The 112,626-nt window shown below is 35.6% G+C and overlaps 17 protein-coding genes, 3 long non-coding RNA genes and 2 pseudogenes across 45 annotated transcripts; 13 read left to right on the top strand and 9 right to left on the bottom strand.

Annotated features, from left to right (window-relative positions):
* The first annotated feature begins 219 nt into the window (after positions 1-219).
* Positions 220-17,183, top strand: LOC105965227 (spatacsin carboxy-terminus protein). Of its 3 annotated transcripts, XM_088822545.1 has the most exons (27): positions 220-349; positions 733-923; positions 1,012-3,138; positions 3,369-3,444; positions 3,648-3,770; positions 4,205-4,457; positions 4,531-5,019; positions 5,108-5,293; positions 5,395-5,685; positions 6,037-6,675; positions 7,001-7,394; positions 7,487-7,629; positions 7,840-8,010; positions 8,278-8,490; positions 9,234-9,788; positions 9,918-9,977; positions 10,080-10,399; positions 10,580-11,003; positions 11,718-12,188; positions 12,969-13,085; positions 13,427-13,548; positions 13,659-14,385; positions 14,666-14,920; positions 15,176-15,358; positions 15,608-15,949; positions 16,043-16,835; positions 16,938-17,183. In XM_088822545.1, exons 2-26 carry the CDS (start codon positions 743-745, stop codon positions 16,790-16,792), a joined length of 9,612 nt encoding a protein of 3,203 aa, XP_088678671.1. In that variant the 5' UTR covers positions 220-349; positions 733-742; the 3' UTR covers positions 16,793-16,835; positions 16,938-17,183. The 3 variants fall into 3 exon arrangements, with proteins under 3 accessions (XP_088678671.1, XP_012845215.2, XP_012845216.2); XM_012989761.2 differs by having other exon boundaries at positions 16,043-17,183; XM_012989762.2 differs by having other exon boundaries at positions 222-349; positions 7,493-7,629; positions 16,043-17,183.
* A 293-nt stretch (positions 17,184-17,476) lies between these two features.
* SAMC1 (S-adenosylmethionine carrier 1) lies at positions 17,477-22,540 on the bottom strand. Of its 2 annotated transcripts, none has more exons than XM_012989763.2 (13): positions 22,441-22,540; positions 22,265-22,325; positions 20,942-21,049; positions 20,642-20,724; positions 20,134-20,210; positions 19,761-19,851; positions 19,535-19,588; positions 19,331-19,426; positions 18,971-19,060; positions 18,767-18,818; positions 18,232-18,293; positions 18,021-18,101; positions 17,477-17,828 (listed from the first exon to the last, which is right to left on the bottom strand). In XM_012989763.2, exons 2-13 carry the CDS (start codon positions 22,317-22,319, stop codon positions 17,703-17,705), a joined length of 975 nt encoding a protein of 324 aa, XP_012845217.2. In that variant the 5' UTR covers positions 22,320-22,325; positions 22,441-22,540; the 3' UTR covers positions 17,477-17,702. The 2 variants fall into 2 exon arrangements, with proteins under 2 accessions (XP_012845217.2, XP_088678673.1); XM_088822547.1 differs by having other exon boundaries at positions 22,265-22,383; positions 22,420-22,477.
* A 308-nt stretch (positions 22,541-22,848) lies between these two features.
* LOC148768920 (uncharacterized) lies at positions 22,849-23,877 on the top strand. The gene is made up of 2 exons (XR_016032951.1): positions 22,849-22,954; positions 23,454-23,877. It is a non-coding gene; the product is annotated as an uncharacterized LOC148768920 (long non-coding RNA).
* A 3,067-nt stretch (positions 23,878-26,944) lies between these two features.
* Positions 26,945-29,191, top strand: LOC105965226 (glucan endo-1,3-beta-glucosidase 8). The gene is made up of 3 exons (XM_012989758.2): positions 26,945-27,409; positions 27,928-28,625; positions 28,693-29,191. Exons 1-3 carry the CDS (start codon positions 27,072-27,074, stop codon positions 29,097-29,099), a joined length of 1,443 nt encoding a protein of 480 aa, XP_012845212.2. The 5' UTR covers positions 26,945-27,071; the 3' UTR covers positions 29,100-29,191.
* Positions 29,192-29,759: 568 nt separating this feature from the next.
* Positions 29,760-32,681, bottom strand: LOC105965225 (violaxanthin de-epoxidase-like protein). Of its 2 annotated transcripts, XM_088822542.1 has the most exons (4): positions 32,279-32,681; positions 30,796-31,365; positions 29,937-30,708; positions 29,760-29,848 (listed from the first exon to the last, which is right to left on the bottom strand). In XM_088822542.1, exons 1-3 carry the CDS (start codon positions 32,606-32,608, stop codon positions 29,974-29,976), a joined length of 1,635 nt encoding a protein of 544 aa, XP_088678668.1. In that variant the 5' UTR covers positions 32,609-32,681; the 3' UTR covers positions 29,760-29,848; positions 29,937-29,973. The 2 variants fall into 2 exon arrangements, with proteins under 2 accessions (XP_088678668.1, XP_012845211.2); XM_012989757.2 differs by having other exon boundaries at positions 29,760-30,708.
* Positions 32,682-33,264: 583 nt separating this feature from the next.
* On the bottom strand, positions 33,265-36,223 carry LOC105965347 (Tetratricopeptide repeat (TPR)-like superfamily protein). The gene is made up of 4 exons (XM_012989892.2): positions 35,482-36,223; positions 34,018-34,164; positions 33,801-33,881; positions 33,265-33,603 (listed from the first exon to the last, which is right to left on the bottom strand). Exons 1-4 carry the CDS (start codon positions 36,124-36,126, stop codon positions 33,436-33,438), a joined length of 1,041 nt encoding a protein of 346 aa, XP_012845346.2. The 5' UTR covers positions 36,127-36,223; the 3' UTR covers positions 33,265-33,435.
* Positions 36,224-37,640: 1,417 nt separating this feature from the next.
* Positions 37,641-39,939, bottom strand: CPISCA (chloroplast-localized ISCA-like protein). Its single transcript, XM_012989871.2, has 3 exons — positions 39,628-39,939; positions 38,279-38,497; positions 37,641-37,949 (listed from the first exon to the last, which is right to left on the bottom strand). Exons 1-3 carry the CDS (start codon positions 39,800-39,802, stop codon positions 37,807-37,809), a joined length of 537 nt encoding a protein of 178 aa, XP_012845325.2. The 5' UTR covers positions 39,803-39,939; the 3' UTR covers positions 37,641-37,806.
* Positions 39,940-41,356: 1,417 nt separating this feature from the next.
* LOC105965224 (Ras-related small GTP-binding family protein) lies at positions 41,357-45,445 on the top strand. Of its 4 annotated transcripts, none has more exons than XM_088822544.1 (8): positions 41,424-41,752; positions 41,974-42,091; positions 43,119-43,210; positions 43,291-43,432; positions 43,750-44,054; positions 44,771-44,824; positions 44,901-45,028; positions 45,114-45,445. In XM_088822544.1, exons 2-8 carry the CDS (start codon positions 42,001-42,003, stop codon positions 45,307-45,309), a joined length of 1,008 nt encoding a protein of 335 aa, XP_088678670.1. In that variant the 5' UTR covers positions 41,424-41,752; positions 41,974-42,000; the 3' UTR covers positions 45,310-45,445. The 4 variants fall into 4 exon arrangements, with proteins under 4 accessions (XP_012845208.2, XP_012845210.2, XP_088678670.1 ...); XM_088822543.1 differs by having other exon boundaries at positions 41,710-41,841; XM_012989754.2 differs by having other exon boundaries at positions 41,357-42,091.
* A 364-nt stretch (positions 45,446-45,809) lies between these two features.
* On the bottom strand, positions 45,810-46,980 carry LOC148768919 (uncharacterized). Its single transcript, XR_016032950.1, has 2 exons — positions 46,868-46,980; positions 45,810-46,324 (listed from the first exon to the last, which is right to left on the bottom strand). It is a non-coding gene; the product is annotated as an uncharacterized LOC148768919 (long non-coding RNA).
* A 232-nt stretch (positions 46,981-47,212) lies between these two features.
* On the bottom strand, positions 47,213-51,022 carry LOC148768918 (protein HEAT INTOLERANT 4-like; the record flags this gene model as incomplete). Its single annotated transcript, XM_088821381.1, has 12 exons — positions 47,213-47,568; positions 47,731-47,859; positions 47,953-48,000; positions 48,083-48,145; positions 48,240-48,278; positions 48,439-48,538; positions 48,590-48,639; positions 49,255-49,313; positions 49,681-49,744; positions 49,930-49,983; positions 50,104-50,142; positions 50,771-51,022. Coding segments are annotated over 12 exons (945 nt in total), but the record flags the coding sequence as incomplete, so codon positions are not given.
* Positions 51,023-53,551: 2,529 nt separating this feature from the next.
* On the top strand, positions 53,552-55,311 carry LOC105965055 (alkane hydroxylase MAH1). The gene has a single exon (XM_012989564.2). The coding sequence runs from the start codon at positions 53,594-53,596 to the stop codon at positions 55,148-55,150; it is 1,557 nt and encodes a 518-aa protein (XP_012845018.2). The 5' UTR covers positions 53,552-53,593; the 3' UTR covers positions 55,151-55,311.
* A 118-nt stretch (positions 55,312-55,429) lies between these two features.
* On the bottom strand, positions 55,430-60,902 carry ABCF5 (general control non-repressible 5). Its single transcript, XM_012989752.2, has 9 exons — positions 59,551-60,902; positions 58,985-59,326; positions 58,592-58,732; positions 58,197-58,376; positions 57,964-58,119; positions 57,064-57,165; positions 56,819-56,947; positions 56,321-56,425; positions 55,430-55,858 (listed from the first exon to the last, which is right to left on the bottom strand). The coding sequence occupies exons 1-9, from the start codon at positions 60,454-60,456 to the stop codon at positions 55,763-55,765; spliced, it is 2,157 nt and encodes a 718-aa protein (XP_012845206.2). The 5' UTR covers positions 60,457-60,902; the 3' UTR covers positions 55,430-55,762.
* A 2,408-nt stretch (positions 60,903-63,310) lies between these two features.
* LOC105965221 (uncharacterized) lies at positions 63,311-66,465 on the top strand. Of its 2 annotated transcripts, none has more exons than XM_012989751.2 (3): positions 63,311-63,731; positions 64,319-64,549; positions 66,165-66,465. In XM_012989751.2, the coding sequence occupies exons 1-3, from the start codon at positions 63,714-63,716 to the stop codon at positions 66,210-66,212; spliced, it is 297 nt and encodes a 98-aa protein (XP_012845205.2). In that variant the 5' UTR covers positions 63,311-63,713; the 3' UTR covers positions 66,213-66,465. The 2 variants fall into 2 exon arrangements, with proteins under 2 accessions (XP_012845205.2, XP_088678667.1); XM_088822541.1 differs by having other exon boundaries at positions 63,468-63,731; positions 64,322-64,549.
* Positions 66,466-66,625: 160 nt separating this feature from the next.
* Positions 66,626-71,649, bottom strand: LOC105965220 (GTP-binding protein-like protein). Its single transcript, XM_012989750.2, has 10 exons — positions 71,378-71,649; positions 70,742-70,795; positions 70,032-70,205; positions 69,241-69,312; positions 68,632-68,691; positions 67,874-67,983; positions 67,433-67,732; positions 67,169-67,360; positions 67,017-67,068; positions 66,626-66,919 (listed from the first exon to the last, which is right to left on the bottom strand). Exons 1-10 carry the CDS (start codon positions 71,417-71,419, stop codon positions 66,869-66,871), a joined length of 1,107 nt encoding a protein of 368 aa, XP_012845204.1. The 5' UTR covers positions 71,420-71,649; the 3' UTR covers positions 66,626-66,868.
* A 1,692-nt stretch (positions 71,650-73,341) lies between these two features.
* SK1 (shikimate kinase 1) lies at positions 73,342-76,403 on the top strand. 3 transcript variants are annotated; one of them, XM_088822551.1, is made up of 12 exons: positions 73,418-73,530; positions 73,654-73,695; positions 73,995-74,249; positions 74,484-74,542; positions 74,711-74,765; positions 74,930-75,002; positions 75,117-75,204; positions 75,365-75,447; positions 75,536-75,665; positions 75,777-75,855; positions 75,958-76,022; positions 76,122-76,403. In XM_088822551.1, the coding sequence occupies exons 3-12, from the start codon at positions 74,039-74,041 to the stop codon at positions 76,155-76,157; spliced, it is 879 nt and encodes a 292-aa protein (XP_088678677.1). In that variant the 5' UTR covers positions 73,418-73,530; positions 73,654-73,695; positions 73,995-74,038; the 3' UTR covers positions 76,158-76,403. The 3 variants fall into 3 exon arrangements, with proteins under 3 accessions (XP_012845202.2, XP_088678677.1, XP_012845203.2); XM_012989748.2 differs by lacking the exon at positions 73,654-73,695 and having other exon boundaries at positions 73,342-73,530; XM_012989749.2 differs by lacking the exon at positions 73,418-73,530 and having other exon boundaries at positions 73,542-73,695.
* A 1,921-nt stretch (positions 76,404-78,324) lies between these two features.
* LOC105965218 (F-box/kelch-repeat protein SKIP6) lies at positions 78,325-83,061 on the bottom strand. Of its 3 annotated transcripts, XR_016033313.1 has the most exons (3): positions 81,868-83,061; positions 81,187-81,271; positions 78,325-78,446 (listed from the first exon to the last, which is right to left on the bottom strand). XR_016033313.1 is itself a non-coding variant. In XM_088822550.1 (2 exons), exon 1 carries the CDS (start codon positions 83,002-83,004, stop codon positions 81,898-81,900), a length of 1,107 nt encoding a protein of 368 aa, XP_088678676.1. In that variant the 5' UTR covers positions 83,005-83,061; the 3' UTR covers positions 81,059-81,283; positions 81,868-81,897. The 3 variants fall into 3 exon arrangements, 2 of the variants coding, with proteins under 2 accessions (XP_088678676.1, XP_088678675.1); XM_088822550.1 differs by lacking the exon at positions 78,325-78,446 and having other exon boundaries at positions 81,059-81,283; XM_088822549.1 differs by lacking the exon at positions 78,325-78,446 and having other exon boundaries at positions 81,059-81,271.
* A 5,617-nt stretch (positions 83,062-88,678) lies between these two features.
* On the top strand, positions 88,679-89,020 carry LOC148768917 (S-protein homolog 19-like). The gene has a single exon (XM_088821380.1). It carries the CDS (start codon positions 88,679-88,681, stop codon positions 89,018-89,020), a length of 342 nt encoding a protein of 113 aa, XP_088677506.1.
* Positions 89,021-92,562: 3,542 nt separating this feature from the next.
* LOC105956378 (PKS-NRPS hybrid synthetase cheA-like) lies at positions 92,563-95,740 on the top strand. The gene is made up of 3 exons (XM_088822540.1): positions 92,563-92,730; positions 93,034-94,238; positions 94,324-95,740. The coding sequence occupies exons 1-3, from the start codon at positions 92,689-92,691 to the stop codon at positions 95,669-95,671; spliced, it is 2,595 nt and encodes an 864-aa protein (XP_088678666.1). The 5' UTR covers positions 92,563-92,688; the 3' UTR covers positions 95,672-95,740.
* Positions 95,741-99,641: 3,901 nt separating this feature from the next.
* LOC148768916 (mitochondrial pyruvate carrier 3 pseudogene) lies at positions 99,642-100,216 on the top strand (annotated as a pseudogene). Its single transcript, XR_016032949.1, has one exon. The product of XR_016032949.1 is annotated as a mitochondrial pyruvate carrier 3 pseudogene (transcript).
* A 2,154-nt stretch (positions 100,217-102,370) lies between these two features.
* LOC148768915 (uncharacterized) lies at positions 102,371-103,797 on the top strand. The gene is made up of 2 exons (XR_016033312.1): positions 102,371-102,844; positions 103,352-103,797. It is a non-coding gene; the product is annotated as an uncharacterized LOC148768915 (long non-coding RNA).
* A 711-nt stretch (positions 103,798-104,508) lies between these two features.
* Positions 104,509-104,940, top strand: LOC148768914 (S-protein homolog 20-like). The gene has a single exon (XM_088821379.1). The coding sequence runs from the start codon at positions 104,509-104,511 to the stop codon at positions 104,938-104,940; it is 432 nt and encodes a 143-aa protein (XP_088677505.1).
* A 4,328-nt stretch (positions 104,941-109,268) lies between these two features.
* Positions 109,269-112,239, top strand: LOC148768913 (F-box/kelch-repeat protein SKIP6 pseudogene; annotated as a pseudogene). 12 transcript variants are annotated; one of them, XR_016033306.1, is made up of 5 exons: positions 109,269-109,830; positions 110,241-110,315; positions 110,885-111,250; positions 111,452-111,747; positions 111,887-112,239. The product of XR_016033306.1 is annotated as an F-box/kelch-repeat protein SKIP6 pseudogene, transcript variant X7 (transcript). The 12 variants fall into 12 exon arrangements; XR_016033302.1 differs by having other exon boundaries at positions 110,863-111,250; XR_016033303.1 differs by having other exon boundaries at positions 110,860-111,250.
* The last annotated feature ends 387 nt before the right edge of the window (positions 112,240-112,626 follow it).

Raw genomic sequence — 112,626 nt, 5'->3', positions numbered from 1 at the left:
TTGTGTTTGTAATTTAATCTAAGTTCATGGGGGTTTTTCCTAATGTACCCAAAAATTTTACTCCGGGAGTAAAATATTACTTTGACATGCATTCAGCTCGAGGACCTGATTGAAAATAATCATTCCGATTTGGGCTAAATTTGCAACATATCAAAAGATACGCGCGATTTCTGGAAATTCACTTTCAAATACAATAATTTATGTAAATAATTTGTAATAAAAAATCACCCAGTTCTTTTTCCCCGATTTCCATTTTCGCCTTCACTCCGACCTCAGAAAAACGGAAGAGAGAAAGGGGAGATTGCATCTTCAACGATGAAACCGATCATCTAATACGGCGTCGTATCAGGTTCAATTTTACTGTTTTTATCTGCTTAAATCGCTGCTTAATGTTTGCATTGAGATGCCGAAAAATAGGAACAAATTGTAGTTTTTTTTTCCCTTTAGCTGTAATCATTGTATAATCTTAGGGGATTAATGAACGATGCTTGCGAATTTTGTTTTTTTTTGCTTTGAATTTTGAGTAATACAGTTGATGATTGAACTTGTGAATTTCACTTCAGTATTTGTGAAATTAGTTTTCGAATTATTTTGAATTGGTAGAGGCAATTAGTTAGCGTAACGAACTTCTCTTATTCGGAAGCAGCTGCTGTAATTCAATCAATCCCTGGTTTAAGAGTCTCTCTATAGACGATTTGTTGAAAACATTTTGGGATTTCGATTTATATGCAGGGTTTTTTGTATGGATTTCGATTGTTGCCCCAGTGAGGATAGCCTTCCGGTACTGCAGTTGCGGAAATGGGGTCCCTCTGAATTTCCGTATAATCCTTCCAATTTTAGAGAGGGTTTTATTTCTCCAACAAGGAAGTCGTTGTTGTTACTTTCTTACGATTTTGAGGCGCTATTAATTCCCTTAGTTAAAGGTGATGTTCTAACTCGTTCAGCGTTTTTTTTCATGGGATGTCGTGTTCATGTTTCGAGAATTTTAATTATTTGCTATTTTTTTTGCAGGCCTATGCCTGAATAAAAAGGATCCTGATTTTTCTTCTGATGCAAAAGATTATAGTACACATGAATTGAGTCTGCCTAGTATTTCTGGCTCGAGGGAAAATTTATCTAGCTCTTCTGAATCTGAGCAGTTGGGTAGTGGTATTGACTGTACACCAGTGGTTGGTTTTTCAGGATATACAGATGTGTTTATATCTGATGTGGATTCTGTGGCATGGGGTCTATGTGGGGATTCACGTGAACAGCATGAAGAGGCTTCGTTTCAAGAGCTACTATTTGTGTCGGGAAAACACGGGGTGGTTGTACATGCTTTTCCTCGACGTAATGAATCCAGTGAAGTAATAAAACCTGCATTAGCAATTGATGTTGGGAAAGGGACATGGGCAGAGTGGGGTCCGTCGACGACGTTATCTCCCGTTTTGGAGGCTCAGCAAGAATCCGAATCTGATGTTAAGGACTCTAGGGAAAGGTCAAATAGTTTTCATGGAGAACCTATGGGTGATGGTCAGCCAGCAGCTCCAAAGAAATGGTTGCGCACTTTCTTGACTAACGTTGAAAGTCCAACACAAGGTAATGATGTTTACACCAGGTTTCCAAGAAAACCATCCTTCCCTAAAAATGCTGTTGTTTCATTTAGGATATTTGATCAGGATTCACAGTTCTTGGACTTCCTTTCTCATGATAGTACGAAAACATGTGATCAAGAGAATTGCAGCATGCCACTTGACGGTCCTGTAGTCAATAAACCAGATACAGGTCTTGTTTCATCCAACGTGGCACTTGAGAATGATAATGTTTCCAACTCTAGAGATGGTGCGGCCAGCAGTTTGTATAAGTGCCTCAAAGTGTTCTCGAACAATTCATATCAGTTGGTTGGATTTGCTCTAGCCGTGATTAGTCCTACACATGTCGATACTGGTTATGAAAATGGTGGAAATGATAGTAAAATTCTGATATCTGTGGCCAGAATAGTTAGCTTGGGAATACAGTGGCTGTATTCAGCAAAGCCTGACGAAAATATAGGTAGTGGGACATTTGAGTGGACAGACTTTACTTTTTCCGATAAATTTCTTATCTCTCTTAGTACGTCTGGCTTGATCTTGTTTTATGGTGCCACAACTGGTGCATATATAGCCTCTATTGATTTTGTAAATATTAGTGGACCTGGTTATTGTCTAAATTCTCGAGACCAAAAATATGTCAGAGATGTCCCTAATCAAATGTATGAAAAGAGGTTTAAAAGGCTCTCCGTGTTTCCTCATTCCTCATTGTTGGGTGTGATCGATGAATGTGGTGTAATCTATGTTTTGCTTACTGATAACCATATCCCAGAACCTTCGTCTGGAAACATCTCCACTTATCAGCAATATCCAGCCCTTGGAACTTTAACTGGCTGGGAGGTTGGGGGTGCTGAAATTGGCTACCAAAGGGTGCGTTGTAATACTACGGGGAAGATTAGTAGGTTACCAGCGCATGTTAAAAGTTCTTATTCCGTTGGTAGTTTACCATGTAACGAGCATCTAAAAAATGAAGACAATAATATCAAGGACTGGAAAAGTCACAGTGGCTCGTGTATCAGTACTTCATCTTGTGCAACCCAGATAATGAATCAGAAGAAGTTTCTGGTTTCTGATTCTGATTTTTCATCCCGCCACACGAGGAAAGTGTTTCTACCCCCATCGGGGCACAGTGAAGATGATGTTATTTGCTGTTCTCCTTTTGGTGTGACTCGCCTCATTAAGAGATATAAGCAGAAAGGGTCCCAAGTTGTGCATGCCAATATACAATTAGATTTCATTGTGAATGATGAAATAAACTATAACAAGCAAGGCTGCGAAACCTTTTCTAACAAAGCTGTTGGTTGCAATTTCCATGGATTTTTATATTTAGTGACAGAAAAAGGTCTTTCGGTTGTTCTTCCTTCAATTTCAGTTCCATCAAATTTCTTTCCGGTTGAAGCAATGGAATATAGTTTACCAAATTGTATCAATAGCACAAAATGTGAAGCTGGTATTCTTATGGGATTTGGTGGAATAAAGAAGCCCTGGTCACCTTGGAAAGTGGAGGTTTTGGATAGAGTTCTTATATATGAAGACCCTGATGTTGCAGAAAAGTTATGCTTGGAAAATGGTAAGAATTTCTTTGGCAATAAATAATGTGATATTGACTTGTTACTATGTTTATTGACCTATTATATACATGAGAACAAATGATTATATACCAAGATAATGATGAGAAGTTGAATAAATTAATATTTTGTTACATGGCTGCTATTCCATTCAATAATGAATTATGGTGTTTGAGCATTTTGATCTGCAACTTGAATTGGATTTCACAGCTAACATTTGATATGTTTGCAGAGTGGGACTTGGGGATTTCTCGGATCCGGCACTTGCAGTTGGCTTTGGTCTACCTGGAATTTGACGAAATTGAGAAGTAAGATCTTTACCTCACTGACTTCCTTACTTTATTTTATCACTTACAATATGAGCATGCTGATCTGGAAGGTACTGAAGGTTTTACTTATGCAAATGAATGTATAATGTGTTATCTATAACATTTCTGTGTGAGCACCTATCGGTACAGAAGAATTTCAATGATGTAGAATCTAAACATATGCTTCTCACTTGGACAAACAGATCTCTGGAGATGCTTATGGGGGTCAATCTGGCTGCGGAAGGCATCTTGAGAGTCCTTTTTGCTGCTGTTTATTTGATGTTCTATAAAGTAAGAAATGACAACGAGGTTTCTTCTGCGTCAAGGTATGATGTTTATCATGTTCCTCAGCTACCATATTAGGGTATTTAAAAAATCTGGCTGCGTAGTACTTAATGCTTGTTGTGGAGCTCAATGGAAACTTGAGCAATTTCTGATGACTTATGTGCAAAGATCTTAATCATTAAAACCGAAAACAAGTTTCTTCGCACTTCTATCTTAGAAATAGGTTTTGTGCAGTATAATGGCTGCATCAACTTAAATAATTATGGGAATTTAAATTCTCTTAGAATTCCACTCAGGACAGAATCTGAAAGGAATTCCAACAAGGGGGACTATGGTAACCTTGAATATTTACTGGGCTTCTTAATCTTTGCCACAATGCTAATTAGAAGTATTTGCTTAAATAAGTTTTATTTATTTTTCTTTTCAATGGCTTAGTTATATTCAAATGACTAGATTTCAACAAATGATGACACAGGCTTCTAGCGTTAGCCAGCAGTTATGCAACGAGGGTCATACGTAAATATGGTCTATTGCAGCATAAGAAAGTAACTGTGAGTTCATGGGATGTTAGAGGTAATGAAGATGCTTCGTTCCTGTTAGAGTTAACAGATAAAGAACACGACGAAGAGGAAAATTCAAGAATCCTTAAGGAAATGGCACAGTTTTTGGTGGTCATCCGTGGTTTGCAGGGGCAATTAGATGCCAAATTCAGAAGGCCAGGAGTGTTGGTAAGTTCTTAACTAAATTTGCTTATTTTTCTAAAAGGCACTACAATTAATGGAATTTTCCCCCTTTTCTTAGACGGACAATGGAGGGTTGCCGAACTTGGTTGGTGCAGAGTTACCTGATGATGAATCCAAGGTTCCAATTGTTTCAGAAGATGGCTCATCGTTGCATACATCAGATCGACATCTAACTGCACTTCCTGCACCTGGAACAGGATCAAGTGATTCAGAATATCTTGCCTTAGTCCCTGTTGATTCAAGCGGAGCCAAAATCACAGATTCTCATAACTTTGATGGAGCAGTCCTGGATTCTGAAGGAAGTACTCTGGGAAAGATGACTTTTAAAATAGAAAATCCGAAAGATATGATTGCACGCTGGGAGATGGATAATATGGATATTAAAACTGTTGTGAAAGATGCATTACTTTCTGGCCGTCTTCCTTTGGCAGTTCTCAGATTGCATCTTCATCATTTGAATAATGTTGTACCTGGCAAGGAAACTCATGATACCTTTAATGATGTCAGAACTGCTGGAAGAGCGATTGCTTATGATTTATTTTTGAAGGTTGTTCTTTTATTTTTTATTTTTCTGGTTATTAAGTTGAAAGAATTTATCATGCTTGTTTTAATTATATATGATTTATAACGGGTAGGGTGAGATCGGGCTTGCTATAACAACATTGCAAAAACTTGGGGAGGATGTTGAAACCACCTTGAAACATTTAGTATTTGGCACTGTTAGAAGATCCCTCCGGGTGCAAGTTGCTGAAGAGATGAAACGACGTGCATACCTTGGACCACATGAGTTGAAGATGTTGGAGATGATATCACTAATAGAGGTATGTGACACAGTTTTTTAGTTTATATCGATCCAAGTTCTGGAATCATATAACTGGAAATTAATTTTGAGCTGACAGTAGAATGTTTTTTTTCCCCAAAGAGGATATATCCCTGCAATAGTTTCTTCAGTACACTGGCTACCCGACAGAAGGAACTTAAGAAAGCACCCGTTGAAGATGCAATTGGGGAGATAAGTCTTTCTCTATTGCATCCACTATTCAAAAATCGTACCATTTCTTGCGGTGAGATAGATGGAGTTGTTTTGGGTTCATGGACAACTGTTGATGAGCATTCTGTTGTTTCTGAAGTTGATGATGACAGCAGCCACGCTGCTTACTGGGTTGCTGCTGTAGCATGGTCAGATGCCTGGGATCAAAGAGTTATTGACCGTGTAAGTCAGACGTTGAAATTTTTGATTCATGCTATTAATATGCCTGTTTTCAAGAGCAAATGTTGTGCATGGCCGATGCAACCAATAATTATCTCTTTTATCCAGGCCATGAGGATCACTTGGGCTATTCATCATTCCCCTGTAATAACAGTATTTTCTAGTAAATATTATAATCATATATAGAAAGTGTACCTTGCCAACTCAAATTAATGAATGATTAGGGTGGCCTTGTCACTATTGTGAATGCACTCCTCTTTTAGGGTGTGTTTCTTGAGTGGATTAGTTTGTCGAGTTTTACGCATGACTTTACTAGTGAAACTTTCGGGGAGTTTTAACGTACTTCTTGTGCAGGTACTTCTGGGCCAACCTCTCCTTATGGGTGTTAATGTATTGTGGGAATCACAACTTGAGTACCATGTATGCCACAATGACTGGTTAGAAGTTTCCAAGCTACTAGAGGTAATTCCGTCATATGCACTATCTCGTGGAAACCTTAGCATCAGCGATGCACATGCAGCTTCATCCATTGAGTATGGTCAGGAGTTTCCTGGATATAATAATTACAGCAACTTCCTTGAAGAGTTTGCTATATCTATGGATGTCCCGAGCATCAGAATTTTCAGGTTTTCTGCAAATAGGGCATGCTCTGCGTGGTTAAGAATGCTCATGGAACAACAGCTTGCAAAAGAATTTATCTTTTTGATGGATTACTGGCAAGGTACAGCTGATATTGTACCTTTGCTGGCCCAATCAGGTTTTATGATTGACATGCATGACAAATCATTCCTGGATGGAGCCAATGACAGCTCATCTGATTCATTACTAGTTACCGGTGATGCATCTATTAATCCGGATACTGTCCAAGCGCTGCATAAAGTTGTTATACACTTCTGCGCACAGTATAATTTGCTGAACCTTCTGGACATTTATCTTGACATTCACAAACTGGCTGTTGACCATAACTCTCTTTCCTTTTTACTGGATGCTGTGGTAAGTATACGTTATCAATTGGCCCTATCTCAATTTTTATTCTCTGGTTTTAGGGGATATACGTAGGGGGCGGTAGACATCACTTAAGTTTTTGTCCTTCAAAGTCATGCAGTTGTTCAGATACATTGGATGATAGACATCACATAATTCTTTTGGCCTTCAAGGCTGTGCAATTGATCAATGTTTTGCAAATCTATGTTGTGTATTATGAGACACTGTTGATAGGGTAATGTCATGCTTTATGGTAATCCGACACTTTTGATTTTGTTTAATTTACTGCATGCCGACACTTATGAGTTTGTTTATTTACTGCATGTTTCTTCAGGCCGATAATGAGTGGGCAAAGTGCTTGCTCTTGCTGAGGGTTAAGGGAAAAGAATATGATGCATCGTTTTCTAATGCGCGTGCAGTTGCTTCCCGAAATTTAGTTCCAGGAAACAAAATGAGTGTGTTGGAGACTGATGATGTCATTAAAGCTGTTGACGACATAGCAGAAGGAGCAGGGGAAATGGCAGCTTTAGCCACGTTAATGTTTGCTCCTTTGCCTCTGCAAGAGTGCCTTAGTAGTGGTAGTGTAAACAGGCATTGTAGCTCTGCTCAATGCACCTTGGAGAACCTTAGACCAACCCTTCAACGCTTCCCTACTTTATGGAACACACTTGTTGCTGCATGTTTTGGTCAAGATCCTGTTTGCAGCAATTTGGTTCTTAAGACAAAAGGTTAGTTATCATATTCTTTTCTACTCATGCATGAAATTTATAATTGAATAGCACTTCTGTTAGATTCTCTAATTATCTCTTTCTGTATCTAGTGTCAGGCTATTCTGATTTGTTAGATTACTTGAATTGGCGGGAAGGTGTATTCTTTTCTTCTGTCCGGGATACTTCAGTTCTGCAGATGATTCCATGCTGGTTTCCTAAAACTGTTCGAAGATTGATTCAGCTTTATGTGCAGGTTATACGGAAACTGGCTTGGTTATTTGCATGCATCTGAGGAATTATCTCTTTCTCTACATATTTTGTTTTTAGTATGATATGCATCTTCAAACACATTTACTGTGCAAAATCTATCTTCCGGTAATGATAGACATTTACCAGCGGCAACAATTAATATTCTCGATGCATTTTGAATGTCTTCTTTTACCTAAATTTTCTGTCTGAACAGGGACCAATTGGATGGCAGTCCTTAGCAGACTCGGAAAATGAAGAACTCTCTATGCTGCGAGATATCTATTACATCGTAAATTCCAGTGGTCATGCTCAGATCAGCGCGACCTCCTGGGAAGCTGCCGTCCAAAAGCATATAGAGGAGGAACTCTATGCATCTTCTTTGGAGGTGATTAATCTGTCTATGAGAATCCTTAGTTACACATGGCAAGAAAACTTTTAGATTCTGAATCCTCCAATCTGTCTCTCATAATAACACGCTTAACTTTCAAGATCCCAATTTTGGGATAATCTCTTCCCTCTTTGGGGGAGGAAATAGTAATCACCAGAGTGAATTAATGAATCCCATTGCCTACTTTTTGTCTTTATCATATGACTTTTGTCTCTTTCCTCTGTTGTTGCATCATATTGCAATTCGTTTTATTGGTGGTTTCAGGGAGCTGAGCATGGGCTTGAACATCATTTGCATCGTGGACGTGCATTAGCTGCTTTGAATTATCTCCTTTCAGCAAGAGTCCACAAGTTGAAGGCTGATAATAATCACCAGGGACAATCTGAAACCTCATCAAGTGGGCAAACAAACGTCCAGTCGGATGTTCAAAGCCTCCTTGCACCAATAACAGAGACTGAAGAGTCGCTTCTCTCATCAGTAAGATTACATTCATCATGCATAAGGAAAAGGAAATTATCATGATTATTTGCAACAGAAGACCAATTGCATTTTGCCTGCACGTCAACTGCTTTTACTGTTGTAGAATGTGACTTCATATTACTTTTTATTGAACTCAATAGAAAATCGTTCTGCTAATATTATGTTAAATCATTCCTCCTTTAGGCATAGATTGCTTTAAATCGCGTGATAAGTAAAAAAAACAGCATCTGTTATTTGTTTGAAGCCAAGAACTTGGGCTCCGCTTCCAATTGAGCATAAGACTGAATCTCATTAGGACTTACGGATTGTGAAGTTGTATTTCTGTTCTGATATATGGTTTGCGTGGGGTTCAAGTCTAGACGTGAATGGTTAAACTGTGACCGACACTGTTATGAAGTATTGGTAAATGTTCCAAGGGGCATGGACATCTGTTAACTCATGATAAACCACCTCAACTACATGTGTAATTTTATACACCTCCCACCAAGGATTGCTAATCAAACATTTTGAGGATTACATCTTAGCCAAATAATCATTCCAGATTTTATCTTCAAAGCAAATATGTAGTTTTGGGGGACTAATTGTATATACCAACAACCGAAGCAAAAAAGCCCGTAATGTAAGGTGCTGGTTGAAGATTCAAACTATAACTGGATGTTAGAATTTAATTAGATTTTCTGTTGTTACTATCAGGTTGTAATGCAAATCCGGCCCTCATATTTTTCTTTTCTGATATTCAGGTTATACCCCTTGCTATTGAGCATTTCGACAACTCTGTGTTGGTGGCATCGTGCGCGTTTCTTTTAGAGCTTTGTGGTTTATCTGCTAGTATTCTCCGAATTGATATTGCTGCCTTGCAAAGAATATCTTCTTTCTATAAGTCTGCTGAGAACAATCAGTATAGGCAACCATCTCCCAGGGGCTCTGTATTTTTTCCAACACCTGTTGAAGTTAATGTAACTGAATCTCTCGCACGATCACTAGCAGATGATTATCTTCATAAATCTTCTAGTAACACAATGCAGAAAAGTGACAGAAACAATAGTATTTACAACCAACCATCACGAGCTCTGCTGCTTGTTCTGCATCACTTGGAAAAGGCAAGTCTTCCAACACCATTCAGTGGTGCGACATGTGGCTCTTGGTTGTCGTGTGGAAATGGGGATGGGGCTGAGTTAAGGTCTCAACAGAAAGCTGCAAGCCAGCACTGGCAATTGGTCACGATTTTTTGTCAGATGCATAACATTCATTTAAGCACTAAATATCTTGCTGTATTAGCAAGGGATAATGACTGGGTACACTCTTCTGATACCTCTTTTCTTAGATAGTGCATGTTGTCATTCTATCTCTTTCTTCTGCTTCTATTTCTTTTAAATAATATATGTAACAGTAACTTTGTTTTTCTGTTCCCTATGCAAAACTAGGTTGGGTTTCTGTCAGAAGCTCAAGTTGGAAAATATCCCTTCGAAACAGTAATCCAAGTGGTAAGTGTCCCTGTTAGAAATGCTTTTTAGTAAAAATCTTCATGTTCTGGACTACCTTTTATTATTTAAACTGACTGCTGATGCCGTTTCATATTTTATCAGGCGTCAAAGGAGTTCAGTGATCCCCGTCTAAAGATTCACATTGTGACAGTTTTAAAAAGCATGCAATCTAGGAAAAATATTAATTCGTCGAAATTGGATAATGCAGAAAGGACTGGAATTCCTTTGTCAGATGGCCTCTACGTACCTGTTGAATTATTTGGAATTATAGCGGAATGTGAAAAACAGGAAAGACCTGGGGAGGCTCTTCTCCTGAAAGCAAAGAACTTGTGCTGGTCAATTTTGGCCATGATTGCGTCTTGCTTTCCCGATGTCTCCTCATTGTCCTGCTTAACTGTTTGGCTGGAAATAACTGCAGCAAGGTTTTGAATATCACCCTCTATCTATGTTTCTTTTATATTTGAAGTGTTTCCACGAAAAGTCTTGCAGATGTTTTGATTTCCATAGTTGTAACACTTTCCATGAAGCCTTGGTCCAATGCTGGAATCTTTGTTTCTCTTTAGTTTAGAGAAGAATAAAATGGCAAATTTCTTGTCTTACAGGGAAACATCTGCTATCAAAGTTAATGACATTGCATCCCAAATTGCAAAAAATGTTGGAGCTGCAGTGGAGGCTACTAACTCCCTTCCCGCTAGTGCTAGAACTGTAACATTTCATTATAATAGGAGTAACTCAAAGCGTAGGCGCCTGGTGGAACCCATTCCACTGGATTATTTGTCTTCAACAGATTCTAAAATTTCTACAGGTTCTGGTCCCTCCAACATTCAAAGTGTTATATGTGAAGAGGAAAATGAGAAACTAAGTGATGAAGATACCATTTTTTCAACTGATTCTGATAGCATGGTTAATGCCTTGTCAAGAATGGTAGCTGTACTCTGTGAGCAGCACTTGTTCCTTCCTCTGCTACAAGCTTTTGAGATATTTCTTCCATCATGCTCGCTGTTACCTTTTATTCGGGCACTTCAGGTTCGTTACTGAACTGTACTGGGTACCATTACAAGAAGAAAGTCAAAGATAATATTGTGTTGTTGCTGGAACAGAAATCTTGCTTTTTACCGCTTATTTGTCCTACGTTCTTGACGTTCTCTGGTCTGTCTTTCAAATAAAAAGTATAAACTTTAGTTTCTGCTTGCCTGCTTGTTATCTGGTATTGCATAAAAATAAGCTACTTGATACTAACTGAACCACCCAGTTCATTGTGAATTCCAATTGGCTGTTGCTGTCCAATTTTTGCATTTGCGAAGGAAATACTACGAATGAACTCTCTCAATTTTGGATATGTAAGGTGGCACTTCTATCAGAAACCATGATGGAGCATAAGGCCACTTGAAAGTAACTGTATATCATTTGTTTTTCACTTACTCTTTTGTTTATATTGATGCGCTTTATTCCAACTGCCTGAATGTTAAGTTTCTGCTAGAGTATTAAGGTTTATACTTTCAGCTGCTTGTTTGAGAAAGGAATAGATTGTGAAAATGTTTTTAGAGCTTCTCCTTGTGATTTATTTTTGTTATTCCCGTTCTACTACGTAATTCACATTGCTCAGCATGCTTAGTTTTTATTTCCCAGTTACAAAAGCAAAAAAAAGATACAATAGTATATGCATTTTACATGATTTTAAATTTTGGCATCACTCTCATCTGACACTTTAATCAGCTAGAATTCTTTTTTCGCTGTTAGGCCTTCTCACAAATGCGCGTATCAGAGGCTAAAGCACATCTTGGATCCTTTGCTACCAGAATTAAGGAAGAGTACTTTCATGCACAATCTAACTGGGACAAAGAAGGGAGAATTGGAAATTCATGGACAAGTTCCATGGCTGTGAAAGCTGCTGATGCAATGCTTTTGACATGTCCGTCGCCATATGAAAAAAGATGCTTGCTAAAGCTCCTTTCTGCTACCGACTTTGGTGATGGAGGGTCTACTGCAACACGGTATGGGCAATTATGTTGGAAAATAGATATGGCTGAACCTTCTCTGCGGAGTGTTGACTACCCCCTCCTAGGAAATGAAACTTTTGATGATTCTTCCCTTCTAACTGCATTAGAAAAGAATGGGTATTGGGAACAAGCTCGCAGTTGGGCCAAGCAGTTGGAGGTCAGCGGTGAATCATGTTGGAAATTTGCATCCAATCATGTAACTGAAATGCAGGTACTTTATTCCTCAACTTTTGGTTTCCATTATCATATGCAAAAGAATATCATTAATTTTGCCATACCACGTTTCTGCATATCAGGCAGCTTGTATTGCATCTTTCTCTTCATGTTACTACTTTTGGAAATTTATTTTTTGCAACTTCACTCCAAGCCTGCCATACATCTTTCTATTAAATTTCTTCAGATGTATTTTTTGTCTAATGTTGTTTTACTAGGTGCATCATTGGGGTTACTGAAATTATTCTTCATCATATCCATGGCATGGGATTATCTTTAGCTCTAGTTTTAGTACTTAGTTTGTGGGGTTCAGTTGTTGCCATCCTGTTGTCTCAGTATCTTGTAGCACTGCATTTTGTTTGTCTCGTACTAGAGGGGTACCAGGGCATGGCTCCATGATGTGATTCATTGTGGATTCTCGGTTCTGATATCTGAATCATATTACTAGTGAATGCAGTTTGACTGTTTAATTCGTCGCTTTGGCCTTTTCATATAACAACTTTCCAACAGAAAAGGTGGCTTATGAGTACTGTTAGTCTCACTGAAGTACTCAGTTTAACCTTTAGTGCTGAATCTTTGGTCACTGCCAGTTAGGACCAGGATTGTGTTGCATAGTCATCATAGTGAACAACCATGTGGTAATTTGGTTGTCGAATAACTAAGAATTTTTATTCCAACATTATGGAGAATATGTTTATTTTTTTGTATCTTCTTTAGTTCTCATCTATTTTTCGTCCAGACGTGTTTTCGCTTTTCATGTGTTTCTGTCCATGTTTAGGCTGAAGCCATGGTTGCAGAATGGAAGGAATTTCTTTGGGATGTCCCAGAAGAGAGGGTTGCTTTGTGGAGCCACTGCCAGACACTTTTCATCAGATATTTCTACCCAGCAATGCAGGTAAAATTGTAACCGAGGTCAGGGAATGGTAGTTATCACACACGTGTTCCACCATGCTAATCATTTCTGTAATACTATATTTTCCCTAGTTGTGACACTTTCAAGTTTCTTAAATTTTACTACCCTTTTCCTTGTCATGACACTGTCAAGTTTCGTAGTTTTTCTTTTTCTTTTTCTTCTTCTTTTCTTTTTATCTTTAACGAGGTGGGGTGAAAAGGGGGACAGCTCATGGATGTATGTTGGTGGGACGAGTTATTTGGTTTTCAATACCTTTTGGCTCTATATCTTAATTTCAGTTAATCGCTCATTAGATGAAATTTTGTGTCCTTTTCTGTATCTAGGCAGGGCTATTCTTCCTTAAACATGCGGAGGCAGCTGAAAAAGATATTCCAGCTAGAGAACTTCACGAAATTTTGCTACTTGCTCTACAGTGGCTTAGTGGAATGATAACTCAGTCAAATCCGTGAGAATTTTTCCTTTTCCCTTTAATTTCTTTTTCAGTTAACAGTCTTTTTTGTCCATAATTAGCGTTCCAGTGCATGATCGCGTACTCAGAATGAATAATATTTACAGTTGTTACCCACTGCACCTTCTGCGAGAAATTGAAACTAGAGTGTGGCTCCTGGCTGTGGAATCAGAAGCCCAGGTGAAGAGTGAAGGTGAAGATTCTTTAAGCTACCTTACCCGAGAACCTGGAGCTGGCAAGGGATCTAACTTAATAGATCGTACTGCAAGCATTATTGCGAAGATGGACAATCATATAAATACACTGAGGCTCAAATCTGTGGAGAAGAGTGACAGGGAAAACAGTCAGGCACTTCTTAGAATCATGCAAACTAATGAGTCTAGCTCTTCGAGCTATGCTGGGGGGAGTACAAAGACGAAAAGAAGAGCAAAAGTCTTTGGATCATCAAGAAAGCCTTTATCTGATGCAGTGGATAGGAAGTATGACGAATCTATTCCGCTGAACGTCAGAGATGACTCGCATTTTGTAGATGAAAACCTTAAAATAGATGCATCATTATCGAGGTGGGAAGAAAGAGTTGGACATGCTGAACTAGAAAGAGCTATTCTTTCGTTGTTGGATTTTGGGCAAACAACTGCTGCCAGACAACTGCAAAATAAGCTATCTCCTGACAACACACCATCTGAATTCTTACTCATAGATGCTGCCTTGAAGTTTGCAGCACTCTCAACTCCAAGCAATAAAGTTTTCATATCAATGTTGGACGATGACTTGCGCTCGGTATTACAGTCATACAATCTACTGACTGACCATAGGGTGATCGACCCCCTGAAGGTACCGGTTCCATTTGTTTCTTTTGTTCTTTGTATTGAAGAATCCTTACGGAGGGGGTTCGACGAACATTCCAGCTAGCAACTTCTTTAGTACCATTTTTTGCCTGTAACAATCTTTTTTCTAATCCAACATGAAGGAAGATTATAATTGTGATGCATCTAGTCAAGAACAGAACAATTCTTTGCCCTTTGCTTGTGATATTTGAATTCTGGAACCATATTCCGGAAGATGGTCCATCTGCTTGTGATTCTGCTTATTAATATCTTTCTTGCAAATGTAGGTCCTGGAGAGTTTAGCTACCATTCTTATCGAAGGTAGTGGACGTGGACTATGCAGGAGGATAATCTCTGTTGTGAAGGCTGCAAATGTGCTTGGTCTTACATTTTCAGAGGCATTCGGAAAACAGCCAATTGAACTGCTGCAATTGCTTTCTCTTAAAGCGCAAGATTCTTTTGAGGAAGCCAATCTTTTAGTACGAACTCACTCAATGCCAGCTGCTAATATTGCTCAGATTCTTGCTGAATCTTTCCTAAAGGTGAATTTGATTTTTATTTGATGTTATTACAATAAAATGAGAATTGCTGCTATTGCTGTCATCTTGGAGCTTTGGATCTAACCAAGACGAATTTTTTTCCCGTATTAATTCAAGTATTTTTCTTCTCGAATTGTGCTTCAAACACTTTTTTTCCTGCGATTCATGCTCAGCCTAGAGTTTGACCAAGCACCTTCGGTTTGTTTCTTAAGGAAATTCTTGATATTTTTCGCCTATGGCATATCAATATATTTGCAGGGTCTATTAGCAGCACATCGTGGGGGATACATGGATTCCCAGAAGGATGAAGGACCTGCTCCACTGCTATGGAGATTTTCCGACTTCTTAAAATGGGCTGAGCTTTGTCCTTCTGAATCAGAAATTGGCCACGCGTTGATGAGATTAGTAATCACGGGGCAAGAAATACCCCATGCATGTGAGGTAATGTTTATTCTCCTCTAATGTTAAATGGCGCAATGGTTCGGATGTTGCTTGAATTTATTGTCTATTATGTCACTCATGCTAATTACTCATCGGTTAATTTTAAGGAGTTGGGGTTGTATTTAGCAAACAATCACATGGTCCCTAGTTCCTTTCTCTCTCCTCTAACCAGAATCGAACCTCCTATGTTACTGAAGTCCCTCGTTTTATTTTAGCTGGTAACATAATCTTCCCTAAAAATGGATGCAGGTTGAGCTCCTTATTCTATCCCACCACTTCTACAAGTTGTCAGCGTGCCTTGATGGAGTTGACGTGCTTGTAGCTCTGGCTGCAACAAGGGTAGAAGCTTATGTATGGGAGGGTGATTTCTCATGTCTTGCTCGCTTGATAACGGGAGTTGGAAACTTCCACGCCCTCAATTTCATACTCGGAATTCTTATAGAAAACGGCCAATTGGATCTCCTCCTCCAAAAATATTCAGCCGCTGCAGATGCAAACAGTGGTACTGCTGAGGCTGTCAGAGGATTCAGAATGGCTGTTCTCACATCACTCAAGCAGTTTAATCCGAATGATCTTGACGCATTCGCCCTGGTTCGTTAATTTACAATCCTCCAATCACCCAAACTTCTGCTGCCCCTAAAGAATATTAGAAGTATATCATTTTTTTTTTAATCTCTTGTTCAGGTTTATAACCACTTCGACATGAAGCACGAAACTGCTTCCCATTTGGAGTTACGTGCAAGGCAATCATCTCAACAGTGGTTTCTCCGGAACGACAAGGATCAAAACGAAGACCTACTCGACTCCATGCGCTTTTACATCGAAGCTGCTGCAGTTCACTCCTCCATTGACGCTGGCAATAAAACTCGAAAAGCTTGTGCTCAGGCATCACTCGTATCCCTACAGATCCGAATGCCAGACACAAAATGGCTCAATCTTTCCGAAACCAAGGCACGAAGAATACTAGTGCGCCAGTCCCGTTTTCAGGAGGCACTAATTGTAGCCGAAGCCTATGGTCTTAACCAGTCAAGTGAATGGGCTCTTGTGCTTTGGGAACAAATGCTCAACCCAGAGGTCACTGAACAGTTTGTAGCTGAATTTGTCGCTGTACTACCTTTACAGCCATCAATGCTCGTTGAACTCGCGAGATTTTATCGGTCTGAAATGCAGGCTCGTGGGGACCAATCACAGCTCTCGGTTTGGTTGACTGGGGGAGGTCTGCCAGCCGATTGGGCTAAGTATATCGGGAGATCATTTAGATGTTTGCTGAAAAGGACAAGAGATATCAAGCTAAAATATCATTTGGCCACAACATCGACTGCGTTTGATGACGTAATAGATTTGTGTAGCAGGGAATTGGATAAGGTGCCTGAAAATGCGGGTCCACTTATACTGAGGAAAGGGCATGGAGGGGCGTACCTTCCTTTGATGTAGCTGTCTGAACGAAACGAGCATATCTATCGATATTTGTTGTCTGGTAAAAGAAAAAAATGAAAATAGAAAAACATCGTTGTGTGAATATATTATAGCTCCTCGTGGCATTTTAAATTATGGGTTTTTTGTTCTCTGTTGAGTTTAGGTGTTTTGGTAGCGTAGAGCCGTGATAAAGCACACTTAGGCAGTTGCTGGTGAGTCGATTCTTTTTTGGAAAATTGCGGTTTTGGGCGTCGGTTTATTCTTTAGCTTCAAACTCTTCCGAAGCAAGGCCAGTATAGTGTGTATGAGTGGATTAATTTTTTGTGGAGATATACATTGTGAAACATGTACAAGTTGTATATATCATTCACTTGTAATAAAATGTGGGAGCCGATTTTGGAGTTTCTAATGCTGTATGTATTTAGTATTGTGCATTTCGGGTGATTCGGTTTCGACATTTTCTTTAAAACTTATTTTCCCTAGGATTCTGTTTAATCTTCTCTATAGTGAATTCCAAGTGCCTATTCTACTTGCATATAGATGAAATTACCCCTAATTTGTTTTTGAATTTATGTGTATGTATAACGTGTGTGTGTGTGTGGGTGGGTGTGTTCTTTTATTCGATGCAATACAAGTAAATTGACCCTAATTTTATCACTTACATGTAAGCCGAATAGGCACTCGGTGAAGTGTAACATCGAATAAACCGAAATAAAATATAGAATTAGGCAAGTCCAGATGCATAAAACAACTCTCCCATATATGGTGTGTATCTGTTTTAAGATTAAGGGGGTAAACGAACGTTACAATTTTATTTTATCTTTTTTTCCTTTTTTTTTTTCGAAGACCTAAAAGAATCAACTTCTAAGAATAACATCTCAGCTATATGATCCTCTATAGGGTTAGCATTTGGACCGAAAAAATGACTCTACTCCGACTTTGAATTTTCCCGATTGTTTGGACGTCTCTCCGAAAGGAATCGCTTAGTGCTTTCAAGAACGCCGAAGAATATTGAACCACCTATGCCTATCCACAGCACTCTCGGCCCTATTCCCTGTAATAAATTTCGAAAAATCAATTAAACATGTCTTTCACTTGCTACATTTGTTTCTCGTCTTTTTAGTGGAGGGAGATAATATAATTATATTGTACATGTAACGCGTGTCCATAGGGTTGAATTAGCATTCTAAGTAGAGTATTGCTCTAAGGTTGCTCGACTAAAGGTAATAGGAGAATGAGAGCTAACCTTGAGTAAAGCATTGGAGCCTTCTTCTCTGACTATAGTCTGGACACAGTCGAAGATTCCTTTATATTGGTTTGCTGATCCCTGAAATGAAACATGGTATTTAAATAAAAATCATCTTACATGTGCAATGTATTCTCTTTAATAAACGTCGAGCGCACATTCCCACACACACACATGCATGAAGAAAAAGTGTCTGCTTTGATTTCCATACCTGAACCATCAGCCTAGTCTTAATCACATCCAGAGGAGTAGTTACGGCTCCAGTCAGAGCACCTAAAAGACGAAGAAAATCAAGATTCTAGTCAGATGTGTAATTATTCAGACACCCCTTTAACGCAAGTTATTTCTAGTAACTTTAGTGAAAAGGTTTATCTGGCGTTAAAGGAAAATAAAAGACGAAGAAAATGAATGGAAGGAGAAAGAAAAAAACAGATGAGGATGACCGTATTGCAAAAGCCAAAGTTAGTAATCCGAGAAACTTGGTTTCAGACCATGATATACGTTTATGTAATCTAATAATAACTCACTGAAAGTAAAATGGTTACTAGAGAATTTTATGATTTTCTTCTGTTTTGCAAGTAGGGTCCAAATGTAGTTATAGCTTATCTCAGTGCATCTGTAACATATACTCTATTGCACCATTACTTTAGTTAGCTCATCTACAGGTTAAAAAGCTATTACCGAAGACTTCATGTTGGAAAAGATAAGCCTGAAAAATCATAAAAAGCTCTAGGAAGTAGAATTACCAGCAAAAGCACCGACTATAGCAGTTTCAGGAGCATTCAAATCTCTCTTTGCCTGATTAAACACGCAAATCAAAACATAAAAAAGAAGCATCATCAGAGTTGTGGAGTCTACCGATGAAGCCTTTACTTTATACCGGTGAAATTTTTAAGGTCAAAAGAAACAACAAAAGTATCAAATAAACTTTAGAAGAGTGGAACCCTTACCGCCATTTTATAACCTATCCGAAGCTGCTCATAGATGCAAAACTGGAGAGCATCAAACGGTAAGTCTCTCAGCAAAAATGATCCATATCCCTATGATAAAATCAAATTAGCATGTTAGTTATATATCATGCCAAGGTGATATGCGAAACAGTCACTGAAAATAACAAGGATATCAGCAATTTCTTAACGTAAATGACGATGTAACATAAGTTCCTTTCCGGAAAAATACAAAATCCAACAGTGACTTCAGTCCAGGTAGACAGGTGGAAGAAAAAGGAACATATACTCTTCAGACCATTGTCTGAGAAACAGCAGGACAATTTTCTTCCCAATAAAGAAAAAAATGGAAAGATATCTTACCGCATAAAGACCTTTGAAGCCTTCTTTGGAAACTATAAGGCGAAGAGCATCAGGGGCAGACGTAAATTGCCCAGTCTGCATCCGTTGCTTAACAACCTGAAACATCAAGTCAAGGCATGACAAGAGCAATGACGATAAAAATATAAGGTGGGAATATATGAAGTAAAACAAGAGAGAAGAAGATCAAGGGATTCAGACATCTACCTCTGTTGGGACACGAATGCAAGAAGCTGCAAGGCCTCCAAGGGCACCTGCAGTCTACATAAAGATCAGAGACTCAAATGAAGAAACATAAAAATTATTCATTGGAATTTTGTAAGAAAATTCCAGGGTGGGAATATGAAGTTCCAGTACCCCATGAATTTAAGATGTTTACAAGTAATATGCAGGTAACTTATTAACAAAATTAAGCACATTGTACAAATTTTACCAGATGAGCCACTGCGCTGAGATTCTCGGGAAGGGCCCGTAAGAGTTTTTGCTTGGCAGGTTCATAAACACCAACAAAAACAGCAGATGCACTGTCATAAAAAGTACAAATCAATCTACATCTCATACAAATGAGAAGAGAATATATGTTCTGCAGTTATCCTTTAGGGCTTGAAATGGATAAAACGTTAATTATTCGTACTACCATATAATAGGGTTTGTTGAGAAAAGAAAATCAACAGATGGCACTTAATGAAGAAAAAACGACAAAGTATCCATATAAATAACTTGAATGTGAAAAAGTAGACAGCACGGTAATCATATTTCACAATTGGATCTTATGTCATGTTCAACAAATGAATTCAAACTCTTACGGTAAGACCCCAACAAGATTTCCAGCAAGTCCAGAATATAACCCTTTGAGAAGTATTTTACCTCCACCCCGTGCAGCCTGGAAAAGAATTGAAGTACTTATCAAGGACATTAGCACTACAAGTACATTTTAGATATAATTACAAACATCCTTTCGTCCCCTTCTTCTAATTGTGAACCACTTCGAGCAGAAGGGAAACCCAGCCTTTTGTATGTATTTCTCAACAAAAGAACCCTTGAAAAATGATTCAAATTGATATAAGAAATTGACATTTTCACTCTCCATATAAGCATTTACATTATTTTTCATACTGAGTATTACTGCATGTGCTTAGTTTCCTTCCTTCCATTTCTTCCTCTCAAATTTAGAATAAGTCTGGAATCAATATAATCCAAGCAAGCAGTAGGTACTAATTTAAAATAATCAAGTAAAAGCTATGATAGCATTTAGACTATGGGATGATTAAAACCTCTTTTTTTAATCATTACATAGGCAAATAATAAACTTACCTGCAATCTTGTCTTTATCGTATCAATAGGGTATAAAGCTGTTTCAACCACAACACCAGCTGTACCGCCCGCTATGACACCCTCTGCAGAATATACAAAAGCGAATCATTGTGAAGAAGTTTGGCTAAGATGGATACATAAGCATGATTACTCAATGAAGTCTATCGCTCCATGAATTTAAGGCGAAGATTACAAGCATAAACTATAGTTAAGATTTAAAAGTTGCTTCGAAAAGAAGATGCTATTCATTGCTATGGAAATAAGCAATACAATAAATACAGAACAAGATCTCAAGCATACCGAATAATGTACGCAAAAAATCAAATGGCGTCTCGTCTCGCACATTGACTGAGGCAAAGAACTTTTTTGTTTCCAACTGAAGGCCTTGCATTTTCCTAGTAGACACATCTGCAAAACCACATTACCTGCTCAAATCAAAACCCGGAATAAAAAGAATTAAATTAACAAAAACACAGAAACTCGTGTTTTCCGTTCGGCATAGTTGATGAGGACATTAGTGCTAATACATTTAAAGTTTATCGCAGGAAGAAATTTAAGAAACAACAGCTGAACACATTTGCTTCTTTATGGTTATAAGTGTAGTCTGGTGTATTTTCTTAAGTGTTTCAACGTGTCTTAAGTCTTAAGTGTCTAGAAGTGTCTAGGAGTCAGTCAAAGTTTCAGTAGATTGGTCAATCTCCTATGAGTCATTTATGAGAAGTTTGAGAGTCATAAGTTTGAAAGTCATTTGTCTAGAATTTCTTAGGTATTGAAGGGTCATTTCTGCTACTATAAAAATATGTAAGTGCCATTAGGCCAAGCAATGAAGTTTAAGAATAAAATTTCAGTTTCTAAAAGAAATCTGAGCCCTTTTTCTGTGAAAGAAACTTAGGCGTGAAGCCTCGGGTGTGAAGCCCCTGGAGTGATTCCAGATTCTTCTTCTATTCTAAATTCTTAGCCAATTAGTCTGTACCCATCTTTCTTAGCCTTCTACTCTCACCCTATATGCACAGCCCTAGCGGAATTAATATCCGCATTAGAATTGAATTAAGCCCTACATTAGAGGATATAAGCACATTGATTCACTCAAATTCTGAATTTTCTAAGGAACACTCTACTGATTGGTTTTACTTGCTTCATACTAAATCATCTACTCTAAGTCCTTTAACTGTATTTGAGCATTGCATTCTTCTGATATTCCTTATCGAAATTATTTTTTCTACGAGAACTCACGCAAATTAGTATAGTGCTGCATCAATAGTTCAACTTGTTCAGTAACAAGTCAACCTGAATTCATTGCAAATACAAGTAAAACAAATTCAATTTTAGAAGTTATCTCTTCTTCATAGAATTCAGGCACAAAATACAGTAACAATTTCCTTTTCTATTACACAAAGAGCTCCAAATTGGTTATTTCAATTTTTCTAGTTAACGCATTAATTGTATCGATTATATGAATCATCAGCAAATTCAACATTAGAAATATGAATTTCCGGCTACCTCCGTTCAAATTCGCACTACATTTCCCCCCAAATTCCGACCGAAACACAAACAGCAAATTACCCAGTGAAACAAAACAAAGCTGCGATTAAGATAAAAAAAAGATAGAGCATTGGGAGTTACCCGAAGAGAATCCAGAAGAGCTCTTGCCATCGACAACTAATGTAAGCGGTCCCATTAGCACCTATATTTTGATGTTCATTTCAGCAAACATCTCCAAAAGCAATTCTATATATATCTATGTATATCTAGAGAGAGAGAGAGAGAGAGAGAGAGAGAGAGAGAGAGAGAGAGAGTACCGGTGAGGAGTGGGAAGGAAGGATGGAGAGTGTGAAAATGATAATAGTATGGTTCAAATATAGATTTTAGGGGTAAGTACCCCTCCCCCTATTCATTTAATACCTATTAGTTGAATGGGGAAATATGCAATACCCCCCTCAAATGGAAAATAATATGAGTAAAACCCAATTGACTTTTAAGACTTTTGCACAAACCCACATCCCAAACTTAATTAGTGAAACCCCCTCAATTAAACATAATAAGACGTAAGTACCCTTATTAACAGTTTTTTTATAATAAATCAAATATTTAATCACGATATCTTTCCATAACCGTTTCCCTTTATTATAGGCGGATATAGGTGGACGTGATTCTCGTGTGTATTCAGATATGTGTGTGTATGTAGAACCGAATTTTTATTGCGTAAGAACACATTTCTTTCCCTCCGGTTCTCTCCATCAGGTTCGTGCAATGTCCACTGACTCTGATTCTTTTGTACCATTCAAGAAAGTCCAGATTCAGAGAGATAATACGGTAACCATCACTACTTCTCGTTTAGGTTCCATTCTCTGGTTGAAATGAGCATTATTTTCATTTTTGCTTTTAGGGCCTGTGTTATATTCCCAATTAGGTCTAATTATTGGGGGAAATCTGAGATTCTAGTAAAATTTCCATTTTTTTTACAGTTGATTAATTGCTTGATAAAGATGGGACAATTAGTTTATGTTTCTTTTTGGGTCGTCTTAATTGGTGTAAATGATCGTTACTGATTGAAAAATTTATTCCGTTTTATACAGAGTCACGTTGTGACTACTCTGTAAATCTTTTGTTCGATTTGTGTTAATTGATACGCTAGTGTAATTTTTTTGTAATTTATTTTTTGCATTACTTGATATGTTAGTGTAAGTTTCAATGTGTTTGTTGTGGTTGAATTGAATTCACATAATATTATGTGATTTGCATTTACAGAGTAGTGCAGATTTATTCATCAGCAGTAGTCACATAGTAGTCACATTCTCATTTTTTTGTGTAGTGCTGCACAGCATGTCGTCAACCTTGATGATTGTGTTGAAGTATGGGGGCTCGTTTGGGGTGAAGATAGGTCAGGGTGATTTTTGTGTATGAAGATCTCGTTGGTTGTCACTGATAAGTGGTGCAGTTTGAATGCGAGGGATATATCGATGACTTACAATGTTGATGGATATGGCGAGGGTATATTCTCACTGACTGACTTACTGAATATGACTCACGTAATAGTCATATTCTCACTGTTCTGTTAATAATTATGACTATTGTTGATTCACTCGATTAGTGATTTATGAATTTCTTGTTTGTTCCCCACTCTCTCTTTCGATTTTTTTTCCAGATTTGAACAACAACAGTAACATGACTATAGTCATATTTATGTATTTTTCGAATATGAATATGACTATTGTTGAATATAATCTATCTTCTGATTTCAAGTTGACTTCTAGTAAGTAGATTCAAATTGATTTTTTGTGTGGATATTGATTGGATTGTTTTCGTAAACAATAGGGAATATTCGTTGTTTTATATGATTCGGTAAACATGACTATGCCATATAATCGGAATTTTTAATTTCAAAAAAAAAAAAAAACAATGTAAAGAAAGAATATGACTACGGTTAATATAGTCACATATAGTCATATTCAACTATAGTCATATTCGGGTTGTAAAAATATTAAAAATAAAAATAAATAAAAAATGGCTAAATAAAGTCCGAAAATAATATAAAAAAAAATAAAAAAAAAATCCGAAAATATATTTTTCTTTTGATTTGGTAGCAATTTTTTAGGAATTTGGAAGCACATTTTTTGGAATTAAATTGTTATTATAGAAAGAGAGAAAAAATAAATAATTGAGATAAATTATACTAATTAATCCTAATTAACGGGATTTAGGTGCCTCATTAATAAGAAATTTGTAAATAGTAGATAATTATAATAAAAAACGTGGATTTAGTTTCCTTATTAATAGGAATTTTGTTAGTAATAAATAATTATTAAAAAAAGTAGTATAAGGGTAAAATTGGAAATAAATATTCTAAGGGGTTTTCACAAAGGAAGAATTATGGCATGGGCATATCACTATTTTTTATCTATAGGAGGGGTGTATTGCTAATGACCCCTAGTTGAATATCACTTTTTTTTTTTATTATTTTTTATTTTCTAAGAGTAAATTACATCAATATCCCTGAAATATGCTAAAATAATTTTAAGGTCCTTGTTGTATCGGTAATTACAATGACCTCCCTGAAACATTGTTAGAAATCCTAATCGAAAATAAATATAGTGCATATGTGTCCCCATGACATGAAATCTTGGCTCCGGTAGTTACTTCAGGGGTGTAGCTGTAATGTTACTTCAGGGGTGTAGTTGTAATTACAAATAGGCAATATCTCATGTACCTTAAAGTTATTTTAGCATACCTCATGGGTACAGGTGTAATTTACCCTTTTTCTAATTACGAAGAAGTACAAAAATATCTTTTACTCACAAAATATGCAACTTATACAAACAAAAAACTCATTTTAATTAGTTGAAAACCAAATTTAACCCCCCTCTTTACCCAAACCAATTGTGCAAAACCCTAGCCACCAGCACCGCCGCGCTGTACCCGCTTCGTTGCCACCAACATCGGATGCCAATATTGACGAGTTCAAATAATTTTTTTTTGCATTTAGATTCTGGTCGAAATATTGTATGAGTACTTAAGATTTGGTCGTTTTGAGCATTAAATGGTTTTTATTTGCTGATGGATGCTTCTAATTTTGTCGTTTTTAACATTGATTAACGTTTTCGTGAATTGTTCTTTGTTGATCATTTTTCTGACATGTACATGTCGAAAATTTGAGATTTGTTTTTTCTTTTCAATTTTCGACTATAATATGTTGATTTTGTGCAATTTTCAACACCCACATGTCGGAAAAAAACACAAAAAATTGAAATGTAAGTATCGAAACATGGTGATGAGTTTCGAGAAAAAAAATTCAAAAATGATGATATTAATCATTACCTATTTATTATTATTTTTTCTGAAATGATTTGTGCAGGCACATATTAAACAGTCAGACACATTTTTTACCATTCTTCAAAAAACAAAAAGTGAAAAAACTCAAAAACTCTCTCAACCTTTCGATTTTCTTTCGCAAAGCCCGTGCAAATCGTCAACAGATCGGAGGTAATTTTTACGTTTTTACGATTATGTAGATTACGAATCCGAAAAAAAAAACGAAAAAAATCGGACTTTGGCCTGCTCGTGTGAATTTACACGAGCGCATCCACTGCGCTCGTGTAAATCCACACGAGCAGGCCTTGTTAATTTTTTTTTTTAATTGCTCGTGTGATTTCACACGAACAGAGACGTTCTGCTCGTGTGATTTCACACGAGCATACCTTCTCTGTTCGTGTGAAATCACACGAGTGGGTTAAAAAAAAAAAAAAAATTTGGAATAAAAAAAAAAAAAATTGTTAATGTGCTCGCGTGAATTTACGCGAGCACTTGCCAAGTGCTCGCGTAAATTCACACGAGCACATAAATAAAAAAAAAAATTCATCTCCTCGTGTGAATTTACACGAGCACTTTACACGAGCACTTACCAAGTGCTCGCGTAAATTCACACGAGCAGATAAGGTTGTGGGAAAAAATGAAAAACTTACATTCGGGTCTAAGTTGTTTGGATCCATCGCAAAAATTGTTGAATATCTGAATTTTTTCACTTTGAATGTTGAGTTTTATATTTTATAGAATTGGGTAGGAATAGTACAAAAGGTAAATAGTTATGGTAAAAAGGTAAAAAATCATGGTAAAAAAGTGCCTGAATGTTTAATTTGGCCTGCGTATATTATTACCCTTATTTTTTTCTATTTTGATGATATTAAGTAAGAAAAAAATTGATATTTGATTTAGCCAACCCCTCATAATAACACAACACAACAACAACAATAATAATAATAACTGAAATGTTAAATATCATTTCAATTTTACTAATGTGGTTTTGACTTCGAACATAATTTTGACATATTTCTATTTTGATTTTGGCAAAATTCGAAACACGAAAACTGCTTTGGGTTAGCTTTCTGATCCAACTTAAATCCGCTAGATTGGACGTCGTGTGACAAAGTTATGCATGAAAGAGTCACATTTTGAATTTTAGATACCTCAATACATCAAAGTTGTGAACAGTATCCATTGATTGATGTATACCTTTCTCATCCGACATCCAATTTTGGTGATTCAAGTTGGATTAGAAAATTAACTCCGAATAATAAAAATTCTCTTTTTCGGGTTTTGCAAAATTTGGAATTAAAAATGATCAAAATCACATTTGAAGTCGTAACGGTATTATTAAAGCTCGAACGACATTTATCACGTCCCTAATAATAATAATAATAATAATAATAATAATATAACCTATTTTCTCTTAATTTTGTTCAATTCCCATGATTAATGGACTCCCACAAATTTCTCTAATTCTCACCTCTCTACCCTCAAACCCAAATCACATCTTCCATCATTCATTCCCATTTCTTGAATTACCAAAACATTTTCTTGAAAATATATTTAATTAACCCAAAAAAAAAAAATCCGGCCGGAGGGTTCCGTTACTAGCAAAAATCCCTTGCGATATATGAAGATGGCATGGGCTGCTGCCGCCTTGGTGGTGGCGGCGGCGGTGCAGTTGATGGCGGCGGCGGATGGGATGGGTGTGAATTGGGGAACACAAGCTTCTCAAAATCTCCACCCATCGATCATTGTCCAAATGCTCAAAGACAACAACATTAATAAGATCAAATTGTTCGATTCCGATTCGTGGGTTGTCAAATACTTTGCGGGAACCGGAATCGACGTGATGCTTGGTATACCCAATAATCAGTTGGCTTCTTTAGCTAAAGACTATGACAATGCCAAGGATTGGGTCAAACAAAATCTTACCAAACATTTGTATGATGGTGGTGTCAATATTAGGTAAATATTATTACCTTTTTTCGTTTCGTAAATATTTTGCGCGTGTCTAAATTTGCGTTTGGATCGAAGAATTCGCAATTTTTTAAACGAAGAAAATCGTAATGATTCACAAATTAAAGCATCATTTTTACTATAGCATGCATGTAAAAATATGAATTAGACGTTTTTATAATGGTTCAAAATCATTATAAAGGGCAAATTGCACTTTACCCCCTATAAATTTTCAGTGTTTGCACTTTCCCCATCAAAAATTTAAAACGTGAATTTTTACCTTCAAAATATTAACTTTGTTGCATGTTGCTCGGTAGCCAAATTCCGATCGATTGCAACTACCCCCTTTAAAATGTTATTGTTGTTGCACGTTGTCCCTCTAAATATTATTTTCTAGCATTTTGGGCCAAAGTGTGCAACCATAACAATGTTTCAAAAGGGGTCGTCCCGTTTTGTGAACTTTTAGGTGGGAAAGTGCGAGTTTGAATTAATTCACTATTCACACAACATGATATTTTTACCGGCAGGTACGTAGCTGTTGGAAACGAGCCGTTCTTGAAATCCTACAACGGTTCGAACCTCGCGACCACTTTCCCGGCGTTGAGAAACATCCAAAGGGCAATAAACGAGCACGGCCTCGGCGACAAAGTCAAAGCAACCATCCCACAAAACGCCGACGTATACGACTCCGGCACCGACGGCCCGTCCGCCGGAAACTTCCGCTCCGACATACGGGATCTGATGACCCAGATAGTCTCCTTCTTCCAAGAAAACGGGTCTCCCTTCTTGGTCAACATCTACCCTTTCCTCAGCCTTTACGGGAACCCGGATTTCCCCGTCGAGTTCGCCTTCTTCGACGGTGGTGCCACCCCGGTGGTCGACGGCGGAATTAGCTACACGAACATGTTGGACGCGAATTTGGACACGCTCGTTTGGTCGCTGAAGAAGGCCGGGGCGACGGGGGTTAAAGTCATTATCGGAGAAATCGGGTGGCCGACGGACGGTGACGGGAGCGCCACCGTTGATCTGGCGAAGAGATTCTACGATGGCTTGTTCAAGAAGATGGCGACGAAGAAAGGGACGCCGCTTTATCAGGAAGATATCGAGTATTACCTTTTTAGCCTTACTGATGAGAACCAGAAAAGCGTCGCGCCGGGGGATTTCGAGCGGCATTGGGGGGTGTTTCAGTATGATGGCAAACCCAAGTTTCCGATGGATTTCAAAGGTATAATTTCTTTTTTAATTTTTTAAATGTGAAATATTCAAGTTCGATATAATTTCCGTTGAAACAGGAACCGGGAATGACAAGATGCCGATAGCCGCAAAGAACGTGACGTACATGGAAACAAAATGGTGCGTTTACAACACCGACGTCAAGAACTTGGACAAGCTCCCGGGCAACATGGACTACGCATGCTCGAGGGCCGACTGCACGTCCCTCAACCACGCGGGCCCATGCAGCAAATTGGATCAGGCTTCCAGGATTTCGTACGCCTTCAACATTTTTTTCCAGATGAACGCTCAAGATGTGGAAACGTGCAACTTCGACGGAATGGCCCGGATCATGGAAGCGAACGCGTCCACGGACAATTGCCTCTTCCCACTGGCACTGGAGGACAGTGCCGGATGGAAGCTCACGGCGCGAGTGGGGCCCACCACCGTTCTTTTCGGGTTGTTGGCCTTATTGTCGGTGTTTTAGGTTTACATTAATAGTTTATAGATGCTACACTGGGTGAAATGCACCGTACTGTATTACACTACGCTCCCTTTAAAGAAAAGATGAATTGCTAAGCTTGTCTATATAATTGTAGAGGTGTGCCCCAACATGCGAGTACACATCGTCTTTTAGATTTACACACAAACGCACACATACATGTGTATGTGTGTAAAAATCGGTATTTAGCAGTGCGCGTGTATGGTGGGATCTTATCCGGTGAAGTTCATTGGATGTGGTATCACATAAACAGTACAGTAATGTATGCTAGACATGATATTTAGTACATTGAACGCGCGAAATGACGTGAATGATTGTCAAAATCCTATCTTATATAAAAAAAAATGTGGCGCGTCGAAGATGGATATTGCACCAACTGTAATAGGGGCGAGCGAAAAAAGAGAAAAAAAAAAAAAAGAAAAAGGAAAAACCGGACGAAAAAAGACTTGTTCCAAAATCGAAATTTTTTTAATCGACGGTTTTCGAAAATTCCAAACATTTAGTCATCTATAATATTAAATACATAATAATATTGATATTACAGGTGTAATTTTCGGTAAAAAAATCGGAAATATTATCAAAATTTAAAAATCGGAATCTAATATGTAGTCCAATTCCGTTCCAAAACAAATTCGGAAAAGAAAATCAGAAATCGGAACTTTCGGAATTCGGAATGAAAAATGTTGTTCCGACATCTGATTGCTTCGCGGAATCTGGAAATTTCCTCTCGTATTCTAAAATTATCAATACACACAACAATACGTATAAAAAATCGACATCATCAATATACACGAACGCGTATCAAGATATACAAAATCGTACCTGTCTTCCACAATCCCACGTCATCATATTTTTTTTTTCAGACATTCTCTTCAACTTTAATCTTATAATGCAAACTCGAACCCTCAGGCAGACCCAAAGGTGGATTCAGACAAGAACAATTGTCAACATCAAACAATTCCCACTCCTTAATCCCGCATTTATCCAACGCAGCTATCAATCTATCCCTCTGGCTCTCGTCCGGATAAAGCCCGTCCCGGCTCACAAGAACGGCTCCCGTGTAAGACTGGCCCGCCACCCTGGCAGCCCCGTGGTAATGAAATAAACCCCAACTCAAATCATCGCAAACATCAACAACCGTCCAAAACTCGTTCGAAACAACCCCGTTATCCAACACACTAAAATGGAATGTTCCGGAAGCTTTTCCTCGTTTCACACGGTATTTCCTTCTCCTCCACACCAAATCTCCCTCGATTGTTTTTACTTGAAAAACGGGCTCATACCAAAACGAGCCCTTTGCTTTGCCTCTGTAGAAGAGCTGGTACTGGCACGGAAACTGATCGTAAGCCGGGTTTTGACCTGCTACTACTCGCCAGCTCCAATCGGAATTATTAATCCCCAGCCATCCGATGAAGAGATCTTCGGCGGTTTCTTGATCCAACGGCTCTCCTCGAAAGCTGGCCAACGGGGTGACACGTGGCAGATTGGGAATCTTTGCGTCGAGATCAAGGCAGTTGTGCTTCTGGAGGACGCATAGGGAGAATTCTTCGAGCTGCGGGCTCTCATAAGAGGCGATGCATTGATAGTTGCATACCTATGTAGAAAAAAAGATTAATTTTTTTTTTTTTCATATTACAAATATAAAGTTTAGAATTTTTTTTCTTTTGACAAAAAAATATACCTGATCGATGGGGCTACACTTGTTCAGACATTGAAGAGCTTTCCTACAATTCGGATCCAATAGACAGTTCAATATTTGGGGCCCACAATTTTGCGCCATGCATTGCAATGTGGAGAAGCCCTTTGCTCTGAGGTTTTGAAGAACCGGAACAGGTTTTATGTAAGCGTTTACTATTACCAACAAACAGAACTTTATGTCGTCAGAATTTTGTCGGTCCCACGCCTCTAATACGGATCCGACTACTTGCTCCGATTCCTTTAGCTTCTCGAATTGAGGCAGTGGCAGTTTCGTGAATAAGCTCTCGATGGAGGTTTTTGTTCGGACAAGGGAACCACCTAGTTTGTTTGTTAAGGTTGGAGACGAGTCGAAGCATATGATGTTTGGTGTGGTTCGGGAATTGGTCTGAATCCATTGTGCCGATTCTTGATTTGTGACAGCAATGATCATCAGAATGTCTGATCGGCTTAGTGATGTCTTGAGCTGACGTGTCGCCTCGTCATTGGTTCGACAGGAATTGTCGGTGTATACCAGCATTTCGTACTCTTCATCCACATATTTCAATTTTTTCGCCTAATTATTATACAGAACAATGAAATGGTCATCGATTGCAAGACAATGAAAACCAATTTGACGAAAAGGCTATACGGGATAAATAAAGATACGATTATACCGTTCGTAGTTATATACTTCTAACATAGAAGAAACAGCAGTTTATTCTATATAGCAACAATATAGCATAAATTTATGTGCAGGTAAAAATAGAACAACACCTTTTACTTAAAATGAACAAATGGATACTAAGGGTAAATTACAGCCATCCCCTTAGGTAAAGTCAAATTACGAAAAAACTCTCATGTTTGAGTAATAACAACCATCCATCAACTATGAATCTTCTTATACGTCCACCCTTATGGTGTCAAATTCAACAGAATCTAGAAAATTCCCTGAGTTTGTACTCGTTTTGCGTAAAAATGCAATTTCTGATGCACAACAATCTAATATTTAGAAGCAAAGAGACGCATCTTATAATCATCTTATTTCAAAATGTGGAGTCGAATAGGATAAAACATGTACAAACTGAAGAATATTCCACATAATCTAGAAGATTCCACTAAATTTGACACAACAAGGATGGACATGTAAGAAGATTCATAGTTGAAGGGTGATTGTAATTACCTAAACATATGGGGTATTTTTGTAATTTACCATAACTTCAGGGGTGACCGTAATTTACCTTAATTGTTATTTAACATTACTCCTTATTATACTTAGAACACTTGAAGTAGATAAGTGTTGATTCATTCTTTCTTAAGTAGCCAAAATATATTATAAAAAGAGGATTCATTAATGTTACAAGTGATCGAATTTGGACCGGGTCGAATTCCGGATCGGATCCAAGATATCTCATTCTATTGCAAATCAATTTGAAAAGGAAAAAAAAAATGTAAATTTTTTTTTTTTGGAGTTAATTTTATCTACTCACAGTGTGGAGCATGACGTCATACCAAGGAGTGGATTTGAGAGGGCTGACGCTACCTTCCCCAACCAGAGCTACTATTCTCACCGGAATTGCGTTCTGCGCCGCCGCCGGCGCGCCGTTTTCAGCCTCCTTAATCTCGACGGCCATGGCTCTGCTGCTGAAAGAACGGCGGCGAAGTAGCGGAGAGCCCATCGACCGGGACAATTTCCGGTAGTTGGAGAACAGTAATTGGATGCGGGTATCGCCGATCCGGCGGCAGCTCGAGTGAAGACCGCCGGTCTTGCGGTGGTTGGAGAAACATGGTGGCGCCGTGCAATTGCTGAGACTAGTCATTGCCGTATTGTTCCTCAGAGGTTTTTTTTTTTTCTTTCTTTTTCTTAAAATGGAAAAATTAGTGGAAAATTCGTAAATTCCAGACACATTAAATTTCATTACGGCCACACATGAAATTACGAAAAAACCCCTGATATTTGGAATATTACAATCATCTCTTAACTATGAATTTTCTTTCACATTCACTCTTGTTGGTTCTCAAATTTAGTGAAATCTTTTAAATTATATGGAATATTCTTCAGTTTGTATCCGTTTTACTCATTCAAGCTCCACATTTTGAGAAACAAGATAATCATAAGTTGTGTTTCTTGGCTTATAAATATCAGATTGTGCTGGATCAGAAACTATATTTTTGCACAAAACAAGTGCAAACTAGATAACATTCCACATAATCTAGAAGAATATGTTAAATTTAACACCATAAAAGTGTACGTGTAAGAAGATACCCAAACAGCAGAGATTTTTTCGTAATTTGACCTTACGTCAGGGGTGGCCGTAATTTACCCTTTCAGTTAATTCAAAATGATTTTTTTTATAAGAATTCAAAATGAGTTGGAGATAGGAAAATGAAAGTTATAGAATTGCATTTGCATTGAAGATTTTTTTTTTAAAATGTTTCCCTCTTTTGCTAAAAAATCACTACTGTTAAAAGAAAGTTACTGTGATGTAATAATTCCATCACTGTTAAAATGGCATTTTATACAAAGCTTCCACACAATCTTTTACCCTTTTACACAACTTTTTGTTAAAAAAAAAAAAAAAAAAAAAAAAGAAAAGGTCAGAAATTGAAGTTAGAAAATAGAAACTGACATATTTCTTGAAGAATTTTAGGTCTTAAGCCCCTTTTGAAGCTGTTGCTTTGACTCAGTTTTTGCTGCCAACACAACATCATTTAGGAACCCTCTCTCCGGAAATTCTTCCGGCACAAGACTCCGATATATCTCAAAGTTCTCTTCGGCTTCCTTCGTTTTCTCCAGTAGGCTGTATACAATTCCCTGCAATTCAACACGATAGTGATATACTAGTCCGATTGTGCCTAAGCAAATAAGCTAACTCTCTCACTTTAGATTGCAGAACAAAGCAAATGCTAAATAAATGGTTCATTAAATTTCAAATTAGATGCCCCGAAATTCAAAAAATTTAATAATACGACTAATTTGCAATGTACAGAAAACAGTACTGTTCAACTAACCTGGCATAAATAAGGGCGAAAATCCCTCGGGTTTTCATCAATCAGAGCTTGAAAATTCTCTAAGGCCTCCTTCAAGTTTCCCTGCAAGACCGAAAAAATAAAATTAAAAATTGGTTCTTTACGTTTTATCAAACTTCTATAGATTGGAGAGATTTTTTTTCTTTTTTTTTTTTTCTCAAATCTTGATTTGAAATAACGAGGGTGCAATAACTGTTACCTCGACTATGTGCATTTGGGCAACTAAAATTCTTATATTCCGCTCTTCATTAACTTTTTTTTCGCGTTGAGCAATCTGTAAAGCCTTTTCTAGCATCTCGAAAACAGCTGGCCCTTCGTGGTTTTTATGCATCACCATAGCCAAACCCTGTCAAAGAAAAGTTCGATACAATGGTGAATCGAGTAGTACTACGGGTAATAAAAGAAAATATAGTCTTGGATAATAGCAGAAATTGTAGCACATAAGTAAAGGCACAATTCTTGAAAAAACGAAAAATAAAGCAAGTTCATGAAAATAGTTTGAAGTGTTCGTTTTTCCTATTCAATAACTCCATGCAATCTCGTTACTGAATTCACCATATTGGAAGCTAAAGGGCACTAATACCTAAAATTAGAACATACGATTGGGATCCAAAACAACAAAAACATGAAAAAATAATATAAAAAATAAAGGAAGTCAAATCATACAATTATAATCATCTCAACCTCCATAAATTAATAGAGTCGGGACTAGCGAAATTCTATTTTATTTAGCGAAATATTAAATTATCGAACTAATAATTTAGTAGGTAAGAAACTATTATTTACGCGAGGTTATTAATTTATCAAGGTTCTACTGTGTGCCGAGGCTCACGAGCTAGGGATATCTTCACGGAAAACTATAAATATTTCCTTTCCTCAAAGTACTATGCAACTTATATTCTATCGCACTTACGATTCTTAACGCAAACGACTCAATGAAACCATCTCAATCAACATTGCATCAATTCCACAATTTAATCAAAGTCCTCAAACATCGTTCCGCATAACGGAAGAAACTCGAAAAGCAATATTGCACTAAATCATGCTATAGACCAATACATACACGAGTTAGACGAGTAGTTTAAGCACTCACACATAACACAAAACACCGATATAAAAAATATCCAAAACCCAATTTACCAAAACGCAATCAAGAACAACTAAAACTCAAAAACCAATAATATTGCACAAACCAAGCCATAGACCAATACATAAACGAGTTAAACGAGTAGTTTACGCACTCACAAACCACACAAAACACCGAACAAAAACACATCCGAAACCCAATTTACCAAAACGCAATCAAGAACAACTAAAACTCAAAAACCAATAATATTGCACGAACCATGCTATAGTCCAATACATAGACGAGTTAAACGAGTAGTTTACGAACTCACAAACCACACAAAATACCGAACGAAAACACATTCAAAACCCAATTTACCAAAACGCAATCAAGAACAACTAAAACTCGAAAACCGACAATATTGCACGAACCAAGCCATAGACCAATACATACACGAGTTAAACAACTAGTTTACGCACTCACAACGCACACAAAACACCGAACAAAAACACATCCGAAACCCAATTTACCAAAAACCCAAATCAAGAACACCTAAATTCACAACATCAAACGAAGCGAAAACGAAAAAATCCATACATGCAAAGCTCTAAGCAAGAGAGGTTTCTGCTTGAGTACATTCTTGAACAAGCTCTTCGCCTTGCTCAAATTCCCTTTCATCTCGTAACAAAGCGCCTGCAGAAGCCTCCACTCCATTTCATTAGGCTGCAATTCGATCAACCTCTCGACATAATCGACAGCCTCACCGGTCTTCCCCTTCCTCATCTTCACATTCACAACCATTTTCAAAGCTTCGATATTTCTCGGGTTCTCTTCGAGTAATTTCACACACATCACCTCCTCCTCTTCGATATCAGAAATTTTCTCCTCTAAATTCTCACTTTGTTGAACGGGGTTTGCTAAAACCGGCTTCAATTTCGAACAGCCGATAAAAATGAGAGACCCTAATAGTAAAGTTGCGATCTTTTCTACATAAAACTTGGAAATGTTCTTCTGGGGAGGCGAGAAAAAGTTTGAAATCGTCGGTTTCCATGGGAGTTCGGATGAAATGTGAAGTTTCCGGTGGGGTTGCCGGAGTTTGGGGTGGTGGGAAAGAAATGGTGACGTGCTCGGGAAGTGGGTTTTGAAGGGGTTTAGGGTTTTGGGATTTGGGGATTTTATCGGGTGGTGATTCGTGTAGCGATGAGAGGTGAGACTGAAAATTGAGAGAGAAGAGGCAGCCATTGGTTTTTTAGAGTGGAAAGCTTGTGGCGGATTCGGAGAAGAAGCTACTTAGGTGGTGTTTGGCTGTTTGCATTAGTTTTAGAAACCGGTTTTAATAGTAATACGGTTAAACATTTATAAATTAATATTGGGACTATCAAAATTTCATTAATTTAACAAAATATTAACTTATTGATAAATTAATAATTATTAATTTATACATTAATTAACAACTTATTAATTTATGAAAATACTTTTATTATTATTTTCAATAAATATATATTTTTTTTAATTTTTTACGTGTATATTATTTATTGTACCATCCGTTCAATGCACTATAGAGCCCGTTTCACGAATGAAAGTTATTAAAACAGTAATGGTATCGAATGATTTATGTTGAGTTATGAGAAAACTATACTGAAAGTTCTTACCGTAACCCTGTTAAGAAAAGTGAGGGATGAGATTGATGGTAATGTGAACTTCTACAAGAAACAAACGAGAATTAAATTATATTCTATTAAGGCTTCATAGATCTATGCACTCTACCATGTAATTTAAGAATAATTTTATTGCATTATTAATTTATATATTATATGGGGTTTCTTAAAATTTTCGAATGTGTATCATCTTATAAATTTAGCGAATTATTAATTTAGCACGTTGTCCCCGAGTCGGCACCGGAAAAATTTATTATTTAAGTGAGGTTATTAATTTATCGAGGTTCTATGTAAGAACATACATACAGTAGAATTCTACCTCCATAAATTAATACTTCGTAAATTAATAATCTCAATTAAATAATAGTTTTTCTTGATCCCGATTCGATAAAAACTTATATTATCGATCTAGATAATTTAATAATACGTTAACTTAATAGAATTTCTCTAATCTCGACTGTATTAATTTATAGAGGTTAAACTATATTAACCAATTATTAGTTAGAAAAACAAAATTGGTGTGACATATTGATTAAAAAATGCAGCGTCCACCCCTGATGTAAGATTAAATTACAAAAAGACCCCATAATGTTTGGATAATTAGAACCACCTCCCTCAACTATAAATCTTCTTACACGTCCATCATTGCGTTGTCAAATTTAGTGAAAACTTCTAGATTATATGAAATATTCTCCAATTTGCACTCGTTTTACCATATTCGAGCTTCACATTTTGAAACAAGATGATCGCAAGATGTGTTTGTTGGCTTGTTAATATCAGACTGTGGTGGATCATAAACTGTATTTTTACACAAAACGATTACAAACTAGTGAACATTCCACGAAATCTAGAAGATTCTATTGAATTTGACAACATGAGAATGAGCGTGTAAAAAGATCCCTAGTTGAGGGCGCGCTTTATAATTACCCAAACAAAAAAGTTTTTTTCGTAATTTGATCTTACCTCATGGGTGGCCGTAATTTACCCTATACTTTTTTTTTTTTTTTTCTTAGGGGACATGCATTACTACCCCTCCATATTACTTAGAAAGTTAGAATTAATTAACTATTCAATGAATTAATATTACTAGAAAATATCAATTTATATAAATTCTTGAATTTCCCATCAAACTATTTTCTACACATTTTACCACAAGAATAGCATAAAAAAATCCAGTTACATATTTTCAAACACCAATATTATACAGTGTATATATATTTATGGATTCTAATATTCGAATACAGTGTCGTATACAACATTTCATTCACATTTCCGCAGCAAATGATTTACCGCAACCGCAAGTTTGAGTAGCGTTCGGGTTCTTGAAATTAAAGCCTCCGCCAATCAGTGCATCGCTATAGTCCAGTTGCATCCCGTAAAGAAACAAAAGGCTTTTCGGATCACAAACTGCATCATTACAAAAAACAAAAAAAAAAATTACTCCCTCGTTTCAAATTATCGGTCGTTTTTCGAAGTTGTACTTTTTAACTAGCACCCCCACCCCCCGCCCCCAACACACACATTAATTGTTTCGGATAACACACTGCAATCAATCTCTCATATTACTCGTATACCTATCATGAAAAGACAAAAATGCCCTCAAGAAACCAGCCATAAAATAGGTTATAGGATCAAAAGGAGAGAACGTTAGATATAATGATGTCTAAAATGGGAACTCGTATACTATTTATTACATCATAAAGAGAAGAGACGAGAAAGGGGAAAAAAACGCGTACCTATAACGAAGCCATTATACTCCATGACAGAATCATCGGGTCTCGAATTCTCTTTTGTCTCGAACTCCATCGTATAGGACAAACCGGAGCATCCACCTTGTTTGACACCAATTCTCAGACAAAGATCCTCACTTTTTTCGGACCGCATCTTACTCAAGTGTTTCAGCGCATCGTCTGTTAAGTCAATAGCCGGTGCGATTCCTCCAGCCGTAGATGGTGCTAGAAACATTCCATAAAAAAGGTTAATTAATCAAAAACTCACAGTAGGTTTGAGAAATTTCAAGAACCATACAAATAGCCAAAATTTCGACACGATTTCTAATGGAGGGTAAATTACGGCCACACTCTGAGGAAAGGTCAAATTACGAAAAGCCCCCTCCTGTTAGGGTAATTACAATTACCCCTCGACTACGAATCTTCTTACACGTCAACCCTTGTGGTGTCAAAATTTAACATAATCTTCTAGATTCCGTGGAATGTTCTCTAGTTTTGTACAAGGCAAAAGACACATCTTATGATAATCTTGTTCCAAAATATGGAACTTGAATAGGGTAAAAATGGTACAAATTGGAGAATATTCCACGTAATCTAGAAGATTCCACTAAATTTGACACCGCAAGGGTGGACAGTATAAGAAAATTCATAACTGAGGGATGATTGTAATTACCCAAACATGAAGGATTTTTTCGTAACTTGACCTTACTTCAAGGGATGGCCGTAATTTACCTTTCTAATGTATGACCCCCTTCGAGAAGATGGAGAGCGATACCGTACAAAGGATTTTCAAGGTTGAAAAAAGCATCTTAAAAAATACTAACCGGATCGAACAAAAAAAATTCTACGAAAGAAAATAAAAAGATCGGCAATAGTTGAGAATCAAACATGCATAAAAAACACAACCTTTTGCCCTTTCTTCTGTTCGGTTGTTCGAGCCAAGAAAGTGTAAAGTTAACATCAAATCAGACGCCGAGCAATTCGACAGAAACCCCCGTTCGATAATTTTCAAAATTAGAAGCATATAAACTCTATTATCGAGATATTTCTACAAAATTAACAAAGCTTCACAATTCTAAGGTTCATTAACAGTAAACCTCAAACACATCTCAATTAGGTTAATATCACACACACACACACACACACACACACACACACACACACACACACACTTCAGTTTCACCATACTACCAACAGTTGAAGGATCAATTTCATCAAAAATAAAACATTAATTTCTAAAACTGCACCACATCTCCATATTCTATCCAAAAAAGTTCATCAGTACCAAAAAAAAAGCTGATTGATTCATAGGATAATTTAATCACGTGTATTAAAAAAAAAAAAAAGAATCGTACCTTCAACTGAGGCTGACCTGATGGGCAAAAGGGTCTTTTTGAATTTAGGGAAAGAAGGCGAAAATCGAAAAGAAACTGAGGAAGGAGACGAAGAAGATGGGATTTGAAGTGAAATTGAAGGTTTTCGTGATGCAGACATGGATGAGGTTTGGCGCAAAGCTTGAGAGAAAGCCATTGGTTTTTTTCCGAGCTACGAATCGAAGCACAACAAGAAAGAGAGAATCAAAATTGAGAAATGGACGATGAAGTTATTAAAGGGGAGTGCAAGCGTGTGGGAAGCACGTGTATAGGTGTTTTGGGCCTGTGGCTTGCATTGGTCATGGCCCATGGGTTGTCCAAGTATTCATTTATTTATTTATTATTATTAGTTAAAAAGAAAAAGAAAAACATTTATATCTTATTCTTTTTTTCATATAAAGGAACCCGCAGTCACATATGTGCATTACGTAAACTCCGTTCTCGTGAATATGTGTGGGTCATGAAATTTTTTGTTTCAAAATCGGATTTTTTTTTACCCGTAGGTTGAGGAGCAAAAGGAAGAATCTACTTGAAGAGAAGCTTGCGTCAGATTAGCTAGTTGGTGAGACAATATTTTACCAAGACGATGATCAGTAGTCGGGCTGAGAGGATGATCAGCCACACTGGGACTGAGACACGGTGGGTAATTTTCCGCAATGGCGAAAGTCTGACAAAGCAATGTCGCGGGAGAAAATTTTTATAAATCTAAATCAACAGAATTCGGATTTTCTACATTCTACTCACTTTGTATACTACAAAAAACTCTCAAAAAAATAATAATCAGAATTTTGAAAAATGATGAAATATGTAAAAAGAAAATCAAACTATACTCGGAACATCTCGATTAAAACTCATTCAGACTCGACACAGTTGCTTGTCGGACCAAGCTCAAACAACTTTAAAAGTTCGATAATAATTCAAACAAATTTGAACAAATATATGTTCAACTTGGTTTGGTTCGATTCGTTTACGCATGTACTTTCAACCACTCATGATCTTTATGGTAGATGAATCATGCATTTTAAAAATATGATTTTTATTCACTAAATATAATTAGGTAAATTACGGTGACCTCCCTCAAGTAAGATCAAATTACAAAAAAATCTCTCATGTTTGGGTAATTACAACCACCCCCTTAACTATGAATTTTCTTACACGTCCACCCTTATGATGTCATAATTTAGTGGAGTCTTCAAGATTATGTGAAATATTCTCCAGTCGCACCCGTTTTACCCCATTCGGGCTCTACATTTTAACACAAGATGATCATAAGATGTGTCTCTTGACTTGTAAATTTCAGATTATGGTGCATCATAAACTGTTTTTTTCTTCTCACAAAACGAGTACAAAACTAGAGACCATTCCACGAAATCTAGAAAATTTTGTTGGATTTGACACTATAAGGGGCTGGCTGGTTGTAAGAAGATTCATAGTTGAATTTGGTCATACGTGTAAGAAGATTAATAATTGAATTTGATCATACTTGTAAGAAGATTCATAATTGAAGGGACTGGTTGTAAGAAGATTCATAGTTGAATTTGATCATACGTGCAAGGAGATTCATAATTGAGGAGACTGGTTGTAAGAAGATTCATAATTGAGGAGTTGATTGTAATTACCCAAACATAATGGGTTTTTTCGTAATTTAATTTTACCTGAGGGGATGGTCGTAATTTACACAATATAATTACATAGATAAATTGCTAATCCAAAAATAAGCAAAGTCGCGTTTTCAAATACATCTGCAAAATCGTCTCTGAAACCCAACCGTTCAAACTGTCGCTCAAACCCGCAACGCGTGATTCACACCCTCCGCACCCATCTGAAAAAAACTCTGGGTAGCTATTCCCCATTTCAGATCACTGCTTTTGATTTATGCGATTCACATAGATGCACAAAATCCCACAATTCGTCGGATTGGTGAAGGAAAATACAAGCTTTATTATCAGTTAAACGCTTTTTCGTTTCAGATCTCAGTTGCGTTTTTTTTTGTGCACTGAAGAAGATCGAATCGATTTTGAACTAAACTCGTTTGATCTTCAACGCTGTTCAGCTGAAGAAGAACTGGTTATTTCGGGAAATTTCTGCAGATGTGTTCTGATTCAAGGTGATTTTATTGTTAGCCCCTTTTTGAATCTTATGGGGAAATATGCAATGCCGGATTCGGCCGTTTGAATACATTGTTTGTGTGACACGGTTCGGTTTTTCCGTCTGAATCTGAGTGATCAATTTTGAGAAATTGCTTCTAATTTTTTTTGGGGGATTTGAGGTAGTAATCAGGTGAATATATTTCTGTATATTTTTTTCCCTTTTTCTATTGGAGGATAGATTTTGACGTAGTTGGAGGAGAAGAAAATGTTTTGGAGGGAAAGGGAAAGGGAGAACAAAGATCCTAATGGTGGTCCTCCTGTTGGCCAAGTCAGAGTTCTTGTTGTGGGAGATTCAGGTAACCCTAATTATTCGTTTTTTTGTCGTCAAAGAATTCCGTGAGCTCTTCTATTGTATTGCCTTGCTAAAAAATGCTTTTGAATTGGTTGATCTAATAATATTGTTTCTTTGAGGTTTATGATAGTGTTTCTCACCAGTTATGGGTTTAAATGCAATTGTTTCAAGAACTGCAATGGGATTTACAATGACTACAATTTAGGAATATGAAAATTTATTTGCTTATTTCGATTCACAATGGGAACTTCATGTAGTGAAGTGAAGCTTGATAAAGACCTTTATAAGGTGATTTGAGGATATTAATCAGATTATATGGATAAGCATAATAAAAATAAAATAAAAACGGATGCTAATCAGGTTAGATGTTATAGAAGTGGGAAAAAGTGGGTGGTTTAATCCGTGGCTTTGAGTTATTTCAGCAAGTAAAGAAAATATTACGGGTTATTCTAGTTTCAAGATTATATAGATAGGTTAGATGTTTTAGGCTCGGCCATTTTCCTAGATAGATTGGGGGTTAATTGTGATTGTTGAAGAGTTAACTCGTACAATTCAAGCTATGCGATCAAATTGGGAGTATCGGGAAACTTATAGACTGTATACAACCATTTATTGCATATGAACTCACTAATTGACTCAGATAGGATTTACTCTTCCTATACGGTCATGCTACTACCTGCATTGTCACACACACTGTAACTGCAGTTTGGATATTTGCTTAGAAATTGCAAACTTCTGTGATCTTGTATTTAATAATGTTTTAACCATCGATACAACGGGACACATCTGAGGAACCAACTGTGAAACTTCGTATATATTGAAATTTATTTGCTTAGAAATTGCAAACTTCTGTGATCTTGTATTTAATAATGTTTTAACCATCGATACAACGGGACACACTGTCTCAAGTGGTTGTGAAATACTGCTCTCACGTGGCAGCAACTTTTTCAATTTTGTGTTGCACGGTTCAATTCCTAATAATATACATAATAGTATTAACAAGATCCATATTAACTGCAATCTTGGTTCAGGCGTGGGGAAAACTTCTCTTGTTCATCTGATAATGAAAGGTTCTTCCATCGCTCGCCCTCCTCAAACTGTTGGCTGTACTGTTTCTGTCAAGGTGAGACTTTGTTCACCCTCGAATGCTTAGCTATTAGCTAATTCTTTATATGAAGTTCATGCATTTTCTACTATTTGCAGCATACAACTTATGGAAGTGCTGCCAGCTCATCAAATAGCATCAAAAGTGACACAGAGAGAGATTTTTTTATCGAACTTTGGGACATATCAGGACATGAACGCTACAAAGATTGCCGGTCCCTATTCTATTCTCAAATCAATGGTAGGCAATCATAATCGAGCACACGAGTTTAACAAAAATGGCCCTCTTCTTTTTTTGATAAAAAACGGAGAAGAAAGCCTTCTTCAATAAGCATGCGTCTATTCACAATGCATGCATTCTTTGGTTTAGCAATGTTGCCTATGCTTTGTAGCCAAGTGAAGCTGAGCAAACCCATGCATTAGTTACTTGGTATCGGTGCCTTTTAATGTACCTACTACAAGTTGAATTTTGTATCAATTTGATATATTGTTAGTGTACGGTTCTTGATTTCATGCCTTTTTACTTCTTTTTTTCTGATGTGAAGTTTGGTTCTTTAGGTGTGATTTTTGTTCACGATTTTTCGCAAAGAAGGACAAAGAGTAGCTTGCAGAAATGGGCTGCTGAGATAGCAGCAAATGGGACGTTTTCAGCTCCTTTAGCATCTGTGGGCCCCGGTGGGCTTCCAGTTCCTTTTCTTGTGATCGGTAATAAAGCCGATATTACTTCAAAAGACGGAACTCGTGGAAGCAGTGGCAATCTCGTAGATGTAGCGCGTCAATGGGTTGAAAAACAAGGGTTGCTTCCATCGAGTGAGGAACTTCCTTTAACCGAAAGTTTCCCTAGCGGTGGAGGCCTTCTAGCTGTAAGCCTATTTATTTTATTTTGTTTGTGATACATAGGGGTGGAAATTGAACAGAACAAATCGGAACTAACACTTTTCGGAATTTTTTTTGTTTTTTTTTTCTCTAGTAATTCTGATATTATAAGTATAATTTTCGGAAAAAAATCGGAATTTCAGAATTATTTTCCAAAATTAAAATTGGATCGGAAATCGGAATCTCATAATATTCCAACTCCGAACCAAAAAAATTCGAAAAAATTGGATTTAGAATTTTTGGATTCGGAATGAAAAATATTGTTCCATTATCGGAAAGTTTCGTATCGGAATCGGTGGAAATCGAAATAAAAAGGCATCTGCTGTGGGGTTTAGGTGTTTGAATGTTTTAGGATTTGTTGTAACATAACCTAGGCTTCAATTACTGATATGATGTTATTTTAAAGTAGGTGTTTTGATACTTTACTATATTTCTGCTGCATTTCACAAGCTTGATGTTGTTCCTACTATGTGTGTGTTTTTTGAACTTGTTTTTACAAACAATCAATGGCGTCAAACTTCTAAACTACTGGATTTGAAACTTGTGGAATTGACTTTGTATCTGTTAGTTACATGCCGAAATGTATCAAGATTTGATATGGTTTTAGGGTTGTAGCGATTGTGTATTAGTTTTATCAATTAAGTTGTTGTATTTATTCATCCTTATTACATGATCATTAAATGAATCTTCGCTGATAATTCAGGCTGCAAAGGAAGCCAGATACGACAAGGAGGGTGTGATGAAATTTTTCCGAACGGTTCGTAATTAGAAAGAAAAAAAGAACTTATAAATTTTCTCTTTGGTTGCAATTTTCTAAATGCGTATGTTTGTAGTTGATAAGGAGGAGATACTTCTCAGATGAACTGCCCGGTGCAAACCCATGGTCAACCCAAGTCAATCGAACATTGCAACAATCAAGTGAGATCACAAGTGACGAAGACCAGCTCTATAAAAGGTCAAGGTATACAATTTCAACTTATGGAAGAACCATTCTTTTTTCTCCTTAAATATCATTAATTTTTTTTTTTTTTTTTTTTTTATCTTAGTGTGATTGACGATCCGTACAAGTACAATACGCTTCCTCCACTGCCAGCTCAGCGAAATTTAACACCGCCACCGACACTTTACCCGCAGCAGCCTATGTCTACACCAGATAATTACAGCATACCGAGATTTGCATATACGAGCTCTCATCAAGAAACAGCTACTGCAAGATCTAAGCGTTCGGATATTAATGTGTAGTAATCTCGTGTTTCAATGGATTGATAGTGTTGTGATCTCACTTTTTTTCTTGGTTAAAATGTTTGAAAACTGCTTGTAGTTATATATATATAAATATATATTCTTTATGCCATGTTTTATTTTGGCATTTACGGTATTTGTTGTCTGATGTTATTGGTTTCAGTTAATTCCTTGTGCCAAGGACACTAGTCTTGTAAAAAAGAGAAACTGTGGATTTCATCTCTATCTTTGTATAATTACATAAAGAGCCCTTAACTTCTGAATATTATACTTTTAAGTCCCTAAATTGTTCCTCCATTCACCAATTAGTCCACACAAACACTACTAACGTTTCTAATTAATCATAATTCATAGATCAATTCAAAATCAAACATATATATATATATATATATATATATATATATATATATATATATATATATATATATATATATATATATATATATATATATATATATATATATATATATATATATATATATATTTAAAAAAATAAAAAATAAAAACCAAGAAAATTATTGAGATAGCTGAAGAATAGTGCACCAAAATATACAATATTGCATTCTCAGCCCTACATAAACTTACGAAATCTCTCTCTCACGATCGAACAAGAAGAAATACCGTCTAATGTATAATAGAACAAATTATATATTTCCAAGATCCATTAAAGCGGCTGCATTATTTCTTGATTTCGCCGTATAGAGGACAAGTTCGATCGTGTCATTAAAGAACTTCCTCACCATTTCGTGATCAGAATTCGACATTGAAGGAAAAGGGTATATTCCATCGTCTAGTGGGGACCACTCGTTGCTGACTGTCGAACTTTTTTCCGTGCAGTCCTCTTCTTTTGTTTGTGGCGGTGGTGGTGGTGGTGGTGGTGGTGAGGATGTTCCTTCTAGAAGCTTCTTCGGCGCAGATGCTCGTCGGTTGTTGTTGCTGTGCCCTTTCTTCTTCCAAGTAGGCGGCTTTCCTGATGAATATTTCATATTTGATGACGATGATTATTAAGAATTACCTGCATGATCATCATCATAATATTAATATATCATTATTAATATATCATTAACATGTTTATATATATATATATATATATATATATATATATATATATATATATATATATATATATCTATCAACTTTGGTGGACAAGAAAAAATATGTATATTCATATATATCAAGATTCAAGAAAGTAGTGTAAATTACCAGCAAAGAGAAATGATGTACAAGAAGGAAAAACTGATCAAGAACAACAGAATTACACTACGTACAAATATATGTGTGTGCGTGTGTGTGCGTGTGTGTGTGTGTGTGTGTGTGTGTGTGTGTGTGTGTGTGTGTGTGTGTGTGTGTGTGAAATACTGAAATTATCAACAATTGTGAATATATAAACAGAAGACATAAATAAAACCCTTTTCAATCTCTGCATGATGATTAATCCTCCATATATCTCTTCTCTGATCTCTCTACAGGTATACGTACACATATATGTATATATACATACATTCATATATTGTGTGTGTGTGTGTGTGTGTGTAAAGTTTAGGGTTAGAGAATATACCTTAGAAGATTGGTTGGGTGCTGAAGAAGAAGAAGAATCTAATTGAGCAGCAGCAAGATTTTTCAGCGGACAAATCTTAACTTTATATAGTTTTTTTTTTTTATTTTTTTTTCTTCTTTTTTGGGGTAATGTGCATATATTATATTATTATTATTTATTTATATTTGGAATTTCGATGAATAAGTAGACCTAATTTTTAATTTGGGAATTCCCCGGAAAAAAAGGAAATATAATATACAAGTTAACTTATGATTTTCCTTTCCCAAATCGACCATAAAATTTGGAAGGGAATACATTCTAAACGGAATGTATCATTAAAAATCAAAATAATAAAAATAAAAATAGTAAAAGCAAGAACAAAATATGAAATAATTCAATGAACTCACACAGCTCGTGAATTCAGTCAATTGTACTACAAAACTGGCGATTCATACGAATAATACAAAACCTCATTACCCTCTTTTTAACCTTATAACCTCTTCAAGTTTTTACATGTTCTAAGAAAAGAAAGAAACCCAATAATCTGTTCTCGAACTCTCGGCATTGTACTGCTCCTCAATTTCTCGAGCTAAGAATTCCAACACCAAAGCATAGTAGACGATAACGAGTGATGACCAATAGTTGCTCTTCTTTACTACAAAAAATTAGTCCACTCACATAATCTTGTCAGCCTTCCCATAGTATCTGTTTATGAAGGATGACTGCAAATACACACAATTAAGTATTTAGTATTTTCTTCTTTACATTATTCGAGTGTTGTCATCTCGTATTTCGTTCTAAATAGTTAGTTACTGGCCATTGTATTGACTAATGAGCGATATATATATATATATATATTAGCACTAAGAATGAGAATACTTTACCTTGACGCCTGATACATCGGGTGCATTGGGAGAAGCGACAGGATAAAATTTGTAGAACTTCATGCTCTCATAAGCAGCCTTGGTTTGCTCACTCATTTCAGCCAGTGCCTTCTTACGGGCTTCCCTTGCCTATACAGAAAGAAGGCTCACAGTTTAAGATAAGACGATAAATAGAGAAAATCAACTAGCTAGAATATATTCCACCATAGTTGAAAAAAGTACCTCGCGGTTGGCCTTTTTAGCTTCTCGAACTTTCTCCTTCACAAAATCCTACATAAATTCTTTTGTTAATATCCAGAAAACAATGAAATAGGGAGTAGAAAAGTGAAAACATTGAATCGTGCAGATTTACCTTGAAGGGTTCTTTTTGGTCGGCAGATAACTCCTCTTCTTCGATAAGTTTATCGGTGAACTCCTGAATAAAAATTTATCATTTTAAAATAAGCTCCCAGTAATGATTTGTGGGTATGCTAAAAACACTATTACGAAGAACATAAATTTCAGCATACCTCTAGTTCATCTAGTTCCCAGTCAAACTCACAGAAAACCTGGAGGGCAAATTTGAAATTAAGTTAGTCGTGTAACGATGGTTAAGTATCTTTCTGAAGTGATCTGACAATTCTTGTGAATGTTGAGGAAAAAGTTCAATATGTAAACTGGCTAAGCTTTCATGCTATATACAAATTAGTATCACAAGTATGATCTTACTGGCTGGGGATCTATTGGAAAAAGGATCGGCACCACCGTGCTCTGTTCAGTTTCATCTTCTTGGAAAGGATGGTAGAAATCTGCCAAAAGATGACAAGTACAATCACATTAATACTGTGCAGCCAAACCACAAGGAACTGAGCAGCCAAACCATTTTGTTGGATCCAAAATCTTATCAGAAGGAGGAAAAGGGGATACCACCTGTTAACAAAAACGATATCAATGAAACAAGAAAAATTATTCTATACTAGAAAAATCCACAATCAAGAAAGAAGGATTAACAAGAAAACAGAGAACACTATAATAAACACAATCTAAAATAACCTCCACTTATGACATCAAAGAAGACAATTAATACACCACGAATTAGACAATAACAACACCCAACAGCATAATTGAAATAGTTCACATATTTAAATCTTTTACAATAACACAAACCGACACAAATCAAACATGAAATCTATGAAAAGCTTGATATGTAAGTTCATACTGCTTTCTGACATTTTACAATTTTATTTCGTTAAAACAAACACAGGATGGCCCCTCTATTTGAAGCACAAACAATATTAAAAGCAACTTCAAGATGTGAAAAAAAACAGTTGGTTCCACTATTTGCACAGAAACTACACCAAAACACACAATTATACACTTGCAGCAGAGGTAACAGAAAATGTAAAACACTTCACACATATCACTGAAGCCTTGCATATACATATAACCAAATATGATCAACCACACAACTTTATAACAATGAAAGAATAAATGACCACATCATAAAAAATGTCTTTATATTTGGAAAAAGTTTTAAGGACTTACAGCTACCACGACAGGGATCATTGTAACTTTTGCGTGACCCTGGAAAGAGACCAATTGAGCTGCAGAAATAATGGTAGGTTAGTTTAAGTAAAACAATAAAGTTAACATAAAAATCTGAAAGAGACAGTAGCAAGAAAGATGTTAATACATAAGCATTTTTTTATGAAAAAACATTAAGAAATTTAAGAAGTTAATCTTGAACCGAAGCAAGAATTATGTTCAGCACAAAAGGAAACAATGGTTAAGCATGACAAACAATCAAATCGATGGATTAGAGGCTAGAGCCAAAAGTTGAACTCCAGCTACAGAAACTCATAGGATAAAGTACAGATATATATTCATTCTCATACATAAAATACGCAACATTAATTGCCTATAACATTTTCAAACACAAAAAGGCGGATCCATGCAATAATGGTTACTTACGCTCTGTGCAGCCAAAGAGGTAGACCTTCTTATTATATAACTCTCCACCTTCTTCAAATGCCTCCTGCCAAAGTCCTCAAGCAATGTTAGCACAAAAGGTTCCCTACCTCTTCAGTTTTTTTCTTTTTATTTATACAAACACTCTAGTGTTGGTAAACTATGATTCACCATAGAATATAATAAAGAACAGCCCATCAACAAATTTCATAGGTTAAAATAGAAAGAGAGATCAAGATATAGCCAACTCACTTCCAAATTAGAGAAGTCCCATTTGTATTGATATACCATGTCCAACTGATCCCACTGCCAATGAAAAACCACCAACAAAAAGGAACAAAAAACATCAAACATATGATCATTAAAACAACGAGATAAAAAAAAAACGAGGCTGCCAAAATTTCAACAACAAAAGCATGTTTTCACCTCCGTTCCAACTGGAAAAACCTGCTGCCAGAGATCCTCCTGCACAAAAAAAAAATAGTGCATATAAGAATTAAGGCATATTAAGAGTGTCGAAGAATCTTCAAATTCGATAACACCGAAACAGCACACATATGCAATAAAATCACCACATGTAGAGTTAACCTTCATCATTCAAAAATAAATTAACACCAGTAAGCAAGATAAACAGTAATTCGAAAGCCAACAATAACACTTGACCTAGAATATATTCTGTTAGAGAATATTATATTATAGAACTCTTGTAATATTAGGATTCTAGTATGATTCGGTTACCTAGATTAGTTAGGATTTAGTTACCTAGTCAAACTCTATTACCTTACAATATTTCTCTATACAATATTTCTCTATATATATTCCATGTAATCAACCCATAACACACAATAAAATCACCAGATGTAGAGTTAACCTTCTTCGTTCAAAAATAAATTAACACCAGTAAGCAAGATAAATAGTAATTCGAAAGCCAACAATAATACTTGACCTAGAATATATTCAGATAGATTATAAAAATCCATTGCACTAGTCTGGATAAAATTTCAATTTAGGACCAATTAAAAAACCTTCAAAAAATCATTAAAATTAAACATCAATGCCTGAAAATCATACGCTAGAATAAGAGAAGTTATACCAAATTACGCTTCTCCTCAAAGTACTCCGTCTCCGTTTCAGGCTTCGAAACCTTAGCTCGCTTAGGTTTTCTCCCGTCGGCTGCTTTGTTGCTTGCCTTCGGCTCGGCTTTCCCCTTCTTCTTCTTCTTCACCTCCACGTGATTCTCTTCAGCCGGCTCGTTTATCGGCTCCTCAGGCGCCGGCTCGTCTATCGGCTCCTCAGGCGCCGGCTCGTCTATCGTTTTTTCTTCTTTTTTGGGGTAATGTGCATATATTATATTATATTATTATTATTTATTTATATTTGGAATTTCGATGAATAAGTAGACCTAATTTTTAATTTGGGAATTCCCCGGAAAAAAAGGAAATATAATATACAAGTTAACTTATGATTTTCCTTTCCCAAATCGACCATAAAATTTGGAAATAAGAAGACATGACCTTAATAAAGGATATATTTAGAAAATTACCAAAAACATTAGGGAATTAATATTACCTATAAGTCCAAAATATATATTTTTTTTGATATATATCATTAGGAGTGTTCATTCGATAAAATCATACTGAACCACATACCGGAATTTCGCTAAATCATAATTTCGGTACTTCAAATTTATTCGGTTTTTTCGGTCTAGTACTGGTAAAACCGAATATGCATTTTTTTTTAATTCTAAAAAAGGTAAAAAAAAAATACTAAAACTAGTTAATTCTTGAATTTGATATCAAATTTTAATAACCGGCCCTAAAAACAAAACGTGATTATCAATAGAAGCTAATTTATAATAATGAAATAAATTGTCAATCTAAAAGTATTTTATAATTTGTTATAACCTTAATGGATTTAGAATAAATAAATAAATATTTATTAAATATTACGGTATTTGGTACGGTACAACATATTGGGCATCAATATTATATATCGTACATCATATTCGGTTTGGTATTTGGCACGTACCGAATTTTCGGTTCGGTTCGGTTTGATTTGGTCGATTTATCGGCTGAGTGAACACCCTTAAATATAATCGGTTTGTTAACATGACTAATCAAACTTGGACACATGAAATTTTCATCCGATCATAAACTTCGGCTCAAATATGAGCCCGATTCGAAGAAAAAAATATGATAAAATATGTACAAAAAAGTCAAGATAATATACTCGTGTTCGAATTTTGTTTCGCTCGAAGCTAGATTTCTTATTTAACTAAATTCAAAAACACATAACTTTAAAACCTCGATAAAATTTTGAATAATCATTCGTTTGGCTCTACTCGACTAGTTTACATATACACCCCCTGGACCCTGGATAAAATTTAGGGTTAAATACAAAAACACCCCTGTACTACACATAAATACAAAAACTCCCCTGCTATTATATTTTTTCCAAAATCTGACGAAAATACCCCTGCTAAACCTATAAATATAAAAGTTTGTTTGAGCCATTTTCCACTATATTTTTTAATATTTTCGGTCAATTTTACTTGGGAAATTTTTATTTTTTTATTTTTTCGTTCAAAACAGTTAATTACTTAGATTTTTTTAAATTTTCTAAATAAAAACCTTTTATTTTTGTCATTTTGAATTTCTTCATTTTTTCCTTAAATGTCTTCCGATAGTTCAAATTCTCAACAATAATAGGATTGTAAAGATGTTTGTAATCTTCGGATGTTTGAACTACCGGAAGACATTTAAGAAAAAAAAATGAAGAAACTCAAAATGATAAAAATAAAAGGTTTTATTTAGAAAATAAAAAAAAAATGTAAGCAATTAGATATTTTGGAAAAAAAAGTATAAATACTAAAATTTTCAACCTAAAATTGACTGAAAATGGTAAAATATATAGTGGAAAATGGCTCAAACTATATATATATATATATATATATATATATATATATATATATATATATATATATATATATATATATATATATATATATATTATGCTTGAGTAGGGGTATTTTCGTCATTTTTTGGAAAAAAATGCAATGTGAGGGAGTTTTTGTATTTATGTGTAGTATAGGGGGTAAATGATATAAAGTCCACAGTACAGGGGTATTTTTGTATTTAACCCTAAAATTTGTACCTCCATTTTTGCCTATTATGTGATATATCGGCTTGAGTTACATGTTTATTTCAAATTATAATTAAAAATAACTTTCATTAAGAAATCAGAATTGGCATTTCAAATATGTAGTACGAGAACCTCAACTACTTAACGTTTCGAATATGTTTGCATGAAAATATACAAAAAAAATTATATATCATAAAAACCTATATATGTTTATATAACATATTCATAAATATATCCTCATACTTTTAATATTTACACATTTCCCCCAAAACTCTCATATCCCCATTTTTAGGATACGCCGTTTACTGTTTCCGTGTATCACCGTTTCTGTGTCCGTGCTATATAGATTTAAACCAATTATACTGCCATACTTCATTCCTTCGTTGATTAATTGAATTGTATGATATTTAGTTTAGGAGGTGACAATATAATTCCATACAATTATATATATATATATATATATATATATATATATATATATATATATATATATATATATATATATATATCCGCCATTACTGACTATTTTCCAGCTGGGAAGTAGACAAAGTTTACAAGTAAGAAAGCATGGAAATTTAATTACATAAATCCATACAAAATTTAATTTCTACATAATCCAATCCTTTCACCTTCCACCAGAAATCCTTAACTGCGTAACTCCAAAAATAAATATATATATATATATATATATATATATATATATATATATATATATATATATATATGTATACACACACACACACACAGTATACACTGACACACAACACACACATTAATGGGGTTTGAAGTTATTCTTGCAGCGGTGTGGTTTTTCGCCCTGTGGTTATGGCGGAACAAGAAGCGTATAGCATGGAACTGGCCGCTGATCGGAATGCTGCCGGCGCTCCTCCACCACGTCGGCCGTATCCACGACGGCTGCACGGAGATTCTCCGACGTACCCGCCGCGGCACCTTCCACTTCAAGGGGCCCTGGTTTTCCGGCATGGAGATTCTCGGCACAGTCAACCCAGCCAACGTGCACTACATCATGAGCGCCAACTTCCATAACTTCCCGAAAGGCCCGAAATTCCGGGAGATCTTCGACGTTCTCGGCGATGGAATATTCAACTCCGACGCCGACTCGTGGCGGCACCAGCGCCGTGCCGCCAGGGGTTTTCTCAGCCACCGCCGCTTCCACCGCTTTCTGGTGAAAATCAGCCGCGACAAGGTGGCGTACGGGCTTGTCCCGGTTCTTGAAATGGCGTCGAAAGAAAACTGGGTTTTGGATTTGCAGGATATTTTCCAACGGCTGACATTCGATACGACTTGTGCTTTAGTTACCGGTTTCGATCCAGGCTGTCTCTCCGTCGATTTGCCGGAGGTTCCTTTTTCGAAAGCGATGGATGACGTGGAGGAAGCTATTTTCTTGAGACACGTGCTCCCTGAAAAAATATGGAAGATGCTGAGGTGGCTTAGAGTTGGTTCCGAGAGAAAAATGAGTGACGGTTCGAAGATTCTCGATGATGTCATCGGCAAATACATCACGAAGAAACGCGATGAACTGAGAGACGGAAAGAAGAAGAAATTCATAGAAGATGAAAATGAAGATGGTGATGGTGATGATTTGCTAACAAGTTACATCAACGGTGGAGATTCGATCTCCCAAACCCTAGATCCGATCCAAACCGCTGATGAGGATAAGTTCTTGAGAGACACAATCTTGAATCTCATGATTGCCGGGCGCGACACTACTAGCTCGGCTCTAACATGGTTCACGTGGCTCGTTTCGACTCATCGAGAAGTCGAGAGGAAGATTCTAGAAGAGCTGAAATCGGTTATTAGTGATCAAGATCCGTCAGAGGGCGAATTTCCGAGGGTTTTCAAGGTCGAAGAGATCACAAACAAAGCGGTTTACTTGCATGGTGCACTCTGCGAGGCGTTGAGACTGTATCCGCCGGTGCCCTTCCAGCACAAGGAACCGAATCAACCGGATATACTACCGAGCGGGCACTACGTGCACCCGGAGATGAAGGTGATGTTCTTTTTGTACGCGATGGGGAGAATGGAGTCGGTTTGGGGGAAAGATTGCTTGGAGTTCAAGCCGGAGAGGTGGATTACCGAGCGCGGCTCGATTAAGCACGAGCCGTCGTACAAGTTCCTAGCGTTCAATGCGGGGCCGAGGACTTGTTTGGGGAAGGAAGTGGCGTTCGTTCAAATGAAAATGGTGGCGGCAACCATCATTTACAATTATCGGGTTCGAGTCGTTGACGGGCATCGGGTGGAGCCGAATTGTTCGGTGATTCTATATATGAGGGATGGATTGAAGGTTAGGGTTTCTAAGAGGATGGCTTAGTGTTTGAAAGATGGAAATTTGATTTATTGGGTTTTTTTTTTCTTTTTTCATTTTTAATGTTTTTCATTAGTTATTTCTTGTTTTATTTTATATATGTATGGGGACTAAGTTGTAATTGTTTATGTTTGAATTTTGATAAAGAATACCTAATTTAGCCTTGATTGTGTTCTTTTGTACCACCTTAAGCCGGAGCCAGCATCGGGCCAAAGGGGGTCATGACCCCTCCTCATTTCTCAAATATTATTTTATATAAAAATATATAAATTCAATGCATTTTGGCCCGCAAACTTTAAATTCTAGCTCTGCTAGTGACCTTACGGGGAGCTATGAACAAGCTATTATTCTTCAGACCAAACATAAAGTAATGATTAAAAGTCCTAGAATAAATATATGTGACATTGATGACGTCATATTTGTTCAATGTTACATCACCTTCAAGACAGCTTATAAAACCAGAGCTGCTGATTTTCTAACAAAGGGCACCTCTATAACTGTTGTTTATACTTTATATATACAAAGACAGATTAATTAAACAAACTATCCACAACATTCAAACATTTCCTTATTCTTTTTTTTTTATTACATAAATCATAGGTAGCTTCAAAGAAATCTTCAGTTCCATCTCTTCGAATTCTTCGATGATTTCGATTTCTGTTTAGCCGCTTGAAACGCCTGCACCTTCTGTTTCTTCCTAACTTCCCTCTCCGCCTAATTCAAATACATACATATTTGTTCAAAAATAGTTAACCAAGGACCTATAAATAAATAATAATAAACTCCACTGAAGGTAAAAAAGAAAAAATTAAAATGTAATGCGGTTTCAAATTTAGTGGAATCTTCTAGACTATGTGGAAAATTCTCCATTAAGTACCCGATTTACCACATTCTAGCTCCACATTTTAAAACAAGATGATCATAAGATGTGTCTCTTGGCTTGAAAATATCAAACTGTGGTGCATCTGAAACTGCATTCTTGCACAAAACGAGTACAAACTAGAGAACATTCCACGGAATTTAGAAGATTATCTTTAATTTGACACCATAAGGACGCACGTGTAAGAAGATTCACAGTTGCGGGGATGATTGTAATTACCCAAATATAAAGAGTTTTTTCGTAATTAAACCTTACCTCAGGGGTGGTCTTAATTTACCACAAAAAAAAGGTTTTACCTTTGACATCTTGGATTTAGCTTTTGTTTTTGGGTTCTTCTCGTCAAGTTCGGCCTCCCTTTCGAGCTCCCTTTCCCTTGCTTCTAGATTCTTCTCCAAATAATACTGTAAAAAATAAAATAATATTTAAATATTCTTCACTTGATTAAAAATCCGAGCCCATTTCAAACATAAACCTCGTCCGCTTGATAAATCTTGACAAAGCTTGATAATATTATCTAGACCTATCCGGCCAAACGAGGCCTCAATAGAATCAAAACCGGGTTTTATGATTTTTCTGTCGCTCATGATAATGTAATAAATAATCATCTTATGTTTGGAATTTGCGATTTTATGCAACAATAGGGGTTGAGTAAAATTCGAGTCCGTTATTTAATATAAACCTCAATCACTTGATAAAACTTTGACAAACGTTGACTATATTATCTATCGGATCCTATCGTAATTGCCAAACGAGGGAGTATATAAATAATAAAAAAACTCGTTTACGATACTTACATTGTAATCCCCAGCATAATCCTGTAGAACACCGTCTTTTACTTCCAAGACTCGATTCACAATTTGCTTTATGAAGTATCTGTCGTGGGAAACTGTGATAACCGTGCCTTCGTACTCGTTTATCGCCTCCTAATAAAATTACAATTAAATTTTTTTTGCAAATCATTACAAACTTATTGCCATATTGTAAAGGAGCTACTGAAGAAGGAAATATGAGGAATAAATCAAAAAAAAAAAAAAAAAACCTCGAGCATCTCTTTTGTAGGTATGTCCAAATGATTGGTTGGCTCGTCCAATACGAGCAGAGTCGAAGGCTTCACCATGAACTTGCAAAACGCAAGTCGAGCCTGCAAAATACAATAAAAAAATGGTGGAGCAATTTTATATCCTTCATAAGCGCGCGCGCGCACACCCATATACATATATATCAACTTCAAACTGTCAATTTATAAGTTGGGCAAATTACGGCCAACCCCCTGGGGTAAGATCAAATTACGAGAAAACCCCTCTTGTTTGGGTAATTACAACCACCCCTTCAACTATGTATTGTCTTACGGAAAAACCCATCATTCAGTAGGTAAATTTGACACTGCAAGGGTAGACGTGTACGACAATACGTAATTGAGGGGTGGTTGTAATTGCCCAGACAAGAGGGGTTTTTTCGTAATTTGACCTCAACGCGGGGGGTGACTGTAATTTGCCCTTCATAAGTTTGATGTGTTTGCAAGAAAAAAACTTTACTTTGTAGGTTATTTTTCTGAAATACCCCGAAATGCCCGTTATAGATTCGATTTAGATAAAAATTAACAACGGCACAAATGTCCAATGCAGCTTTAATAAGCCAAAAAAAAAGTCGTTGCATAGAAGCTTTTGAAATTATAGCTTATTTAAAGAGAAGCAAAAACTAAAGCTACATTGCAAAGCTTTCGACCAGAAAATCACTTGTGGAAGCCAAATGCTCCATGGCAAAATCGAAATTCTACCAAACAGTTGAGCAAAGAAAATTAATAAAAAAAACGATTTTTCAAAATTATATTGGAGATTTATATGTTGAAACAGTGTAATAACAACAGAACATCCGATAATAAACTAGCAAAACTTTGTAATACGAGAAAGAAATGTGCGAAAGATTCATCGGTATATACCTTCTCACCGCCACTTAGAAACGAAACTTTTCGGTCGAGCAGATCAGTCTTGAAATTACAACGGCCTAATAAACCCTTGATGTCGTCAAGTCTCCAATCCTCTGCTACTTCCGCCACAGTTTCCAACACCGTTTTATCCAAATCGAGCGCTTCTGCCTGAAAACATAAACACAAATTTCCAATAAAATATATATATTAAGAAAAAAAAAGAATCAGAAATCGAGAGAGAGTACCTGATTCTGCTCGAAATAGTTCGGTAATACATTGTGGTCCCCGACGAGAACCTCACCGCCACCTGGCGCTTCCATGCCCATAATCAGTTTAAGCAATGTACTTTTCCCACAGCCGTTTGGACCAAGAATCGCGATTTTCTCTCCCCTTTCAATCGTCAAATTTGCATTCTTGAATAAAACCTGATCGAAAACAAACAAAAAAAACATTCTTTATATAAAAAATATTTTAATGCATATTCGAGTTCTCTGTTTTTTTTTTCAATCTGACCTTTAGTTGCAATGCAAATTAAAAATCGCGACTTGCAAAAGCAAATACAAAGACTGCACGAAATTGTAATCTTGATTCTTATTTATGCATCGAACAAATTTAATTTTTTATTAAATAAATTGATTACCTCATCCTCGTAACCAAACTGAAGACCTTTAACTGTCACAACAGATCGACCACTTCTTCCACGCTCTGGAAACCTAATCTTCATTTGCTTCCGGAAGAAAGGTTTCTCCACTTGTTCCTCATCCTGTAGTTTTTCCAGCTTCTGTTGCCCCCATAAATTTAAAATAATGATTACAAAAAAAAGGTCCACAAACCGATAAAAATGGTATCTTTCTACGTTATACAACAAAAAAAAAAAAAAACATCATATATAATGTAATCAAAGCAAGAATATCAAGAAACGAGGAAACATCGAGCACTTAACTCATCTGCAAATTTAATTCAAAGAACTAAAAATCATCGAAAATATATATATATTTTTTAATAAATCACAAATAGATATGAAAGACGGAACCTTTTCAGCGGTCGAAGCACGACCGGAATTTGCTCCGGCGCTTAACCTACTTATAAGCCCTCTCGTGTGTCCAATCTCCTTCTGTTGTTTTTCCCACGCAGCGAGTTGAGATTCGACCCATGCAGCTTTAGCAAGTATAAACTCGGAGTAATTTCCTTCGTAAGTTCTCGAAACTCCCATATCAGTTTCGACGATTTTCGTGCACAGTTGATCAAGAAAAGCCCGATCGTGGGATATAATAACCATCGGCACATCTTGCTTGTTCAAATAACCCTCTAGCCACTCGATCGTATCGAGATCAAGGTGATTTGTCGGCTCATCCAAAAGCAACAAATCAAGATCCTGCAAATAGTAAATAATCCGAATCGTTCACATTACGCAATTTCGATATCATGTAGACTAACGATAACAAGAACTCGCCACACCCCACAAATTCATACATAACATCACACACAAACATAATCTTGATATCTTTGACCGAACTAATCGAAACATATTCATAACAAAACATATAGTTTTCGACCTCCAAATACACAAACGAATCGAACGAACAATTTGGTTAATACCTGCAGAAGAATCTTCCCAAGTGACATCCTCATTTGCCACCCACCGCTAAACGAAGCAACGAGCCTATCGGCATCTTCGGGTGAAAAACCGAGCTCGGGCATTAACTTGCTGATTTTCATATCAACTTCATCCAAATCAACAGCTTGAGCTCTCCTCTGCAGCAAATCAAATTCATCAAGCAATCTCCCCATAAGATCCAAATCATCGACCGATTTCTCGATCGCCTTTTGCACCCTTTCGAGCCTCTGCGCGACGTCCATTTCTTCCTTGAATGCGTTCAAGAACTCTTCTTTAACTGTCCTAGTGGAGACAACCTCGAATTCTTGGCTCAAGAAGGCAATTTTCATGTTGTTTTTGGCCTTGATTACGTTGCCCGAATCGGGTTCTTCCAAACCGGCGATGATTCTCAATTGGGTTGTTTTCCCGGCGCCGTTTACACCGACTAGCCCGACTTTTTCGCCTTTTTTCACCTCCCAGGTGATGTTCTTCAGCACGGTGGTGCCTTTGTAAGTTTTGGTTACGTTTTCCAGCCTCACGCCGGAGGAAATGGAGGAGGCGCCGGTGGAGTTCTTTTTGCTGCCGCGCTTGTAGTTGTCGGATGGGTCGGAGTTGTTGGCGGAGAAGAGGGATTCAATGTCTTCTTCTTCGTCTCCGGCGGCGGTGGTGGTGGTGGTGGAGGTGGATGATTCGGTGGCGACGGCTTGTAATTTGGTGGAGGAGATTCGAGGTGGGTGTTTGAATAGGGTGGGGTGGATGACGGCGGTTTTGAGGGAGGAGGATGTGGTGGTGGTTAAGGAGCGGTGGTGGGGGCGGAGGGCGGCGGGGAAAGAGTGGGAAAGTGGGGTTGTGCCGGCGAGGAAAGTTGAGCGTAGGTCCATGAATTGGATTTTCGAGGCTAAATCCATTTCTCTTTTTTCTTCACTTGTTCTAGAGAGAGAAAGAGAGAGAGAGAGAGAGTATCAATTATCAAACACTCTGTGGGGAAACACAGAGCGGACAGAGTCTCTGCTTTCTCTTCTTCGCCTCCCTCACTTCTGTGCGAGAAGATGATGGATAGGGGTGAGAGAGAGAAAGAGGGGTTTTGGGGGTATAATTGTCTTTTTCTCCTAAAGGAAAATGAAGCAATGGAAATAATAATAAATGGTGTATATATTACCAAATAAATAAAATTTAAAAATAGATTTCTTATTCGAGATTTCTCTTCTTTTTTTTATTAATTTTTTTTTAAGTTTTTCTTGGGGTTGTATTTAAAAAGGTAAATTACGATCTCCCCTGAGTTATGGTTAAATTACGAAAACCTCCCTCTTGTTTGGGTAATTACAAATGTATTATCTTACGAAAAATCACCTCCAGAGGTAAATTTAGGGATTTTAAATCGTTAAAACCGAACCGAAATTTCGGTAGGCCAACATTTCATACCGTTTACCGAAATGAATATACGATTTGATTAGGTAATAACCGAATTACATAAATTTTATGTAAAAATATTTTAAAGGATGGGTGGCTGTAATTACCCAAACAAAAAAGGTTTTTTCGTAATTTGGTCATACCTAAGGGGGTGACCGTAATTTGGGCTATTTAAAATGACTAATCAACTTTTAACCATGGATAACTAGTTTGATATTTTCAATTTTGTTAATCATTATAAACTTTTTTTTATTTAGATTTTCTTTTTCCTTTACAAATGACTTGTACGTACAGATGTGCACTGGATAAATTCAGTTTCACGCAATAGTCGTCTGCAAATTACACGAAAGATGTAAAATGCATTGAGTAAGCTATGTCCGACCAGCTCGATCTATAAAATGTTGAAAACCCGAAAATGGAACACTACATAGAATAAGCTTAGATATACTACATAGAACATTGTTAAGAAAATGGATTGTTACAAGAATAATTAGTTTGTATTATCAGTGCAAAATCGTTAGATTTACGCAGGAATACATATGATTCGAACCCTAAACTTCGATCATCATAGTATATATACTTGGTATAGCTCTTTAAAATGAAATTAAATAATATTTTGATTAAACAAACAATTAATTGAAAGCAATTAGTAGTATTTTGATTATAATAATAAGTGAATAAATAAAAAACTCATGACTCAATTTTAAAAATTATGTGGACAATGTGAATTGCTATAGGGATAAAGTGTTTTGTGGTGCATAATCCATTCAAACAAACTTTGAAAAAATGATTTGGTTCTCTCATTTTGCGCCACGTGTACAAGAAGATTTCAAGATAGTGCATCAACCACACGCATACATATTCGAGATGTTATATATACACATACTATACGTATATATACACGTGTATAATACCTTCACCTCAAACGGAGTTAGTGAAGGAGAAAGATGAAGAAAAATGAATGATGTGAATTGTAAAAATATGTCAAATTGTTACAAAATTCAAGTATTTTTAATACTTTAATATCAACAAAATTCCTCAAAGATTCACTTTTTTAGCAAGTTTGTTAAAAATATCAATTATAAAGTATCTTTTTAATATATAAATCACACAATAGTATTTTTATAATTATAGTAAATAGAGGGGTGTCAGTCCTGCAAGGATAACCTAACAGTTGGAGTAAGTAAACTTGCGTCAATTGACCAAAATTCGAATATGCTCGCCAACTTCGTTAGGTCGAGTTTGTCACACATGGTTAGCCTAGTGTAGTTTACGTCTCTCGTATAATTTACAAGCTATTATACGAGAGTGTAGATTTACTCGATTCACATATATGATTGACTGCAGATATATTCCTTCATTATAAAAAAAAATAAAATTAAAATATAGGACTTGTTTGCTAGTAGAGATAGTAGACTAGTTTAGTTCATATTGAATTGATTTTTCATGTCAAGACAAGTATTTTTTTTTATTTATTAAAACTCTATTTATTTCATTCATTCATCACAACTTCACAAGTAAACGTATGAATAAACATAACCTCAAATTTCAACGGAAAAAAAAAATAAGTGGACGTAGAAGAATTCACATAATTACTTTGGAACATTAATTTATTTTTAAATAGATAATAATATTGTGCATTGGACATTATTTTTTTAGTCTGCCTCGTGTATATATAATTATTTTTTTATAACTTAATTTAAAAAAAAAAAAAACACGAGTCTGAATTAAATTTGCATAATATTATAATAATGATAGAACTTTAATTTAATATAAAAAATTTTATTTTGTAAAATTGTAGCTGGAAAGGCCCAAAATAAAAATAGTGGGTCCATATATTTAAGCGGGTTAAGCCCAACATAATACGGATCCAAATGGGCTGGAAACTTGACAAAATGGATACCTTCAATATTCATATGGGCGGGTCAGAAACTTGACCCGAAACCATTAATTGATTATTTAAATTGCAGTTAATAAAGCAACTATGGGACTATCACAAACACTTTTAAAAGGGATTGTGATTAATTTAATTAAGGTTAAATTACGGCCGCCCCATGGCGTAATATCTAATTACAAAAACATCCCTCATGTTTGGATAATTACATTTCAACCCTCAATTATGAATCTTCTTATACATTAATCATTGCGGTGTCAAATTTAGTGACATCTTCTAGATTATGTGGAATATTCTCCAGTTTGTGCCCGTTTTACTCCATTCTAGCTCCGCATTTCTATGCTAAACACCGGGTGAATCACACAATATAGATCTTTACCATTCATAAGCATAAAAATACACACACCCATATTAGTGTGTGTAGTTCGACGCAAAAAAACACCAAGTATAACCTTCGCAGGTGTAGCATAGAAAAAACGGCACAAAATGCAAGTCAAGTGGAGTGAATTTAGTGGCATCTTTGCAAATATCAACCATAATTTCATCTTATATATATTGAAAATAGAAAGTGATTTTGTGCAAATACATCATCTCTCTCTCTCTCTCTCTCTCTTCATTGGGAGTAATTTGTGCCTGCAAGAAGAATTCTGGCACAGTGTACACCTTTTTAAAGTTTGAATTTTTCTTACTCCCCTTTCTCTCTCTACATTTTTTCATCACTGCTTTCCAAAAGAATAACAAGGAATTGAAAAAAAAAAAGGAAGTGCTTTTTTCCACTGAAATTCTTCAAGAAACACACACACACACACACACACACACAAAACGAAAGAGGGTTTCTAAATTTTCAAGAAACTAAATTAGATGGAACACAACAAGGAGGTAAGAGGGCTTTCTCCTTATATTATTAATTTTAATTTTTTTTAATATTTTTTTTTAATTTGTTTGAGTTTACAGAGTCTTATGTTGTTGTAAAGCTGAGATTTTTTTTTTCTGATTTTAGATATTTAATGACCACTTTTTTTTTTTTTTTTTTTTTACATTTTTTAAGGTGATTCTTTTGTTGTCCTATGCTCATATATTATTACAGTGGGTGATTAGTAATATTTGAAACATGAATTCCATTTTATGCATGCATGTTTCTTTGCTGAATGTTTACTCTGTCTTCATATATCTTCAAACTTGACTTTTCTGCCTGAAAATTCGTATAAAGATGATGTTTTACTTGTTCGTTTCGTGTTCGAAAAGTACGATGAGTTATGGTCAAATGGTTGAATCAAACGAAGCGAAAAAAAGAAGCTTTATATGTAGGAGCAAGTCGTAGTTGTCGAATTTGGCTGCGTGTTTGTTTTAAGGCCTAATCCGAGTAACGAATATTCTATTCAACATCTTTTAATCATTTTTGTTTTAAATTTCTGTAAACGGCGATGCATATATTAATTGTGGATCTTTTTTCGGTTGTTTTGTAGAAGAATGCACAATATCTATCGGTGCCGCAGTTTGGGGATTGGGATCAAAAGGGAGTAATTCCCGATTATTCGATGGATTTCTCGAAAATTCGGAAAGTTAGAAAAGAGAATAGAAAAGACACAACGAGAGCCAGTCTTGGAAACGAAGAAGAGCTAATCAATTCAACCAAACAAAAATCAAACAATGCCCACAATAACGATCTTCACTATCAGCCAAACGATTCTCCAACGGTATATTCTTTTCCCAGCCTCTCTCTCTCTCTCTCTCTCTCTCTCTCTCTCTCTCTCTCTCTCTATATATATATATATATATATATATATATATATATATATATATATATATATATATATATATATATATATATATATATATGTGTGTGTGTGTGTGTGTGTGTGTGTGTGTGTGTGTGTGTGTGTGTGTGTGTATGTATATGCAGATACGATCGAGTAGTTGGTGGTTTTACTAGCATTAAAGATTTAGGGGGGCGTTTGCAAAAGCTTATGTAGAAGCAGAAGTTGGTGATTGTGAGTTAAGTTGGAAATAATTGCTTATTTCTAAAAATTCGGGGTGTTTGAAAATGTCATTAAAAATCAACTTTGCAAAATAAAATTTAAGCTGCAGCTTATTTTGGTGAAATGTCTAAATTGTCCTAATAAATGGAATTTGGATAAGGAAAAAAAGGAATAAAATTTCAAATGCATTTATTAATTAGTTGCATAAGTGCTTTTAAATTGGAGAAGTAGCTCCAATGGTGCTTCTGAGAGTATCGCTTTTTATGGCTTAAAACTACATATTTCTAGAGAAGCAGAAGCAAAAGCTAGTGCTCCAAATATTAATAAAACGATTACGAGCCACAAAAAAAAAAAAAAAAAAAATCATAATCACTTTGCAAAAACTTTTGCAAACACCACCGAAATTTGATTATGAGCCAAGAAAGCTAAGCAAAAAAGGGAGAGCTTATAATCACTTTTCAAAAGCTTTTGCAAACACCACCTTAGTGTGGAGTATCGAACACTTTGTGCATCTGATGTAATGGCCGTTGGATCGAACACACAACACACATACGACTGTGTGCGATCGAAGGGCCGAAATATGCACCTAGCTATTAAATAGAAGGAAAACACACACACACACACATGTGGTTGGGAGTTGGGAAAATGGGATAGGGGGGGCCTAATAAGTTGGCAGTTGAGACAACCGTTTTTGGAGAAACCGATATTAATTGGAGTATGTGGTGTGTGAATATTCTCCTCGTTTTAGCTGACCAAACTGAAGACGATAACTTACTACAAGATTTTGAGTAAATACCGAGTGTTATTACATTGAGGACAAGGCTGTGAGTTTTGTCAGAATGCGATTCATGATTGGTTCAATGATGTTAGTAAATACGCTGCTTGCTGGCGGAGATGTGGTCCAGAGTCGTCGAAAAATGGCATGGGTTTCATTATAGGTGGTCCTTTTGAAAAGAACTGCACCACATGGAAAATACTGAAAACTATAAATTAACTTGCTGAAAATTTGTGTCTCGATGAAGAAAGTAACATGTGGCCGGGTACGGTACCACCACGTATATAACATGTGGTTGAGAATTTTTTGTTCCGTAATATTCTCTATTAAAATGCCTCGGAAAACCTCAAATATAATAATACTTCGTAATATTTTATATGGGGCAAAACGGGTATAGCACCGTAATGGTGGACGTGTAAAGAAGATTCATAGTTGATGGGTGCGATTGTAATTACACAGACATAAAGGATTTTTTCGTAATTTGGCATTAGCTCAGAGCGTACCCGTAATTTACCCTAAATAATAATTTTATTTTTTTAATTTTGATCTGTTGTACAGGTGAGGAGGAGCATATTTAGCTACTTCAACTGCTGTGCCAAAGCCTGAACGTCGGTTGGTGCATGCAGCTATGTAATGTTATGTGTTCGAGTATGTGATTCAAAAATAGGAATTTATCGATATCAATTTGCTTGTTTTCCGTCGGCGTGTTTGTCGATAATAAATAGAAAGAAAAAAATATGTGATTTCTCAAATGTATTGCTAGTTTCGTTTGTTTTGGGCTTGTTTTGTCGATAATAAATAGAAGCATATTGCAAATTTTATGTTTTTAGGCATCTAAATACAGCTCTAGATTGGCAAACTTTGAGGAGTGATTGATATCTTAATTAATACTATTGCATATTAATTACGATTAATCCAATTTCGACAAACAAACAAGGCCTTAGTGCATCAGAGTTAAAAACTCGAATATTTCACCAAATAATGTGCAGAATCATTAAAAAGCAAAAAAGCTGCACATCCTCAAATAGCAATAGCCAAGAACAAAATTTCCTCTAGTTAATAGATATATAATTTATGACTAAAAGACACTCAAAATCTACTAGTCCTCAAAAACTAGCTTCAATCCATCACACTAAAATTACACAATCGAGTACAATAATAACTTAGTAAAAAAAAAAGTCTTACACTCGATAAAGAACTCTAAGCATCACTGCTCGTAGAATCCCACCATATGCATTAATTCGACGTATCTATTTTGGAAACTAGACCTTTTTAATGATTTGCACAACATCTTCGTCTTCCAGTTCGTGCTCCTATTACGTTAAAATAAATAAAAATTCAATTATCCAAAAATAAAAATAATATTGTCGAAGAAGAGACGAACATGAAAAAGTTTCAATCAGAATTTACCTTGCCCACTCTCTGGGGTTTGTGTTTTGCGCTAGAGCCCCAAACCAATGCACTGCGATTTTTTGAAATTTATGAATAGTTAAAATTTTGAAAAATAAAATAAAATTTAGTCAATTAATCAACAGCGAAAGAAGAGTTTCGATAAAACTTACTATTTATATTGTTTAAGCATGTCCTTGTGGATTCTATTACAGAAGTCCTCAACTGTTCTTCTCTTCGACGACAATATGACAGGATCGTCATAATCTGGATTCATCCCCTTTGGCTTTGTGTAAATACGAGTTAAACTTAGATATTCCCATACTTTCTCAAGAAGCCCATCGAGATTCCATTCCAAATGTGCGCTAAAGCAAATTACAGTCATTTAATCACAAGAAACAAGCAAGTAATTAGTTTGGGTGGGGGGCAGGTAGTACCTGACTGGGGAATAATGCGGAAGTTTATCGAGAATCTCCAGTTCTTCAAATGTAATCTGATCAATCTTATTGACAGCATAGATGCAAGGCATATATACTCTACTGCCCTCAATAACATCGATGAGGTCATCAGCTGTTGCATCGTATCGCAGATTGATGTCAGCATTGTGTATTCGATATTCGCCGCAAATTGCCTTCACCGTTTCGAGGTCAAGATTCGTGTTTGTAACCGTAGAGGTGAGATTGATTCCACCTTTGTCTTTCCTCCGGAAAGACAGATTTGGTGGTTCCTTGTTCAATCTGTTGTGTTATTGAACGAGAAATTTTATAAGAAGCTATACATATACATACATAGAATCTATCATCATAGACACATAAATAAAAAATAGTAGATGAAATAGCAAACACAACAAATTTATCACACTGAAATGCAGAATTTACCTTATACCAAATCCCTCGAGCTCTTTCTCTATTAAACGCTTGTGAGTGATTGGTTTTATGGCATCTAGAACAATCAGAATGCAGTTACATGTGCGAGCTGTACTGATGACCTAATTTTATAAGAACACATTCAAGTATTAATTGAAAGATAATCATCAAAACCATGTCAATGAGTACACGATATACTTGAAAATAAAAGGTGACAGCAGTTCAACAAACGACTTTTAACAACTCACTCAATATTGTTTATATTTTAACACACTACTTTTTATAGAATCTCCAACAAAAACAAAATTCGGAACTTGTTTTTTGGATGAATTTGAATAAGTTTTGTGTAATTGAACTCAAACAAACTCAATTAGAAGTTGATTACAACAGCCAACCCTAAATGAGTCGTCTATAAAAATGGCCTAACACAATAGTAGATATAGAAGAGGCCGAATGAGAGAAGCATATGGGAACAACGAGATACCCAAAAACGAACTCAAACAAACTTCATTAGAAATTTTATACGACAACCAACTCTAAGTAAATTAGTTCTTAAGCATACAATGGTCAAACACAAAGGATGAAGTAAATTACTAAGAGTATTGAAGTAACGATAATGACTGCAGTATGTGATGAGAGTACAACTGCCATCGCCAGCATATCAAATGCTCAACTTCATATGACAAAACTGATGTAAACCCCACATGTACATGCACACATATATATACCAAGAAACCAATAACATGTCGTGACAGCTAATTGTATATTACCTGCCGACCTCTACCCTTGCCATCTTTGGCACCCTCAATAATACCAGGAAGATCCAATAACTGTCAAAAACAGGAAATAAGATTAAAAAAAATATTAGAGTTTAAAAACATGATACTCTTACATTCAAAGCAATTCAATAACATCCCAAAGCATGACATGTTTTCAGAAAAAAAATAATGATCCAGCTGTGTCCGACGTCATATATTTCATAATCAACACATAAGATATTGTGAACCACATTGGACTAATAAAGATAGAAGCAACAAGAAAAAATATAAATTGTAACAAATACAGAAGGTTTATACATAGAAGCGTATTGAGTTGGTCTGTAAAGAATATAATGTAATGAGACTAAAAAGAAGAAAGAGAAACAAACTGAGTGAAGAATAAACCTGGATGCAATATAGAGGAATTCGGGATTCTTGCTTATGAAAAACATCTAAGTTAGATCTTCACTAGTTCAGACAAAGAAATGCAATTCGATTCTAATGGGATAGGAAGTGTCTCTCATGTGTCGTCTTAACAATGTCTAAAATGCATTCAAAACTGACTGTCTTAGTTTAGCACATCTAACCAAACCTTCATCAATTCAAAGAAAATGGTAATACCTGAATTTTAGCTCCTCGATATGTGATCACACCAGGAATGCAAGTTAAAGTAGTAAACTCATAAGAAGCAACCTGCAATTCAAGAAAATAAATGGGTATTGAGTAACTCAAACCACATATGCAACTTTAGTAATCAAATGAAGAGCCTAGATAATCAACGCAATGGCAAGTTGTATTGGCCAAACCGGCAAAGAGCAAAATTATAATATTCACCGAGCTAGATTATCCTAGTTCTATAATCCCACACAGAATATATCTTTTAACCAAAATAATATTCATTGAAAGTATTATGTGCTGAACAACAATCATATTACTTGCAAATACAGAAGAACAACTTTCAACAAAACCCTAAGTCTGAGACAAATAAGTATTACGCAACTCAGGCTCCTATAGATATATAATTTGTATGACTATGTATTTTTTTATGTCTTTATATTTTATATTGACTTTAGTACTCGAGATTTGATTCCGCATGAAATGCTTACGGTGTCAGATTTAGAAATTATCTATCCCAGATATATATTTTTTTTGCATTATCTCATTGTTTCTTCTTCATATACCATACTTATGCTTTAGTGGTAACAGTAAATATATATCGTACAGTAGAATGAATATTAAACAACGAAAAAGTTAATCGTTAACAGAGATATTCTATGCCTCAGAAGCTGTAAGAAAATTAATGTAAATGATAACACATATTATTTATATGCCAAACATAATGACACATGATGCTTTATTTATATTCACCAATAAAAGCAAGAAGATTCACTCTAGCCTCAAGAATTACAAACCTCTGAAAAAGTTCCAGTTAATTTGTTTAAGAGAGTGGATTTTCCAACTGAAGGAAAACCCACAAGGCCGACTCTTGCATCACCACTTTTGGTGACATCAAAGCCTTCTCCAGCACCACCACCTCCCTTTGATGCTGGTGTAAGAATTTCTCTCCGAAGTTTTGCAAGTTTCGCCTAAAAAAGATAAAACAAAATCATATAAAAGCAATTAGCATGTTTATGCAGCCTAAGCGAAGTTATAATTTTTCACAGCAACAGAAAGTTCACTAGATTCTACAAAACTGTCGATAATTTATTCAAGATCCGAGGAAGCATTGCAACTAGTAATCCGAAGGTAAACAGTAAAGCACATATGTATAGTTACCCATCTTGACCTAACTGTGCAGAATATGAAAATGTATACGGGTCATATATACAATTAAATAATTGTGCTTTCCAAAGGTTGATATTTCATTGATTTAATATATGAAATTCAGAAACAATTTCACGGAGATAAAAGAAGAAAATTTACAAAATAGATGATGTACCGATGGTCATATACAAAGTTGTTCGGGGTATTTAATGTTACGGGGTTGAACAAAATCAGCTAACATGTTGTTCACAACATAAAGAGAGTTTACTTGTTTTGTAGCAATACGACAAACAATGACCAAGAAGAAACATGAAAAACTAGCATTACAACAGAAATCTGACAAGCATGATGAGTGTACCTTCAGCAAGCCCAGATGATGGGCGGTTGCTTTGTTCTTCTGCGTTCTTGCCATCTGCAACACGAAAAGAAAAATAAATTGGCAGTCTTAAAACACTTTCATTAGTAGTAAAGCGTCCAATGCAAAATAAAGAAACTAATAATTCGAACTTTCAGAAGGTGAATAGCAAATATACACATAGAAGGTCATTAGTCACACGATACAGAACCTTCTAAAAATCTATCTCCTATACACTTGGACCATAAAATATAAATTTACAAAAAAAAAGAACATAAGGAAACACAAAATAATAAAGATGAAAGCCCTTTCATCAGTCAGTTCAGAAACACAGTAAAAAGAGGGATCTTGCATCAATTTCTACAAAGTACAGATATTTTCCAGATTATTTGTCTACCTATTTCTGAAAGAATCAAAAAACAAAAAATCCAATTCCCTAAACCCTCAATATTACGAATTAATTTCACACTTTCAGCTCCAACAGAAGTACTAAAGCCGATAAATTAATTGCTCCAAAACCAAAAATTAACACAAACTTAAACTAATACACCAAAATTAACAGGCATAAACGCAAACACAGTCGACGCAAAGCAGAAATTTCGTTGAAGATTAGATTCTATTGAAATTTCTGCAAATTACCTCATCTTCGATGTCCTTGATTTTCTGCATAACAGTCGCCATTGTTGCTGAGAGTAGGGGAGTTCCAAAACGACGGCGTAAAGGCGGCGGGAGCACAAATTCTTCGTACGCCGGAGACGAAGGGGAAAGAGAAACTGAGCTAATCGGGCCCTATCAAAGAGAGTTCTAGAATTTTGTGGCGGGCCAGATGGGCCGGGTCGGTTGTAATTCGGATCTAGCGGATGGGCCGGGTCGGTTGTTATTTGGATCTAGCTGATGGGCATTTGAATTGTGATAGATCGGGTTCTATTTTAATTTAATTTAGGTCCAAATTCAACCGGTTCTCGAGCTTTGACCCCTGTTTTTGTACTTTTCCGGTTGTTAATGGTAAACCGGACCGGATCTTGAGTGAGTGTAAGAGCGAATTTATGTAAATTGCACGTTGAAGTCATATTCTGAGAGAATTACATTTTTAGTCCCTAAACTTTATTCCAATTTCATTTTTTGTCCCTCGTGCTTTGAGATGAACAAATTTTACTCTCAATTTACCAATTTGCGACACTTTTGGAGTTTAGTCCTTTAGTTGACCGTATAGGACTAACCAAAAATACATTTTTGGAGCTAAAGTAGAATTTATAGTTAAATTCATAAGTTTATTTTAGTATAATTAGTTGATTTTAAAAATAAGATATTGATTCAGACCTAAAATATCACCCTAATAAAGATCGGTTAAGGGAAATGCTCAAAAAGTAGATGCCCAACAAAGGTGAGAGATCCGGCCCAATAGGACCGCGGAGGAAGGCTACCTTCGCTAGTCGCTCAACATAGAGAACTTGGATATGAGCATCGAGCTCAAAGCCCGATGATACGGTAGGTGCATTTATTGTCCGGACATGCACATTTAATGCTCGTGCGTGTGCATTTAATGAACCTAACATATACATCTAATGTTAAGTGTTCGATGCCAGCCGTGAGAAGGCCATGCCACCGTACTAGAAAGCTTTACTTAGGAACATGGTCAAGTAGTGTTTAACTAGTGTAATGAGGAAGACTGCCTGAATCTTTATAGGGTGTGCGGCGAGTTGACATATTTCAATTCAGGTTTGGAGATCTTTTTGAGGTCGGGTAATGGTAAGTAAAAATAGGAGCTCACCCCTCCCACTTAAGATAAGTTTTTTTTTATCAGCATATGAATTTAAACCATTATCTTAATCAAATCAACAAATCTTTTCGACAAACATCTCCCTGCATCTACTATTGACCGTTGGAGTACTAACTCCGACATCAGTCCGGTTTCCTCCTCTTCCTTCCAGCTCATGAGGTACCTCTAAGCCAATCCACTCCTTGAAAGGGCCTTGTCCTAACCTCGGTGTTTGACGGACGAATCAATATAATAAAAATAAAATACTATTCTCAAGTTAATTATAAAATTATACAAATTAAAAATAAAATAAACTTAAAACTATTTCCTGCCCCAACTTAACTCTAAATTATAAATTTAGCCCCAAATAGGTATTTTTCGTTAGCTGTAAACAGTCAACTGACGGACTAGATCAAAAGTGTTACATGAAATTTGTTCACCTCAGAACATACATAACATAGGGGACGAAAAGTGGAATTGGAATAAAGTTCAACGACTGAAAATGTAATTATCCCTTCATATTTTCTAGGGTAAATTACGAAAACCCATGAACTTAGGCTAAATAACGAAAATCCCCCGTCTATCAATAATAACCAAAATCTCCCCTAATTAACTGTCGATGGTGTTTTTTTAACAGAAAATGTGTACAGTATATTATACCTTCTGTTAAATAGGTGATAAATAAATAAAAAAATCTGAAATTGTGTGAAGTCTATTCCCTAAAAAAATCACACTGTAAATGGGTTGGTGTAAGACGGCAACAAACGTAGAGTTTTTGTGATAATTACGAATAAATGGGGGCATTTTTCGTTATTTACCCTATTATCTATCTCAAAGTATTAGCGGCACAATTTTGACTGTTTTACAAATTTCCAACAACCAAATAAAAAGAAAAATCACAATAAAAATGAAAATGTTCGATTCGAACAACCAAACACGGCTCAAAATTAGAAGCTGAGGTGGGTTTCTCACAAGGCTACCTACCTACCACCATCTCCACGTCAATCACCAACCCACTCTACAAGAATTTCTGGTGAGCAAAACGTGGTTCTTATATTATACTTCGTGTTTCATTTCAATTTTCAATATTCTTATTCTTTACCTCAATTAACATCTCTTAATTGGGGAAAATTACGTTGACCCCCTTTTCGCAAAGAATCGATCTTTTTTCGTCTACCGAATCTGCTGTATTTGTTTGGTATGTCGATTTTTTTTTTGTTCCTTATTTTTTTTTTCTGGGTTGTTGCGCTGATCTTGTTATTTCTGTTTATGGGAACATTGGATGATTAATTGGGTCTGAATTCACGGTATATATATATTTTGGTTTCTTTATGGGGTTGTGAGATTTACTTTGAATCCTTCTATTAAGAAAAAAAGGCTAGATTTTTTTATAGCCCTTATGGTGTTTGTAGAAATGCCTAGCTGAGACTTTGTCATCTGTTATCTGTGACTTATTCTTCATACTATTGATTGTGATTTTTTTATTTGGAAATGTAGGGAGTCCAAGTCTTTTTCGTAGAAAAAGGAAGTGATAAAAAAGAATGGAGACGAGAGTGTCACTGGGTGTGAAATTACCAACACGTATAAACACCGAAAAAATTGCAATAAAACCAAGCAGTTTGCAGTTTTTCCATAATCATGGCGAGCAACGGTTGTCTCAGCTACCCGTTTCGAGGAATCTCCTTGCGAAAAGGCGAAGAGTTTACGGACCTGTGATATTTAAGGTTTCGTGTTCTTCCGAACACAGTCCAGGTAGTTGGTACAAACATATGCTCTATCTTCTCTGATGTTTTACATTGAAAGCTGTGAAATCAATGGCTTTTCTTGATTGTCTTCTTATCAAGCTCTGTCAAATAATTGTTTGTATGCTATTGTCTTTTTTCTTTTCCCCATTGATCGTAAAAGAAAGAATCGAGTGATTTAATTCCCAAGTTATTTACTGCGCACTAAAATATTTCGGTTCTCTCTCTCTCTTTCTCTGTTAAGCTTCGACGGTGGAGACTCGAAGTGTTCCAGCTTCATTTGATGAATCAAAGATCATAAAAGTAAGTTCATACGACATTTTTTTCCTTCCCCCAAATAAAGTGACCTTTTTAGTCTCCATGTTGAATATCTCTATATCGTGGCAATAGAAAATGTGGCGTATATGTTAAGTCTAGTAATCGAACAGTTGAAGTTAAGCCTTTTTAATCAGTGTCGAAACGCTGTTGCAGAATATATCAGAAGAGATCGAACCATATCTAAATGGACGTTGTATATATCTTGTCGGTGAGTTTAACATATATATATATATATATATATATATATATATATATATATATATATATATATATATATATATATATATATACACATATCGATTTTCTTGAATTCGTTTACGTGTTGCTCATCTTCACTAAGATTTATTTAGTAAATTAATTTTTTTTTTCCAGGAATGATGGGATCCGGAAAAACAACAGTAGGCAAGGTTTTGTCAGAAGCCCTTGGATACTCATTTTACGATTGGTTAGTGCCCCATATTTCTTTCGTTTTAGCATCCTCCTACATTAAATAAAATACCGATACATTATGGTATTCTCGATTCTTACAATATGGATCATGCGACTTATGAAATGTCAGCGACAAACTGATAGAGGAGACTGTTGGAGGAAGTACCGTGGCTGAAATCTTCAAGTTATACGGAGAGAGCTTCTTCAGAGAGAATGAGGTCCTACTTCTTTTTTATTTTATTTATTGAAAAAAAATGTCACTCAACAATTAAATGAATATTTTCGAACTAAATGCTAATTTTTTTAATTATATTTTTAATTCCACTTCCCGAAGTGTAACCTATAGATGTTCATTTTTGACTTTTTTTGTATCTATAGACGGAGGTATTGCACAAGTTGTCTTCGATGCAACGGTTAGTTGTTTCGACGGGTGGGGGTGCTGTTGTTCGGCCAATTAATTGGTAATAAATAAATATAATAATATGTATTTTTTTTTAATTTAAAGTGTATAATAATATCCATTAATATTTTTTCGACATGATTATATAGGAGACACATGCACAAGGGTATAAGTGTTTGGCTAGATGTACCTTTGGAAGCCTTAGCACAGAGGATTATAGCCGACGGTACTAATTCCCGGCCGCTAATACGTTACGAATCTGGTGATCCTTATTCTAAGGTAAATTTTATTTAATTCTAACACCATTTAAATAGTTGACGATTTTTTTTTAAATGTGGCCATTTTATTGTCACTTGTTCGATTGATTATATGTTATTCCTTTTGGTCTAGACGATGAAGCGATTATCGAATCTATTTGAAGAGAGGGGTGAAGCGTATGCTAATGCCAACGTCAGAGTTTCTTTCGGAAGTATGATTTTTTTTAATTTTTATTTCTTGCCCCTTTAATTGTGCTTTATCATAAACGTATAAATTGATGTTTATATATATTATACATATCTTTTTATAATAGATATCGCAGCCAAACGTGGATTGAAAGATGTATGTAATCTGACTCCAACCGTAATTGGTATCGAGGTTTGTCTTCATCTTCCTTGTCTCTATTCGATTTAATTAACGCCGTTTTTTCTGTGGATAAATTTGGCTAATTTGAATAATAATATTAAACATTTTTAGGTGCTTCTGCAAATCGAGAATTTCTTGAAGAAATAAATAAAGGGCGACAATTCTTTCGATTTTTTTCGGGATGAGAGACTATTGGCATATGAATGAATGTGGAAGAAGTTTGAGCGTCATCAATAAGTTATATGATATGCTGTAAATACTTCTACTCATAAATCATAATAGAAGTTGCTGAGAATTCAACTTCGCGTATTCATTTTTTTTTCGTTTGTAATTTATGTAACGGAACCTCACATTTTTTTTCTCCATATTTATATATTTTGTTTGTTCTTCTTACCTCTCGTCTATGGATCTGAGTACAAGGTCTTAGAATTGAGTACTGACAGTCGCAGCATAAGAATTTTGAACTCGAAAGTGAGTTGGTCCCTTGTGAGCGCCAGACTAGGGTCCGCTAGCCGAACGGGTAAAAAGTACAGTATAATTATAATAAATTCAGTGGTTATTTGAAAGCCGCGCACTTGTCTGCGACACAATGAAAAAAAAAGAAAAAAAAAGGCAATACCTATTTGTAAACAAGGAAATATTAGTAGGAAACTTTTTGTAATTTTCGTTTAGGCCGAAACCGGAACACCTTATTTTATATCTTTAAATTTGCATGAATTCGTAAACGAGTTAGAACTTACAACTAATCCTTTCCTCCAATGGCTCATTAATCTCACTTTTTCTGGTTTTTCGAAATAAAATCTTCTTCGAGATTATGAAACCTACAATCCACTTGATATGCTTCAAATGACTAAACATCCAATTTCAGGACAAGATTACAATATGATCTCGGGCTGAGCCAATAGTTTGAACAAGCACGTAACCATTAATTAACAAAAACATTTGGAGAGACGAAAAAATGAAAAATGATATATCTTTTTCTTTCTCATCTCTCGTTTTTTATGACTATGACATTGCATGCAGTGTGTCCCCTTTGTTTGTGGCATAAAAAGTTCCTTGAGTTTTCGGAAATCATTTTTCATTATTAATCAATGATGTCTCCATCTCAAATCAAAATGCCGTTGCAAATCAAAGAAGATACTTCAGATTCTACATTTGAATGTACTACTTCCTCCTTTACTACTAGTGACATCGCTGTCATTGTTTTCTACTTTTCTTGAGTTTTCGGTGTCGTTTTGCAATAATGGTTGTTTTTTATTAATGATTTGGTGGTTTTCGAGTAGCAAGCTTCACGAGAATGAATACAAATCCAATTTACGATTTTCTTTTGCTTTGTTTCAATTTGGATATTTGACTCCCAAGATTTTGCCTCACATTGTTTCAATTTTTATGTATTGTGATTAAGATTTTTGAGGAAAACTTTTGATTGATTCCACTTCTGGGAGCTATTTAGATAGTGCTGATGGATAAAGAATTGGTAACTCTCACACAAGTTTCTGGTGATACAACAAAAATATTGGATTATCATATATTTTGTGGTTATTTATATGAGAATCCAAATTATTATGGAGGTGGGCCCACGTTTTCTTTATTTTTCCCTCTTGAATGAGTAAATTGGCACACAATTTACTTTGACACATGACACTTTCTTAAAAGATTGTAGAAGTTGTAAATATTTTCTAATTTTAAAAAGTTTGGACTCAAATGTCCTAGAAAATGGCACTTTCTTAAAAGATTGTAAATCTTTTCTAATTTTATAAAGTTTGGACTCAAATATCCTAGAAAAAAAAAATCTTAAAAGATTGTAAATCTTTTCTAATTTTTTAAAAAGTTTGGACTCAAATATCCTAGAAAAAAAAATTGGCACGTAGATCTCGAGCTCCATCGAACTATTTACGTAATTAAATTATTAACTATTTATAATTTTATGTCTATATTCTTTTATTAGCTCTTAGTTTGGCTATTTATAGTCCTTTAATGTTTCGGTTTGATTCAATTCAGGATACTTACTAACCATTCAAGAACTAATATTTTGTTACAACTTACAAGCATCATTAATTAGTAATTCGAACCATCACCTAGTAAAAGACACCTATTTTTATCATTAACCCAAAATAAAATGTCACCAGATTGTTTTCCAAGTATCAACATTTAACCAAAATCAACTCCCGCAACTTCGGACAAACCCTCTAGCCCTTTTGTCCAAAAGTTGTAAATGTTGTTCAATCGTAAGATTTTCAAGATCGATGCTTGATAGTTTGCCCCCGGGAAATTGAATCTCTTATAGCCCCAGATTCGATCGATGCTTGATAGTTTGCCCCCGGGAAATTGAATCTCTTATAGCCCCAGATTCGAAGATGCCGAACTTCGCATCCTTCTGCATAGTCAACGAACTTCTTGAGCAAATCTGGACTCACGCTACTGCGTAGAGAAATTCTGCAATTAAAAAGTTGTGCATCAGTTATCAGTTGTCCTCCGCCTGAAAAACGGCAAAAATGTTTTTTTCGAACGTTCCTTTTGAGCCTTTAAATGGTAAAGATATTTGTCAACCAACTCGTGCGATTTAAAGAAGATACAAACAGTTGGAGATCTGGCCTAGGTCCTAAAAGTTTTCGACAAAATCGACGTCCTTGTACTCCCGATGCAAATTAATTTCAATTTAATTATCAAAAAAAAATTAATTTCAATTTAATTATAGGGTAAAATACACTTTACCCCTCGTACTCATCTTTATGTGTAACGCTTATTCCATTCATTTAATGGTAACCTATTTGATTCCCTTGTACTCCTGTTTCATGTGTAACGCTTATTCCATTCATTTAATGGTTAACTTATTTGATTTTTAGCGGTGTTAGTAGTAAAACAAAATTTAATATATGTTTATTAATATTTAATAAATTATACTTTATTTTTATTCAAAAATAATACATGTATTATGAACAAATTAAATAAATAATATTTAAGATAGTAAAAACAAAAATTCAAATCTTGGATTGAAAATTATTTACTCGTTGAATATTTAAATTAAAAAAAGTAATATTTAGATAGTATACTTTTTTCATATAGTGGATGAAATTATTTTAATTCGTCAAATATGTGCATTAAAATTTAAATATTTATTTGTAACATCAAATTTTGTACCGTTAGTCCAAAATGAAAATGCAAATTTTTATTTTATTTGCCGGATTCAAAATTTTATTTTATTTTTTTCTTTCTGATTTTCCCGCCATAGATTTCCGGCGTTGATTTTTTTTTTTTTACGTCCGCCGCTAAACGTTGACCGTAATTGTGCTATCATTAGCGGTAATTATACTGTCACTGACAGTAAATTAGCGTAATTATATTGCCAATGATAGTACATTAACGTAATTGTGCTATCATTAGCGGTAATTATACAGTCACTGACAGTAAATTAGCGTAATTATATTGCCAATGATAGTACATTAACGTAATTGTACTGTCGTTGACAATACATTTATGTAATTGTACCGCCGTTGAAAGTACAATTATAGTCAATGATAATATTATTATTTATTTTTTGTTATTTTTTTTAATTTTGTTTGATTTGTTGACAAGTCAACGTAATTATATTACTGTTGTTGACAATAAAATAACTGTAAACACAATAATATTACTGTCAACCACATCAATATTATTTTGTTTTTTGGTTTTTTTTGTTTTGTTTGAGTTATTCACGGAGTAACGTAATAATATTACTATCTATTATAGTAATATTACTGTAAACACAATACTATTACAGTAATATTACCGTCACTCACTGTAATATTAATTATTTTGGCCTTTTATTATGTTTACCTTTGTTGAACGGTCAACATATTAATATTACTCTATTACATAATAATAATAATGAGTTTTGTTCTGTTAATATTACTGTGCTAGAAATTAATATAATGTTAAACTGTAGTATAGTTAATTTTACCGTGTTTAACATTAATATAGTTAACAATACTCTCTCCCCCAAAGCTTTTGTGGAACCTGAACGTGTTCCAGCTGCATTTGATGAATCACAGATTGTAAACGTAAGTACTATTCGTACGACATTCATTTAATACTTACATCTCTAACAAAAATCTACGACGTCTTGCAATAAATCAGCTTTTGATCTATGCATTGCAGAATAAATTAGAAGAGATTGAACCATCTGATCTAAATGTACATTGTATATATCTTGTTGGTGAGTTGACCATATATACATACATACATATATATATATATATACACACACATGTATGTATGTATACATACTTATGGTCAGTTTTTTTTTTTCTTTTTGGAAGGAATGATGGGATCTGGAAAAACAACAGTAGGAAAGGTTTTGGCAGAAGCCCTTAGATTTTCATTTTATGACAGGTTAGTCCCTCATATATTTCTTTTTGTACTTACAGCTACAATACATATAGAACATGTTTTTACTTTGTGAAATTAATGTCAGTGACACACTGATAGAGGAGAAAATATTAGTGTGGGGAGTCTTCAGAGAAAACGAGGTTAGAGAGAGAGAGAGATTACGTTTACGTTCATTAAATTGCACAATTAAAAAAAATTCAACAAAACCATTATGAATTTCCTTCGGATCCAGATTCGAAAGCTAATATCAAAAGAAATAAAAATAAAATCAGAGTTTCTTCAGGAAGTAAGATCTCAATAAGTCTCGGTTTTTTTCGTTTCTTGTTTTTAAATCGTCTCATAATCTATGATATTGCTGTCAAGTAAGATATTCGACTTAACCCATTTTGTTTACATCGTCTTTAAGGTACTTTTACAAATTGAGAATTTCTTGAAGAAATAAGAACAAACATTATTTAATTCCTGTATCCAAATCATAAGCAATCCCGTTTATCATCGATTTCTCGTTTCGAAATAGAGGATAAAATGTTCATCATGAAAATACTAATTTTTCATATATAATTATAAGTTAATTTCTTCAAGAATCACTATTTAATAAGAATAATAATGATCAATCTTCTCTAAACAAAGTAGACAAAATTACGAGGAGAAGTGATCCGTTGATAAAAAAATCGCAAGGGTCTCTCAACTAGTCATCAACTCACAACTTTACTTTCAAAGTTGGTTTATTATTGATTGTTGAATTCGTAATATACATAATACACACACATATGAATCACAAACAATGGTCCTTGTGGACGTCACTAACCTTAGAACTCGAGATTCTGAAAGCTTCTTGTATAACAATCTTGTAACTCAAGAACTCGAAATGTACTTGCAAACGAACAAGAAACCTGTATGCAAAACTACAACCATCAATGAACTAAACGAATCACAAGTCATAATCTGAAAAACGAAATCAAACTTGTAAATAGCGGCGAGCACATATTTGAAGTTTTGGAAGCCAGAAGTACTGAAATGTAGCAGAGTTAACGACAAAACATCTCTACAATTAGCTGTTCTTTTATTTATCAGATTACGTGCTACTTATCGTTGATTCAAACATTTTTTTGAACCATATAAGTAAATACACCAATATATTGAACGTTACAACGCAAGTAGTCATACATTACTCACTATAAATGAAGTAGCAATCTTAAAATCCTTCAGACTAAGAAATGACAATTTGATTCATCATCTGTTCGCCAAAAAAGCCCCACGACATGTTTTACTCAGAAGGACTGTTAATTCTCTATAAGTTATACCGTCACTCGTTCTTTATTTTACAACTCCAAACCAGAGGGTGACGGCAAACAGATCATATAGTCTAGATTCTACGACGAAACTGAATTTTTTTATTTATTTAAACCACCTATATAAGTCACAATTTGAAAGCAAAAGCAGCTCAAAAATAGCAAAAAAAGAACCACAAAACTCAAAAAGGCCATACCTTTATCCTTCAACAACTGCAAACAACACATCAAAACTCAACCGCCAAGCACTGCGAAATCGAAACCCCTTTAGGAACAACAAGAATAACACCAACCCGCAAAATCGAGCCGCTCAACCCACCATCGGAATCCCTCTTCACCTCAATCTCCGCGCACATAACATCCACCTCCTTCCGATTCCCATTCCCTTTACCTTCCCACACGACACACAACCTCCCGCTCAAATTCACCATTGTCGAACTGCACAAGAACTTCGGCAACCCTTTTTCCACCCCTCTCAAATCCCTCCATTTATCCTCCTCCACATCGTACCCTCGAATCTTCCCCAAGTAATCGTAGCAGTACAGCACATCCTCCACCACCGCTGCCCTACCCCGCCACCCCATATCCAACCTCTTGGGCACATTCCCCCACTCCCCACTATCCAAGTTATAAACCACTCCACCTCTATCCGCCATAGCATAGAATCTACCCTTAATTATTGCACTTGCGTGCATCCACTTATGCCTCAGCTCGATTGAGTCCGCACTCGGAATTGGGGCCCAAACCCCTGTTTTCGGGTCGAATACTTCTGCCCAGTTGATTGACCGGGTCCAATTATCCACATTGCACCCACCGAGTACGTATATCTTACCGTTCCATTCCGCGGCGGCGGGGAATTCACGAGCGACCTTCATTTTAGGCCCGATTCCCCATTTCTGAAACCTGCAATCGTAGATCCAGACGTTGCTGGACGGGATATCGTTGATTGAGCCGCCGATTACGTAAATTTTGGGGCCTAGGGTTAGGATTGATGATCCGACTGGGTGGTGGTGGGGGATGGAGGGGAGAGAGACGACGGTGCTTTTGGAATTTTGGGGGTTTAATTCAGCGTACCAGTAGAAAGAGGAATCGTGGCGGAGATTGAGGTAGAGAGAGAAATGGGAGATGCGGAGGAGCGATCGGGTGCGGAAGAGCTCAGGTGAATTTACGGTGGAGCGCCATGATTTCGAGACGAGAGAGAGGAAGGGGTGGCGGAAGCGAGGTACTCTAGCTAGGATTTGGAGTGAGATGTCGTCTGGGAGATTCGGGATGAGTGGCGCCGCACACGACGGCGCTGAGGCGGCGGAGATGGTGGCGCGTGTTTGGTCCGCCATTTGAGTGTGTGGGATGAAAGTGAGGGGTTGAGAAACGAATACTGTGAAATTAATTTTCCAATTTTTTAACCAATTTTTTTTTACAAAAATATTACAATCAGCCCTGAGGTATGGTTAAATTACAAACAACCTCTCCAGTTTGGTTAATTACAATGACTCCCCTCAACTATGAATCTTCTTACACGTCCACCCTTACATTGTCAAATTTAGTGGAAATTTTGTGGAATCTTCTAAATTGTGTAGAATATTCTTCAGTTTGTACCCGTTTTATCCTATTCGAGCTCCACATTTCGAAACAAGATTGTCGTACAGTGTGTCTCTTGACTTTTAATATCAGATTGCGGTGCATCAAAAACTGTATTTTTGCACAAAACGAGAACAAACTAGAGAACATTCCACAAAATGTAGAAGATTATGTTGAATTTGACACCATGAGGGTGGACATGTAAGAAGATTCATAGTGGATGGGTGATTGTAATTACTCAAACATGAGGAGTTTTTTCATAATTTAACCATGTCTTGGGGGTTTGACCGTAACTTACCGAAAAATAAAAAAATAAAGAAATATGTAAATATAGTTAGATATGTATAGTTGAAAGATAATAGATTGATGTCAAAGGAATCTACACGGATTTGTTTGAATTTTAAATTTTTCTTTTCATATATAATTAGAAAATTAGTAGAGAGAAAAACAATTACAAAATATACGTTATTATTTATATAATAATATAATAATATATGTTAATGTTGCATTAAAACCACACATATTTGCAGTTAAATGTCACAAAAATATAACGCACTAATTAAAATATATAATTTACCTTCATAAATAGCTAATTAATACACACATATGCCACAACCATAACTTGCAAGATGTGTAAACTCAAAAAAATAACAATAATATTACAATTATTAATATTTCTCACAACATTTAATCTCTTGATAAGTAAATCGTTTTCGTTATGCGCTTTCGAGTACGCAATCGAGGTCGTGAGCAATCTCCCGGCCCACACCAAATCGCTGAAACTCCAGTGCTGGGGAGACGACGGCACGGATCTAGGGTTGCAAACGCTCGACCCGAACCAAGGAGTGTATTTCACCACTTGCACCGAAGTGTTCGAGGCCCCGACGACGTTTTACTGCTTTTTCCACTGGCGGCAGAAGAAGTACCAGGCTACGTTTCCGATCTTTAGTAACGATTTGTCGTCGCACTGCGATTATCATGTCTTCTCTCCTTATATATGTCGGTGGACGGTTAAAGATAGCGGGTTTTATTTCGGGACCAAAGAGCCCTACTATGAATATCACCCATGGACAAAATGATAGTTAATCGATACTAAATCCGAGTAAATTAATATAATAAACGCTTATATATATAGTCGATATATGTATCCTCGTCGGGTTTGTTCGATCGGTGCCACTCCGGCTGTACATGCATGTAGCATGAATAAGATGGATCATCATTTTATTTTTCTAGTGCATTTATAATTTCTTGCTTTATAATTTCGGTAGTTTTGCATTTTATAATTATTATTATTATTATTTCAGGAAAAAAAAAAAAAAAAAGTCAACATCGGCGGATGATGGAAAAAAAATCAGAAAAAATATTTTTTTTACGTACAACTGATCGAGTCGTGATAGTATTATCTAATAAAACTAAGGTCTCATTCGGTTACATTCATCGGATTAATTTGAATTAGATTGTATCGTATTAATTCTCAATGATCATTAGTTGGCTAGCCGATAAGCTGTCTCGTTCCTTGTATTAATAATAAAATCGCTAAAATTTCGTATTTTAATGTGAAATTCTGATTTCCAATGTGAGGATTTTTTTATAATAGTAAAACTATAGGTGACTGAAAAATAGAATTTTCGATTCTGCCATTCCAATCCAACAATTTCTTGAACAAGTATTTTAATTTCAATTTTCGAATTTTTTTGTAGTAACTATTAATGATGACTTAATTATATGTATGTGATATTATTAAAAAAACAATATATAATAAGACAATTCAGTCCACAGTATTATCTACTCCATCTGTTCCACAATAACTGTCTCTTTTTAAAAATATGTTTGTTCCATATTATCTGTCACTTTAGATTTCCAATACTGCATTAAATGCATTTTTTCCTGTTTTAACCTTATTAATTCAACTATAAGTATTAACTCTCTCTTAATTATTACATCATTAAATAATCAAGGTTATTTTAGTCTTTCTACTCCCTCTGTCCCATATTATATGTCTTTTTAGAGGGTTTTTTTTGTCCCAAATTATTTGTCATTTTAGATTTTCAATGCATCATTAATTGCACTATTTTCAATTTTACCCTTTATCACTCATAATTAGTTAGTTGTAAAATAACTAATGTCAAGGATATATTAGTATTTTCCTATGTTTTTCACTATAATCTATACACATTTATTGATTTTCTTAATATGTGTGCAACAACCCAAAACGTCATTTAAATTGGGACGGAGGGAGTAATATATTTTACCTAAAATCAAGACACATTTATTGTGCTTCTTAATCCTTGTGCAAAACAAAAAACGACACTTAATAGGGAACGGAGGGAGTAGTATGTAAAGTTCTATATAATTACATAATCTAATTTTACCAAAAAAAAAAAATTCCTAATAATTAATTTTTAGTTTACTCTCATATGTTATCGCGTCCCGATCTAAAAATTACGATTTTGCCCCATATTTTCGTTGCCGTCCTTTCTAGTTTCATGAGATTTATAACGTGCGCACAGTCTATTCTATGCTACAGCGAGTGAAATATATCGGGTAGATCTTTATACCATTCTTATACACACATACACACATCCACCCACATTGGTGTATGTAGATTAATAGTAAAAAAATCACCCGATGCAGCCTTCACCGGGTATAGTGTAGAAATAACCCATGCGGACATTTAAATGTTGCATTGAAACAACACAAAATTGCAGTTAAGTAATAAATATTGTCACAAAAATATAACGCACTAATTAATTAATTAATGTATGATGAGTTAAATTTATGCAAATTAATATATATACATATACACACACACAAGCCACCCTAGCTCCATAACTTCAAGATGTGTAAACTCAACACAAACAAGAACATCCAAAGAACAAAAATAAAAATATTCCACTCATTTATATTTCTAATTACATTTAATCTCTTGATAAGTAAATCATTTTCATTATGTTTATCTAGTCAATATAAGATGACCATAGTGAATGATCTTCCAATGGATAGCAAATATGTGAAATTCCAGTGCTACGGTTCCGACGGTACGGATTTAGGGTTGCAAACGCTTCGCACGTTCAAGAGATTCGAGTGGACGATTTGCACCAGCCTTTTCACCGAGACGAGATACTATTGCACTTTCCACTGGCGCCAGCAGAAAGCTACGGCTCTCTTCGACGTTTTTAATGCCGATTTGTCGGCTCAATGCGTCGACTATGTTTTCGGTCCTTCTGCGTGCCAATGGACTATTTCGCAATACGGGTTTTATTTCGGGGTCGAATGGCCCTACACTTTACGTGAAGACTGGAAGAGGCATCATTAATTAAATTATTCGACTTGTAAAATAATAATACATATAAATATAATAATTACACACATAATAGATGGTGGTGTTAATAATTCCATTTATTTCGATTATATACCACTAAGGAAGGTTCAAAGCGAAAGATATCTCGTCGGCTCGTCACATGCAAATATCTTTTCATTTGAACAGTCGATAGAATCCAGTATACATTGTTATTTCATTAATTTCTATTCATGAGGAGGATTGTTGAAAATTTTGAGTTAAATATTGTAGGACCTCAGGCGCTACCAGTTGTCCTAAAACTAATTGGTGTTAGGAAAGGCGCAGACCCTAGCCTTATAGTGCATTCAACACACACAAGCGTCCACGACATTCGATTGTGGGCCGCCCATGCCCGGACCTCCACCACGTGGACAATTGCTGCCAAACCCAGGCTAACTATTTCGCAATACGGGTTTTATTTCGGGGTCGAATGGCCCTACACTTTACTTGAAGACTGGAAGAGGCATCATTAATTAAATTATTCGACTTGTAAAATAATAATATATATAAATATAATAATTACACACATAATAGATGGTGTTGTTAATAATTCCATTTATTTCGATTATATACCACTAAGGAAGGTTCAAATTAAAGCGAAAAAAAGGCGCAGACCCCACGACATTCGATTGTGGGCCGCCCATACCCGGACCTCCACCACGTGGACAATTGCTGCCAAACCCAGGCTAACTATTTCGCAATACAGGTTTTATTTCGGGGTCGAATGGCCCTACACTTTACTTGAAGACTGGAAGAGGCATCATTAATTAAATTATTCGACTTGTAAAATAATAATATATATAAATATAATAATTACACACATAATAGATGGTGTTGTTAATAATTCCATTTATTTCGATTATATAACACTAAGGAAGGTTCAAATTAAAGCGAAAGAAAGGCGCAGACCCCACCACGTGGACAATTGCTACCAAACTCAGGCTAACAATCTCCCCCTCAACAATTGCTCCAGCTGGGAATCGAACCCGTGACCTTGGCTTTGATACCACTTGTAGGACCTCAGGCGCTACGAGTTATCCTAAAATCAATTGGTGTTAGGAAAGGCGCAGACCCTAGCCTTATAGTGCATTCAACACACACAAACGCCCACGACATTCGATTGTGGGCCACCCATACCCGGGCCTCCACCACGTGGACAATTGCTGCCAAACTCAGGCTAACAAATATTTAAGTGGATTTAATTTATTTCTCTAAATCATTTGTTGATGAATGAGGAATTGATAAGTTACTTAATTAACGTATTTAATTATGAAAAATAATAGGTGAAAAGTCGTCATTTTAATATGGAGGTGTTTGGTTTATATGAAATCAGAAAATTTATGGAACAAAGTTGTGATTATTGGCTACAATTATTGAGAATCTATAAATATATCCTACGATCGATCCACCATTTGAACAACTCAATTTTCACTCCATTCTACAATTGTTCGTTGGAGTTCTTCTTTCTTTAGTCCATAAGTATTCTTTGTGAATATTTTATTCCGTATTCTTCTTGAGAGAATTCAAAAACACATTTGAGGGTTCGTGGATTTCGAGATTTGTAGTGCAGCAATATTTAAATAAGGCCTTTGTATCTTGTGAGACAATTACTACAAAATCGCGCGTAAAGACCAGTGACTGGCAATAATATCTTAAGAACAAAGAACTGAGTTCTTACTTCTATCAATTTGTTAAAATCACCACCCATTGTTATGTACCGAAAATAATAAGACTTTTAACGTACGTACATTTAAATGCTGCATTAAAACCACACAAAATTGAAGTTAAGTAATAAATATTATCTCCTCTAAAAAAAAAATTTGTCACAAAATATAACGCACCAATTAATTAATTAATGTATGATGAGTTCAATTAATATGCCAATTAATTAATAGTAATCTTCCCTAACCTTTATATCTAGCTAGCTAGGTATCTCTCTCTCACACACACACCATAACCTAATTATCAAGATGTATAAACTCAATAAAAACAATAACAATAGCCAAACAATAATATTATTATCTGTCATTACAACATTTAATTTATTGATAATTAAATCCTCTTCATTCTGTTTCTTTAGCGAATATGAAATGCGCATCGTGAGTAATCTCTCGCCCGGTACGAGATCGCTGAAGCTCCACTGCTACAAAGGAGACGGCACCGATTTAGGGCAGCAGACGCTTCACCCGAACGAAGAGTACAAGTTCAAGATATGCACCAACTTTTTCACGGAGACGAGATACTATTGCGATTTCCACTGGCGCGAGTACAGACTCACGGCCGATTTCTACGTCTTTGATAGCTTTTTGTCGTCGCTTTGCGAGGACCAGGTTTTCGGCCCTTCTAAGTGCCAGTGGACCGTTGAATACCCCGGGTTTTATTTTGGGATGGAATGGCCCTACCATGTAAAAGCACCGTGGTTGCGTTATTAATTAATTATTCGAGTTGTAAAATAACAACAAACTCATAATCGATAATAGAATTCTATTATCGGATAAATTAATATTATTGGAAATTATATTGATCGGATTAATTTGAGTTAGGTTGCAGTATTAATTCCTAACGTGTCATTTAGTTAATTAATTAGTAAGATGTTTTGTTCCTTGTATTAAATCTAGTATTAAGATTGTTAAAATTTAGTCATTTCAGTTCGGTCACCTATATCGGATTAGTTTGTATTGGATGAGATTGACAATTCTCTACTGACTAATTAATTAATTAGATAGTAATACATTCGGTTCTGATATTATGGATCATTTGTCTAAAAAAGATTTTATTTAATAAATTTAACATATAGTTTGAAGGATAAAATAATATTTTACTTGTTTAGTCGCACCTTATTAAATTAATAAAAGAAGAAATAGCAATGTGTAATAGCATATTTTGATTTTGGTACACATTTGTAATCACTTTTAAATATTTAATTTGTTTGGGAAGATTTTGTGAGAAGATTTCTTAAAATATCTAAAAAGACTTTGTGAGCAAATTAAATTTCATTAAAATATTTCATCTAATGTTGATAAAGCTAATGAGAAAGAAAAAAAAGGCTTAGATATGCAAATTTACCCTCACAAAAACATGAAAAATACCTTTGAATATATTTCATTTAATTAATGGTGATAAATCTAATTAATAAAAAAAGTAGATTTAATGGTGCATTAAACCACACAAATTGAAATTGAAAAAATGTAACGCACTAAATGTATACAAGTATATATAACTAGCATCGTTGAAGTACATACATATATATAACTTCAAGATGTGTAATTTAAATAAAAGGAAGAATATCCAAACAATCTCGCTATTTCTCATAACATTCAATCTTTTTATATTTAAATCATTTTCATTTTGTTATATAATGCCCGATTTCGAAGTCCACATCGTCAACAATCTCCCCAAAAACAGCGTGCCACTAAAATTTCACTGTGCGTCGAAAGATACAGATTTTGGAGTCCACATCGCTTCACCAAATCAAGAATTTTATTGGAAATTTTGCATAAACTTTTGGGCGACAACGATGTACTTCTGTCATTTCTGGTGGGGCCGGCAGGAAACGAGCTTCGAAGTTTTTAATACGGATTATTATTCATCGAATTGCGTGGCTAAGGATAAGTTGCTTGAGACGTGTCAATGGTCTGTAAGAGAAGATGGGTTTTATTTTGGAAATAAACTTCGAGAAGAATGGCCTTGAAAAAAATAACAAGAAATTAATAAACATATTTATTTGGATCAATTATTATAGGAGTTGTTGTTGTTGTTTATAAATTATGGTCTACATATAATATTATTCTTCAATTTCCATCTTGAATGGTTAAATTTACATTAAAATTCATTTTTTATTTAACCAATTAAAATTAATCCAAATAAATTTGTTTACATTTTAACTTTTGCCCTTAATCGTTAAATGTTAAGCACGTACCATAAATATGTTTGGCTACAAATTTTATAAATTTATATTTTGTAAAAAAATACTTCTTTTGATAAATTTATAAATTAAAACTCCAAAATTGGAATTTTTTAAAACATTATAATGTACACATTCTATTTTCATGCATTTTTTTTTGCTTTGGAAAAATCGAAACCAAAATTTCGAAAATCGTAATTTGAAGGAAATTGTTCTAAAATTGAAAATTTGTGTTGAAGTTGCATATATTTGAAAATTAATTCCAACTTACACCCATATTGTTAAAATTTTATTTTGAAATATTGCAACTGAATAAACGAGTTCAGCGTAATATTTTTTTTTCTTTAATGAAGGAATCCGCAGACAACTATATAGGTGCATTGAGTAAATCTACACTTTCGTATAATAACTTGTAAATCACAAGATATATATGTAAACAACTCTAGGCTATCCATGTGTGACTAGTTCGACTTAGCTACCGTTAGCAGGGGATTCGAACTTTGGTCAATTGACATAGATACTTAACATAACTTGTTAAAATTTCTTACAAGGAAAAATGAACACATGTTGAGGTTTGATTTATGTTTTTTTTTTCTTAACAAATGGAGATTTTATGTTGTTTAATTTAATTTCCTTCTAATGAATACAACTTATAAGTTAAGCAACGCTTAATTCAGGTTGTAATGGTGCATTAATACCACACTAATTACAATTAAGGATGAGTTTTTGGCGGCACCAAATTAAAATGTAACGCGCGAATTAATATGAATACAAATACTCCATGGCCCATCACCATATATAGCTTCATCTTGCTATATCTATATATAACTTCAAGATGTGTAATTTCAACACAAAGAGGAATAGCCAAATACTCTCATTATTCCTCGTGACACTTAATCTCTTCGTATTTAAATCATTTTCATATTGTTTCATATCTCCGAATTATGAAGTTCACATCGTCAACAATCTCCCGAAAAATAGTGCGGCGTTGAAAATCCATTGCGCGTCGAAAGATACAGATTTCGGGATCCATGTCCTTCAACCGAATCAAGAATTTTATTGGACGTTTTGTATGAATTTTTGGGCGACAACGATGTACTTCTGTCATTTCTGGTGGGGTTCGAAAGATACGAGCTTCGAAGTTTTTAATATGGATTTGACGTTAGTTTGCGATAGTATGTATCTGCCACTTCAGAAATGCAAATGGTCTGTTAGAGAAAAAGGGTTTTATTTAGAAAATGATCATGTCCGTCGAGAAAGTTGGCCTTGAAAACAAGAAGAATTTAATCAACATTTCTAATTTGGATTAATCTTTATAACTTTTTTTTCCCATTTTGTTTAATATTGTTTAATATATGAAAAGTAGGAGTGGAAATTGAATAATTAGATGGGAATTACCATTTTTAGAAGCAACTCTATTTTTTTTCAAAATAATTCTAGTTTTGTTTCGGGTCTCGTAGAAAACTCGAATTGAAATTTCGGAAATTAGAATTATAAAACTTGTTACAAAATTGATTTTTTTTTAATTATATTCTTGTTGCATTCACTCATACTCATAATATGGAGAATATAAATACTGAAATTCAATTTTGCTAATATCGTTTTACTTTGAATGTGATTTTGAACTTTTTTTCGGTCTGATTTTGGTAAAATTAAAACACGAAAACTGTAGTTCTTTAAGTTAGTTTTTTATACAACTTGAATCAATTAGATTGGATGTGGGGACAAAGTTATGCATGAATAAATTACATTATAAAATTTTGATAACTTAGAACATTAAAGTTGTGATCAATGTTCATTAATTTATGCATATCTTTCTCACACGACATTCAATCTTGATGAATCAAGTTGTTCCTGAAAACTTATTTAAAGAACTACAAAGCTCATGTTTTAAATTTTACCAAATCCAGTCTAAAAAAATGATCAAAATTATATTTGGAATTGAAACGGCATTATTAAAACAAATAAAATAACATTTATCACATCCGATATATTAATAATAATGTAACTAAAATGGATTATTCAGAATTATGTTTGGAAGTTTTCATAATATGGGGTGTGAAAGGGACTTGCTTTTCGCGGTTGCAAAATTGCTATTCGCGGTTATTAATAAAATATTCCATCTCTCTAGAAAAAGAAGGTTTTGAAGAGAATTTGCTTAAAAATCATTCTTGTTGGTGTGATATACGAAAACAAATGAGCTCGTCGGATGAAGATCGTGATAGCGGACCTAGCGAGGTAAAAAATTCTTCTTCTCGATCGGAAAAAGTCGAAAAAATGGCCAAACGCCCAACTCGGGCGCCCAAAGTAGCGGTACACGCCCAAGTTGGGCGTGCAGTTGGCAGCTCCACGCCCGGTTCGGGCGCCCGGCAGCCAACTGCACGCCCAACTTGGGCGTGTACCGCTACTTTGGGCGCCCGAGTTGGGCGTCCGGTTCAACCCGTTTTTAATTTTTTTTTTTTTTTTTTTTTTTTTTAAATAATTTTTTTATTCAATACCGATTATTTTACAACAACTCAATAAACCGTATTTTCTTTTCAGGTCAATACGTCTAGAGTTGAAGTTGATCATACCGATTATTTTACAACAACTCAATTGTTTGACTCGGGGGACGAGTTAGTGGATTGGGCTCGGTCCGTTGCAAGAGCTCTTTTCGTGAAATTAATTAGAAAAAGTACCCCCAAAATAAATAAAGTGTGTCTGACTTGTGACTTGTTCGGAAAGCCTCGAGGAAGTAACGCAGAGCCGTCCTCGAAAAGGTCTGGTAGCAAAAAAATAGAATGTGGTTTTCAAATGGTCGGACGCCGGCGGTTGGACGATAGATGGGAGCTCAGAACAGTATATGGGAAGCACAATCATCATCCGATATACACGTCTGGGCATGGGCTTAGTGCATTGAATGAAGCGGAGTCGAAGATTATCAAGGATCTTTCACAAAGTCATGTGCCGCCCAAGAAGATTTTGGCTAACCTGAAGAAAAATGGCTTGGGTCTCGATGCTTATTCGAAACAAATATACAATGAAAAGGCGAAGTTGAGAAGATTAGCTAGGGGTGACCGTACAGTGATGCAATATTTGATTGAGTTGCTTGAGGAGCATAACTATTACAAGTGGTTCCGTACAGATGAAACGACACATGCAGTTATCGATTTGATGTGGGCTCACCCTCTATCTGTCGAATTGTTAAGTAAGTTTCCGTACGTTATACTACTTGACAGTACTTACAAAACCAATCAGTACAAATTGCCTTTGTTGGAGATTGTTGGTGTTACTCCGGTCGGAAAAAATTTTACTGTTGGAGTGGTTTTTATGCGCCATGAAAATGAAGAGCATTATACATGGGTGTTGCAAAGGTTGAAGAGACTTTTCCCCCCACATACTCTACCTAGTGCACTCGTGACTGATCGCGAGTTAGGGCTCTTAAAGGCGATAGAGAATGTATTTCCGACTGTGCCTCATCTATTATGTCTTTGGCACATTAACATGAATGTGGGGCGTCGTGCTTCAAAGTGTTTTGGCAATAGTAGGCGTCGAGGATTTGCTTTTGTAGTCGGTCCGTGGCAAACTTTGGTAACATCAGCGTGTGAAGAAGATTTCTACCGGAATTATACAGTTTTAGTGAACGATTACGCGAATCATCCACAGTTGATTGAGTACCTCCAAGACACTTGGCTGATATACAAAGAGAAATTTGTAAAAGCATGGACGGATCTAGTTTTTCATCTCGGCAATACATCGACAAGCAGGTATTTATTTATCAGTGGTTAAATACATATACTTAACTCAATGTGTTGTTGTTTACTGAAACATAACCTACTTTAATCAAATTAGGGTGGAGAGCGCCCATAGAGCATTGAAGAGATGGTTGGCTTCGTCCACAGGTGGCTTTGACACATTTTGGGCACAGTATCACACACAGATTGCAGATCAACTTAACGAGATTCTGGCAGAATTTGCGAAGTCAAAGCGGATTCGGGCCCATACGATTAATGTGCCCGTATTTAAAATATTGTCCAGTGGAATTGTAACACATTCTGCACTAATGATGTTGGACGATGAGAAAGATGAAGATATAGACAGTTGCGTCTGTTACATGAGGAAATGTCTTGGCCTCCCATGCAAACATGAAATTGACGCAAAGATGAATGCACGACGTGGTGTGTTTTATGCGGAGGATGTCCACATTTTTTGGAGGACATTTGTTTCGGGATTCGGGCCTGGCCAAGAAGAAAGTGTTGGTTCAGTACCCGATCACAGGTCACAGGCTATTGGTAGGCTAGACGGGTTAATTGATGAGTTACGTGCACGTTCAGAAATTGAGATCACGGACGTGGCAGATGTCGTTTTTGAACGAATGCATCCTGGGGCGACGGAAATAAATGAGCCACCAGTACTTGACCGCCCGAGAGGTAGACCGCGGACGAACTCCACACAGAGGGATGACTCATCACATGAGTTGCCATTATACCCGGGCGAAGAAAATTCGAGACGAGGACGAGGACGATCAAGAGGCAATAGAGGCCGTGGTTCATCTTCTGAGAGATCTCGTGGTCGTTCATCGACTGTGAGTGGACCCGAAATGAGAAGAATGCCCCGACCTAGTTGGATGCGAGAACTTCATTTTTGCCTCGTTCCGGAGATTGTGACCTGGACGGACGTTCTAGGGGATGGTAATTGTGGTTATCGGAGCGTGGCGTGTGCAGTCAAGAACAGTGAGGATGATTGGATGGATGTTAGATTGGAGGTGTATACCTGTATTAGAGAGCATATGGCGTTTTTCAATGATTATTTCGGAGGTGGTAATTCAGTGTATCGGGTGTTGGCGAGTGTCGGCTATTGGGATAACGCTCCAGCACCTCTGGAAAAGTGGATGACGATCACGGACGTGGGCGTGGTTGTAGCAACATATTACAACGCGTTGGTCTTGTCGGCTAGTAGTTTGGGAAATCAGACTTATTTGCCACTTTGGGCTCCCGAAGGTGTTTCACAGTTATCTTACCAGATGACTATACTATTTCTTGAAGCAGGAAGCCACTTTGTGTATCTGAAGCTGAATGACAACTGTCCGCTTCCTCCGTTTAACCTGCAGTGGGCGAGATACAGCAATCATACTGTTGCATATTTGCCAGATGCATTGCGGGAGCGACGTGAAGCGTGGGATATTCTAACTAGTGTTTGATTTAGTAATATTGTTGTTATTGTTGTGATTGTTGTTGTTGTTGTTGTTGTTGTTGTTGTTGTTGTTGCTGTTGTCCAACATGTCCAAATCAAATAAACAATACAAGTCCAAATAAAAAACACAAAACATCAACAAGAACAAATCAAAGCCAAAAACATCAACACCAAAGAAGTTCGAATAATAAAAACATAAAAAATAAACACCTACGTATCTCTCGTCCGACGCCTGCGCTGAGAATGTCGCATATGTGAGTATCCTGCTTCTTGTTCTTCAGAAGCATTAGGACGATCCAACTGTAGATACTCGGCGAATGGGGCGCACATGTCCTGGATCGTCCTGAAAAAGTCATCGGGAATCTGTCGAAATCCTGGAATAGTCGGGGGTGGCAAGTTATCGTAGAAGTAGGGATGCAACACCCGGGTGATGTCGTACACAAACGGAACTGCAGATGGCTCCGCTCTCTCAACCGGCTCGGTACTAGGATGTATACGGACGTGGGTGTGGTCGAGGTACCACGGCAAATACTCCGGTGTCGACTCCCAAGCCGGACGCGCCAAATGACCATAATAATCTTCATTAAGCATGTGCGTGTGAGGGATATTCCACATCTGATCGCCAGGCTCGTAGCTAATTTTGTAAGATGCTAATTTTCTCTCCCTCTTAGCACCTTTTAGCGGACGAATAGGGTCCGACGGTTTAATCTGTCGAAATCCGAACTGACGCAAAACTCTATCGGGCATGTAAGGCTCGACCGTATCCATCCATCGAATAGTCCCGTGATGAACCGTCTTTTCAACTTCACGTGACACATTCACTCCAAATGGCGTCCAATTCACCTGTGCGTATGTATTCATAATAGAAATGTATTAATAAACATAGTAAATATATAAATCTTAATTTATTTAAACTTGATACTTACATCTGACGCACGCATAGAATCAAGACGTCGACGATAATCAACAAGTATATCCTCGTCTTTAGGGATATGATGTATCACCTGCCACCTCTTACACCATGGCTCTCCATTCACATGTGCGTTAACCATTGGAGGTCGGAAACACGGAAAATACTCATATATCCAACACTACAAAAATAATAAAATGGCATATTAAACATAACATTTTGGTGCTATTAATAAAAGAAAAAATTGAGGGGTTACTACAAATAAAAAATTACCTCTAACAGTGTCAGACAACCACCCATCTGCGCCGCCTCAGCTCGCGTAGCCATGCCCAATTGTCGATACAAATAGGCCAATGTAGCCGAACCCCAGGAATAGTCGGAAATCATATCGATATGCTCTAAAAGTGGGAAAAAATCTGCTTTCACCTTCGATCCACTCTTATCGACAAACAATAGCTTTCCAAGCAAGTACGCAATATATGCTCGTACCCGAAACTCGGAAGCAAATGAAGAATCGTCGCCATACATCCTATCCAAATCATCTAACCGGGATCCGCCTCCATACCACTTCTCCATAACTGGGGGCTCGACACCGAACGCTCTCGCACCCGCATAAATCGCATCTGCCTTATCAATCCAAACGTTAGGGCGCTTTCCACTAACTCGCAAATGCATGATATAGTGCACATCGTGGAGAGTAATAGTCATCTCTCCAAACGGCATGTGAAAGCTGTTGGTGTCTGGCTGCCACCTCTCGATAAATGCCTCTATCAACGGGTTATTGTGCTGAGGGAGCGAACAATAACGCAAGTGATACAACCCAGTACTCTCCAATAGTGAAACACTATAATAGTCGTCGGGGCCCGACCAAGTAGACTTCGCATGAGACCGCAACTTCAGCATATGTCGGCCCTATTGAATATATATTGATATTTAAGAATAGAAAAATCAACTATAAACATTTTAAACAAAAATTATTAAAATTAATAAGTATTACCTTTCCCTCCCAGATGTCGTAGGCAATATGGGCTCCAAAACTCGGAATCAAATGAGGGTATTTTGGTCCACCGGGTGTCTCACCAATCAACTTCCACGGTCGAGTAGGAAGAGTTTTTTTCGGACCGTGCCGGGACCTCGGGTTTGGGGCAGGAGTAGAACCACCGGAAGTACCCGCCATTGTATAAGCCGGAGGCGGAGACGGAGTCAAACCGTCCTCGTCATCATCATCGGATGGCAAATCAGGCACCGGGAACTGATACTTCTGCTGAAAACGTAGTCCTGGATCGTACTCGTCCTCGTGGGGATCCATATATGTATCCATCTCCTGCTCGGGCTCTGCCTCTGACTCCTCCTCCTCAATTGTCATACGCGGTTGTACAAAAGCACCAGTTCGTTCCCCACGACGTTTAGAACTGGTAACATTACGGTTGTGCGTTCTGCCCTCCCGTTCCGCAGTATTCTGGTCCATAGGATTTGCAGGAGGACGAATCAGGGGACCTTTTCCTTTTCCCATTCCTAATTTTTTCATCCAGTTAGACATCCTACAAACATAAAACATATTTTAAATTAATTATATTAATATAATTGAATTCAAAAAAAAAAAAAAAAAAAAAAAAAAAAAAAAAAAATTAATTCGAACGCCCGGTTTGGGCGTGAACCGGGCGAGTGAACGCCTGGACCGGGCGTTCACTCGCCCGGTTCACGCCCAAACCGGGCGCCTGCTGCACTATCCAACGCCCAAGTTGGGCGGCCAAGGGGTGTTCGAACGCCCAAATCGGGCGTTTGAACACCCTTTGGCCGCCCAACTTGGGCGTGCAGTTCATTACGGCCGAAAATAAAAAAGCCCCTACAATTCGATTTGTAGGGGCTTTAAACATGAAATTGGTTGCATAAACGACATGGGCAATGCATATTATACGGAAATTAGTCGAAATTACCTCAAAAAATCGAAACCCAATGGCTATTCGAGCTTGATTTGTTCGTTTTCGAATTTTTTTTTTTTTTTTTTTGCTATTTGCGGTTTTTGGGTTTTGAAAGTTTAGAGAGAGAGGGGTTTTTTTTTATGAGCCGCGAATAGCAAAAACGCAGCCGCGAATAGCATTTCCGGGTGTGAAATCACTAAACATTGTCCTTGTTGTTATCGTTGCACCATGACACGACACGTGTGTACATCTATTCTATATGTGTCAACTCAAAAATAATAAATTATATTTAAATAAAAAATAAATTATAGTAGAGGGGAATTAGCGTACGGCTACAATAAATTGTAATTACAACAAATTAAAATAGGGTAAATTACGAAACCTCCGAACTTAGTCTAAATAGCTAAAAACACCCTCACGGCCTCACCATCAGGTCTGGTGCATAGGCAACTTAGTCCAATATCAGTATATCTAGGGCTCCAAACTATTTGTAATATTCATATGGCCCCTAAATTATGTGTATCATAAATTAGGGCCCCAAATTTGAAATATTTTTTTTGTATTTTTATAAAACTAAATAAAAATATTTATATGAAAGCCAAATCATAGAAAATATAACATCAGAATTAATAATTTTATTATTTCCACTTCAAATAATAAGAAAATATTAAAAAAAAATAATTTTAAATTAAAATTGAATATAAGGGTCCCCAAAAAAATTATTTGTCTAGAGCCCCATATGGGTTTGAGCCGGCCCTGCTCACCATCCACAATAACCAAAAACCCTTTGATAAACTGTTGATCGAGTTTTTTAATAGAGTACAGTCTATTATTACACCTGCTGCTAAATAGATGAGAAATAAAAAAAAATCTGAAATTGTAAAGTCTATTCCCTGCCAAAAAAAAAAAAAAACACTTGTGAAAAGTCACAATGCAAGGGCCGGTTGGTGTACAGAACAAATCTCAGGGGAGTTTTGATAATTACGAATATGTGGGGTATTTTTTGTTATTTAGCTTAAGTTTAGAGAATTTTCATAATTTAGCCACTAATAAAAAAATTCAGTAGACGGAATTAGCGTGCGGCTACAATAAATTGTAATTAACAAACTAAATAATACATGCAAGCCAATAAATAAATAAAATATCATCCAACAACTCGGTACCAAATTTACACTCAATTCTCTCTCTCTCTCTCTCTCTAGAATTTCTCCCTCTCTCACACACAGAAAGGCACGCAGTGAGGGTGTGATGAGGGCGAGTTGGAAGGTGGTGGAAGGGCTGTGGAACCATCCGGCGGGGCCGAAAACGATTCACTTCTGGGCACCGACATTCAAGTGGGCCCTCAGCATTTCCAACGTTTCAAACTTCTCCAACCCAACCGACGCCGTTTCGTACCCGCAGCAGACGGCGTTCGCCGTCGCCGGATTTATAGGCGCCCGTTACTGCACCGTTATCACCCCTAGAAATTGGAACCTTTTCGCTAACAATTTTGCTCTTGGGTGTACCGGCGTTTACCAGCTTGGACGGAAAGCTCGACACGATTACCTCGTGCAGCAGCACCACTAGTTCATATAAATTAATTAATTAATTAATTAATTAATATGTTGTTTTAATTTGTTGTTTCTAATTGGAGTTTTTATTATGCAGTGATCAACAAATGGTTCTTTTCTTGTTGTAATTGAGGATTTTTCCCCTTCCAATAATAAGGTTGATTTTGCCATTTTTTTTTTCTTTTTTCTTTTATTAGTACTATTAAAAGGAGGGTAATTAGTAATTAGTAATTACTGGTTTTCGATTCATAATTTTGAAAAATATTGATATCTTATTGAGTAATTTACAGCCGCCCCGAAATAATGTCAAATTACGAAAAGGGATTATTTTGTAGACCCCCTCATTCCCAAATTATGTAGAACTAACTACCAAGTGGATTACACTCTAAGGAAAACCCCCCTAATTTCGAAAATATTTTGACATACCCCCCCAGGCCCCTCTGAAGTACCTATAATACCCTTTTAAAATCAGTTTTAAACCCTAGACACTCACATTTCGGTCTCTTTTCTTCTCCCAAATTCAAAATCCCGTCTCCACAAACCTCCCACCGGTGAAATTGTTTCCTGGAGCCATAACTCTCTCTCCGGAGGTCGGAATTCGATGGTTTAACTACCGTTGGATTCATCTCGTCGGGCTCTTTCTTTTGGTGGTAATTTCATTCAGTTTGGAGCGCATATCTGTTTCTGTAATTTTTTTTCATTCGACGACGATGGTCTTGCCGGAGGTGTTCTTTGTGTTCCACCAGTCGAAATTTGACGGGCTACCCACCGTTGGATTCCTCTCGTCGAGATCTATGTTTGATGGTAATTTTGTTTATTTTTATGTTTACAGATTTATTTCTATAATTTTTGCATTTGTGGGTGCGCGAAACTGTGGGTTGATAGGTAGCGGCGCCTAGGGTTTTGGTAGGAGGCGAGGGGGGGTGAGGATTCATTGTATGTTTGATTTAAATTTGTAGCATTTCCCAGCAATAACCTCTCTCTCTCTATCTCTCGGTCTCTTAGTGTTTGTTGATTTTTGAGTGTTTTGATGTTTTTTCAAATTTTGTTGATTTGCAACTAAGTAATTTTTTTTTGTTTTGATTTTGCAATTGCAGCTTATGAAAGCCATTGATCCTCTCCTTGAAGGTGTCAAAAATTTGGTTGAAGTCACATGTGAAGCAGTGTTTGACAAACTGTATACATTACTATACATATATAGTAACATGTAGTTATATATGCATATATTTGTGTATTTTCAATTTTTTATTTTTTTTGGTTCTGAGGTGATTTATAATAAAAATATTGACATTTGTAAATTTTTATTGGGTTTTATGATTTTTTTTTGTATAAGCCAGTATTCGTAGTGTATACAATTGATCGACTAAAAATATGGGGAAAAAAACGAACATAACTACGAATTACTATAAATACTATAGTTACATGTAGTTATTTTCAGTACAGCAAACATATTATTTTGAAAATTAAAAAAATTAAAAAAATTAAAAAATTAAAAAAATTATTAATTTTTTTTTTTGTAAAAAAATAAATATATATAAATTTAACAAACAGGTTTATTATTATTTATTAAAAAAAAAAATAATAAATCAGCCAAAATGATAAATACAGTACCAGAAATGCTGAATGCAGTTTGGCCGAAAATTGCATATATATAAGGGTAGTATAGTACTTTCCCTTCTCCAGGGGGTATGTCAAAGGATAATTTGGGCTTGAGTTTATCCCTAGTTTATTTGGTGGCTAGGGGTATGTAAAATAACCCCTTACGAAAAATAGAAAATCGAATTTTTCAAAATTTACAATGAAACATATCAACGACATTCGAAAATTATATCCCAATTTCGACCGATAAAAAAATGATTTTTTTTAATACTGTTTTGGTATAATATTATTACATATCTGCTTTTGCCCCCCAAATTTTTTTGCTTCTTCATAACCCTTATGGGGCATACTACGACTATCCCTGAAGTAATGTATAATTATGAAAAATTCCTCTTGTTTTTATAATTACAATCATCCATCAATTATGTATTGTTTTACATGTTCATTCATACAATATCAAATTTAACTAGGGGTGTTCATCTGGTCAGTAAACTAATCGACTATGATCGAACAAAAATTTGTACATGCAGCGATCACCGAACAGTTAGTTCGGTGTGGTATTCAATTATATATATATATATATATATATATATATATATATACATATATATATATATATACATATATATATATACACATATATATATATACATATATATATATATATATATACATATATATATATATATATATATATATATATATATATATATATATATATGACCCCTTTCTCCGCCCCCCTATTTACTTTCGCTTTTTTTTTTGTCACTTCTGCTTTGAAACGGCGTCATTTTATCATTACCGGCCAATCACGTTGCACAATTCTTTTCTTTTCCCTTTTCTTCTCGCGGATGCACGATCGACCTCTGTGCTTCTTCTTTTCTTTTTTCTTTTTTTTCAAAATCTGCCCCCGCCGCAATCAACGACTTCTTCTCTGTAATTTTCTCTGCAGGTGTTGAACGGCGTGCATCCAGGTGTTGAACGATGGTGCACGGGCCTACAATTGCTGACTCTGACCGCCGCCCTCCGCTGCCGCCCTCAAACAGGTCTTCCGCCGCCGACGCCGCCACTTCGTTCGAGGCCACCGCCTCAGCGTGTCACTTCCCACCGCATTTTTCGTCCAATTGCAGACCGCTCCCCCTTTCGATCACATCTGACTTGGATTACTCAGGAATTGTCGGTGCCCAATCTCACTCATGGTACTCATCCTATTTTCTTTCTAATCCTCTTGTTCTTCTCCAGTTCTCCCAATTTTTATGTATTGGTATTGATTCGATCGATTTTATTTTACAAGCAAGCGTTGCTCAACCAACCACAACTCTCGGTTGGAACGATTCCATTGTTCTTTGTATTAATTTAATTTCTTCCCAGACTCGTCCCCCATTACCACTGTCCTTTGTTTATATTTGAGAGTTTTTCATGTTTTTTCTAATAATTTTTCGTACTTTGTACAGTCTGTCTTCTCTTTCTTATAAGCTTCCTTTTGCTTTAGTTTTTTTTTTGTGTGTGTGGAATAGTTAAATCTTGTTTAGTTTGATGCAAGTGCTTTGTTTGTCTTTCTGGAATGAAAATTCGGCACGAGTCATTTGAGTAACATACATGTTTTGTTCTATAAATTTACTCGGTATATTTATCATATCAAGTTCAATTGAATTTATTTCAGTAAACTTTTGCTAATTTCTGATTTTTTGTGTGCAATGCAAAAGAAGCAGCAGCTGATGGGGAGAAGAAACTTGCCGATGTGCTGTCCGGGGAGCAGGAACGAGGTAAGTGAGAAGTTATATGTGTGGATGATCAACTGCTTTGGCGTTTCTGCAGTGTGATGTTATTTTTTGAAATAGGATACAGGTGAGAAACTTTGTCTTCCTATCATAAATTATTTCTATTTTGTAAGCATGCTCCTTATCTCATGTTTTGGGTTTTTGTTTCGGTTTTGGTTTTAGTTTAGGCGATGTTATGTGATTTGTAGATTGGTTCAACTTCGGTGTTGTTTAGAAGCGAACATATGTTTTGGGCTCTGTGTTTCATGTCTACTTAAAGTTACGCAAAAACAACTTCTGTTGGGTGCCATATATGCCTTCTTTTTAATATGTAACTTGCATAAATACACGCTGGAAATTATTTTTATTTTGTAAGCATGCTCCTTATCTCATGGTTTCGGTTTCGGTTTCAGTTTAGGTTCGTTTTTTGTCGTGGTTTGGGGAAATTGAATTGCTTTTCACCTGTTGCCCGTGGTTTCTCCCTTCCCCGTTTCTTCTTTTCCTCATGCCAGTATAAACAAAACACATTTTGCAAATATATAAACAGGACACTGGCATCGCGCATTGCGCGGTGCTCCTCAACTAGTATATATATATATATATATATATATATATATATATATATATATATATATGTGTGTGTGTGTGTGTGTATAAATTTACTATTACACTTTAATTAAAAAAATAAAAAAAAATCAAAACTGTATATACTTTTTAATAAAATTTTGCTAATTTGGTAATTTATCGAACCAAACACTAAAGGGTATGAAATTTTGGCGTACTGCAATTTTTGTACAATCTTTCCGAATGAACGCTCTTAAATTTATTAGCTGGAGGGATTTTTTCGTAATATAATACATATTTTAGGCCTTAGGGGATGCTTATAATTATGCAAACAATAGGGTTTTTTCGTAATTATACAAAGTGTAACGCTAGGATATAGACTAAATTAAATTAAATACCTCAGTAACTTCATGACAATAAATGTCAGTTAAGAACATAGGGCCAAGAACAAATTAAATTAAACGCACACCTTAAACTATATATACATACACATATAACTATATATACATACACATTATAACTCACTCCAATCTACAAAAATGTATTTCAAAACAAAGAATTCCCTCAACTATTTACTATTAATTCTCACAATTAGCCACGTGACACTAAAAACATCTGCATGCATATTCACGCAGCACTACGATGTTCAAATAGTGAATCAACTCCCGACGAGCCTGACGATGCACTGCGTGCAGTCGGACGAAGAAGATTACGGAATGTCCAGTCTTCCCCGGGAAGAAATTTTCAGGAGGAAGTTTTGCATGAACTTTTGGGGGACCACAAAAATGAACTGCCATTTCTGGTGGGGTTCTAAGCAAATGTTTTTTAATGTTTTTACGAAAACATTGGCCGACGACATCTGCGTCGACCTTAATGACGAAGACGAAAGTAAATTGTGTATGTGGCATGTTAGGGAAGACGGGTTTTATGTACCGGGTGGTGCACCGCCTAAACGTTACGTTTGGTTGTAGACTTTGGAATTTAAATTAATTATGTTATGTTATATTAGGCCACTTAATAAATGTGTTTTCACTAATTGAAAATTATATCATTTGGGAATTTAGTTAGTTGTGTTTTTTTCGGTTTTCGATTTAGATGCGATGAGTTTGTGAATTCGACGTTTTTTGGGTCTTGTTTCGTTTGAGTTTTTCAGTTTTACTAGATCGTTGTTTTAATGATGTGGCTAGTAGACTCGTTGAAACTCACTAATTATATTAAGAAAGGATGTGATAAATGTTGTTTTCTTTTTCATTATATTGTTTCGATTTGAATGTGATTTAGACCATCTTCGACTCGGAATTAAATTAATTATATAATATTAGGCCAATTAATAAATTAAAGCTATTGTATTTTCTCTCAAATGGAAATTATATAATTGGGAATTTAGTTATTGAAGTTTTTTAGATTTTGATTTTACTTGCAATAAGTTTGTGAATTTGTCGGTTTTGGTCCTATTTCGTTTAATTGTTTTAGTTTTACTAGCTTGTTGATTAATGATGTGGCTAACTGACTGGTTGAAACTCACCTATTATATTTAAAAAATGTGTGATGACTGTCGGTTCAGTTTTAATTAGATCGTTATGAATTCAAGTGATTTTGACAATGTTCGACTCGAAATTTGGCAAAACTAAATAATGATGACAGACTCGTTGAAACTCACTTGTGATATTTAGGAAAAGATGCGATAAATGTTGTTTTAGTGTTAATTATATTGGTTTGATTTCAAATGCAATTTGACCATCTTCGACTCGGAATTTGTCAAAACTCATTAACAATGTGTGACTAACAGACTCGTTGAAATTTCAGTTATTATATTTAAGAAAAGATGTGATAAATGCCGGTTCAGTTTTAACTATATCGTTTTGATTTCGAGTGTGATTTTGACCATCTTAGGCTCGGAGTATTGGCAAAAGTCATTAATGATGTGACTAACAGACTCGTTGAAACTCACGTATTATATTCAAGAAAAGATGTGATAAATTGTTTCAGTTTTAATTATATCGTTTCGATTTCGAACGTGATTTTGACCGTCTTCAACTCGGAATTTGGCAAAACTCAAAACCTGGATTTTTTAGTATTTTGAGTTAGCTTTCTACTCCAACTTGAATCGCCAAGATTGGATGTCGGGGTGTTTACCGGTTCCTAGTATGTCAACAGCCAAATATGGTGTGGGGCATTGAGCTTAAAATGTGAAATATAGGGGAATTTATGCTAATAGAAATAATATAATGGATTTTTTAGCAATTCAAAATAATAGAAGGGGGTGCTTTTGCAATTAATCCGTACATTTATATGTGAACATATTGGAGAATGAAATCAAATTGAGCTTATAAATATGTGTACTTGGTTTGGGTCTTGTAGATTTAATTCGGCCCAATCATATTTAGTATTGCACCACATCGTACAACAATTTATTCATATGTGAATTATCCTAAATAATTTCATTGTAAGAAAAAAAAATTGAAAATAAATACATTACGCAACTCCCTCCGTTCATAATTAATTGTTGTTTTTGAGTTTTGCACAAGTATTAAGTATGTCAATAAATATATCTTGGTTTTTGGGAAAAAAAACACATTAAAAAGACTAAAATAACCTTAATCATTTAACGTTTTGATAAGAGAGAGTTAATAGTTAAAGTCGAATTAATAAGGTCAAAACAGAATTAAAAATAAAGTGTATATAATACAGTATTGGAAATCTAAATTGGAAATCTAAAGTGACATATAATATGAAACAAAAATATTTTTATTGAAAAAATATAATTATTATTTCAACAATCGCTTAAATATTATTGAAATATCGCAATTAAATCAAATTTATAACAATTGATTTTCATAATAATTAATGATCTATTACCAATTACCATGACATGAAAAGCTAAATTTTCACGACTCGAATATTGTGTAGCACAAACGTAAGCAAAACGTCAGAATGAAATATTATTCTCATTATTACAATTTAGTATAATACATAATCCACCAATCAAGATTTAAAATTTTCTTATAAATCAACAAATAACACCAATTAATTGAATTACAAGTTTATTTATTTATTATTTTTTTTTTTTTTGAAATATCAAAATAAAATGAAGAGACTTCTTGTTTTATTTCTCCTATCACTATATTCAATCAAAGCCATTTCTTCTCCAATAAGAAAAACCCTAAGAACCGAGAAAAAAATCGAGCGCAGAGCTTTCCCCGGACAAGAATACGAGGTTCACATTGTAATGGTAATGGTAATGGTAATGGTAATGGTAATGGTAATGATGTTGGTATTGGTGTTGGTGTTGGTGTTGGTGTTGGTTTTAATTTTGGTTTTAGTATTGGTATTTGTATTGGTATTGGTATTGGTATCAGTATTGGTATTAGTATTGGTATTGGTATTGGTATATTAATATTACTATTATTATTGACATTAGTATATTAAAGTTAGCATTATCATATGATATATGTAATAATATTATTAGTATTAGTATTAGTATGAGGATTATGAGTTATTTCTCTGCTACATCCGATGAAGACTACACCGGGTGATGTCTTTACCGTTGATCCACACACTAATGTGTGTGTTTGTGAGTTTGTGTGTTTGTGCGCATATGAATAGTAAAAATCTACCAGGTGTATTTTATTGGGTGTAGCATAAAATAAATTGAGGATTATGATTAGGATTGATATTAATAAGGCAGTACTGGACTTGAAATTACCGATGACGTGTTGATTCGTGATTCTTTCGATTCATTTTTTTGGATCTTATCGAGTTTGTTTATCCCAATCTGGTGTGCAACCTGTTCAATTAAATAACCCCTATGTAAGATTTTTATCAAGTAGGAATCTGGCGATACGACCAACGTTACAAACAATATGGTACACCTGGAAACTTTTCAGCATATATTAAGGTAACTATGTAAAATTGTATACATTATTAAATAACAACCTTTAATTTTTTATTACTTATATGTATGGTTATTCGTAATTTGTATTGTACTATGAACTTACTATCGATTCCACTCAAGATCTTTTATCGAGGTAAATTTAGTGTAAAATGATTTTATTTCATTAAAATTTTATATTTTTTTTGTTTTGGTAATTGTTACTTATTTCGTATGACCACTGTATAAAATATGCAGGTTACTCGCACTGTATTGGATCCATGTGTCAGGGCGGTTGTTATCAAACGCAATAACAGTAATTGTTTGGATCAAATTAAGAATTTGAATTAATTGGTAGTTATGGTTGTACAAGTTTGGGATCAAAAATGTATTCACTCTTTGTATGCGGAAAAAGAAAAAAAAAAAACCTTCGATTTTTTACCTTTTTCACTTATTTTGGCTTAATTGATCACTTACACCATACGAAATATTTTTTCATTAAATATTTTTCTAATACTTTGTATTGCATATCAACCATTCATCTTACTATTTTAAGAACTTTTTTATTATCAAATATTTGTTAGAACTCAATGCCCCGTGCATCGCACGGGTGAAATACTAGTTTAGTATAATACATAATCCACCAATCAAGATTTAAAATTTTCTTATAAATCAACAAATAACACCAATTAATTGAATTACAAGTTTATTTATTTATTATTTTTTTTTTTTTGAAATATCAAAATAAAATGAAGAGACACTACAAGAAAAAATATTTTTAACAACTTCAATTTAACAACATGCAGCCTATGCAAGTTGAAATATTATATATTTAACAACATACGTTTAATGAGTGTTGTTGTTAGTGCTGAAAAAATATATTTAACAACAATCACATTATGCACGTTGTTAAAGTGGTTTATTACAAGACGGAAATGTATGTTGTAAAATCTCCTTTTTGAAATTGTATACAACAACGTGTTTGGGCATCTTGTCGAATAATGTAACTGTAACAACATACAACGCATCTTGTCGAATTAGATTACTTCAAAATATATTTTACAGCTCAAAAACTTAGCTCAAAAACTTGAACGAATTTTTCAATTAGATTTACAAGTAATAAATTAGGAATTAAGTTACTAATCTACTAACATTATTTAAGAAGCTAATAACGTGGGTTATATATCTAAGCATTAAAATAAAGTTAACATACATCTATATATATTTTTTTACAGAATATATATTTATCTTTTTGCTAACAGTTAAAAAAACAATAAAAATAAGATGTTAAAAAAACAAAAAACAAAAAAACATTAAAAATATTCAATAGTTATAACAAAACAATTTAAATAAAATACAATTATATAATGACGGTAGTTTTCCTCAATATCTACTTTTTTTGTTATTTGTAATTTCCCCCTAATTTTCTTTTATTTTCCTTCTTTTTCTCTCTTATATTCATTTTCTAACTCTTGGCCTTTTCTCTCTTTCCCCCTAATTATTGACGCAAGTGCAATAATTAGGGTTACATTCTATGCTATGGCGGATCGAGGCGGGATGGTTTATAATTTGGGTAGTAGGGAGTGGGGGAATGTGCCCAAGAGGTTGGATATGGGGTGGCGGGGTAGGGCGGCGGTGGTGGAGGATGTGCTGTACTGCTACGATTACTTGGGGAAGATTCGAGGGTACGATGTGGAGGATGATAAATGGAGGGATTTGAGAGGGGTGGAAAAAGGGTTGCCAAAGTTCTTGTGCAGTTCGACAATGGTGAATTTGAGTGGGAGGTTGTGTGTGGTGTGGGAAGGGAAAGGGAATAGGGATGTTATGTGTGCCAAGATTGAGGTGAAGAAGGATTCCGATGGTGGGTTGAGCGGTTCGATTTTGCGGGTCGGTGTCATTCTTGTTGTTCCTAAAGGGGTTTCGATTTCGCAGTGCTTGGCGGTTGAGTTTTGATGTGTTGTTTGCAGTTGTTGAAGGATGGATACTAAAGGTAAGACCTTTTTTGAGTTTTGAGGTTCGTTTTTTTTTTTGTTGCTATTTTTGAGCTGCTTTTGCTTTCAATTTGTGACTTGTATAGGTGGGTTTTAAAGAAAAATCCGTTTCATCGTAGAATCTAGAATATATGATCTATTTGCAGTCACCCTCTGGTTTGGTGTAGTAACATAAAGAATGAGTGACGTTATAACTTATAGAGAATTAATAGTCCTTCTGAGTAAAACATGTTGTGGGGCCTTTTTCGGCGAACCGATGATGAATCAAATTGTCGTTTCTTAGTCTGAAGGATTTTAAGATTGCTGCTTCATTTATAGTGAGTAATGTATGACTACTTGCGTCGTAACATTCAATATATTTGTGTATTTACTTATATGGTTCAAAACAATGTTTTCGCTGCAATGACAGGCACTCTCTGTCAAGGAATCCTAACAAAACGTGGTAATTAGCTCCCTGCTCACTCGGCCATCTAATTTTGATTAGGTAAGATTATTCACTTCTTGATCAATTTGATTTTACCGTGATATTTTGGCGGAATGCTTTTGTTCTTTTCTTTTTTGATTTTCAAATTATAAGTGTAAAAGTCCAAGTTTTAATTTGATGGAGTATCCTGCTTTTAATATTACAATTTTCAGTGGTTATTCCACTAAATGTAGAGAGTTAATTTTTAAATTTACATATTTCCCACAATTTTGTTATATAGTGAGGGTGATGCCATTAGATATAAAATGAATGAAATGCAGCCGCAAACAATCAGAACAAATATTTCTTTGTATGTGTTGTGTTGGTACACTCTTTCGAGAAATAATTGTAAAAAAATTAGGTTTGAGTTAAGAGTGTTCAGTACTCTATGAATGGTATTCGTTTTAAGATATTCAAATTGAGTTTCATGGAACACAAATAATTTGCTAATTAAACTAAACAGATGCCCTTGCTTTCTTTGTATTTTCTTGTGAATTTATGCAATTATATAATTTTGTTTATTAGAAAAAACAATATGGCTTGACCAATACTCTTCCTGTATCAGTAGTAACTCTTGTGGTTGGCCAAAGGCAAAGCAGGAATCAGAAATATGGCAAACCCATCGTGCCTTGTACGGTGCATTTGGGACTGGACTAAGAAGCTTGGATCATTGGGAGTATACTGTCTCGAGCTAACAGTGATAATGAGTGCTACAGTATTAAGAGCATACAAGTTGTTGACGCCATTCTTACCACCACCAGAGGTTAGTTAGTTGCGGGACTTATTTCTCCACTTTCAAGTGATTTCATCCTGGCTTACACCTGACGTTTCTTGGTGATTTTGTGACTCTTTACTGGATAACAGATGGAGGCTAGAGATATTCCGGTGATATAGATCTAGTGCTTATTGATGAAGATCTGCTCAAAGATGTTTGAGGATCGGCACTAGAAGCATTAGTGAGTATAATTAAAATGTTTCTTGCAATTCTAAAATGCAATCAAGTGTTTATCCCGTGTTCGTTTGCTAGTTGTTTCTGCTACAATCCAAATATCGATGACTTGGGTAATTTTTAATGTTCATCACCTTCTTGTTTAAAGTAGTTTGCATTCTGAAATTTCAATCTATGGGAAATATTTACCGTACTTTACTTTGCGCAGCGACGTGGCTGAAGGGTCCACCTCGAGGATTAAAAGGTCTGCCCAAATCTTATACCTTTGTAAGTTTGAATGTGATCTTATTTCTTGTCATTGCAAATATATAAATTTATAAGAGATGATGCTCTAGCACGAGTTTTAGGACCTGAAGCTCGTGGACGAGTTCGTGGACTTGGTGTTGTTGGCCTCATTAAAAATGAAGATTTCAACTTGTACATACCCAACTATGGCAATGATTGGTGAGGCTTTAGGGAGTACAGTCGTGGGGCCTAGAAGTTCTATCAAATTGATAACTTCAGGTATTATTCATTGACTACTTAACTTTTAAAATGTGTTATTTTTGTTACATATACATACTATTTCATTTTAATTGTTATTCTTTTTCTTTTTGTAAATTATTTCATTTTAATTGTTATTTTTTTTTTTCATCAATCTTAGACAGATTTGGAATATCTCCACTGAAGTTATGGAAACAGAAGACAAGGGAAACCGAAGATTAGATGAACTTTGACTAGAATGTGAGTTTAGACTATCTTATGAGACTGATGCAAGTTAAATGTAGAAAAATAGTTTAGTATTATCTTTCGTACTGTATTTTTGAGTATAATCAACTTTAATTCGATTAGAATATGGATGATAATGTGATTTCGTCGATTTAGTGTTGAATTAATTTGTTTGTTTGACATTTGTAATTCGTCTATGGAAAATAATTTATTTTGAAAATGTAAATTGTTGTGGTTGTGGCCCAAATGTGTCTTGGGCCTATAGCCCAATTTCCCATTACACACACACTTGTCTATTCGGAAAGGCCCAACCAGAATAAGTCCAGCCCATTAGTGGGAATGTGCTAGAAGGCTTGAATCTGAACCGTTGGTTCTGGTGTGATCTCAGCCGTTCATTATAGCTGACCTTTCCTCTCCCTTGTACCCCCTTTCCCGTTTTGTGCCCTAGACAATCTCTGTTCTCTCCTTTGGTCCCCCTCTGCTTCTTTCTTCTTTTGCTCCAGCAACCATGGGCCATTCGCCGCCGTCCTTGGCCGTGCTTGTCCCAGTGGTTGTCTCTTCAACGGCTCCTTTTGACTGGAGTCCCTATTTAATGCGGAGAGATGTGTGGCAGAGGGTAAGACCTAGATTGAAACCCTAAATTCAAACACCTTACCTTATTCTTCTGTGAGTTGG

Source organism: Erythranthe guttata, chromosome 8 (genome assembly GCF_056151865.1).
Source record: "Erythranthe guttata isolate IM_541 chromosome 8, IM_541, whole genome shotgun sequence".
NCBI lineage: Eukaryota > Viridiplantae > Streptophyta > Magnoliopsida > Lamiales > Phrymaceae > Erythranthe > Erythranthe guttata.
Note: the sequence above shows the minus strand (reverse complement) of the source record. Positions and strands in the feature narration are given on the sequence as shown.

Coding starts and splice junctions, on each gene's coding strand:
- LOC105965227 (XM_088822545.1), top strand. CDS start 743: ATGGATTTCGATTGTTGCCCCAGTGAGGATAGCCTTCCGGTACTGCAG. Junction 5,294..5,394: donor AGATGATATCACTAATAGAG/GTATGTGACACA, acceptor TTTTCCCCAAAG/AGGATATATCCCTGCAATAG. Junction 6,676..7,000: donor CCTTTTTACTGGATGCTGTG/GTAAGTATACGT, acceptor ATGTTTCTTCAG/GCCGATAATGAGTGGGCAAA.
- SAMC1 (XM_012989763.2), bottom strand. CDS start 22,319: ATGGGACCGCTTACATTAGTTGTCGATGGCAAGAGCTCTTCTGGATTC. Junction 21,050..22,264: donor CTCTTCTGGATTCTCTTCGG/GTAACTCCCAAT, acceptor GTGGTTTTGCAG/ATGTGTCTACTAGGAAAATG. Junction 20,211..20,641: donor CGATAAAGACAAGATTGCAG/GTAAGTTTATTA, acceptor ATTCTTTTCCAG/GCTGCACGGGGTGGAGGTAA.
- LOC105965226 (XM_012989758.2), top strand. CDS start 27,072: ATGAAGATGGCATGGGCTGCTGCCGCCTTGGTGGTGGCGGCGGCGGTG. Junction 27,410..27,927: donor GATGGTGGTGTCAATATTAG/GTAAATATTATT, acceptor TTTTACCGGCAG/GTACGTAGCTGTTGGAAACG. Junction 28,626..28,692: donor GTTTCCGATGGATTTCAAAG/GTATAATTTCTT, acceptor CCGTTGAAACAG/GAACCGGGAATGACAAGATG.
- LOC105965225 (XM_012989757.2), bottom strand. CDS start 32,608: ATGACTAGTCTCAGCAATTGCACGGCGCCACCATGTTTCTCCAACCAC. Junction 31,366..32,278: donor ATGACGTCATGCTCCACACT/GTGAGTAGATAA, acceptor TATAATAATTAG/GCGAAAAAATTGAAATATGT. Junction 30,709..30,795: donor AGTGTAGCCCCATCGATCAG/GTATATTTTTTT, acceptor TTTTCTACATAG/GTATGCAACTATCAATGCAT.
- LOC105965347 (XM_012989892.2), bottom strand. CDS start 36,126: ATGGCTGCCTCTTCTCTCTCAATTTTCAGTCTCACCTCTCATCGCTAC. Junction 33,882..34,017: donor CCCAAATGCACATAGTCGAG/GTAACAGTTATT, acceptor TCGGTCTTGCAG/GGAAACTTGAAGGAGGCCTT. Junction 33,604..33,800: donor TTCGCCCTTATTTATGCCAG/GTTAGTTGAACA, acceptor GTTGAATTGCAG/GGAATTGTATACAGCCTACT.
- CPISCA (XM_012989871.2), bottom strand. CDS start 39,802: ATGGCTTTCTCTCAAGCTTTGCGCCAAACCTCATCCATGTCTGCATCA. Junction 38,498..39,627: donor CAGGTCAGCCTCAGTTGAAG/GTACGATTCTTT, acceptor GAATGTTTCTAG/CACCATCTACGGCTGGAGGA. Junction 37,950..38,278: donor GTATAATGGCTTCGTTATAG/GTACGCGTTTTT, acceptor GTAATGATGCAG/TTTGTGATCCGAAAAGCCTT.
- LOC105965224 (XM_012989754.2), top strand. CDS start 42,001: ATGTTTTGGAGGGAAAGGGAAAGGGAGAACAAAGATCCTAATGGTGGT. Junction 43,211..43,290: donor GCTGTACTGTTTCTGTCAAG/GTGAGACTTTGT, acceptor TACTATTTGCAG/CATACAACTTATGGAAGTGC. Junction 44,055..44,770: donor GCGGTGGAGGCCTTCTAGCT/GTAAGCCTATTT, acceptor CTGATAATTCAG/GCTGCAAAGGAAGCCAGATA.
- LOC105965055 (XM_012989564.2), top strand. CDS start 53,594: ATGGGGTTTGAAGTTATTCTTGCAGCGGTGTGGTTTTTCGCCCTGTGG.
- ABCF5 (XM_012989752.2), bottom strand. CDS start 60,456: ATGGATTTAGCCTCGAAAATCCAATTCATGGACCTACGCTCAACTTTC. Junction 59,327..59,550: donor TTGGGAAGATTCTTCTGCAG/GTATTAACCAAA, acceptor TACTATTTGCAG/GATCTTGATTTGTTGCTTTT. Junction 56,948..57,063: donor CTACAAAAGAGATGCTCGAG/GTTTTTTTTTTT, acceptor TAATTTTATTAG/GAGGCGATAAACGAGTACGA.
- LOC105965221 (XM_012989751.2), top strand. Junction 64,550..66,164: donor AGCCAAACGATTCTCCAACG/GTATATTCTTTT, acceptor TCTGTTGTACAG/GTGAGGAGGAGCATATTTAG.
- LOC105965220 (XM_012989750.2), bottom strand. CDS start 71,419: ATGGCGACTGTTATGCAGAAAATCAAGGACATCGAAGATGAG. Junction 68,692..69,240: donor ATCGAGGAGCTAAAATTCAG/GTATTACCATTT, acceptor TGTTTTTGACAG/TTATTGGATCTTCCTGGTAT. Junction 66,920..67,016: donor AACCCCAGAGAGTGGGCAAG/GTAAATTCTGAT, acceptor TTAACGTAATAG/GAGCACGAACTGGAAGACGA.
- SK1 (XM_012989748.2), top strand. CDS start 74,039: ATGGAGACGAGAGTGTCACTGGGTGTGAAATTACCAACACGTATAAAC. Junction 74,766..74,929: donor ACGTTGTATATATCTTGTCG/GTGAGTTTAACA, acceptor TTTTTTTTCCAG/GAATGATGGGATCCGGAAAA. Junction 75,856..75,957: donor CGTCAGAGTTTCTTTCGGAA/GTATGATTTTTT, acceptor TTTTTATAATAG/ATATCGCAGCCAAACGTGGA.
- LOC105965218 (XM_088822550.1), bottom strand. CDS start 83,004: ATGGCGGACCAAACACGCGCCACCATCTCCGCCGCCTCAGCGCCGTCG.
- LOC148768917 (XM_088821380.1), top strand. CDS start 88,679: ATGCGCATCGTGAGTAATCTCTCGCCCGGTACGAGATCGCTGAAGCTC.
- LOC105956378 (XM_088822540.1), top strand. CDS start 92,689: ATGAGCTCGTCGGATGAAGATCGTGATAGCGGACCTAGCGAG. Junction 92,731..93,033: donor GTGATAGCGGACCTAGCGAG/GTAAAAAATTCT, acceptor TTTTCTTTTCAG/GTCAATACGTCTAGAGTTGA. Junction 94,239..94,323: donor GGCAATACATCGACAAGCAG/GTATTTATTTAT, acceptor TAATCAAATTAG/GGTGGAGAGCGCCCATAGAG.
- LOC148768914 (XM_088821379.1), top strand. CDS start 104,509: ATGTATTTCAAAACAAAGAATTCCCTCAACTATTTACTATTAATTCTC.